This window comes from Ceratotherium simum, chromosome 18, assembly GCF_057802395.1.
Source record: "Ceratotherium simum simum isolate JZ-2026a chromosome 18, ASM5780239v1, whole genome shotgun sequence".
NCBI lineage: Eukaryota > Metazoa > Chordata > Mammalia > Perissodactyla > Rhinocerotidae > Ceratotherium > Ceratotherium simum.
Window position 1 is genome coordinate 57,040,180 of NC_141917.1, and position 121,896 is coordinate 57,162,075.

Here is a 121,896-nt window from a genome sequence, read left to right on the forward strand (position 1 = left end):
AGTGTGAGTAGGAGTTTGCCAGATTGAAAATTCATTTATTTGTTTACTGAGTCTTCCATGTATGCATTCCAAAACCATTTTTTCTGTGACCAGCTGGAACCTCAGAGAGCCTTCAGTCCCCAGTCGGGGCTGGGGGATGGGGTGGTGCGGAGGTCTGGGCCCGATGGAGGAATGGGGGCTAGGGAAGTACAGAGAGGGGGAGCCAGGGTTCTCTCTGTGGGGAGTCTGGGGAGGGGAGCAGCAGGAGACATCAGCTGGCTTCTCCCAGGGCAGAGGGATGCCAGCCCTGTCATTTTGCAGTATCCTCCTCTACATTTCCACTCACTCCATCAGATTGATCCGGGAGTGGTTCTGGGCCAGCCTGAGCATGTGCCTAGGCCCGCCCACGAGCATGGTCCCCTGGGCCAGGACAACCCAGAAGCCAGCCAGCATCACCACGACCTGGAACACGTCAGTCCAGATGACAGCCTTCATGCCGCCCTGCAAGATGTGACAGAGAGAGGGAGGGGGTCACACGGGGACCTGGCTGGTCAGATGCCCCTGTCTGCCTGTTTCCTCCTCTGTAAAATGGGGTTAATAATGGTACTCCCTATGGGTGTTGTTGTGAGAAAAAGCCTTGGCACAGCACCTGGCACACACACATGTTCAGTGAGGGAGTGAGTGCTGGCTGCCACTACTGTTATTATTAGCTATTGTTTTTACCCTCCAGCCTCCATGGCAGCCCCTGGATTTTCCTTTGGAGAAGCCCCCCCCCCGTAGGCCATTCAGGTGAGGCCAGCTCCGCTCCCAGATCCAGGAATAGCCAGCCAGAACTTCCCAGCCCCCCAAACTTCTGTGAATGGCTCATCCTGCACACAAGACCAGAGCCAGTCAAACAGCCTTCCTGGGACATTAGCCAGCCTGAAATAGGAACTCACTTTCTGCTGGAAGGAAGCCCAAAGGGGTGGAAGCCTGGAGCTGATGGGGCCCCTAAAGATGGCAGAGGGACCCAGAGGATGCTGTTGTAGCCCCTGGATCCAGCCATGCCTGAAACTAGCTTAACCCTGGACTCTCAGCAGTAAACCTTTCACATCCCCTTCCATCATAAAGATGAGGACACAGGCCAGCTGGGACACAGGCTTCCTGGGGAGGAAGGGAAGGTGGACAGAGCAGTGCAGGGTCTCCCCCTCTCGGTGAGCATGGAGCCCCCACGTCGGGTGGGGGGACTCACCACAGTCGTGTAGAAGGTGCAGATGGCTCCGGTGGAAAGGAGCGACGCCCAGATGTCCAGCCCGGTCACTGGGCAAGGAGACCCCCTATTAGGCTACTGGGCGGGTGTAAGCTTGGCCCCCAGTGTCCTGGGCCCTCCTCGCTCCAGGAGGGTTCTTCCTTCCCAACTCTCCGTGGGTGGCTCCTCCCCACTCCTCGGTCCGGTCTCTAGCCTTTGCCCCTCCCGGTCACCTCCCCGGGTCTCCCAGAGTCAACCTTGGTTCAGGATGAGCGCGGGGGCGTAGATCACGATGCCGGTGTACAGCATCTGCAGGTAGACGGCGGGGCAGTGAGGCAGGGCGGGGGAGGGTAGTGGCGGTGGTGGTGTCGGCGAGGAGGGGCTCGGGAGATGGGGCTGGAGGGTGGTTGGGGTAGAGGAGGGAGAGGATGGGCGGGGCCAGGCTGCGTGGGGGCGGGGCCAGGTCGGGCGAATAGGAGAGGCCTGGGGGGCAAACCCATAGCCAGGGCCGCAGGGGGCGTGGTCAGCGGCGTGGGCGGGGCCCATGGGGCGGGGCCGTCGAAGGCGGGACCCTGCTGGCTAGGGCACTCACTGTGGCCACCAGGTACTGCAGGGTCCCGCAGAGCCGCACGGCGCGGCTGAAGCGCAGCTCCAGGTACTGCAAAGAGGAGCCGAGGGCTCGTGGTCACCGGGACAGGTCCTACCCAGGGGCTCGAGACCTCTGGGGTCCTTCACCCGCCCTCTTCCCTTCTGCCCTCCCTCCAGCGGCCACCTGCGCTCTCCGCATTCTTGCCCGTGGGGGCCCGGCCGAGCCCACACTCCGACCTGTCCGCACACACCCATGCACACGCGCCATCCCCGCGCCTGTGCACACGGCGTGTGCCCGGGAGGACCGATCCATCGAGTGTGCACATGTCGCCCCCTCCCCGCACTCGGGGGCTGATCGGCCCCCGTGGCGGCTGGCGGTCTAAGTACTCGGACTGTCCACGTGCGCACGATGCAGACAGTGCCTGTGGCCAGCTGTTACTGGGCGCCTACTGTATCACAACACACAATACACTGGTCACAATTTTAATCCCTTTACTCACTGCCCTGGAGGGAGGTCTGTAATTAGCCGGGTCTGACATTTGGGAAACCCGAGCAGAGAGGCACGCCCCTTGCCGGAAGTAGGAGGAATCGGGGAAGCGGGTTTCGAGCCCCGAGCCGGCCGTCCGCGGAGCACTGGCGCGTGCGCACGCCCAGGCACGTGGGGGGCAGGCGTGTGCCCGTCCGCCCGTGAGGGCCCCGCCCCCCGGGGCTTCCACTGAAGACAGCCAGGACGCCGGCTCCTCTTCCTCCTTCCTGCCCCTCGCCCCACCGCCCGCGGCTTCTTCCCGGAACCCGCCCCACCTGCCCGCCTGCGGCCCCGAGGAGAGCACCGAGGAGCCCGCCTGCGGCCGCTGCACAGCGCGGCCGGCCCCGGGCGACCCCGCGGCTACCCTGCGTTCGCAGTCGGGCAGGGCCTCTGCCCGGTACCTGGTAGGTGCTGGTGAGGCCCAGGCGGTAGAAGACGGGCAGGAAGAAGGCGGCGGTGAGCAGGGAGTTGAGCAGCTGGCCCAGGCACATCCAGAGGAACTTGAGGCCGTAGCGGTAGGCCTCGGCCGGCACGCCCAGCACCTGCACGGCCGACATGAAGCTGGCGGACAGCGAGAGGCCGACGGGCAGCGCCGCCAGGCGCCGGCCCCCCGTGAAGAAGTCCTCGGCGCTGCGCTGCCCGCCCCGCGCCAGCCCCACCCACAGCCCGATGCCCGTGGACACCAGCAGCATGAGGGCGAAGACCCCGTAGTCCCAGGCTCCGAACGTGGCCCGCGCCCCTGCCTCGGTGGCGCCCATGGGGGTGGGTGCGGGCGCCAAGCGCGTCCCCGGCCCTTCCAGCCGCCCCGCGTGCCCGGCTGAGGGAGGCTGGCAGCAGCCCAGGAGGCACAGCTGCGGGGAGGTGGGAGGATGCTGGGCCCCCGCAGCGAGGCCCACGCTGTCCGCTTCGGTCCCCTGCGGGAGGCAGCGAGAGGGCTCGGGCCGGGGCTCCCGCGCGAGGGATCTGCGGGTCCTTGCAGCAGTCGTCCGCCCACTGTCCCTCCTCTTCGTCTACGCGTCTGCCTCTCCGGCTGTCTGTCTCCCACTCGGTCCGGCGGCCCCGTGCGCCCTGTGTCCCCCGCCCAGCAGGCCGTCTGTCCGTCCCCCGCGAGCTGTGCTCAGCGCCGACAGCTGGAGATCTCGGTGGGGCTCAGTGGGGCCGTTCGCGGCGGCGGGCTGCGGATTTATTGCGCTCCCGGGTCAGCGAAGCCCCGCCTCCGGACTTGGGGCGGGCGGGACCCGCACCCTTTCTGCCCGGGACTGGGTCAGGCAGGCCGGGACAGGCCACGTGGGTGGCTGCTGGGGTGGGGGCGGGGAGGCTCCAAATGCCCCCTTGCTTCCTGGGACACTTTCCCCTGACCACGGGCCGTTAGTGTCTCCCATTGACAGGTGGAGAAACTGAGGTTCAGAGATGGCATGTCACTCACCCGAGGCCACACAGCTGGGAGCAGTGACTTAAGCATTCAAATCCTGCTTTTGTACCTTGAGCTACAGAGAGCTCCCTCTCCCACAGGACTGGGGGCACTTTCAGGGGTTCGTGGTCCCATAAGGAAAACGAGCTCTGCGTGAACCCCTCCCCCGACTGGCACCGGGACCCACCTTTTCTCTAGAGCCTGTCGTGAGGGCATCGCCGCCCTCAGGCCAAGCTGAGTGGGAACCATCGGGGTTAAGCCCTGAGTGTGAACATACTTGAGGAGGTCTTTGCTTCTCTCTGGGCCTCAGTTTTCCCATCTGTACATAGGGACAAAACAGCCACTGCCTCAGGGGATACACTGAGCCTGCATAACAGAAGCCCGGCACAGAGTTGGCACCGCGTTCATTTGTCGGTTCCTTCCTCAAACACGCGCTGAGTTCCAGCCCTGTGCCAGCAATCCGTGTATAATGGTGGTCAGGGAGGGGCTGTCAGTGGCCACACACCCGAATAAATGGAGACCCGTGACCACCTGGGGGTGGTGTCTGCATGTCCCTATCGCACAAATGAGGAGACTGAGGGCCAGGGAGGGGAAGTCCTTTGCCTGAGGTCATGCCATCAAGTGACCCAGACACTGTCATCTTGGGGCTCTCCCTTAGTGAACCCAGAGGGACCACGGCCTCTAGAAGCTCTGACTTCTGGGTTGGAGTCCTGGCTCAGCCTTCAAAAGCCAGGCTCCTTCCTCCACAAGGGGGGAGATCTAAGAATCCGCCAGGTTACATGGGAGGAGACTGGAGTCCTCCCCAGACTCTGCCACCCCCTGGCGGCGTCCTCTGGCCTACACGAGCCTCTCCAGCCGGGCCCAGCGTCCCCCATGTATCCGCAGGTGTCCCCCGGGACTGTCTTCTCTCTCCCTCTCCCCGCGTTGTGTGGGGCGGGCCTGCCCCTCCCCTGGGGCTGCAACACCGCGGCTGCCACACGGGCATCTGCTGCCTGCTGGCACGCACCCTCCGCCCGCCCCAGAGGGTGGGGAGGACACCGGCCGCTCTGCGTACCCCTGGAAAACCTGGTGGGAAAGGGGAAATCCCGGCCAGGATCCCTTCCCGCAAAGCCGTGCAAATATATGCAAATTGTGCAAACCCACAAGCCAGCCCTGTCTCACCGGGGCAGGTTCTGGGAGGCGGTACCGTCCCCTGCCAGCTCCCCTTTCCCCACCATGGGGGAGGGGGGTCCAGGCTGCAGACTGACGCCTGGGCTGAGGCCGGTTCATCTAGTGCCTACTGCGTGCAGGGCCCTGGGCCACGTGCTGGGGATACAGCAGAGTCCAGGTGGACCCACCTCTCGCACAGGCTCACGGGGGCTCACCGCACTGACCAAGCCAGCAGATGAATGAAGCCAATGGATGACAAGAGTGAAGCAAGGTCAGAGATGGAGACAGCCTGGGGACCGCCTTTATGGGGGACCTCTGAAAGGGGACCTCTGAGGAGGTGAGTGGAGACCTGCAGGCAGAGAATGAGCTGGGCCTGGAGAGAGCTGGGGAAGGGTGCTTCAGGCAGGGGAACCACTAGCGCAAAGGCCCTGGGGTGGGAAGGAGCAGAAGGGCGAAAGGGTAAGTGAGGACAGGAAGGGCTGCAAGGGCCCTTGAGCCTTGGGGAGGGGTGTGGATTTTATTCTGAGGGTGCTGCGGGGCCACTGGAGAGTTTGGACCAAATGAGGGACCTAATGAGATTTCTAGGTTCTGAAAAGCCTGCCATGCCCAAGGGGGGGCTGTGGGGTGGGGAGAAACGGGTGGATTTGGAACATGTTCTGGAAAACCAGAACACAAGAGGAGACCCAGAACTAGGAGCCCTGCAGGGGCTGAGGAGGAGGAAGCGTGGAGGGGGCAGGGGGCAGGGTGGGGGAGAAGCAGTCACACCTTCCCTGACTGTACAATGCCCAGCCCAGAACGGGAAGGGGGCAGGCAGGACCCCAGGATATGAGTTGGAAAGACCCCCATCTATCCTCATCGATGGGGGAGAGGAGCAGAGCCACCCCTGAAGGCCTAGCAGCAGTCTGAGCAGAAGGGGCAGGAATGTCCAGGGCTGCGTGGGTATCTGCTGCTCTGACCCCTGCCCGCGGGCTGGGCACCCCAGTGCCCCTGGGTCTCCCTGGAGACAAGGCAAGGGCAGGGGTGAGAGGCTGTGAGGTCCTGTGGCCCCAGCACGACCTGCTGGGTGTCTGGCCTTGAACTTCTACCCCGCATTCAAGAGACACCCACCTCGACCACTCCAGGTGCAGTTGATGCTGCGACTGGGGCGCTCGGTCTGTTCCAGGAGCCAGATCTGGTCTCCGCACCCGCCCTCGCCCCCACGGTCCTGACTCAGGCGCAGTGCGGGCAGCAGCGGCTCCCCGCCCCGCCACGGCACGACACCTGGCACCTGGGCAAGCCCAGGGACGGGACCTGGGAGTGCCCCGCACCCGAGGAGGTGGGAGAGGTCTGCCAGGGACACGCGACTTCCCCATTCCTGCCCTCATCACCCTCGGGCTGGCTGGGTGAGCCGGCGCAGGACCTGTCCCTCTCCCGGAGAGGAGTCAGCGGTCTACACAGCCGGCCGCCTCACAGCCCCACTTGAAGCGCCCGTTTCGTCCTGGCTCTGGGCCTTTGCCAGCGTGGGTCCTGGCGCCTCAGCTTCCTCTGGAGCGGGAGGACTCAGCTCAGTGGTCCTCACCCCAGCCCCCATCCTGACGCCCCTCTGCGCAGGGTCTGTGGGGAACTGCCAGGTGGGTGGTTACACAGTAGAGGGGCTGCGGGGAAACCCAAGAGGGTGAGGAGCCAGCAGGACAGTGGACGAACAGTTGGTTAGGGAGCTGGGGGCTCACTCTTCCTTGGTTCAAGGCCCCCTAAATAATAAGACTGACCCCACCCCTCAGCTGGTTGGGGCAGAGCCCCCCCAACTGGTCCCCAGGCTGTAATGAAGACCTGGTGGAGCCTGAGGTGGGGACGGGAGTCCATGCTGGGCCTTTGTGGGGCCCTGGCCTCCCACGTTCCTGGTGAAGCAACCTCCCACGTGAGCCGCCTGGACTCTCAACCGCTCCCGCATCTGAAGCCCCCCACCCCCACTTCACACAGGAAGAGACTAAGGCTCTAAGTGGCCCTGACTTGCCCCAGGCACAGCCATCAGGGCCCACCTCCAGGCCGTCAGGAGTTCCAGATCACAGCCTAAGCAGGCCTAGGGTCTCCTTCACCCTCAAGTTCTACAGATACAGGTCAGGTACCCGAGCTCCTTCCACCTCGTTGCTCAGTGTGTGGCTTCTCCATGGCCAAAGCTGGCTGCCTGAGCACTGGCCATTATGCCTATGTTCCAGCCGGATGGGCATCTGCTGGAAATGGCACACGTGACTATCACATGGCCGCCCCTAACCAAAAGGGCGACTGGGAAACTTTCTTTTTTGGGTGGCATCTAGATATGGAGATCCTTTTACTGAGGAGGGAAAGAGAGTATTTGAGGGCAATTAGGAGTTTCTGCCAAAAATCACAGAAGATTAATGAAACTGAGTAGGCAAAAATTTTAGCATGGCCCCCCTCAAATATACCTTAAACATCAAAAAGGGCCCTGGAAAAAAAGAACTTGCAACATATGAGGGGATTTTCAGGCTTTAGCCCAACTAAAGAGCTTTTACAAAACAAAAATGACCAGCAACCAGTGAGAAATGAGCCAAGTTCTTACACGATTTTTTTTTTCCCCCCAAAGCCCCAGTAGATAGTTATATGTCATAGTTGCACATCCTTCTAGTTGCTGTATGTGGGACGCGGCCTCAGCATGGCCGGAGAAGCGGTGTGTTGGTGCGCGCCTGGATCTGAACCCGGGCCGCCAATAGCGGAGCGCCTGCACTTAACCGCTAAGCCCCGGGCCAGCCCTTCTTGTTTTTGCCGAGCAAGATTCGCCGTGAGCTAACATCTGCTGCCAATCTTACTCATTCTGTCTGGGGGCCACCACCACAGCATGGCCACTGACAGACGAGTGGTGTAGGTCTGTGACCGGGAACTGAACCTGGGCCACCAAAGTGGAGCGTGCCGAACCTAACCACCGGGCCACAGGGCGGGCCCACAAATGATTTTTAAACCAGGGAAGTGCCTCCATCAGAAAGAAAAGCAAATTAAAATACTAACGTGGGATTTTTGTCAGGTGTCAGTGTTTGCTAACCCAGTGTCATCACGGCTGGAGGAAAACAAGCCCCTGATTCAAGGCTGCTGGGAGAGTCAAGTCGTTCCATGTCCAGAGGGCATCCGGGGAACATCAAAATCACAGCCTTGGTCCAGGAGTCTGCATCATCAACCCGCCGCAGCAGACTCTGAGAGGGATCTGCACTGGCCATCACCACCCTTTTCTGGGCTCCAGACTCCCTGAACCTCTCCTGGGGACAGTGAGGGTCGCGTGTAGTCCAGCCCTCTCAGACTCAGTCTGCTGGGGGACAGAAAACCAATCAAGTCACGTGAATAGAGTTATGCTTTACAAACTTGAGTGAAGCCAACCCAGTGACCTGTGGAGAGCAGTCCAGGAAGCCCGCTCAGCAGGTGCAAAGGCCCGGGGGTGGGAAGGGGCGGCTGTTGAACAGCAGGCACAGCAGCCAGCAAGGCCCAGGCAGCCAGCCTGTCCTCAGGCCTGTCCTTCCTGAGACAAACACTGGCCCTACCTGAGCCCTGCCCCAGGCATCTGGCACCTCTCCAAGCACAGATGGGGTCTGAAGTGACTTGGTTTTCTGGAAACCACTCAGGCTGATCATGCTGACTCAGCTCCCACAGGTGGGAGAAGGGAGGCTGTGCCTTTGCCTGGGATACTCCAGACCTGGCTGTGTCCCCAACCGACCCCCAGCCCACAGTGCCTTTTTGTGCCTCAGCTTCTTCCCAAGCCCAAGCTGGCTCTCTGGAACACAAGGCAGGTCCTGAGTGACCGGTGCTCCCAGCACCTTCATGCTGGGGACTCTTCAAGTAGTCAACTGAGTCAGCGTGGTTGAAGCCCTGACCTTCTCACAAGGACACCCAGGCTCAGAGGGTCAGGGCTGCCCAGGGCGACATGCCAAGGACAAGCACTGCCAAGGTCTCAGCTCCCAGCTGGGCCTCGGCCGGTCACCCCCTGGGATGGGATTAGCTTCATGCCTGGAATTCCCCAGGGCTTAAGTGGTTCCCTGGAGGAGGCCACCCCCTAGAGCTCTGGATCTCTCCGGCAGGATTAGGGCCATGCCATTCAAGGGGCCTCCTTCCAGCCCAGCAGGCCCGGGCCCTCCTGGGTGCCTGTGTCTGCTCTGAGGATCTAGGAACCAAGAATGTGGGTTCTAGGGGGGAGCCCCAGGTGGAATGACCCAACCCCATCACCCTGATGCCCCAGGGTCTGCCTGCCTCATCGCCCCACCAGCAGCAATGCACCAAGCTGAGGCCTGGGTCTAACAAGGCAAGCAGGACAGATCTGGGGGCCAAACCTGTGGCCTGCAGCACACCCCAAAGCTCACAGCAGTGGGCTGCCTGACGGCTCTGAAAACTGAGCCTTCTGGCTCCAAGCCCTGCCCGTGATAGCCTCACCGCACGGAGCCCCAGGAGCTGAGCGGGCTGGAGAGCGCTCAGGGCTGGGGCCCTCGCCACTGCCGGGGGGGGCCCACCGTGGAGATAGAGAGGAGTCCAGGTCCCAGCCCAGGAGAGGACCCCTCCCCGAGCCAAGAACTCACAGCTCAGCTGTGCCCTGTGGAGTTCTGTAGGACATGTAAAAAAAACAGGTGTGTCTGAACACCCCGGTTTTCCCAAGAAGTTTATTTGGGCAGACCTGGGGGTCGGGGAGGGCCGCCCCCCTAGAAGAAGGTGTTGGGCCTCTTGGTTGTGAAGCGTGGCTTGTGCTGGCGACGCAGGACCCGGTGGGGCAGCGGGAACTTGATCCTGGAGTCCTATAAGAGGGAGCAGAGTGCGGGGAGGGAAGCCTCTCACCTTGTCCTCCGGGGCTCACCGAGGCGCGGCCCCCCTCTCCCCGCCCAGGCTCCTGCGTCAGACCTGCTGCCTCTGTGTCTCCCAAGGCTTGGGGGGCAGCCAGGCCAGCTTAGCGTTCCGGGGGAGCCCCCTCAGCCCAGCCCCCCAGCACGGCCCCCAGGGCACTCACGTGGAACTGCTTGACTGCCGGTCGGCGGCACTTGCTGGCCGCAATCTCCTCCACCTTCATGATCTGGATCGAGTGGGCCCGGGCGCGGTGCCGGGCGCCCATGTCTCGGTCTGCAGGCAGCAGGAGGGGGTGGTGTGACCGTGTACTCTGGGGTCTGGGCATTCCCCAAAACTCCCATCACATGCCCGCCGAGGGGCCCCAACTTGGGGACTGGATGGCCACAGCCTCTGGCCACCAGGGGTGTAGAACCTTCAAATTCACTTTGAGGGGCACGGCCACAGCCCCCCAAAGGCGACGAGATCCGCTTGCTGTTAGCACCTCTGTTTAAACCGCTGCTACAAGCAACAGCAGTTCTTGGGTTTAGGTGCTTGGGTTTCGGCTCGGGCAGGCGCCCCACTCTGGGAGCACCTGGGGCTATCAGCACCAGACAGCGGCCGGACGAGGGTCTGGGTGGGTGCTGTACTACCTGCAGGGCCGACCCGGAAAGGGAGGTTCCAGAATCAGGTGTGGTGGGTGAGTGAGCCTGCTCGGGAAGGACTCGAGAACCCCACCCTCCAATCCCCAAGGTCCACCTGCTGCTGCCAGGTTCCAGAAAAAGGCGTTGAGTGCCTGCAGCCTCCTCTCTGCTGCCCCTGCCCTCTAAGCAAACACCTCTCCTGAGCCCCATGTCACCACCCCCGGAAGCCTCCTGCATTTGTCCCGCCTCAGTCTGTGGCGTGTGTGTCACACCAGGCCGAAGACGCCTGCGACGCAAGTCTACTCAAGGGAGTGGGCCAGGGGCAGTGGCTTACAGCACTGGGTGACAGCGCCCGCGGTGGTCAGGTCCCGGTATTCCCGGTACATGTTGTGAGTGCCGCTGCGGGAGTCGTAGCGCAGCCAGATGCCGAAGTTCTTCACCCGCAGCGGGGATTTCTCAAACACCTGCCAGAGAAAGGGGAGCGGCTGCGGTGAGAGCAGCAAACGGACTTCCACTTCCCCTACCCGCCAGGGGTAGGGGCTCCGAGGCCAGGCCAGCCCAGCCCCAGGCCTCTCTCGTGCCGGGTTCCCAGTCTCCGAACCTCAGGCATCCGGAAGAACCTGCTGTCTGAGAGAAATCCACAGTGACAGCAAAGGACGCAGACAGCCCAGGCCCCAACCCAGCTCCAGACCCTCCCAGAACGACTCCTGGTGCAGAGCCCAGGGCCCATCAAAGCAGATGTGGCCAGGTGACAGCATCCCTCCCCACTTTACTGGGGAAGCCCAGGAGGGGTGCCGGCCTCAGCCAAGGTGTCCCGGTACACCAGTCACGGCTGCCCGGGGCCTAAACAGCACCAGGAACCGTTAAGTCTGGAACTCCATGGGGTGAGGGATGCCCCACGGGAAGGTGTAAATCCACTCCGAACCCCACCTCATCTCAGACATCCTGTACCTGCCCGCAGTAGACAATCTCCCCCGAAGACTTCTTCATCTTCTTCAGCTGAGACACAAAATACCAGAAGCGAGACTTGGCGACGACATGGTTAGGTGCGAAGATGCGCATGCGGTAGAGTGGCGGCGTGCGGCACTTGGGGGTGGGCAGGCAGCGCCCCACCACCTTGTACTCTCGCAGCTGAAACAGAAACAGAGGTGAGGTGGGGCCAGCACCCCGGGGCTGGTGACAAGTGCATCAGGGCGTTGAGAAGGGAGGGTCCCATCTCAGGAACTCCGTGTGGAATCTGGGTGACTGTGGGTCATGCCCCTGCCTGGGCCTTCTCCATGAAAGGGAGTGAGGGCAGGAAGGACTAACAGAAATGCCCGGGCACCCTTTGCCCAGCTCAGGAAAGCTGGGCGGGGCTGTCAACCCCACCGTCCTTCCCTTTCTCTTTTTACTCGTGAGAAAAGCTGCCGCCTAGACCTGCAGCCTCAAGCCCTGAAGAGTCAGGCAGCCTCCCTCCTCCACGACATCTCTGCCGCTCACGACGTTTTGCCAACTCCCTCTTTCACTCTAGGGTCTCGAGACAGTGACCAGCCCAAGATCTCACAGCCCACCCCAGGCAAAACCAGGACAAGAATCCAGTTCCCTCCCCAGCCCTGGTCTCCCTGGACTGCTGCCATGCGACTTGAGCTGCCTCAGTGTTCCCAGGGGCAGTCCAAGGGGTCTGCACTCCCAAGCGCAAGCTCCCGTTTACACAGACGCAAAGGTGAGCACGTCTGCCCGGTCCAAGCCCTGAGATAGTAGCAAGGAGTCACTTCCGTCGACGACTCGCCACCCTCCAACTAACTTCTATAGAAAACAGCCTCCAATACCGCAAACTTGTGTCCTGCCTCCACCTCTCCACCTGACTCATCGGCCTCTTTCCCACGTGGAAAGAGGCTGGCGAGCTGCAGAGGACCCACTCTCCCTGCTTCTCTCCAGGGCCTGCTCTCCCATCTGTGCGCCATAACGCCCTCTGGTTTTGCCCAGCGCTTGCCAAAAATAAGACTCGCATTCCCCGTGTCGGCTCGGGTTTATACTTTTTCTACTTCTCACAACCATATGGAGAGAAAAGGAATACTACTGCCGCCCCCACCCCGCTCCGCTTTGCAAACGGGGAAACAGGCTCGGATGCTCGACAAGGTCTCGTGGCGCGAGCCTCCACGCCGCGCAATGCGTCCCTCGCCCTGGAAAGGAGGCCCGGCCTCCTCGGCCCCCGCGATCCCCGCGGCGGCAGGGCCACGCGCCCGCCTTCCCACGCGGCGCCCGCAGTGGCCGCCATGTTGGCTACACCTGGGGCGGCGGCGCGCGGCCGCGCGGGACCCAGCTGGAAGCGCAACCCTCCGACGCGGCCCGCGCCAACCTCCCGGGGCCTCCCATTGGGTCTGCACCGCGTCTCCCGGTCCCCGGCCCCGCCGCGCCGGCCATACCGTGCCGGACGCCTTCATGTCGCTCTCTCCACACTCGCCGCCACCCACAAAAGGAAGTGGCCGCCCTCGCGCAGCCGCTCAGCAAGACTTCTCTGCCGGAAGTCCCCCCCCCTCCCGAAGCCGCGCGCCCATTGGCTTCTCGACCCCACGCTCAACAAGATCTGCTTCTTCATTGGCTCCGGATCCACCAACCTCTCACAACCTTCGCGGCGGGACTACTACTCCCAAGAGGCAGCGCGGCTAGGCCCGCCTGTTCCGCCGCGGCCTTAAAGGAGCGTCGGCGCGCGGGGCACGCCGGGAGTCGTAGGCACTCAAGGGGATCTCGGTGGCAGGTTCGAACGTTCTTCTTCTGCCGGATGTGTATGCATAGAACCGGACTTCGGGTGGCCGCGGTGTTTGTGATGCGCTGGCGGCACTTCTACCCTCTCGAGGCCTCTTCTGCCCTGGAGGTGTGTTACAGAGGTCTCGGGCCACACACCTGAGAGTTATCTGTAGAATGAGAATAATACTAGTGTTTTTCCCCTAGAAATGTTACGATAATGAGATGAGATGACCGATATAAAACGCCAGGCGCAGAGCAATCAACAATTAACAAGCGCTCAGGGGCCGGCCCCGAGGCGCAGCGCTTACGGTCGCGGGCTCCGCTTCGGCGCCGCGGCCCGGGGTTCGCTGGTTCGGAATCGGGGCGCTGACCTACTCTCCGCTGGTCCAGCCATGCTGCGGAGGCGTCCCACAAAGAAGAGCTACAGCTCTTCAACTATGGCACACAACTATGTACTGGGGCTTTGGGGAGAAAAAGGAAAAAAGAGGAAGATTGGCAACAGATATTAGCGCAGGGCCAATCTTCCTCAAAAAACAAAGACAAAAACAAAAAACAACAAGCGCTAACATTCATGAGGCGCTGGAATGCTGCTTATGATTATCCTGGGGGTCTGATTTGTGGTTCGTAGTAGCAGAGATCCAAGCGCCATCCGCTGGCCTCCAGTACAGATCCTGGAGCAGCATGGGGTCGGAGTGGGCCGCTGGAACTGATCAAGGTGCAGTCCCCACGTTTGAGGGGCCTCGGGCTTAGCAATTTCCTCAGGAAAAAAGAGGTGATCTTGGAGGGGAGACTGGCGGTGGAAAAGAAAAGAACCAGAAACACCTCACGATGTCAGGCTGTGAAGAAAAACAAAGAGGAAAGAGGATAAATTGGAGGGTTTATTTTAGCAGGGAGGGCTCTTGGATGAGGTGACATCTGAGTCCAAGTAGCATTTTTCTTTTTTTGATTAAAAAATTGATAACGGCTTCATTGAGATCGAGTTCGCACACTATACAATTCACCCACTTAAATTGTACAATTCAATCGTTTTACCACGTTCACAGACACATGTACATATGTATTTAGTATATGCACAATTGTGCAACCATCAACATAAAATTTAGAACATTTCCATCATCCCCAAAAGAAGCCCCTTACCGTTAGCAGTCTCTTCCCATTCCCTCCCCTCCCCCAGCCCTAGGCAACTGGGAATCTACTTTCTGCCTCTATAGATTTGCTTGTTCTAGACTTTTCAGGTAACTGGAACCATACAAAATGAGGTCTTTTGTGATTGGCTACTTTCACTTAGCGTAATGTTTTAAGAGTTCATTCACGTTGTATCATGGGTCAGTACTTCATTTCTTCCTACTGCTAAATAATGTGCCATTGTATGGGCATATGTGGCCATTCATCAGTGATGGACATTTGTGTTGTTTCCACTTTTTGGCTATTGTGAATAATGAGATAATGACATCTGCATGCAAATCTTTGTGTCAATGTATGTTTTCACATCTCTTGGGTATATAGCTAAGAGTGGAATTGCTGGGCCATATGGTAATTCTATGTTTAATCTTTTGAGGAACTGCCAGACTGTTTTTTAAAAAGCCTGCATCATTTTACATTCCCATCAGCAATGTATGAGGGTTCCAACTTCTCCACATCCTCATCAACACGTTTTATTACAACCATCCTAGTGGTGTGAAGTGGATCTCATTGTGGTTTTGATTTACTTTTCCCTGATGGCTAGTGGTGTTGGGCATCTTTTCAAGTGTTTATTGGCCATTTGTTATCTTCTTTGGAGAAATGTCTATTCAAATTCTTTGCCCATTTTTTAGTTGAGGCATTTTTTAAATATCATTGAGTTGTTTATTCTGTAGATGTATAGTTCCTTATCAGATATATGATTTGCAAATTTTTTTCATTCTGTGTGTTGTCTTTTCACTTTCTTTTTTTTTTGTGTGAGGAAGATTAGCCCAACCACTACGCCCTGGGCCGGCCCCTCCACTTCATTCTTTCGAATGTGGAGATCCAGTTGTTCCAGTGCCATTTGTTGAAAAAACTATTCTTTCCCCTTTGAATTGTCTTATCGAAAATGAATGGTTTGGGCCGGCCCCGTGGCTTGGTGGTTGAGTGCGCGCGCTCCGCTGCTGGCGATCCGGGTTCGGATCCCGGGCTCGCACCGACGCGCTGCTTCTCCGGCCATGCTGAGGCCGCGTCCCACATACAGCAACTAGAAGGATGTGCAGCTATGGCACACAACTATCTACTGGGGCTTTGGGGGGAAAAAATAAATAAATAAAATCTTTAAAAAAAAAAAAAAAAAAAAAAAAAAGAAAATGAATGGTTTATTTCTGGATTCTTAATTCTGTTCCATTGATCTGTGTATCTGTCCTTATGCCAGTACCACACTGTTTTCATTACTGTAGCTTTGTAGTAAGTTTTGAATTGGGAAGTATGAATTCTCCAATTTTGATCTTTTTCAAAATCAAAAAGGCTATTCTGGGTCCCTTGAATATTCATATGAATTTTAGGATCAGCTTGTCAATTTCTGCAAAGAAGCCAGCTGGGGTTTTGGTAGGGATCGCATTGAATCTGTAGATAATTTGGGGAGTATTGTCATCTTAACGTTATACCTGCCATTTTATTTTTGGTTTTGTATATGTTTCCTGTCTTTTTTTGTTGTTGTTGTCTCCTATTCTTCCTTTACTGCTTCCGGTTGCATGAAGTGGCTATTTTCTGGTGTAACATTTTAATTCCTTTAGTGATTTTTTTCACTATATTTTTGAGTTATTTCCTTTGTAGTTCCTCTAGGACTGAATATATACCTCTTGATTTAGAATCTGCCTCAGATTTATGCTGCCTTAATTTTCATGAGATAGAGAAATGGTACTCCTATATAGCTCATTTCCTCTTCCCCTTTTTGTCCTATCGTCATCATCATTGTGCTATTATCGTTACACATATTACAGCTACGTATGTTACAAACCCAACAACACATTGTTATAATTATTACTCCATACAATGGTATGTCTGGTAAAGAATCCGAGAACATAAAGGAGAGCAAGTGTATCCTTACAGAGGTTGTTATATTAATTTTCTCCTTTCCCGCTTCTGCTTCTCTTCCTGTGTGTTTGGGGGTTAGAATTGTCACCTGGTGTCGTCTCCTTACTCCAAGACGGCTTTGCTCCCCCACCTTCTTTGTGCTGTTATTGTCAAATATATTACAATCTTAGATCCGGTGAGACAGAGAGAGGAGAAATATGCATTCATGCTGTCTGTCAAAATTACAGAATTACCTTTATCTGTGGTCTTTGGTTTTCCGTGTGGGTTCAAATTATCGTCTCGGTTCTTTTTGCACTAAAGTTGTGAGCCCACATGGGCAGGAGGAGATCAGTTAGCCAGTGCCTTCCTGGGGACACTTAAGTTGTGATTCGGAAAATTGGCGGGAGAGGAGCATGTTGGAGGGGGCGGTCAGGGGACCAGGCCTGCCGCCTTCTGGCTCTGGCCCCCTCCCTGGGCCGGAGGCCAGGCGAGAGGCGGGCGACTCCATCCGAACGGCGCTGCCGGGAGTGTCCACTAGGTGGCAGCAGAGCCCTCGCCTGGCTCTGCCCGGCCGAGGCCAATAGCCGGGGCACTGGTGCAGGGGGATGGGGACGGGGGGATGACACAGGTTCGATTCCCACCGATAGTTCCCTGGCGCATCGCCGCTCTGGCCTCAGTTTCCGGATCCGTAAGATGAGGCTAATGATAATAGTCCCAAGCTCGTAGGATTGTTGTGAGATTTAATGGTGTATAATTGTTTGGACTGGGGAGGCAGGGGCCCTGCGTAGACTCACTGCCCTGGGCCTCAGTTTCCCCAGGCTGCGGGGAGGGGAAGGGCGGGTGGAAAGAGGTCCCGGAAAACGCAGGGCGGTGCCTGGGGCACCAATCGAGTCCTGGGAGGGCCGGAGAAGGACGGGAGGGGAGGCAGAGGAGAGGGAGGGTCCAGGCGCAGCCTCGCCTTGGGGCCCGGCGCGTTTATCTCCAAGGCGGAGGTCAGGGTGACCCCGCGGCTGGAGAGGGGGACGCGGGGGCGGGGTGCTGCCTAATGTTTGTTACAAAGCTTTCACGTTTGAAACTTCGGCCCCGCCCCGCCCGGGATCCGAGCCGGTCCCGGACCGCCGACCGCCAGCGCCGGCCCTGCGCGCGTGACCGCCGCTCAGCCAGGCCCGGCCGCGTTCCTGGTGGGCGAGGCCGCGCCTGGGGTCCCTGTCCTCCCTGTCTGCCTTCTTCGGCGAGACCTTGAAGGCGCCCGGTTGTTAATCCGGGCTCCCTGGCCGCGCCCGGCTGGCGTCACCGAAAGAGCCGGCCGAGCCGCCCCTTCCGCCTGTCGCGGCTGTCACCCTCGGAGCTTTGCCCATCCTGTCACTCCCTTCCCCATCTCGGCTGCTGTCACCTCCACCCCTCCAGGGCTCTGCTGAAGACCCGGGAGTCGCGGAGATTCTGCTCCTGTCCCTTTGTACCCAAGATGCCCCAAGCCACCCACTCCCCTGAACCCAGGTGCCACGCCTCCCAGGCCCTGGCCTCCCACCGCCCCCTCTCCTGTCCCCAACTGTGCCTGCTCCCAACCCTCCCAAGGCTCCTCCTCCGAATTCATTCATTCATTCATTCATTCATGTGTACCTACTGTGTGCCAGGCACTGGGAACACAGCTGTGACCAGGACAACCAAATACTCCAGCCCTGGGGGAGGTGACATACTAGGCAGGGAAATGGACAAAAACAAGATGGATAAGAAAAATATGTGCCACGGCAAAGCATGATGTGTGCTGGGGAGAAAACTAAAGTGGGGAAGGGTGTCTGCTGGCCCCATGCCGCCATGGCCCCCACCCTCGGTCAGAAACCAGACCCTCGTCTCCGTTTTCGCTGCCTAATGGGGGGAGGTCCTCGGGCGCCGTGAGAAGAGGAAGCGGAGCCTCTTCCTTCCCGTCACTTGACCTCCCGGGGCCTTGGTTTCCCCCTCTGTACCTGGGGATCACAGTCCACACCTCTGAGATCGTTTCCAGGGTTCAATAAGCTGCCACCTGTGAAAAGCCTTGGTGGGCACCTGGTACACTGGCGAGCGCTTGATACGTGTTTGCTGTTCCCGTCATCAGTGCCACTGCTGTGGTTCATGGTCAACCTCGAACAGCAGCTCTGGTAACTCCATTTCCTTTCCCATCCCGTGCGGTTAAACATCCTTTTTTGATCAAACACTTACCTTTTAAATACTATTAACAAATACAAAATTCAACAGGCATGATATGGTAAATGACATAAACTGTTTCCGTTTCACCCACCATGGCTCCCAGTTCCCCACCCCAGTGGCCACCCTGGGAACAAGTTATTTATGTTTCCCTGTAGAGAGTCTACACAGATACGAAGAAATCCTCATCATCTCTTCTCTTCCTACACAGACCGAAGCTTCCTGCCCAGGAGGGTTTGCACCTTGCTTTTTCCTTCACAAAGTATCTGGGAAGCCCTCTCCCATTGTCAGCTGCCTTATTCTTTTGCACAGCTGCATAATATTCCATGCTGAGCATGAGCATAGTTTATTCAGCGAATCCCCTGTGGCTGGGCTTTCCTGTTGTTTCCTGCTGATTGCTGTTGCAAAGAGTGCTACCACGAATAAACAACCCTGTCCAGGTATCATTCCTGGAGAACTCATTTGTTAGAAGGAGCCTTGCTGGGTCCCAGGGCAATTTCTTCAGCTTCCGCCAGATCCTCTCCATAGGCCATTTCCACTTCTAACAGCAACAGATGAGAATTTGTTCCCACAGGCCCTCGAGAATACACTGAGTTCTCACACTTTCCATCTGTATCAGTCTCATAGGTGGGAAATGACCCCTTGTTTTCCTCTCTGCCCCACCCCCGCCATCTTTTCAACTTTGTTGAAGTGCAATTGCAGTGCACTAAACTGCACATATTTTAAATGCACGCTTTTTGCAGCTTTGACAAGCGTGTCAGTCTATGAAACCCGACTACAATGAAAATAATAACACATCTGTCACCCCCGAGGCACGCTGCGCCCCGCACTGGGCCTCCTCTCCACCTTCATTCCCAGGCAACCCTGCTCTGCGTCCGCTCACTAAGATTAGTTTGCATGTTCCGTAATTTGATATGTGAGCTTTGCGCTTGGCTTCTTTCACTCAGCGTGACGATTTGGGGATGTTCGTGTTGTTCTGTGTATCGTAGTTCATTCTCTGTTCTTGCCGAGTCGAGTTCCACTGTGTGGCTGGACCACAGGTTGTTCATCTATTCACCGGCTGATTAAGATGTGGGTTGTTTTCAGTTTAAAACTACTACAAACAAAGCTGCTATGAATGTTGATCTACAAGTGCTTGTATGGACATCCACTTTAATTTCTCTAAATACCTAGGAGTGGAATGGCTGGGTCACACAGTAACTCTATGTTTCACTTTCAGACACTGTCAAGCTGTTTCCCGCAGTGGCTGCACCATTTTGCATTCCCACCAGCAGTGCATTGCTAACACTTGTTATTGTCTGTCTTTGTAATTTTGCCCATTCGAGTGAGTGTAAAGCGACATCCCAGTGTGGTGTGGATTGGCATTTCCCTGATGGCTAATGATGTTGAGCATCTTTTCATGCGTTGGCCATTCATATATCCTCTTTGGTGAAGTGTCAATTCAAATCTGTTTCCCCTTTTCGTACTGAGTTGTTTGTCTCTTATGATTGAGTTGTAACATTTATTTATTCTAGATAGAAGTGTTTTGTTTAATATATGCATTGCAAATATTTTCTCCTGATCCATGTCTTGCTGCTCTGTTTTCTCAGTGGTGTCTTTTGAAGAGAAAAATGATGAAATCTAATTTATCAATTTTTTCTAGCTGAGAAAACTTTGCCTGTCCCAAGTTTACAAAGATTTTCTCCTATGTTTTTTTTCTAGAATTCTTATAGTTTTAGGTTTTACACTCAGGTCTATGACCCATTTCGAGTTAATTTTGTGGGTGGTGTGAGGTAAGGGTTGGTTTTAATTGTTTTCCATACGACATCTAGTGTTCCAACACCATTTGTTGAAAAGATGTTCCTTAGCTCCATTTAATTGCCTCAGTATCTGTGTCAGAAATCAACTGGCTGTATTTATATGGGTCTCTTACTCTCTATTCTGTTTTATTGACCTATATGTCTATCTTTTCACTAATACCAAATTGTCTTGATTACTGCAGCTCTATAATAAGTCTGGAAATCAGGTGGAATAAGTCCTCTGCTCTTATCTTCTTTTTCAAAATCACTTTGGTTATTCTAGGTCCTTTGCAATTCCATATGAATTTTCAAGACAGTGCCAGTTTCTTTATTTTTTATTTTATTTTTTCAGGAAGATTGGACCTGAGCTAACATCTGTTGCTAATCTTCCTCTTTTTTTCCTCCCCAAAGCCCCAGTACGTAGCTGTATATCCTAGTTGTAGGTCTTTCTAGCTCTTCTATGTGGGACGCCACCTCAGCATGGCTCGATGAGTGGTGAGTAGGTCCATGCCCAGGATCCAAACCAGCAAACCCTGGGCCATCGGCGCAGAAAGCATGAACTTAACCACTGTGCCACTGTGCCAACCCTGCCAGTTTCTTAAAAGAAAAAATCCTGCTGAATTTAGATTGGAATTGCATTGACTCTGTAGATCAGTTTGGGGAGGACTGACATCTTAACAATATTGAGTTTTCTAATCCATGAACATGGTACATCTTTCCATTTATTTAGGTCTTCATCCATTTCCCTCAGCAGTATCTGTAGTTCTTAGGGTAGCAGTCCTAGACTTCTTTTGTTAGATTTATCCCCAGGTATTCTATCTTTTTTGGTACTGCTGCAAATGAGATTTAAAAATTTTTTTAAATTTTCCAATTCTTTGCTGCTAGTATATAAGAATATAGAGTACATAAGAATTCAGTTGGATTTTGTATATTAACTTTTTAACCTGTGAACTTGCTAAGTTCATTTCTTAGTTCTAGTAGTTGCCACAATCCCCTTGGATTTCTTTTTTTTTTTGGTGGGTGGGGGGAGGAGATCAGCCCTGTGCTAACATCTGCCAATCCTGGAAGGTTGGCCCTGGGCTAACATCCATGCCCATATTCCTCCACTTTATATGGGACGCCGCCACAGCATGGCTTGCCAAGCAGTGTGTCGGTGCACGCCTGGGATCTGAACCGGCGAACCCTGGGCTGCCACAGCAGAGCATGCGCGCTGAACCGCTCGTGCCACTGGGCCGGCCCCGTCCCCCTGGATTATTTACACAAACAATCGTATCATCTGCAAAGAGGCAGTTTTACTTCCTCCTTTCCAATCTTTATGCCTTGTATTCATTTTTCTTGCCGTATTGCAATGGCTCTGACCTCCAGAACCATGCTGAATAAAAGTGGTCAGAACAGACAACCTTATCTTGTTCCCAATCTCAGGAGGAAACAATTCAGTCTTCCACATTAAGTATAATATTACCTGTAGATTTTTTGTTGTAGATGCTCATTATCAGTTTGAGGAAGTTCCTGTTTACACCTAGTTTGTTAAGAGTTTTTCTTTTTTTTAAATCATGAATAGCTGTCGAATATTGTCAGATCTTTCCTGCTCACTGAAATGATCATATGGTTTCACTGTACTTTAAATTTGCATTTCTCCTACTATGAGTGAGGCTGAGCATCTTTTTCTGGGTTTAAGAGCCATTCGTACTTCAATTTCTGTGATTACTGGGTTCACCTCCTGCTAAGTTATTGGCATTTTCTTATTGTTTTCTAGGAGTTGCTTATATAATGGAGATATTTTATCCATGATATGAATTCACCTTCGTTTCCAGTTTCATTTGTTTATTCTTTGACCGTATGTATGGGCTTTTTGCCAGTACACATGTGGGGACGTCTGCACCACTGAGTCTCCAGTTTCTTCTTGGCAGGTTCCGCGCTCTGCCCCGGGGCCTCCTTATGGTGCCTTTGTGCACCCCTCTCTGGGGCTGAGGGTCCACCTTTGTCCTGACCCTGTTCCTCTTCCACTCATTCTCAAAATACCATGGTGATCATCACACTGGGGCTCTCAGGGGCCTGGAAGCTCACTGTCCTCCCTGGAGGGCAGGAGCCTCTGTCTCAGGGCCAGGGACAGGAGTGCACGTTTGCATTCCTCTCTGCTGAAGCCACCCAGGAAGGAAAGAAAAATATTATGGCCAAGCCTCCACGCAGCACTTTGTACCACAAGCCTGCTGCGGCTCCCGCCGTGCTGAGGACACAACCTGTGCCCCTTCCCCCAACCCACAAAGCCCCACTGATGCTCCCAAACGAGGCTCAGCTCGCCGGGTCCCTGCTCCCCTGCCCCTCAGGAACATTCGGACCCTATCCAGCCTCCCAGCCTCGGCCTGGGCTGCACCCCGTGCTGGAACTCCCCACACCTCCAGAGCACTATCTGGCTAATCCCACTTGTCCTGGGATTTCAGTACCAAAGTCACTTCCTCCAGGAAGCCCTCTCAGACATGGGTGTCTCTGCTAGCAGCCTGGCCCCAAATGCCACGGAAACAGTGAATGGGCAATAGTTTGTTTATCCTCATGTCCCCCACTAGACTGTCAGCTCCACCAGGCAGAGACCGGCTCTGCTCTGTCCCTTGCTGTGCCCCCAATGCCCCGCACACAGGAGGTGCCCAATAAGTGTCTGTGGGTGATTGAATTAAAGTCAACAAAATACACACCGAAGCCATTTTTGTGCCAGGACTTGTGATGGATTACAGGGAAGAAAGAGTCCTCTAAAATCTATCCCCAGAACTCTGGGGTCCGTATCCCACTAAGGACACTGTCCCAGGTATCACCTGGACGCTGGCCAGCCTCCTGCCTACTCCACTCATGACAGCCTCAGGGGCGTTAAAAAAACCATCAGCCAGACCTTGCCCCTCTGACCGCCCTGCGTGCCCTACCTCTCCACCTCTTCCACCGTGCCGGCCCCTCTCCGCTCTTCCAACTGCTCAGCTCACTCCCGTTTAGGGCCTTTGCCCTCGTGGCGCCTCCACCAGGAACGCTCCTTTCTGGCCCTGCTTCACATCCCAGCTCCACGCCCAGCCCCAGCCTGTCTGTCACTCTGGTTTTCTTCATTATCCGTAAGGGTTAATTGCCTCCCTGCCAGACCGGTGAGGCGAGCGAGAGGGCAGGCCCGGTCTGCCTGCTTTGCGCTGGGTTCCTAGCCGGGCGCGGGGCACGGGGCACCGGAGGGGCCATTATCCCTCCTGACAGGAGGGTCTCATGGGAGGAACACCTCGAAGGAGAACATTACCTTTGTCTCGGGCAACTTCCTCCCCTCTTTCCTGGGCAGATCCAACCCAGTTCTCTCCCCTGGGTGCAAAATTAGTTCTGCTGGATGCCCATCCCAGACATGCCACAGACGGGTAAACTGAGGCTCGAGGAATGGGGGCGTTGCCAGGACCCCACAGAGAGTGAGCCGGAGGCTGCCGAGACCCCTAGGTGACACGGGCCCTTCTCTGTGCTGTCATCGTCCCCCTCACTCTCTGAGGTCTAGGGTCTCCAGCAGCCTGTCTGAGCAGGGCCGCCGCTGCAGAGGCTTCCGGAACTTTCTTCGTCTCGCCTCCCCGCCCCCGTCCCCCACAAGGCCACGACTTTCGGTAAGTGACAGCAGTTCAGGAAGCCGAGGGGCCCACACAGGAAGGAGCCGAGTGGGACTTTCCTCCCGCTGCCACCGGGCTCTGCCCTCCCGTCCTCGGCCAGGCGCCCACCGGCCAGGTAAGAGCTGGTGGTGCCGGCTCCGGCCAGGCACGGGGCGGGGTGCGGGCCTCGGGGAAGGTCTTGGCCGGGGGCGAGGGAGGGTTCACCTTCCAGGCCTCCGAGGAAAGCCGCCAGGCAGAGTGAGCTGGGCGGGCTGGCTGTGTGGCCTCTGGCAAAGCACTCCCCTCTCTGGGCTCCTGCTTTGTCCTGCGTGAACCTAGGCCTCCGATTCCAGCTCTCAGGCGCCGAATGAGTCACTGCGCATGTGCGCCCCCCCCCCGCCCCCCGCCCCGGGGCGGGACGGCTCCCGGCCCGGCGTAGGGCGACCTGAGGCGCCGGGATGCGGGGCTTCTGGTGTTAAAACACCAGCATTTGTCTGGGCCCTGAACGCCGCCTCTGACTTTCTTTTTTTAGTTTCGTTATTTAAAAAGTCATGTTTCTTTAAGATTTATTTTGAACAGAAGACACGCTATGTGATTCCGGTTGTGTAAAGTGCCAAGACGGGCAACTTCAGGTTGGCCGTTAGAAATAGGACAGTGGTCACCTCTGTGGGGAGTGACAGGGTCCCCAGGGCCGGGGAGGTTTCCATTCCTGGTCTGGGAGCTGGCGACACCGGGGTGTCCCTAGGAGACAGTTCTCTGCCACACGCTCTCCCTCCCTTATGGTAGCCGCCACGCCACCGTGCCAGGGGAGCTTCCTGTCTGGCTTAGCCGGCACATCGCCAAGGATTGTGCCCGTTTCTGCGGATTAAACACACTGACAACCAGCACACCACCTCGAGGAGACAGGAAGAGAGTCAGCCCATTTCACAGCTGAGAAGGTGGAGTCCTAGCCCCTGGAGCCCTGCCAGGGTTCCATGGCCAGGATATAGGGGGCTGGCATTTGAACACAGAGCCTGGGGTCTTCACCTACCCCCAACCAAGATTTATAATCTGCGTGTGTTAAAACTTCATTAATGCTGTCCCCCACCCCCTACTATTATTTTGGAACATAGTTTTTCACCCAGCAGTCTTTGTATCTTTTTCATCCAGGTCAGTTTAAGTGGATCTTGTCCATCTCCCGCCTTTTACTCACGGGGTTCAACCAAAACCCAACCCCTCCTTCTGCATAGCCAGGGGTCCTGAGACCCACGGTCCCCCAGGGTGAGAAAGAGCTGGACGTTGGCAGGTGTCAAATGCCTGGGAGTAAAGGGGGCAGTTTCCTCCTGGGCTCGTCCCAGGGAGGGCTTCCTGCTATGGGGGCCTAAATGGCAGGAGTAATGAAAGGGACAGAGATGGTGGGGGGGGGGGACAGACACAGAGACCCCTGTCAACTGAGTTATCAGACTGGATCTTCCCCCTGGGCACACATCACAGTGGGTGCAGAGAAGCTTCCAGACCCAGCCTCAGGAGTGCTCTAGTCCCCCAGACCCACAGGGAGTGACATCCACCCCTATCCCCTTAAACTGCCATGTGCACAAGCCAGTACCCTTCTGCTTCCTGGTTGGCAAATCTATACACCTGTGATTGATTGCTAATGCCTGCCTGGGGCAGGGGCTGGAAGCTGGATAGGTGTGGAGGCTGCAGATTGACTGGAGATGTCTGCCCTGGGCACAGACAAGATTGTGGGGTGTGAGTTCACAGAGATTTGGGTGCAGAATATCTTCCAGTCCCCAGCATAGCCCTCACCTGGGGTTTATGTTTCCTCACCCACCGTGCATACTCAGCTTCCTCTCTCTCTGTCTCTCTCCATCTCTGCCTTTCTCTTTCTCTCTACACATCTCTGTCCCTCTCTGCCCCCTTTTCCTGGCTGCATCCCCACCTCACCCAGCATCAGCTCTGCCAGCCCCTCTAGAAGCTTTGTAGCCTTGACCCCCTGGCGGAACTGAGGGCTGCCTCTCTCTGTGTGCAGGCAGGCTGCTCTCATGGAGCCTCCGAGCGAGGAGACGCCTTTGATATCTCAGCGCTCCTGCAGCCTCTCGTCTTCGGAGGCTGGTGCCCTGCACGTGCTGCTGCCCCCTCGGGGCCCTGGACCCCCACAGCGCCTATCTTTCTCCTTTGGTGACCACTCAGCTGAAGAGCTGTGTGTTTGGGCTGCTAAGGCCAGTGGTGAGTAGATCCCTAGAAGGCTGGCCAGAGGGAGGGGCCCAGATTGGGAGCGGGAAAATCTGCCAAGCGAAGTCAGCTTTGGAGCTGGGGATTTGAGGGATGAGTAGAAGTTTGGTAAGGGAGGAGAGTGCACATATGCCAAGACTCAGAGGTGTGATGGCATATTAGGGAAACAGCTGGTCATTCCTCAGGGTAAAGTGTACAGTGGAAAGGGGTGCTCTGGGGAGACAGGCAGGGAACCCTGAGAAGTAGGCTGAGGGCATGGCTTCTCTCCTAAGGGCAATGGGGAGCCCCGGAGTGTATGTGAGCAGGGGTGGGACACAGTGTCAGAGCTGAAGGTGAGAAAGAGCCTATGGGGGTAGCCACGGCAGACCTGCAGGAGACAGATGGGGCAACCAGACAGGGAGCTGATGGGGCCTTCCCTCAGCCATCCTGCCTGTGTACCACTCCCTCTTTGCTCTGGCCACGGAGGACCTGTCCTGCTGGTTCCCCCCAAGCCACATCTTCTCCGTGGAGGACGCAGGCACCCAGGTCCTCGTCTACAGACTCCGGTAGGAAACGCGCCCCCTCCTGCCCTGCCCGGCGCCACAGGTTTGGGTTAAATGATACCAAGATGGGATGCCTTTTGCTGAGGGCTTAGGAAATGGGAGTTTAAAACAGCAGCCCTACAATCTTATCATCTCCCTGCACATCCCGGTGGGTGCCCCAGGGAAGGCGTCGTCACCGCCCATTTCACAGATGAGAAACTGAGGCCAGAGACAATGGGTTGCTTGCCAAGGTCACACAGCAAGTCAAGGGCACAACCTGGACTCAGTGAGGTCTTGGCACAGTCCTCTACCCCACTGCCCCCCACTCCAGACTTCTCCCCTCCCCCCCACAGCTTTTACTTTCCCAACTGGTTTGGACTAGAGAAATGCCACCGCTTTGGGCTACGAAAGGACTTGGCCAGTGCCATCCTTGACCTGCCAGTCCTGGAGCACCTCTTTGCCCAGGTAGGGATCCGCGTGGGGCTTGGCCCAGGAGTTGGGGTCTGCAGGGCAACATCAGGGCTCACATCTGGGCGGCCTTGGCTGACCCTCCCTGTGGCAGCCCGGGCGGTGGGGGTCCACACAGTGACATCAGGGCTCACGTTGGGCTGTGACTGGCCCCCAGCACCGTGACGACCTGCTGAGTGGCCGCCTCCCGGTGGGCCTTGGCCTCAAGGAGCAGGGCGAGTGTCTCAGCCTGGCTGTGCTGGACCTGGCCCGGATGGCCCGTGAGCAGGCCCAGCGGCCCGAGGAGCTGCTGAAGACCATCAGGTGAGGGCTTCCAGGCTGTGGCGCCCAGCCCCTACCTGGAAGTGAGCCAGCACGGCTCTGCCAGGCATGGCCAGAGCCCAGGCCCCCCAGGTAGGGATCACCACCTACAAGCCTGCAGTGCGTCCCCGTGACCCAGCCCCACCCCCACTGAGGTTCCAGTGCCCTGCCTCCTGCAGCTACAAGGCCTGTGTGTGTCCCTGTCCGTCCTGTGGACCCCAGTGGCCCTCTCCGCCCTCAGGCCCTTCCCCTACGTGTGCCCCTCAGTGTGTCTCCATGTCGCCTCTTGCCCCCACACTGAGGCCGCACTCCAGCGCCTCAACTAAAGCCTGGGTTTGCGTGTTCGTCCACGTGCCTGTTGGTCCCTGAAGAGACCCCTCCCCACACTGAGGGCCCGCTCCCCCCACTCGCAGCTACAAGGTCTGCCTGCCCCCCCGCCTGCGCGACCTGATCCAGGGCCTGAGCTTCGTGACGCGGAGGCGTATCCGGAGGACGGTGCGCCGGGCCCTGCTCCGCGTGGCCGCCTGCCAAGCTGACAGGCACTCGCTCATGGCCAAGTACATCATGGACCTGGAGCGGCTGGACCCGGCCAGGGCCGCCGAGACCTTCCTCGTGGGCCTCCCCGGGGCTGCCAGTGGTCAGGATGCGCCCGGGCTGCTCCGCGTGGCTGGTGACAGCGGCATAGCCTGGAGTCCAGGAGGACTCGAGGTGCGGGCGGCTGATGGGCGGGGCCAAGGAGGGAGGGGCTCGAGTGTGGTCGTGGCTGTGGGGCGGGGCCGGGGCCGGGGAGGCGGAGCCTGAGGCAGGGGCGGAGCCAAGGAGGGAGGGGCAGGAGAGTGGGCGGGCCTGTGGGGGCGGGGGCCGAAGGAGGGGAGACGCTGTGCTAGGGCTCCGGGAGGGGCCGGCTGGGTGAGGGGTGGGGCTGAGCGAGGGGAGGGACTTAAGGGGAGGGGACAGGTAGGGAGGGCGGGGCTAACTGAAGGTCGAGGGAGGAGGCAGGAGTGGGAGGGAGTAATTTGGGGATGGTCAGGGGACGGGTTGAGACCGGTGAGATTGTAAGAAGGGGCGCGGCTTGGCAAGGGCTATGCGGGAAACGGATGGGGCTGGGCGAGGCTGAGAGGGGCGGGGCTCATGGTTGTGTGTTGGTGGGGTGTAGGCTTCCAAGAAGGATTGGGGGCTCAGAGGGGGCGGGGGCTCAGAGGGGGCGGGACCCCCAGCCTCAGCCCTCGACCTCCTCCTCAGGTCCTCCAGCCCTTCTGCGACTTTCCAGAAATTGTGGACATCAGCGTCAAGCAGGCCCCACGCGTTGGCCCTGCCGGGGAGCACCGTCTGGTCACCGTCACCAGGACAGACAACCAGATCCTGGTGGGTGCTGGACCCCTCCCCTCCCGCCTGACCCCGAGGGCAGGGACACGGGCCTAGCACCCTCGGGCCGCAGCGGGGGCTGACGCGGGTCCCCGCAGGAGGCCGAGTTCCCGGGGCTGCCCGCCGCCCTGTCCTTCGTGGCGCTCGTGGACGGCTACTTCCGGCTGACCGCCGACTCCCGGCACTTCTTCTGCAAGGAGGTGGCGCCGCCACGGCTGCTAGAGGAGGTGGCCGAGCAGTGCCACGGCCCCATCACGTAAGGACCTGCCCCATGCCCACCCTCCGCGGCCAGACCCAGCGGTCGGAATCCCGGTCACTCTTCTTGTGGCGCCTCCGTGTCCTCGCCTCCCTGGACAAGGGGTCAAGTGCTTGACCAGTGCCTGGTGCAGAGCCGGCGCTCAGTGAGCCCTCCTGCTCTCCAGGGCGGCGCTTCTCTCTCTCCGACCTCTCGGGCCCCAGGGCCATTTCCTGGAGTGGATGGACGGTTACTGGCCTCACCTGCAGCCTCTAGTTTCGACACCCCCCCCCCACACCCAAGGCAGAAGCCCCAACTTTTGGCTCATTTCATAAATGGAGAGGAGGGAGGGAACGGTGTCTGGGAGGGTCCCGGGCTTCAGAGAGACCAGGATTAGACTCAGGCCCAGCCTGGTTGCTCTGCCTCCATCTCTGTCTCCCCCTGTCTCTGACTCCTTCTGCTTACCTTCCCTGCAGCCTGGATTTTGCAATTAACAAGCTCAAGACTGGAGGCTCACTTCCTGGCTCCTACGTTCTCCGCCGCAGCCCCCAGGATTTCGACAGCTTCCTCCTCACTGTCTGTGTCCAGGTCGGTCCACCGCTACAGGCCAGGAGGGCGTGGAGGGCTTCCTGGAGGAGGTGATGTTTGAGCTGAGACCTGAAAGATGTCAGCATTTGCTTCATGAAGAAGGGGAGGGAAAAGGCATTCCCGGTGGAGGGAACAGCATGTGCAAAGCTTGGAGATCGGAAGGAGCCTGTGGTGCTTGAGGAAGAGGGAGTGAGGTAGAGGGTGCTGCCCACTCCCACTCAGGGACCACTTCTCCTTGCAGACCCCCCTGGGCCCCGATTACAAGGGCTGCCTCATCCGCAGCGACCCCACAGGAACCTTCTCCCTGGCTGGCCTTGGCCGTCCCCACAGCAGTCTTCGAGAACTCCTGGCAGCCTGCTGGGATGGGGGGCTGCATGTGGATGGGGTTGCACTGAACCTCTCCTCCTGCTGCACCCCTAGACCCAAAGGTGAGCCACCCTCTCCCTTAACCTGAGTGATCAATCTGGGGCCCTGCCTTTCTGTGTCTCTGTGTCTGTCACAGCTCTTGTGTAGCAAGTGGCGGACACTGCAGATCAAGGTGGTTTAGGGAAGAAAAGGTCATTTATTGGCTCATCAAATAGAATCTGCCTTCTGGCATGGCTAGAGCCAGGCACAGCTGGATCCAAGTGATGTCACTAGTAGTTAGTCTCTCCATCTCTTGCCTCTTCCTCTGGGTGAATTTCACTCTCAGACAAACCCCTCGGACGGGACAACTCGGAGGTTGAGTTCTCCGGAGCCTCCAGAATCCCTAGCAGGACTGACACCAGGTTGCCCACAGCATCGTCCGCTCCTTGGTGCCCCCTGCAGGGTTCCTTCCCTCTCTGTCTCTCTCCCCCTCACCCCCGCCGGGGCTGCCTGGAGTCTTCTGCCAAATACTCCATGAGCCCCGGAGTCCTCATCTCAGGGTTGGCTTCTCGGGGAGACCTAGGCCAGCGAGTGAGCAAACCTTTGAGAACCTGTCACCTCTGATCTCTGGCCTTCTCCCTCCACTCCCTCTCCGTAGAAAAGTCCAACCTGATTGTGGTCCGGAGAGGGTGCAGCCCTCCTGCGTCGTCCGCGGCTCAGCCGCCGGCCAGCTGCCAGCTGAGCCAGATGACATTCCACAAGATCCCCGCCGACAGCCTGCAGTGGGTGAGGAGCCTGGGAAGCGGGGGCGCCTCAGTTGGGGTCCAGAGACCCGGTCCACATCCACCTCTGCTATGGATGTGACCTCAGGCATGTGACGTGTTCTTCTGTTTCCCCATCTGTAAGACGAGGCCGGGATCCACGGGAGCCCCCTCACTGGCCTCTCCTGTTGCCCCCTCACCTGCAGCACGAGAACCTGGGTCACGGGTCCTTCACCAAGATCTACCGGGGCCGTCGCCATGAGGCCGTGGACGGGGAGGCCCGGGAGACGGAGGTGCTGCTCAAAGTGATGGACGCCAAGCACAGGAACTGCATGGAGGTGACCGGCCCGCCTCGCGCCTGGCTGCTGGGGAGGGGTCGTAGGGTCACGGAAATTTACAAACACACAAGGTCTTAAAACGACAGAAATGCAGCCACAGCATCTCCAAACCATGAAATTAGGAAGGGTCAGGGAATTTAGATGCAAACAGAAGAGCACCCCAGACAGAAGGAACAGACAGTGCAAAGGTCTTGAGGCAGGGCTGAGGCTGGCGTGTTTAAGGAACAGCGAGGAGGCCAGTGGGCCAGAGAGGAGGGAGCAAAGGAGAAGAGGGGAGTGATGTGGATGGAGGCATCAGCAGGGGCCGGGCCACACAGGGAAGTCTTGACCCCTCTCAAACCCCAAATCTCCCACTCAGTGTGAGAGATTCAAGGTAGACTCCAGTGGGGACTTCCAGCCCCATCAGAAAATCATGATACGGAGGGCTGCGTGCACTAGTGGTGAACTCCAGGGCCAGAGGGGGTTGTGGTCTCCTCCTCAGGAAGGCTTGTGAGCAGCAGGCCGGGGCCCTTGGTCTCACCCTGGAGTGGGAGGAGCCCACACATCTCCCCACCCTTCTCCCCTCCACAGTCATTCCTGGAAGCGGCGAGCTTGATGAGCCAAGTGTCGTACCAGCACCTCGTGTTGCTGCATGGCGTGTGCATGGCTGGAGACAGTGAGAGTCGCCCCCGCCCTGCCCCCGCGCCTCTCCGCAGCAGCGGTAGCAATTCTTATCTGGAGCCGCCCTGGCTGGGCCCGTGTCCACCGGGCTCCAGCACCCTGTACCCACGCCCCTCAGTCGCCACTCCTCGGGCAGCAGCTCCAGGCTCCCCCTGACACCCAGCCCTCCAGAGTTGTCCCAAGTCAGACAGACATAGGTTCCAGTCTCACGTTGCTGCATCCCCCTGCACCGGGGCAAGGGCCGCGTTACTCGCCAAGCCTCGATCCCATCAGTTCAGCTCAGGAGCCCAGCGTCGACCACGCAGGCCGGGCAGGGTGATAAGTGACCGTGTGTGAGGGGGCAGCACAGGGCACCGGGGGTGGTCAGAGGCCGCTAACCCGGCTTGGAGGTCGGGCAATGATTCTGGGGAGGCAGGGACAAGTAGGAATTAGGGAAGAGAAGGAAGGGGAAGGTTCTAGCAGAAGACACAGAACATGCAAAGGGCGGGAAGTGGGATACGGAGAGGGCTTGGCGCCTCCCAAGCATTTCGGGCAAATAGTTCTGAGATGAGAAGTGGGGGCAGGAGAGGTGGGTAGGAGGGTTCCAGGGACCCTGAGGGTGGGGTGAGGGTGGAGCCTGATGAACACAAGTGCAGTCTTGCCTCCTGCCCCTGCCCCTGCCTGCTGCCACCAGGCATCATGGTGCAGGAATTTGTCCACCTGGGAGCGCTGGACACATATCTGCGCAAGTGTGGCCACCTGGTGCCCGCCAGCTGGAAGCTGCAGGTGATCAAACAGCTGGCCTATGCCCTCAACTATCTGGTGAGTCTCCTCTGCCTGCTCCACCCCCATTCACAGAGTGGAGGGGGAAATGACTGCGGGCTCTGTAGTTTGGATAGGAGTTTGGCAAGGGTGCAAGGGGAGGGCATTTTAGACTGAGGCAACAGCATATGTACAGGCTCAGAGGGGTAAGAGCAGAAGAAGGGAACAGCTGGTCATCCATGGATATCAGGGGGAGTTGTGAGCAATGAGGCCGGGCAGCGGGGAAGGCTTCCCAGAAGAGGAACATTGGAGCTGGGGCCTTAATGGTTGAGTAGGAGTTCATCAAGAGGAGAAAGAAAGGAGGGCATGTCAGGCTGAGGGAAGAGCCTGGGCCGGGGTCTGCAGCTTCAAAGGTGTGTTGTGTGTCCTGGGGCACATCAGGTCGTTCAGTTGGCAGGAAACCAGGGTGAGGATGTGGAAGAGAGAAGCTCGTGGGAAGAGTGAGCAAGGGCTGGATCTCAAAGGGCCTTGAATGCCAGGTTGAGGAGCTTTGACTTTATCCTGAAGGCAATGGGGAGGCACAGCGTCAGAGAGCAGTGTTTGAGAAGGGGAGGGACATGGTCAGGTTAGCATAGGGAGTGGACTAGAGGAGGCAAGACAGGCTGCTGGTAGTCTAGGGAAGGTGCTGGAGCATGGTCTGAGCAGTACCAGAGGGACTTTGAAGGATGTGTAGGAGTTCACCAGCAAGAACATTCATTCATCAAACCTTCCCTGGCATTTCCCTATGCCCGGCTTACTCAGGAGGACAAAGGCCTTCCCCATGGCAATGTCTCAGCCCGGAAGGTGCTTCTGGCTCGGGAGGGGGCTGACGGGAGCCCGCCCTTCATCAAGCTGAGCGACCCTGGGGTCAGCCCTGCTGTGCTGAGCCTGGAGAGTAAGTGCTGAGGGGTGGAGGAGGGAGGGGCCTGGCGGGGCAAGGAAGCTGATCCCTGACCCCATACCCCCACAGTGCTCACTGACAGGATCCCCTGGGTGGCCCCGGAGTGTCTCCAGGAGGCGCGGACACTTGGCTTGGAAGCTGACAAGTGGGGCTTCGGTGCCACAGTCTGGGAGGTGTTCAGTGGCGTCCCAATGCCCATCAGCAGGCTGGACCCCGGCAAGGTCAGGGTGCCAGCATTGCCTCTAGAGTCCCCGTCTGACAGAAGGGCGGACTGAAGTCCAGCTTGGGGAGAATGGGAGGGTCTGGGGGCCTTCTGAGGGTGCCGGCCCCTCCTCCTGCCCTCAGAAGCTGCAGTTTTACGCCGAGCGGCAGCAGCTGCCTGCCCCCAAGTGGACGGAGCTGGCCCTGCTGATCCAGCATTGCATGGCCTACGAGCCTGGCTGCAGGCCCTCCTTCCGCGGCGTCATCCGTGACCTGAACAGCCTCATCAGCTCAGGTGCCCAGGGGCCAGCAGGGGGCAGGGTGGGCCCGTCATACGGGGCCCAGGGGCAGAAGAGCGAGGCACACACGCAGCGTGCCCTGTGCGCCTGGTGAGGTGGGGGGTGGATACTGCGACCATCAGCAGGGGCTTTGACAGCTGCTGTGAGAAACAGGCCCTCAGCTCAAGGTAACATGAGCTGATGCATGTTTACTTCCCAGTCGGTGAGGGTGTCCAGGGCAACGGGCACCTCTCCCTTTGTGGCTCCTCCCACCCCATGGCCTCAGGTTCCTGCTGGATCCTCTGCAGACAGGAGAGAGAGTAGGGGGCCCATGCTAGGTTTGCATGGGCCAGGCCTGAAGGGCACCCAGCAGGTCCTCCCCATCAGCCTGAGCTCAGTCACGTGACCACATCTCACAGCAGTGGAGTCTGGGAAATGCCCTTCTGTCTTCATAGCCATGTGTAGTTGCACAGGGTGTGCACTGCATAAGGGGGCTGCCTTTGCCCTAGGAGCACCATTTTCCAGCCCCCACAAAGTACCCTTTGGCTTGCAGTGGCCCTGCAATGCACAGAGAGGGTAAGCATGTGGATCGAGGTCACACAGCAAGTCAGCCTAGAAGAAGGGCCCAGAGCCCAATGTGCTGCCCACTTACTGCCTGTGCCCCCCAGATTACGAGCTCCTCTCGGACCCCACTCCTGGTGCCCTGGCTCCCCGTGACGGGCTGTGGAATGGTGCCCAGCTCTACGCCTGCCAGGACCCCACCATCTTTGAGGAGAGACACCTCAAGTACATCTCGCAGCTGGGCAAGGTGAGGTGGGCTGGGCTGGGCTGTGCTGGGCTGGGCGGAGCAGCACCCATGCACGTGGACACCAGCCCCACCGTCCCCCAGGGCAACTTTGGCAGCGTGGAACTGTGCCGCTATGACCCGCTGGGCGACAACACAGGCGCCCTGGTGGCCGTGAAGCAGCTGCAGCACAGCGGGCCAGACCAGCAGAGGGACTTCCAGCGGGAGATCCAGATCCTCAAAGCCCTCCACAGCGACTTCATCGTCAAGTACCGCGGCGTGAGCTATGGCCCAGGTGAGCCACCCCCCAAGAGGGCGCCTCACACGCCTGGCCTCATCCTGCTGCAGTGCCATTTGAGGGGGACTGGGAACACCAGCAGGGTCGCTACGGGTGCTCTGGTCTATCCAGATTCAGACGAGCCATGGGTTCAAATTCCAGCTCTATCCCTTAGCAGCTGGGTGACCTTGGGCAGGCAATTTAACCTCTCTGAGCGTCCATTTCCCCACCTGAAAAATGAGTCATTAGGAGGTCAAGAGACATTAACGATAAGTGGCACTGTTGCCGTTCCCATTTCATAGACAGCAATACCGAGGCCGAGCGGGAGCCAAGGTCCCAGTCTGAACGGAGAGGAAGAATGGGGAGGCGGAGGAGACAGAGTGGGGCCCCGTGGTGACGCTCCCCTCCTCCCCTGCCCCCCAGGCCGCCAGAGCCTGCGGCTGGTCATGGAGTACCTGCCCAGCGGCTGCCTGCGCGACTTCCTGCAGCGGCACCGCGCGCGCCTCGACGCCGGCCGCCTGCTCCTCTACGCCTCGCAGATCTGCAAGGTGCGAGGCGGCCGTGAGGGCAGGGCGCCCCGAGACCTGCGGGGCCGAGCTGGTCTGCATGGAGCCGCGGGGAAGGCTGGGGGTTGAGGTCTGGGGTCCGGGTTGGGTTGCAGGTGGGGCTGAGTTAGGGCTAAGGTCAGGACTGGGGTGCAGGATGGGTCAGGGGTAGGGTAGGCTTAGGCTTCTGGTCTGGGTTGGGTTGGGGGTAGATTCCAGGTCAGGCTTGGGCCCCTGCCCGGTCATCCTGGGGTCCGTACCCCGCGCCCGCCCGCAGGGCATGGAGTACCTGGGCTCCCGCCGCTGCGTGCACCGCGACCTGGCAGCTCGGAACATCCTGGTAGAGAGCGAGACGCACGTCAAGATCGCCGACTTCGGCCTCGCCAAGCTGCTGCCGCTGGACAAAGACTACTACGTGGTCCGCGAGCCGGGCCAGAGCCCCATCTTCTGGTGGGGACCCCGCCCCGGCCCCGCCCTTCCCCCCACTGTCCTGGCCCCGCCCCGCCTCCCGGTGCACTGGCCCCGCCCTCCGCACAGCCCGGTCCCTCTCAGGCCCCGCCCCTCAACACTGGTCCCGCCCCCGCAGCCTCGGCTCCGCCCCGACCCGCCGCAGTGTAGGGGAATCCCTTCACCCACAGCCGGGGAAGCAGACCCGGGAGCTGGGCGTGACCCTCTCGCAGTCCCCTGACGCTGACAGCTCCCCCAGCCCGAGGCTGCCCGCTTTCCCTGCATCCCAAGACCTCCCTGCCCCCCTCCAGGTACGCCCCGGAGTCCCTCTCCGACAACATCTTCTCGCGCCAGTCGGACGTCTGGAGCTTCGGGGTGGTCCTGTACGAGCTCTTCACCTACGGCGACAAGAGCTGCAGCCCCTCTGCCGTGAGTCGGCACCCCTGGATTCCCAGCACCCTCCCCACCAACTCCCCGCCCTGTCTGTGCCCGCGGCCCTCTTTTGCTCAGTCACCTGGGCCCAGCATCATAGGCCCTGAACAGGGGAGGATTTCCCTTCGCTATGGCTGACCCTCCCCCACGGGCGGCCCCCCCCCCCTCACGGGCGCTCCCTCTCGGCCCCAGGAGTTCCTGCGGATGATGGGATGTGAGCGAGACGTCCCGGCCCTCTGCCGCCTCCTGGAGCTGCTGGCCGAGGGCCAGAGGCTGCCCGCGCCTCCTGCCTGCCCTGCCGAGGTGAGTGCTGCACAGTCGGCTTCAGTCTCCCACTCTGTAGCTTTGCCTGGGGTCTCCGGCAGGCCAGCTGGCCCCTCTGGGTCTTTTGATGGAGAGCAGAGCACCGGCTGGGGCCTGAGGCCAGAGGGGTTGTGGCCTCTACTTTGTGCTCTTTCATTGTATGGCAAGTTACACACACTTTCAGAGCCTCAGTTTACCTATCTTTAAAAATGGGAATAACAGTGCCTTACAGGGTAGGGGAGGATCAGAAGAGTTAACGCCTCTCCAGTGCTCATCTCAGAGCCCTGCACACAGTCAGCACCCAGTAAATGGTGGTGACTCTTCTGGTTTATCATCACAGCTTTGTGGAAGTGTCTAACGTGAGGTTGGTCATTCATAAATTAATTCGCTCGGGCCACAAACATTTATTGAGCACCAGCTGTGTGCTGGGCTTTGAGGGGACAAAACAGACACTACCCTGCCCTCCTCATAATCAACAGAAGCTAACAAGGACATTCTGGTGGTGATCAGTGTCTGGAAAGATGAAGAGAGGAAAACGATGGGGGTGGGTTAGGGAGGGCCTCTCAGAGGGGTTGATGACTGAAGGAGGAGGAGCCCACCACTGAGGAAAGCTGGGAGAGGGCATTTTCAGTGGAGGACACAGCAGGTGCAAAGGCCCTGAGGTGGGAATGAGCTTGGGGCACTTCAATGAGATGGGAGCAGATGTGGCTGCCTGGAACAGGCAAGAGGTGATGGAGGGAGATGATGGAGGGAGGGAGGCAGAGGAGGGGATGAGGTTTTGTTCTAAGAGAGCCACGGGAGGCTTTGGAGCAGGGGAGGGATGGAGTCTAATTTATATCTGAAAGCTGAACAGGTGTCATGTGCTTCCCACTGCTGACATGCGACCCTGTTGTCTCCTCCCTCGCCCTCAGGTTCATGAGCTCATGAAGCTGTGCTGGGCCCCAAGCCCGCAAGACCGGCCGCCATTCAGCGCCCTGGGCCCCCAGCTGGATGCGCTGTGGAGTGGGAGCCGGGGGTAGTGTCCAGAGCCCTGAGACCGCGCTTCCCTGCTTGTCCGGAGGACACCCCCTCACTGTCATTTTATATCTCCTGCACACAGATCTCTGGGTTCTGGCTTCCAGGGACTGGCTGTGTGACCTTGGGCAGGGACCCACCCGTCTCTGGGCCTCCTGCTTCACGGAGACCCCCATGGGGCAAAGGACATTGCCTTTGGGGGGCACCCCTGGCTTGCAGAGCAACAGCAGCCTTGTGGCCTTTGGAGCTTGTAAAGAGTCAAGACAGATGCACGGGTAGGGCCTGCCGAGCCCCGCCCCCCATCCCAGGAGGGAGTTTCAGCCCCTCCCATCCTCGCCTCCTCCTGGGGCCTGGCCCTGAGCGTCCTGTCTCATTTCCAGTGGGGATGCTATGTAGCTTTAACTATCTGATCTCAGGCTTCCGTGCCCCCTGCCTTTCGCTGGAGCAAGCTGAGGACGAGAGCAGCTGCCCTCGCTGGAAATTCGCTTTTGGGGGAGACTGTGACTGGGGACCGTGTAAGCGGCCAGGAGAGGCCGGGGTCCCAGTCCTAACTGTACCTGAGTGTCCTGGGACTTCAGTTTCCCCGCCTGTACACCGGGGCCCTTTCTGTCCTGACCAGAGAGTCATGCAGTTGATGACACTGGAGCCTAACAGGAGCTTTTCAGCAGTTGAGGGAAGGAAAGGTATTCTTGGCAGAGGGAACAGCATGGGAAGAGTGAGGAGGCTCAGAGTACAGAGGTCAAAAGCCCAGATGTTGGAGCCCATGGGTCTGCCACTTATTTGCTGTGTGAAGTGGGCAAGTTGCTTCCCCTTTTGGGTCTCAGTTCCATCCCGTGTACAATGGGCAGAGCAACAGTGCCGTGCAGAGTCAACTTTTGGAGGCTTGTGAGAAGGCGCCTTGTGCAGGCTAAGCCCCCGTCACTCCTCGTCTGCCTGCGAGGCTTCTCTGCCACTTTTGCTTTCCTGGAAAACTCTTATTTATCTCTGAAAACCCCAGCTTTCCTCTCCCTGCAGCCCTCCCTGGCGTGCTCCCACCTCTCCCCACCAGCCCTGTACTTCCCTCTGACGCTAGGGCTGGGGTGGTGTCTGTCTGACCTGGAGGCTCCTTGGGGGCTGGGCTCGGGTAGGCACAGAGGGCACTTGGAGTGTTTGATGAATGAATAAAGGAGTTCAGGGGAAAGAAAGGTTTGTGTTGGACTTGGATGTTGGGGAGCCTTTGGGGGGATGTGAGCTGGGGAGGGGTGCAGTTAGGGCTGGAGGATAGAGACCACTGGGGGCCACAGTGGGGGCCTGAGGGCAGGCCGGGGGAGGAGGGACAGCAGGGCGGCCGCTGGCCTGGGCCCTGGAGGACAGAGCCTTTCCCCCGAGCCCCAGCTGCTGGCCTTGGCTCTGTCCTGGGGAGCTGATTACGGGCTCTGGGTGGGTGGAGGGAACAGGCTGCTCTGGGGGGGTCAGAGGGCAAGGCTGGGCTGGGAGGGCTAGGCTGTGGGGAGGGGTCCAACATTGGGGGTGCCGCACGAGTCCCCCATGTGCACCTCAGGACTGCTGGAGAGACACAGAGGTAGAGAGAGACACAGGGAGAGAGAGACAGATCTCTGTGCCTGACTTAGGAAAAGCCGCCTGCCTTGTGGCGAAGGGAGGGGGCGGCACTGGGCTCAGCAAGATGGGGCTTCAGCTCAGGCTGTCCCCCGCCGTGGGTCGAGTGTCTTCTCTCTCTGCCTTAGCTCCCCTGCTTGGTGAGACAGGGTCATGAGGCCTCCTGGGCGCTGGGCTGGCACCAAGCAGACACTGAGCGCTCACAGCCAGCTTTGCTCTTGGTCCTCCAGCCATGGCCCAGCCCACGGAGACGCTGCCGGGGGAGAGGCAGAGCCGGCCAGCACCGCCAGCCCCAGCGCCCAGCAGCCTGCGACCTTGGGCACGCGTGGGGCACCCTCTCTGAGCCTCAGTCTCCTTCTTTGTACAGTAATAAGGAAAACAAGATTCTGAATGTCCCTGGTCTCAGTTGCTGGATGCCCAGCCCGCCCCATGGAATGATTCTTTCTCAGTTTATCTATTTCACCTCTTTAAAATGGTTTTAAAAAAATAGACTCAACGAGTGCTCCCCCTGGGGGAGGTACATCCAAGGCCCTGGCCCAGGGACACAGACTCTTGCTGTTCTGTGCCGGTCTCAGCCAATCCAGTGCTGTGGTTGAACCGGCCCTTGTGGTTCTTATGACGGTAAGACGCCCTTCAGCCATAACCATCAGAAAACTTTGAAAAAATAAAGGTTTATTACTCACAGGAGCTGGGAATTACACCGCACACCTGGGGCCACACAGCACGCCTGGGAATTACACGGCATGCCTGGGAATTACACGGCACGCTTGGGGCCACACGGCACGCCTGGGAATTACACGGCACGCCTGGGAATTACACGGCACGCCTGGGGTCACACGGCACGCCTGGGAATTACACGGCACACCTGGAGCTGCACAGTGAGGTCAAGGGGAGAGAGAGAGTGGGCACATGGGCCTCAGGCTCTGCTTTTGTTGGGGTCGAGGTCACCCTTTATTGCGAGCAGGAATGAGCTGGAATATAAAGTGAGGGGAAGAGAAGAAACAAGCGGACCGAATGGTCATAACTGAGATCCAGCAAGGTCTCTAACGGAGAGGCGCCTGGGTGGGCCAGCCGCCCCAGGTACCCAGCGGTGTGCTGGCGACGTGTGTGAGGCGGCTGCCACCCTTGAAGCGGTGTCGGGGGGATCCAAGCTTCAGTCAGGCACCTGCGTTGCACGAGAAACCCACTCGTCAGGGCTTTACACTGCACTCGCCCTGACCCGGCCCTTGACCTTCTCCCTGGACCATCCCGCGGAACGCTCTGTTCCCCTCCAAGGCCCCCAGCTGGCCCGGGCTGGGCGCCTATAAGGGGGGGTCCCAGCTGGGGCCGGGCGCCTCCCGCCGCCATGGACCCCCGCCGGCGCGCCTGGGCGCTGCTGCTGCTGGGCCCGGCCCTGGCGCTTGCGCTGGGGGGCGCGCCCGCCCCGGAGGCGCCGGAGAAGCTGTGCGGCCACCACTTCGTGCGCGCGCTGGTGCGGGTGTGCGGGGGCCCGCGCTGGTCCCCCGGGGACAGGCGGCCCGTGGCTGGCGGCGACCGTGAGTGCAGGCGGGCGAGGACCGCGCCCTGGGTCTCTAGGGGGGCAAGTGCGCGTCCCCGGCAGGCGGGCGGCTATGCCCGCACGTCCAGGGTCTACCTGCCGCTGCGCGGGTGTGCGCGCATCCGCGGAGGACGCGGCCCCTGCCCGGCGGGAATCAGGCAGAGCGAGGCAGTCTTCCAAGTGCACGGTCGGATCCTGCCTTTATTTACAACTTCAGTATTTTGATCCTCATGAATTTTTATTAATTTTGGTTTTTAGAAACATTGCATTAAAATATGATTGATCCTGGGGCCGGCCCAGTGGCGCAAGCGGTTAAGTGCGCGCGCACCGCTGCGGCGGCCTGGGGTTCGCTGGTTCGCATCCCAGGCGCGCACCGACGCACCGCTTGTCAAGCCATGCTGTGGCGGCGTCCCACGTAAAGTGGAGGAAGATGGGCATGGATGTTAGCCCAGGGCCAGTCTTCCTCAGCAAAAAGAGGAGGAGGCAGATGTTAGCACAGGGCTGATCTCCTCACACACACACACACAAATATGATTGATCTTGATTGTTGGGTTTTTGGCGCCCCTTTAAATTGTGCACCAAAGCCAGCACGTCGCTCTCACCCGAGTCCCAGCCCTGGTGCAGAGGGTATGAAACAGGTTTGTGTGCACGTGTGTCACACGTGTGTCCTGCGTGCATGGTCTGTGTGACACGGGTGCAGATGGGTGTGCAGAGGCGTGTATGGGGATGGGGACTGGGAGGGGATATTGAGGGTGTACCTGTGTGTGCCCACTGCCTGCATACACGTGCACATGTATGTGTCACGTCACCACTGCTGTCTTCTGCTCACATGGGAATGTGCACAGCTGGGGACTTGCGTGTGAGTATGGGTTGGGAATGTGTGCGCCTGGATGAGGGATTAAATCTGTGCTCAGCATACAGCAGGCACTCAGTAAGTGCTTTAATAAGTGCATGATGAGTGTTTGGCGGGTCACTCAGCGGGACGTGAGCGTGCAGGTGCACGCAGCATGGGGTTCTCTGGGTCCCCATCCGTGACTCTGCTCTGTCCCCAGGTGAGCTGCTGCAGTGGCTGGAGGGACGACATCTCCTCCGCGGGCTGCCGGCTGACGGGGACCCCTCGCTGGCACTCGCCCCACCGCCCCCGTCTCAGGCCTCTCGCCACCGCCACCACCGCCGGGCAGCTGCCACCAACCCTGCCCACCACTGCTGCCTCAGCGGCTGCACCCGGCAGGACCTGCTGACACTCTGTCCCCACTGAGCCCTCCTGGGGCGTGGCCTCGGGGGAGCCCAGGGCCCAGAGGGGTCTGGTCTGGCGAGCTCCTGAAGCCACGCGGCACCGTAAAGCCCCACGTCCCGGGGGACACTGATGATTATCTTCTAGAACAGGGAGCTCACCACCTCTCCCAGGCCACTTGTCCTCTGTGGGGCCAACTGAGGACAAAAGCCACAACCCAACCCTGGCGGGGGCACCCTCAGTTTTATGGCGATGCCAGACACTGAGGGCCAGATGTCCTCCCGTCCGAGGGCCTGGCGCCGCCCTCCCTGCATTTGTGGCGCCCCTTTGTGCTGTCTCCCAGTAGAGAATAAATAAGGCGCTGCAGAATCCTGAGCAGTTTTTTGCATTTTCTCAAGAAAAAGGGACACGCTTGGGTCAGCCTTCCCGTGGGATTGTCCCCTGGCAGCTGTGACCCTGCCCACACTTCCAGGGACTCGATAACAATTCGAGCGTCAGCACGATATAAAGTGGGGAAACGGAAGCCTAGGGAGATGGCCGCTTGCCAAGACCAGCCAGGGAGGGGATGGCCACATGCAGGTGTGAACCCAGGGCTCTGTTGAGGCCACAGGAGGCCTGGACCTCCCCTCACCTCTGCTCATGGTGGACACGCACCCGAGTGTCTGAATGAGTCACCAGGGACATTTATGGATCCAACCCTGACCATTCTTCTCACTTATACCCTCCCTTCATCCTGGGATGGGGATTGTATGATATGACCCCCTCATAAGAATGATAAACATTTGACTATGTGATCTGTTCACATGTGTATTCGATTGCTAAGGCTGCCGCAACAAATGACCACAAACTGAGTGGCTTAAGATAGTAGAAATTCATTCCCCCACAGTGCTAGAGGCCAGAAGTCAGAGTCAAGGGTCGGCAGGGTGGTTCTCTTTGAGAGGCACTGAGGAAAAATCTGTCCCCTGCCCCCTCCACGTTTTGGTGGCTGCCGGCAATCCTTGGCATTTTTTGGCTTATAAATGCATCACTCCAACCGCTCCTCCCTCTTCACACGGCTTTCTCTGTGTCTAATCTCCTGTCTCTTACAAGGACACTCTCTTTGGATTTGGGGCGCACCCTAACCCAGGAGGATCCCATCCCCATCCCTACCTTAATGACATCTGTGAAGACTACTGCCAAACGAGGCCACGTTCTGTGATTCCAGGCGGATGTGCACTTTTGGGGGCCACTATTCGGGCCAGCACAGCAGGGGAGCAGCACTCTCTCCAGAGGGTGAGAGGGAGCCACAGAAGGTGTGTGAGAGGGGCAGGACAGGTCAGATCTACCTGGTAGAAACCCCTGCAGCCCCACCCCACCCAGGCCTGCCTTCTCTTGCTGGGACGCTGCCTCGGCCTCCACCTCCCTTCCAACAGTCCCCACGGCAGCCACAGGGCTTCTTAAAACTTAGAAATCAATCAGCTCATTTCCTTGCTCCAAAGGTGCCACCACCCTCAAAACATTATCCCCTCACCCCAGTCCACAAGCTCCCGTGTAGCTAGCCCCCAGGACCCCATATCCCTCTTCCTCCATATCCTCTGTACTCACCCAGCTCCAGCCACGGCCTCTTCACTGCAACTCAAGTGCTCCCAGATCACCCACCTCAGGGCCTTTGCACATGCTGTGACCTCTGCCTGGAACACCCTTCTCCCGGTTCTCCCCAAGGCCATGTCCTCCTCCCTCAGGCCCCTGCTCCAATGTCACCTCTGCAGTCCCAGGCCCCTGACTGCCTGGTGAATACTCATCCTCATCGCTGTGTCCAGTGGCCTCATTTCAATTCTCTTCAAAGCTCTGACCACTTCTGGAAACTTCCTACGTGATCATTCACAGGTTGGTTTCCTTGCTCTAAGGTGGGTCAGTAGCCCCTGACCTTCCCGTGGGGCTGGGAGCAGGAGTCCAGGACGGGCACAGAGGACACAGTAAATGCACAAGAAATACTGGAAGGGCGAGAAGGAGGGAGCAAGAGGACAGCAGAACTGTGGTCCCAGTGGGAGGAGGTGAGCCAGCGGAGAGAGCGGAGGGTAGGTGGATGCGGAAGGAGTGGCCCTGTGCCTCCCTCCTGAGGCTGCTGTCACGCCAGCAGTGAGAATCAGTCTTGGGGGATATGAGCTAAGGGCAGTAGGGAGCCATAGAGGGTGTGTGAGCAGGAGCAGGAGCAGGATGAGGTCAGATACTCCTGCAGCCCCCACTCATCCACGCTGTTTTTACCGGTGTATATTTCCTACTGGAAATGAAACTTTTACAGATGGATGTAGACTGGTCTGAGTTAAAACCTATAAATCACTTAAAAAAAAAAAAACAGACTCCAGGTCTTCACAAAACATTTTATTCCCTGAGGACCCACTCCCCAGTCCTGACTTCGCCGTCAGAGGGCCCCTGCCCCTGCCCCCATGCCTATGAAGCCCAAGTGCAGACACCTGTCTGAGCCCAGCAGGGTTGGGGGTCACCCGTCTGCTTGGATCTCCTCAACCTGAAAGACACACTGGAGGGCTGTCCTGGGTCCCGAGCGCGCAGAGCCACCCAAGGCCCTGAGTCTCCCCTTCCCTGGGCACCGGGTGAGTGAGTGTGCTGGCCTCGGGTGCGTGAAGACCCCTCTGGCCCCAGGCTGATCCCTGAATTCTTGGGGAGCGCAGGTGTGGGGGCTGGGCCCTGCCAGGGATCCTGAGCTCCCAGAGCCTGAGACTGCTGGCGGCCCCCTCCTCTGCCCGACATGCCCACCATCAGGGCACCTGACACCACAAGCAGGGAGGGGTCCAGACCCGGGGAGGGGTCGAGGACAGAACGCCTCTTTCCTTGGCTGAAAAATGCTTCTCGCTTCAGCTGCATGTGGACCCAGGAGTTCCCAACGGGCCTTGACCTGTGGCCGGAACTCACCTACCATCCAACCACTGCAGGTCCGTGACCGAGGAGAGGCCAGACACTGTGCAGAGCCCAGCCCACGATCCAGGTCAGAGCTGGGAAGTGGGACCTTGATTCAAACGGGATGGATGTACCAGGAGCAGCTGGACCCTAGCAGAAGTGCTTCTGCCATTAGCTGCCATGGAACGAGACGGTCCCTCCAGCTGAGTCTGGGGAGGACAATGGAACAGGGTCTAAGCAGTACCATGTGGATTTTGAAGGATGTGTAGGAGTTCACCAGCCAGACTATTCAGTCATCAAACTCTCCCTGGCACTGCCCTATGCCTGGCCCACTTAGGGGGACAAAGGTCTCAGCTTCCTGGGGGGAGACACTACCGCTTCCTCCCGGGGTGGAGACAGGAGCCTAGAGGCTGGGGCCCCGACACCCCCTCAGTAGACCTGTGTCCGCTTGCCGCAGGCGAGATTGGGCCGGCTCAGCGCGTCCCACATCAGCAGCATCTCGTAGGGCAAGAAGCGGTGCACCAGCAGCAGCTCGCGGTAGAAACAGGGGTCAAAGGACGACGTGCGAGCCGAGGGGGCGCCGACGCCGGCCGTGCGGACGCCGCTGTGCGAGGCGGGCGCCAGCCCCTCCTGCCGCAGGCACATGCCCAGGAAGACGTCGTCGATGGGGAAGAGCTCCAGGCGGCGCGCGGCCCGGCGCAGGGCGGCCGCCGTGAAGCGCGACAGGAGGAAGCCGCCGCCCCCGCAGTAGGGCGGGTAGCGCTCCTCCGGCGTCACCACCTCGGGCACGTAGTACTTGCTCCAGGGGTCACGGATGGGGCCCACGTCGCGGATCAGGTGCCCCACGAAGAGGTGGTGGTCAGGGCTGTGGTCCCGCAGGTAGGAGACCATGTTGTCTGTGTGGGCAAAGACGTCATCGTCCCCGTTGAGCAGGAAGCTGGCGTTGGGGCACCGAGTCTCCTGCCAGCGCAGGAAGAGCACCTGCGGGCGAGGCACGGGCGGTCGGCCGCGGGGCCCTCAGCAGACAGCCGCCCCTCTCCACGCCCGTCCCCGCCTTCCAGACCGCCTCCTGAGCGCGGGGACCCGCGAGACGATATCCCGCGAGGCGCGACAGGCGCTGGGGACGCGCGACAGGCGCTGGGGACGCGCGCTACGCTGACCGCCAGCCCTCCCGACTCGGCCGGCCGAGCGCTGCCGCCGCACAGCCACGTGCGCGACCGCTGCCTCACGCCGGCCCCCGCCTCCGGGCCCCCGGGCGGGGCCGCGTCTGCCCCTGCCGCCCCCCGGCACCCGGCACCCGGCGGGGGCCAACGCTTCGTAGGTGCCGGGTTCACGCTCGTCGGGTTGGCGGTTGTCCTCTGCTTGCGCGTCCCGCCTGAGGAACACGGCGTGCCGAGCGGCTCTGGCCCTCGCCCTGCCTCCGCTCCGGCGCCACCATCAGCGCGTCTGCCCTGCCGGGCACGGGGTCCCGTGTGCGCCTCGCCTCCCACCCCTAACGCCACCCGGGAGGCAGGCGCGCTGTTCCACCCGGGTACAGGGGAGAAAAGAGAGGCTCTCCAGAGCGAGGTCACAGGGAAGCCTGTCTGTGCCTGCGACCAGGCGGACCCTGCACTGGGCGCCCCCAGCTCAGGTCCACACCCCGCTGCTCCAGCCCCGACCTGAGCGGCTCCCCGGAGCCTCCAGTTCCTCGTCTGCGCACGGGCAGGATGCTCTCCACCTCTCACGGTTCTTGTCCATCAGAAAGGTCTTTCCTGAGCCCCTGCCGCCCACACCCAGGCCTCACGCAGAGACAGAACCAGAGCGAATGAACAGGACGTGTGCTGCGCCTCCGCCCTCTCCCGACTGCGAAGGTTATTTGGGCAGCAGACGCTGCTCCAGGTGCCCATAAACACCATCCCCTGCAACCCTCACCGCAGCCCTCAGGGGCGGGTGGGTCCAACTCAGGTCCCATTTCCCTGATGAGGAAACTGAGGCACAGAGAGGGGAGGATCAGCGAAGGCGAACGGCAAGCAGGAAGCGGAGCCTGGATTCCACCCAGGCTTGTCGCCTCAGGCCTCCCCAGGGGAAGCAGGCGGCAGAGCAGGTGGGGACAGTGGGGGGGGGGCCCGGCCGGCCCACCTGCTTGAGCGTGAGGTTGAAGAAGGAGTCGTGGAAGTCCCACTGCAGGATGTCGCCGTGCGCGCGCGCCTCCATGGCCAGCAGCCGGTTGACCTTGTGGGCCTCCAGCGGGTCGGGCGCGGTGCCCACCAGGAAGAGGCGGCGCAGCGCGGCGCCCCTCACCTGGCGCTCGCGGCCCCAGGTGCGGCGCAGCAGGTCGCGGCGCTCGTAGTTGTGCGGCGAGGACTTGATGACCAGCAGCAGGAAGACGGGCGGCGCGCACTTGTCGCGCGGCGCGTCCTGCAGCAGCGGGAAGTCGCGGCAGTGCTTGTACAGCAGGAAGTCGCGCACGTGCTGCGGCTGCCCCCCGAAGGCCGGCAGCGCGGCCACCGAGGCGTTGGCCCGGCAGGGCGCGGGCGGCGGCCGCGGCGGCAGGGAGGGCCAGGCCGCAGGCGCGGGGGTGCCCGGGGGCCGCTGCGGGCTCCGGCAGGGGGCCGGCGACCCGCGCAGACCGCAGACGACGAGGAGGGCGAGGCTGCCCAGGCCCGCCGCCAGGGCCACCTCTGTCCGTGGGGGCCGCGGAAACCTCATCCTGCTTGGCGCGGGCTCGGGACGGACCGGAGAGACCCCTGGGCGGCTCCTGCGGAGAAGCACACTCCCTGAAGACCCCCGCCCGGCCGAGCGCGTCCCCGGCTCCCGGGGGCCCCGCAGCCGGCCGCAGCCGTGCAGTCGCCGAGGTTGGTAGAGTACTGAAAGTCACCCCCACTCCCCGCCCCCCCCACCGTGGTGGCTCCCACAGTTGCCCAGGCCCTGCTGGGGATTAAACAGTTACAGAGAAAACAGCGCGAGATGCCCAGACTCCGAGTGTGCCCAGACCCCACCGCCACATCCAACCTGGTCCTCCTCGTCCCTGCCTCAGGGACGGCCCAGCCCGGGGAGCCTCCCTGAGGGAGGCAGAGAACTCCTTTTCCATCAGCTGAGAGCTGCTGGGATTCACGCTGCTTCCCTTTTCACCTGCACCTCCAGGAAGCTCTGAGCTGGGCTTCTGGTGCAACCATCACCTATTCTTAACTATTTTTAATGGTCCTGTGACCAGAGCATGGCGCCCGGCTTCTCACAGACCCCTGAGGCCCAGCATGTCTCCAACAAAGCTATCTTCCTTCGTCCTTTAAAACCCATCTCAAATGGTCTGTTCTCTGGGAAGTCCTCTGACTCCTCGGGAAGAGCCCTGGTTCTCTGTTTCTCACCTCTAGCCCTATCCCCCCTTCTGGCCCAGTCCTGATCCTATGGCGGTGTCTGTGTCTGGCTTTGTCTTCCCAAGACTGGGGCTTCTTGGAGGTCCTGGCATCACCCAGCGTGAGGCAGATGTATGGGGGAAGCCAGGAGTATTTGAATGAATAAATTTATGAATAAAAGTAAACTCATTAAGTTTCTCTCTGGCAAATTCTTATTCATCCTTCAAAACCCCAGCTCTAATGTCCCCTCCTCCTGGAATCTCCCCCTCCTCCCCAGATCTAGGCAGAGCCCTTAGTCTTCTGTCCACGTCCCTTTCCCAGGCTTCCCTGGACTCCTTCAATGTCCTTTTATCTGGAAAGGTGGCATCTGTCCTGTTTTCCAGCCCTAAATTTGAGGATCTATTTTCTAGTGCAGTATCAAAGAGCTGGATTAGACTCAAAGCAGGACTTACGCATTCAGCACACACTTACTGGCTCACCCCAGAGAGCTGCAGACTCTGGAGCCCAACTCCAGGCTTTAAATCCGAATTCCACCACTTCCTGGCTGTGTGCCCTCCATACCTGGGCCTCAGAGTCCTCAGCTATAAAAGAGGTGGCTGAGCAATCCTCAACTCACAGGGCTGTGCAGGCAGGAAGGGAGCTCCCAGCCCCTGGCACCTATGTGGGCACTCAATGAGTGTTTGTTGAATGAATATTCTGCACTTACCTCAGGCCCCCTCAGGGTGTCTGTGCTGGTCTGGGCTCTCCTTGGTCTCCCCAGTGGCACCTGGAACAGTGTGTGGCAGTCAGTGGGTTCTGGGAGGGCCCCCCAGCCCAGAGAGACCCCACCCAGCTACTGCCTGGGAGCAAGGAAGAGAATGGCTTCCCGTCTCCACCTAGAGCCGCCAACAGGTGTGGGAGACGGGTACAGGGCCTCCCTCCCTGATCCACGAGGCCATCTCCCCAACGTGCCCGACCCTGTCTCTGCGCACTGCCTGGCCAAGGCCTCTCCAGCCAGATGTCTCCCCAAAATGGGGCTCAGATCCCACCCCACAGGTTCTGCTTTGTGACCTTGGGAAAGATGCTTGAGCTCTCTGAGCCTCAATGTAAAATGGAGGGAATTAACCCTATGTAAGAATGTTGTTTGGGGGATTTTAGCCTCAAGCATGCTGGGCATGGTCCTGCCTCAGGACCTTTGCACAGGCTGTTCCCTCTGCCTGATTCCCCACATTTCCACAAAGGTCCCTCCCTCACCCCTCTCATGTCCTTGCTCTTTAAACGTCGCCTTCTCAGGGAGGTCTCCTCAGGACACCTGCCCCGCTGGCAGCTTTGACTGCCTATTGTGTTCTATTTTTTCTTGCTTCCACAGCATTTTTCACTACCTCAAATACACAACAGAACTTTTAAAATGTATTATTTCTCGCCCCTCCCCCACGCGCTCCATGCAGCCCATCTTAGTCATCATTTTATCCCAGCCCCGGGCCTGCACTGGGCGCACAGCAGGTCTTCAGGAAGTGCGTGCTGAATTAATCATGAATGATGGATGCTGGACTGCACCTGAACACATTCTGACTCTCAGAATGAATTCATACATTTATACTGTGCTTCTCCCGTGCGCCAGGCACCCCCTGGGAGCGGGGGACACGATGGTGACCAGCCGCAGGGTCCCAAACGTCCCTGCCACTATGGAACTCAGACTCTCGAAGGGGAACACACAGTGAAGAGAAGCCTCATGAAATGGTACGAGGCGATGAGGGCCACAGGAAGAGATGGGGTCTGGATGACAGTCAGGCTGGGATGTGAACACACGGAGGAGCGGGCACGGCTGAGGTCTGGGGGAAAGGTCGGAGAGGAGGGAACAGCAGGTGCAAAGGCCCTGAGGCGGGAATGAGCTGGCTGGCGGAGCCCCAGCAGCTGCTGCAGGACCTGCCTGTGGCAGGGGGTGGTGTGAGGGGGTGGGGTGGGTAGGCAGAGCCTGTGTTGTTGCTGTGGCAGCCTGGGAGGGGCTGCCGGCCTGGGGTGCTGGAGGGCAGGTCTGGGAGACTCAAAAAGGCAACTCATCTTGGGATGAGACTGTGATCTGACAAATATGGCGCAAGGAGGCACTGACTCTTAGAAGGACATCTTCCTGAGCTGCAGAGGCCCGAGTCCAGGGTGGACGACAAGAAAGGAGCGTTCCGGGCCAACCTGGCAGATCCGGAGCTCCAAGGATGGGAAAAAACGTGTGAGCTGCAGGAGAAGAAGCAAGTCCTCAAAAAGAAAGTCAGACTGAAGGAGGCCGCAGCCCTCTCCTGGGCCACACCGGCAGCCGGAAGTCCACGGACAGACGCTGGAGGACAGGGGTGCGCTTGGGAACCCAGCTCCGGGGCAAGGGACACCTGCGTTCAGGACCTGTGAGAACCGAGAGGGTCATTCACCCCGGCCCCAGATGCAGTTTTGAGTCTAAATGAGGATTTTCAAAGGGAGGCGGTTCTGCCCCCAGGCGACATTTCTGGTGTCACCACCCGCCAGGGTGGAGACGAGAGACTGCTAATAGCATTGAGAGGGCGGAGGCCACAAACTAACATCCTGTAGGGCGCAGGAAGGGCCCCGCCAGAGAAGATAATCAGCCCAAATGTCACTAGCGTCAAGGTTGAGAAATCCTGGTCCACACGGCCCGGACCCTGGACTGGAGAACTCAGGAGCGGCTCCCAGAGGGCAGTCAGGGACGAACAAGGAAACTAGACATGGGTGGGGGCGCAGAAGTGGCCACCCCAAAGTGTGTTTCTTTGGTTTGATTGTTTTTAGGGACAAAAGACCCTGAAAGAGACTTTGACCTTCCCCCTAACTGCCTAAAACAGCTTCAGAGGGAAGACGTTCCAGGCGGGGCCGCCCGCGGGGACCGAGGCTAACGAGTGCCGTGGACGTGGACAGGAGGGCCCAGCCCTCGCTCTGATCCGAGTTCTGGCTCTCAGGGGCGCCGGCCGCAGAGGGCCCAGCAAACATCTGTCTTCCAAACGTTGGCTTTTCCGTCTCCATGGGAATTGCCTTCCCCCACTTTGAAGTCCCAAACCACAACCCTCAACATTCTCCTTGTCTTTAGCTGAAGACAGTGTTTCAAGTGGCGGCCTTGGCCATTTTGGCAAGTGACTCAAGTTTCCTGGTTTTCTCCCAGGTTTACATGTTATTAAACTTTGATTTTCTCCTGTTATTCTGTCTCATGTCAATTTAACTCTTAGACCAGCCAGAAGGACCTAGAGGGCAGAGGAATTGTTCTTCCTCCCCTATCTAACTTCATCATATGGAGTATTTATGAGATTTATATTTATATATTCCATTATAATATATATTCCATTTATTAAATGGAAAGTCAAACCTAAATGGCCAAGGATCAGTTCACTGAGAATGTGTTTTGTAAGTTCCAAACAAGGGATCGAAAGGAAAGGAAGATCCTTCAGCAAATACGAATATTTACAACTCAGCCAAACGTGGGCCTGGGGCGGGGGGAAGGCGTGAGAAGTGCTAAAACAATCAATGGCTCATATTACTGGGATCAGGGTGTCAGGACAAAACGCAACCTCTTGGGGTGGCCATTTGGTTTTAATCAGTTCCATTAATGCCTATCTTTTCCATTGCATTTTTCTTTCTCGTTTATTTATCAGAACTCTTTGCACATGAGACACCCTTTGTTGGCTACCTGCATTCCCAACTTTTTCCCCCCAGGTCTGTGGTTTCTCTAAATGGAAGGATCCCACAGCTATTTCACTCTCCCAGCCCCTAGGAGCCTCCTGATTGGGGTCTGAGAGCTCAAGTTGGGGGCAGGGGAGGGAGGCTTGCTCCCCCTCCTCCTATGTTAGACCTCTACTAATGCACCCAACATTTCTTCCCTTTTCCACCCACCAAGGCCCCCGTTGTTAACTCATGGCCCCTTAAAACCTCAAGCAGGAAATGTTGCCATCCTCACAACATCCCACATCCGGGCTAGTCTGAGAAGGCACCTCCAGGCCTCCCTTTCAGCGAGCTTGAGAGGGCCGAGGATGCACTGGCCCAGCAAATCTTGCCGGGCACCCCCATGGACTCTGCCACAGGTAGTCACCATCCTGTCCTGAGGGGTCTTACTGTCCGAAGGGGCTGGAACCCCACACTTGCTGTGGGAGATGCTGGAGGGGCTCGGCTTTGCCAGGGAGGGGACATCTCTTGGTGTCTTGGGCTTCCTCCAAGAGACTGAGCAGCAAGTCCGGGGGCCATCGACTTTGCTGGTCGATGAGACGCCCCTCTCAGGCCTGCGTCCGATTCCCTGGCCCCTACCCAAGACTCTGCTGTCCACCCTACAGGTCTCACTGTAAGACAGAATGCCGGGACTTTCTGAGGCATTCGGGGGCCTGAATAACTCAGGGGAATCACCACCCCCATTTTATAGAGGGGGAAGCAGAGCTCAGGGAGGTGGCCCAAGGTGGCCCAGAGGGCGCCACTCGTTACCACAGCAACAACCCACTTTGTCTCCTGGTCTCCAGCCCTGAGAAGGGTCTCAGCAGCTCTTAATCCAAAACACACCTATGATAACCGTTCAGTCATTCAACACAGGTTATAGGGAACCTGAGAAGCCTCAGCTGTGGGCCTGGCCGATCAGAAGCCCCGATCTGGGGGAGACAGAGCCAGACATCTGTGGGATCAGGGCTGGGCCAAAAGAAGGAACCAGGATATTGAAGCTGAGGCTTTGAAGGATGCATAAGAGTTTACCAAGGGGAGGTCAGATGGAGGAAGAGCAAATGCAAAAGCATGGAGGGGAAGGAAAACAAGGCCCATTCAAGGAACTGCATCGTAGTTTATCTTGCTGAAAAGTGGAATTTGGAGAGATGGTGCTTTCTGAGGCTAGAGGGTGGGGCCAGACCCCGTAAAGACCTTGAACGCCAGGTTGAGAGGTGGGGCTGTCCCCTGGGGGCCGTGGAGGGTGTGCAGCAGGAGCAGAGAGAGCAGATTCCTTTGCTCTGAGTGGACCCTGGCGAGTCGCTTCCTCTCTGGAAGGAAGACTTGCTGTTTGGAGCCTGTTTCCTTTTAGGCCAAGGGAGGACTGAGGCCCTGCACACCCGCACACCATGGGGTCCCCTGCGATTGTGCCTCAAAGGGCTGGGCACACTCTGGCTGTGTGGTGACACCTCAGTGGCCTTGGCTCACTGTCGCGGCTCCTTCGGTGCCCCAAGATTCCCTGCTTCCAGATGGGGCCCCGAGGCTCAGCGTGAAGCAGGGCTGGAGCCCAGAGCGCCGGCAGGTGGGGTCACCCGGGGCTTCCCCGCCCAGACCTCGGAGCCTTCCGGAATCCGTCACAAGGAACCACACGCCAGATACGTGACAGAGCAGAGACCTGGGGCCCTGGTGGGCCAGTGTCCACAGCCGGGCCACCCCAGGTGCAGGCGGGCAAGTGGGCCCACGCCAGGCACGAGGCCAATCCTTCCACCCGCTGCACTGACCCACGGCTGCGGGGTGTCTATTGAGCACCTACTGTATGCAGGGCATTGGGGATGCAGCCATGGCCACGCCAGCCCCTCTCTTACCATATTAACATGTGAAGAAGTGATTAGCTTAGTGGCAACTGTGACAAATGCTGTTTTAGGAGGAAGGGTCGGGGGCCGGCCTGGTGGCGTAGTGGTTAAGCTCGCACACTCCGCTTTGGCAGCCCGGGGTTCGCTGGTTTGGATCCTGGGGGCAGACCTACTCACTGCTCATCAAGCTGTGCTGAGGCGGTGTCCCACACAGAACTAGAAGGACCTACAACTAGGAAATACAACTATGGGGGCCGGCCCGGTGGCGCAGCGGTTAAGTGTGCACTCCACTTTGGAGGCCCGGGCTTCGCAGGTTCAGATCCCAGGCACGCACCGACACACCCCTTGTCAGGCCATGCTGTGGCGGCGTCCCATATAAAGTGGAGGAAGATGGGCACAGATGTTAGCCCAGGGCCAGTCTTCCTCAGCAAAAAGAGGAGGATTGGCATCAGATGTTAGCTCAGGGCTGATCTTCCTCACACAAAAAAAAAGGATATACAACTATGTACCGGGGCTTTGGGGAGAAAAAAGAAAAAAGAAGATTGGCAACAGATGTTAGCTCAGGTCCAATCTTCCTCAAAAAACAAACAAAGAAAACAAAAGCATTTGCTATAAGAAGGGAGGGTCCATGGGGGGACTGGACCCGCCCGGGGACATCCTGAAGGATGATGGGAAATCACCTGGGCAGAGCCCTGGAGGGAAGGGCATTCTCGGCAGAGGGCACAGCAAGAGCACTTTGCCTGAGGGGGACACAAGTTTCGGGAGCTGAAGGCAGAGAGAGGAGGCCAGAGTGGCTGGAGCAGACGGAGAGGAGGCAGACGCTGGCGGGGTTGTCAGACATGCCGGGGGGCCGGGAACGACAGGGGGCAGACCATGAAGAACCTCTTATGCTGCATGTGAGGAGCAATGGGGAGCCATGGAGGGTGTGTGAGCAGGGGAGGGCCAAGATTGGCTTATATTTTTAACAAGTCCCCTGTGGCCACTGAGGAAGAAGGGACAATAAAGGCAGGAGCAGAGGCCAGGCAGCAACCAGGTGGAAGAATGTGGGGGTCTGGACAAGGGCCGGCGGGGAGAGTGTAGGCAAGTGAGTGGGTTCAGAAAAATATGATGAAGGGAGTTGTCAGTGTTTAGAGCCTGGGTGTGGGGAATGGACAAGGAAGGACTGGGGGAACAGAATGTGAGAAGCCCCTGAGCCTTTCACATGGGGACGTTATGGGGCAGCGGGTGACCCAGGTGTGGTGTCTGGGCCAGAGCCCTTGTTTATAATGGCAGGTGAACCAGGAAGGCCTGCCAGACATCGGATGGATCAGCATATCCGTCTAGTGCTTGCACGTGGCAGCACCTCCTCTGCGCGCCACCCTACAGACCGGACACAGTGTCACCGTGGACAGTCACAGCAGTGCCGTGCGGGCTGACTCTTGGGACCCTCCCTAGCTCCCCTGCAGATTCTGCTCAGGGCTGCCTGCCTTCCCTGCCCAGGTGCCATTTTGCCATCACTCAGAGCCCACTTCCTCCACCGCACACAGAGTCACCTGTTTTTGTCAGCCAAGACCCAAGAGCCTCGTCGTGGGGTGTGGTACCAGATGTGGTATCTCTCGGCCCCGGTCCTGCCCCCCAATCTCTGCCCTGTTTGTCCGTTCCGGCCACCCCAGCCTTTCCACGGCTCCTAACACAAGGCTTGACCCTGCCACCCCCTTGTCCCTGCCACTCCCTCTGCCTGGGACTCCTGTTCCTCCCCGGCTCTCCCTGATCTTTACATGCAGCCCAACGTCCCCTCCGGAGAGAGGCCCCAACCCCCAGCCGAAGCGCCCGCTTGACCCGCTTCTCTGCGCAGCTCTCGCCAGCCCCGGGCACCGGGACCCCGCACGTCTCTCCTGGCTGCTCCCCAACCAGCCTGGGGCCCCAGAGGTGGGGCCGGGCCTCTTGTCCCCAACAGCTATGTCCCCACGTGACACTCACTGGTGTTTGTTGCGTGAGGGAAAGATACTAACGATGACCCACAAATCGGCCATTTCCTCCTGCCTCCTTTCAGCCCAACCCCTCGGGAGGCAACAGCTGCCGGTCACCGGGCCGGGCAGCCCTTGGAGGACGCGGGCGATGCGGTCAGCAGGCACCTGCATGGAGCTGAGGGGCAGGACTGAGAGGCACTGAATACCCAAATACTCCTGATGTGCTGAAGAGCCAAATATCCACAGCACAGGAACATTCGTGATGATTTAATGAGCCAGGAGCATCGACCATTAGCGAGGTTACTGAATATTAATGACCCACTGGATATGCAGGGGGCGCCCAGGATTTATAACCCACGAAGTAGTCAATCGTCACAACGTAGCAATCAACGGCTGCAAGGTACATTCGTGGTGCATGAATGAATAGTAACATCATCACAACGAATATGAACAAAGCTCTAAACGGTCCGGAGGCACCACGATACAGATCACTGAATATTCATGACTCATATATACATGGTGATAAATATTAATAACATGCTGAATATTAATAAGACACTAGATGTACAGAAAAGGCTGACCACTCAGCAGAATCAATCTGTGGCCCCCGTGGGGAACAGAATTCCGGCCCCACACCCTCTGCCTACACCCCCAGCTGACAGCCAAGGCCTGGCAGGGTCCCAGGCTCGTGTGGCTGCAGGCACCTCTGTCTCAGGCTGTTCTTGTCATCGGCCCTCGGGAGGCCAGGGAGGCAGCAAGGCTGAGACACACGGGGGCCTGAGGATGTCACACGACCCAGGCGGCCTCTCAGGGCCTGGACGTGGCCCCCGCCCTCCACTCTGTGCTCTTTCCAGACCGGAGGGGCCTGCCTGACACTGCCCTGGAGGCCCCCTCACATCAACGTTCCCACTTTCCAGATGAGGAAGCCAAGGCGCAGAGACAGCGAGTCCGGGACCCTCTCCAGGCCCCTCCCCACCAGCCCTGGGGACCCTCAGCCTGGGCACCCCAACCCGCCCGCTGCTGGGTCTGTCTCCAAACCGGGGAAACCAGGGCTCGCCCTCCCCTCGCCCGCAGGACTGCGAAAGCCAGTGCTCTGGTGGCGGCCCCTGAGGAGGCACGTCCTGACCCAGCCACGGCGCATCCGCGAAGCTGGCGCAAGGAGCTGGGCACCCGGCCTCGGCATCCTTGTGAACATCAGCATCAACCGCATGGTCACCGCTCCCGCCCTTCCCACCAACCCTCGGCTGGCATTCGACGGGGGCGTGGAACATTCTGGGGCTGCCATAAGGCAAGGTGAGAGGGGGTGACGGGAGAACACTATTCGTGTGCGTAACGCCCTGCGTCCTGAGAAAGGCTGGAGGGCCAGCAGTGGCCTTGCCGGCAGTCACACATTCACCCAGCGCCACAGTGAGATCATCAAGGCGCCAGCTGCCAGGTCTCTCGCACGCTTGACTGCTCTGAGCAAGGGCCTAGGCTCTGGGCACACAGCCAAGACGACGGGGAGAAATGCCCTGCTCGAGGGGCTGACGCACTAACGGGGGACAGAGAGACAGTGAACCAGACAATTTTCTGGAGCAGAGTAAGTTCCAGGGTTACGCAGACTCAAGCCCGGGAGTTGGGGGACCTGCAGGAGAGGGTATGAGCCCCCGGCCTGAGGATGAGCCCTGCGATTTTCACTGAGCCTCCCGGGGGGCCCCCTGGCTCCAGTTCCCAGGTGGGCGAGCTGGGCACAGAGAGGGCACCCATGTACCAGAGGTCACACAGCCAACCAAGGCAGAGGAGCGTTGGTGGGACTTGAACCCCGACCTGCTGGACCTCAGTGGTTCGTACCAGCTTGGCCTCCCAGTAACAAGAGGCTAGTCCCGTTTTACAAGACGCACAAGGTGCTTCTGTAAATAGAAACAAAGAAGGAAAAGCCCAGTAAAGATAATTCTTCAGGAAGGCTCATTAGGGCCAGACCCTGCTGTAGGAAAACCCTGTGTGCGGGTGGATTTCATGCAGACCTAAGCCCGGCACTCACACTGGGAGCGCCTGGGTGTGGAAGCGGGCTGGGCAGAGGCAGAGTAACACTTCCCCTTCAGTCCTCTGCTTGCAGGTCCCAGGGCTGTCACAATGACTCATTGAAGAGCTGGCCCTCCCCCACCGAATAAACTGCCCGGGCTTCCTGGTACCGGTCCCGGAAGGGATCTGTGGCTGGACGGAGGCCCCCGGTTAAATGCCAGCCCTGCCCCAGCTGAGTGTCAAAGGGCATCCCTGGGCCCATTTCCTAGACGGGGAAACTGAGGCTGGGGGAGGCAGGCCGTGCATTCCAGTCCGCCCTCCAACTCTTCCCAAGATCCAGGGCTGATGGGGGAACTGAGGCCTCCTGAAGGACCCCCCACCTTCAGGCTGGCCAAGGCCCTCCTCCAGGCCTGGTATTTAGAGACACAAAATCTTGACCACATGATTTGTCTCACGCAAAGATGACTGTCATGAGTGAGAACACAACGAGCTGCATAGTCGGGATGAGAGTTTACCTGCCAGGTCCTGCCTGCGGCCTTTCCATCCTCTGCTCATCTACACTCCACACCTGCACTTTTATGGCTAGGGAAACTGAGGCACAGAGAGGTCAAGGAACTCATTCAAGGAAGGTCAACTGGGAGCCCAGTCTCTTCCTTTAACCACCACCTGGTGGGGCTTCCTTTAGTTTGCTATGTTGGTAGTGAGACCACCATCATGAGGGGGCAATCAAGCTGAGCAAGACTCCCATCAGGAGGAGGGCCCACAACGAGCCTTCTCCCTGGCTCATGGGGGTTGGGGGTACAAGTCGTTGCCCCATTCTGGGTCTTAGAGGCAGGTGGCAGGAAGAGAAGGCCGGCTGGTGACACCTTACCTCCTCCTCCTGGGCTGAGTCCCTGGGTCAAGCAGGCTTGTCTGGATTCCCTGAGCTCTGGCCTGGAGCAGAGAAGCTCTGAGGCGCCCTCTTGTTTCCTCCACACCCAGAGTACCTGTCAGGAATTGCTGCACCCTGGGGGTGAGGGAGAGGGGAAAGGAGGGGTCCGGGCCGGGCTGCGCAAACATGAGCTGCCCCGCTCCGCCAGCGGGGCCCCACTGCCAGCCGCAGGGGCCACACCTCTTCCTCCGGACTCCTCAGCCCGCCTGGCGCGGCGGCAGCCTTGGGAAGTGACAGGGCGGTGGCAGGGATGGGTGGCTGCAGGGCTGGCCCCAAATCCAGCCAGCTCCCCCTGGGCCCTGAATCCCAGATCTGGACTACAGGAGACCCAAGCGGGGTAGCCTCGGTTTCCCCATCCGAAAAGTAAGCGGCCATGAAAAAAATCTGACCCAGAACCTGGAAAAGCTCTGAGGACAGAACTGTGAGGAGGAGGAGGATTCCTATTAACACAGTTACCGGAGGCCGACGTCCCGGCAGCGCTGAGAGGCCGCGCTGCTCGGCTATTTCACCTTCACCACAGTCCCGCCCAGGAGTCCCAGCCCACAGACAGAAACAGGCTCAGAGGTCTAACGTCACTCGCTCGAGGGCCTGCAGTGGCCAGAACTCCCATCATAACACCCCCTCACGGAAGCCGGGTGCCGTCCTGTCTCATGGAGGGGAAACAGGTGCTCAGAGACCAGGAGCAACCTGCCCCAGCCACACAGCCACGCGCTGGAGGGCAGGGACCTGACCCCCCGGGGGGAAGCCGGGAGCTGCGTCCTTAGGTGGACGGCTGGCTCGGCGCTTCGCAGAGCAACGGGGAGAGGCGGGGAGTCAGCGGTGGTTCCCTCAAGAAACGATAATAAACCCAACCTGGGAACCCGAGTGCTGTTCCTGCCCAGACTCTCCCAATCAGAGCGCTAACAATCTCAACAATAACGACGACAGTAATAGTAATGGCCAGAGCGCCCTCCATTCCTCGGTTCCTATCCCGCCCTGTCCTGAGAGGAGGCCAGGGGTCCAGGGTCACCTCACTGTGCGCATCGCTGTGCCAGGACAGACCCCCAGGTGGCCTTGGTCACCGCCCACCCTCTAGGCGTGTGGGGGGCTTTCCTCCGCCGGCCCTCGCCGGCCTCGGAGACGCTGGCTGCTACTATTTCCGACGGGGGAGGGCAACGCGGTTACTGAGACCGGGGGCGCCAGGACCTCCGGCGTCTCCAGGGTGAACGCTGTGGAGACCGACCCCAGGGACTTGCAGGCGCTTCCCCGGAGCCCCGACTCCCCCCACCACTACGGGGGCCGCCAGACCCTCAGGGGCCCCCGACACTCACCCGCAGACAAGGGCCCGGCCCTCTCGCCCGGCAGCAGAGGAAGGCTCACCCGCGCGCGAGCCCCGCCCGGCCCCTCGCCCAGCCCGCAGCGTTTCTAGGTGGCCCGAGGCTCCCCCGCCGGCCCCTCCCTTCCTCCCTCCCCGGCCCCGCCTCTTCCCCTCTCCGGGCCGCGCCGGCCGCCCCCGCCTGGGTCCGGGCCCCCGCCAGAGAGTGAGCTCCCCGCGGCCGGAGATGTGCAAGCAGCGCCTTCCCAGCGCCGGCACAGGGCGTTGCGCAGCGCCGGTCCCACGTGTGTTCGACCAAGAAATGATTGAAGGGGACAGGGAGGCGGGTGGAACCCAGTAGTTCTTCGGGTCTCTGTAGGGCGTTCGAAGATTCCAGAACCCGAACACCTGTCCTGAGCCCACTGACGTCGGATGTCGCGGGCTGGCATTCGGAAACGTTCTGGAAGTTGCGGGGCGGATTTGAAGATTCTTGGGGTTGGTGAAGATTCGAATCCTGCCCTGTGCTGCGTCTGACTCTCCAGAAGTTTCCAGCCTTGACGCACTGGGGTCAGGAGCCTGGGGTGGAGGAGATCCGAGTCCACAGGGGTGAGCCAGGCGGTGGTTTGAGCCACCCCTTCCTCTTTCATCCCTGTTTCTTCCCGAGGAGGAAAAGGAGGCCGGTCCTGGTGGTGCCTCAGTTTCCTCATCTGTCAAATGGAGGCGCTCAGCCCCGGCTCCTCCAGCTAGGAGAGGTCAGCGCAGAAGGAGTGCAGGATGGACACTGCGGGTGTGGAGGGCCATTGCAGGAGATGTCGCTGCATCGATTGGGGACACTTGAGGCCGCGGTGGCAAGCGCACCTGCTGCCACACACACTCAGACTTCGGAGCCTGTTGAGGCCGATTCTCCCCTTGCGAGTGTCAGCGCCTCGGCTGAAGTTCAAGACCCTTGAGTGCTCCGTGGGGCCCCCAGAGTTTCCTGAGTTCACGGGCACGTGAAGGAGCCAGAATGAGACGCCGCTCCAATGGCTGGGGCCCGCCCATCCCTCACGCCAGGCCTAGGCCCCCTCCTGTGTCCTCATTGGGGCCCGCCCATCCCTCACGCCAGGCCTGGGCCCCTTCCTGTGTCCTCATTGGGGCCCGCCCATCCCTCACACCAGGCCTGGGCCCCTTCCTGTGTCCTCGCCTAGAAACTGGAACCTTGCGGCAGCCTCATCCGGAGCTCAGAGCACTGGGAGGGGACTGCTCAGTGGAGGAAGTGAGCTCGAGACACGCCGAGCCTGCTGCTGGGGGAAACTGAGGCTTGCCAGGTCAGAAGTCGGAGGCACAGAGACCACCGGAGTGGCTCCTAAAGCTTCCAGGGTGGGTTCTGGCGCCTGGCCCGGGCTCAGATCTGGACTAGAATTATCATCTGACCCAGCAATTCCGTTCCTGTCTACCTGAAAGAATTGAAAATAGGTGCTCCAGCAAATCCTTGTACACAGTGTTCAGCAGCATGATTCACGGTGGCCCAAAGCGGGGAACAGCTGAAGCGTCCATCAACGGATGATGGATGAACAGAATGTGGTCCATCCACACAGTGGAATAGCACTCAGCCATAAAGAGGACTGAAGCCCTGACTCATGCTACAATGTGGACAAACCTCAAAACCTCATGCTGCGAGAGAGAAGCCAGATGCAAAAGGCCACGCAGTGTGTGATCCCATTTACAGGAAATGTCCAGAACAAGCAAATCCAGAGAGACAGAAAGCAGGCTACTGGGTGCCAGGGCCTGGGGCTGGGGTAGGAGGGGGATGGAGAGTGACTGCTCATGGGGATGGGGTCTCCTTTTGGGGTGATGGGAATGTTCCGGAACTAGATAGAGGTGATGGTTGCACAACATTGTGAATGTGCTAGATGCCACTGAATTGTGCACTTTAAATGATTAATCTTCTGTTATGTGAATTTTACCTCAATTAAAAAAAAATCCCAATTAGGTCACTCACCAGCTGGGGGTGGCCTCTGGCCCGAGATCTAATGGCTTTGTGCCCCAAAGTGAGGTTTTGGGGCCTCCCAGGTGCAGGAGACCAGGGCATCGTAAACCGCTGAATGACAGCCCCGCCAGCCAAACGGGTGCTGCCCTCCCCCAGGGCTCAGCCTCCCCAGGTGGGCACATGGTGCACCAGCTCTGGAAGGCCAAGGCGGGCCATCAGAGGCCATGCTGGGAGGGCCTCACTCGTGACAGGCAGACAGCAATGAGAGCCCGAGGGAGGTCCCGTTTCCTGCCAAGAACCAAACCCATGTGACGCCTGGAGCCGAGGTGGGGCAGCAGACACGCCCGGCCCTTGGCCCTCGGCCTGGAGGTGGCACTCCAGCCACTCAGCCATGTGCGACCAGCAGGGGACCATCTTAGAGGACCAAAGCCACTGAGCATGCACGCACGCACACGTGTGTGCAAAGACTTGGGATGGAGGGGACACTCCACAGGACGGGACGTTTGATTCCGGCTCCTTTACAGGGCCCTCGAGCCCAGGGAACCACAGGGCCCCACGGGGGTGGCTGTGAACTTGCAGGGAGGGGCTGAGGCCCCGCAAGGCAGGGACCCCTCCATGGGCTCCGGGTCCTAGCGCTGCTCCTGCATGAGGTGGGAGCTGCGTGTGCTGGAGCCACCACTGCCTGAGTGCCCCCGTTTGACACCGCAACGCGTGCGCCAAGCTGAGGACGCTTCTAGACCTCTCCCAACTAGAGGATCCCCCGTGTCCCAGACAGGAACCTGAGGCACAGCCAGCCCCCTCTCTGGAGGACAGGGTGGGAGGATCAGAGACGGCAGGCCCAACCCTGCTCCTGCTTCCCATGCCCCATCCGGCCCCGGCCTGTCCCTGGGATCTGCACAGCCTCAGGACCAGGCACCCAAGGTCCCCACATGTCCCCCGGGACCCAGAACTGTCCATCGAGCTCAGACCTCCTCCTCACCACAGTCTGCTGTCACACCTGTCCTGGGTCCCCCTCAGGCCATCCCTTGCCCACCTGCACTGGGGCCCACCCTCCACCCCAGGCCCTCAACACACTGAAAAGGCCAGTATTGCTGAACCAGGCTCGCTGTGAAGCATGCGACCTCCCCACAGCCACCCAGTGAGTGGGGTTACAGATGAGGAAACTGAGCCCCAAGAGGTCAAGTTACTTGCTCAAAATCACATAGCCACTGGTCGCCAAGCAGGCTCTAACTCCAGTCTTTTGACTTCATAGCCTAATGGCTTTCAAGAGCTTTTTCCTGCTAACAGTGATGTCCCTACTGCCTGGAACACAGTACATGCTCAGTCAACGTCTGTGAGTCGACTAATTGCTTTCTCATGGAACCCACAACTCACCATCTCTTTGCCTGGGATGCCCAGCCCCATCTTACAAACTCCTACTCACACCTCAAAGCCCCATTTATAATGCCCCCTCCTTAGGAAGTCTTCTGACACCCCCCTCTGGGTTCCTCTAGTCTTCATCCCTTCCACCAGCCCAGCTCTGAGCCCACAGGACTAGAGGTGTCCATGGGGCTGGGGGTGTCCAGGTCTGGCTTTTTCTCCCCCAATATCGCCCTGCACAGGCTAGGGGTCGGGAAGGGTATGGGGAACGTTACGGATATTAGCTCTCCCCCACCCATCCGTCTACTCTTCCTCCCCTCTCTGGCGATGTGAAGGACACTTCCTGGAACAGGAAAAGGCTTGTTATTTATTTTATTAGAAAATAAAGTGTTTATTCAAAGAACATTAAAAGTCCAAGGACCTGTGTGGGATGTGGCATGAGCAGGAGTGAATCTCAGGCTCGGCCAGGCTGGGCGTGGGGCTCCTCTCCTTGGGGTTGGGGCCTTAGGGGAGGCCGGGCTGGGGGTCCCCAGGGTCCGGGGGAGGGCAGGGCGCCGTCGGCGAGCACCAGGGCGCAGTGCAGAGCAGGGGCAGGGCAGGCGGCCCCTGCAGGCTCAGCAGCTCACCAGGTACATCCCTGTGGGGTGGGGCTGTGAGGGGGGAGGGAACCCTTGCCCCACCCCACCCCCAGATCTCCCAACCGTCCTCACAGCACCGCTGTAGCTCACTGTTGCCACAGCCCCATGGGCCCCAGAGGCACCTTGGGGGGGCAGGAGAATGGGGTGGGGGTGGGACTTCTTGTCCCCTCCACGGGACAGCCCCTCCTGACCCTGCCGGTGGGGCCCTGACCACCCCTCCCCACCTGTGCCCAGACACCCACATGGCCCCCCTCCCACACACACCCCAGCAGAAGCAAAGGGTGGAGTTCAGGCCCGGCGTGGTCCTGGCTCTGGCGCGAGGCAGCAGCGGGGGCAGTACCTGTGGCGAACCTCCTCTTTACCAGCGACAGGCGGTAGCCGCTGCCCACCAGCTCCAGGTCCACGCCCGACAGAGTGGCCCCCTCGCTGGTGAACTGAGCGGCCACGGGGCTGGGCATGCTGGGCCCCGAGCACGGCTCCCAGCTGGCAGACAGGTGGCCAGAGCCTGGGGAGGCCTGAGATCAGCTGGGCCCCATCCCCAGTCCCGGTCCCGCTGTGACCTGGGCTCCTCCTCCGCCCTACACCCAAGCCCTTCTATCTGTGGCCTCTGCACCCCTACACCCTTTTCCTTTGGTCCCACAGGGGTGTGTGTGGTTTGCAAGGAACTCCTGCCTCAAGCCTTTGCACCTGCCGTGCCCGCCCCCAGCATGCCCTCTTCTCCAATTCTCCCTCGGTTTACATAAGCCCTCATGCACAACTGTAACTCACCGCCTGCCTCGGACACATCTGGAAGTTTCCATAGGAGCCGCTTCTCCTCCAGGTTCCTGGCATCAAGAGAAGCTTGGTCAAGTCTCCCCCAGAGAGGACATGGGGAGCCCAGGGTCCCAGCTCGGTCGCCTCTCCGCTATATGACCTGAGCAAGCCAGGTCCCCTCCCTTGCTTCAGTTTCCCTGTCTGCAATACCGGAGTGGGGTAAGGCGCAGCTGGCCCCTGAGGGCCGGCAGCCTCACAGCATCTTTAGGTGATGCCTTCAGTCCCGTAAGTCTGGCTTCACGGCAGGTCCCACCTTTTGTACAAACAACACAACGCGGTGTGGTGATGGGAAGCCCGGGCCTCCAGCGGATGGCAGGGTCCAGTCCAGAGAGGTCAGACCAGCACTCCACCCTAGCCTCCCCACCCTCAATCCCTCAGTAGGGACCGCTAGGAGCTCGCAGCCAGTCAGGGAGAGCAGAGCACGGGCGTCACGCCGGGCCCCCAGGGAGCTCTCGGTGTGGGACGTGGTCATTATCAGTAACGTCACCGTTGGCTGTGGGCAGGGCGGCCGCGGGGACCGGGCCGGCCTGGGGCAGACTGCAGCTGCCACACCAAGAGGCGTGCGTGGGGCTCTGGCGGCACCACCGAGCCTCCCCTGGCCTCCCGCACGCCCTCACCAGGTGGCGGCCGGCTGCAGGCGGACGTTGGTCACCGGCTCCCCCACGGGCAGCAGAATCTGGACGTTGGTGAGCGGTGTGGGCACGGCCGTGGCCCCGGGCCGGTAGCTGTACTCCACCGAGACCTGTGTGAGGGCCGCCCCGCACTGCCAGTGTGCGCTCAGCTGCAGGGGCACGGCCTGCGGCCCCGGACGCGAGAACTGGGGGAGCGGGAGGGGACGCGGCTAGGGTCATCCCGTCCCGCCGCGCAACTTTCAACCACGCGACCCTGCCTCCCACTCTCCAGCCACCTGACTCAGCCCTGCACACACTGCCCCGGGCTCTGCAGATCAGAGCCTGTATCCCCTCGAGGGCCCCACAGAGAGCAGGAGGGGCCGCCCTCTGACAGAGGCCTGAGGCCCGGCGCCGGCCATGGCCTCCGCGAGTTTGGACAACCGCGTCATCTGCCCACCTCCCTACCTCGCCCGCCTGCCGCCCCCCTCCGCCCGCGCCCTGGCCCCGCCCACTCCGCCCCTCCGCCCCGCCCCGCCCCGCCCTGCCCTGCCCTGCCCTGCCCCTCCACCCCGCTCCACGCCCTCCACCCAGCCGGACCCTCCGGTCCCTCGCCCCGCCCCTCCGCCCCGCCCCACCCCGCCCCACCCCGCCCCACCGCCCCACGTCCTCCGCCCCCTCGCCACGCCCCTCCGCCACGCCGCACGCCCGCCCCTCTGCCACGCCCTGCCCCCTCCGCTCCGCCCAGCCTCCTCCGACCCACCCCACGCCCTCCGCCCCACCCGCCCCCTCGCCCCGCCCCACGCCCTTCGCCCCGCCCACCCTCCGCCTCCCTCGCCCCGCCCCACGCCCGACCCTCCAACCCGCCCCGCCCCCTCGCCCCGCCTACCCCTCGCCCCACCCTCTGCGCCCGCCCCTCGCCCCGCCCCTCCGCAGCCCGCCCCTCCGCCACGCCCAGCCTCCTCCGCCACGCCCCACGCCCTCTGCCCCACCCGCTCCCTCGCCCGCGCCTCCGCCCCGACCCTCCGCCCAGCCCCAGCCCTGCGCCCCGCCCACCCCGGACTCCGCCCCCTCGCCCCGCCCGACGCCCCGCCCCGCCGCCCCCCCTCCCCCCGCCCCCCCTCCCGCCCCACTCCCCTGCGCCCGCCCCCTCCCCCCTGCCCCGCCCTCCCGCCCTGCCCCGCCCCTCCGCCCCCTCGTCCCGCCCCACGACCGACCCTCCGCCCTGCCCCACCCCTCCGCCCCGCCCCCCCCCCCCCCCCCCCCCCCCCCCCGCCCGCCCCACCCCCCGCCACGCGGCTCCCCCACGCCCCACGCCCCACCCTCCGCCCCGCCCAGCCTCCTCCGCCCCGCCCCTCTGCACCCGCCCTCTGCCCATGGGCCCTGCCCTGCCCCTCCGCCCCCTCGCCCCGCCCCACGCCCTCCGCCCCGCCCCACGCCCTCCGCCCCGCCCGCCCTCCGCCCTCTCGCCACGCCGCTCCGCCACGCCCCACGACCGACCCTCCGCCCCGCCCAGCCTCCTCCGCCCCGCCCCTCTGCACCCGCCCTCTGCCCGCCCTGCCCCGCTCCTCCGCCCCCTCGCCGCGCCCCTCCGCCCCCGCCCTCCGCCCCGCCCGTCCCTCGCCCCGCCCCTCGCCAGCCCCGCCCCCTTACCCGCGCCCTCCGCCCTCCGCCCTCCGCCCCTTCGGCGGCCCTACCTGGTACCGCAGCAGCACCACGTTGTAGTAGGACGCAGTCGGGTTCTGCTCGGCCTGGCGCTGCAAGGCCTCGGTCAGAGCCGCCATGTTGAGCCAGAAGTCTTTGGTCTCGGGGTCGCTCTGGGAGGGGTCACTGCAGAGACCGGGAATCATCACCCCGACCCTCGACCCTCGGGAGAAGCCCCCAGCATCCGGCTACCCCAGGGGCTTCCTAAAGATGCGGATTCCCCGGCTCACCTTGGGCCCAGCAAAGCATGACCCGCGGGGGAGGTCGGGGGCGGGGGCGGGCAGCAAAGGAAGAAAGGAAAGCGAGGTTCAGAGAGGGAAAGCGACTTGCCAACGGCCATATAGCAAATCCCAAAAGACAGAGCAGGAATTCAGAGCTGGGGAGCTCCTGGCGCCCACCAGCTTCTGGGCCCCTCCGCCCCGCCCCTCTTCCTCCCGCTGTACCTGAAGAGCAGCTCAGTATTGGGCTGGAAGTGCTCAATGGGGGTCGCGTGCACGAGGCGGAAGCTGAGGACTGGCGGGGGTGGGGGCCCGCTGAACACACGCACGACGCCGGCAGGGAAGGTCATGGTCAGCTCCCCAGTTACTCGAGCCAGGCAGCTGGAGTGTGGGTGAGGGGACCACGAATTGGCTCAGGGCTCTGCCTGGCACCTCACCCTCCCCTCTGTCCCGGCTCCACTGCAGCCTGTGGCTCCCCAGCCCCTCAGAAGCAGCAAGGCCACGACCATGCCCACATCCTTATCCCCAACGTCTTCTCCTTGATCCCTGGCTGGACAGCAAACCTGACACCAAGAAGAATCCACACTGGCTGAAGGAGGCAGGAACACCCCCTTCTCTAGTTCTCTTATTCCCCTAGGCCACCAGGAAGCTCAAAGCAAAACATTTAATCTTGTAACTGTCCTCAGCATGGGTTTCTGGTCTAATACTCTCCTCCTCTTTGTGGTTTGATTTTAAGGTCTTTCCTGCTGGGTGCCACCCCCAGATTATCCCTGGCCCTCAATTCACCCCTAATCTGCCCCCTCCAGGGGCGTGGCCTCTAGTCTCGCTCCCTTCAGTTCAGTGCCCACAGCAACCTCAGAGTAGTTCCTCTAAACTGTGACTACAACAATGCCTAGCCCTGCTCACATGCCCTCCATGGCTCCCACTGCCCTTGGGACAGGGGCGTGGTTGCTCGGCTCAGTGTTCAAGGCCCTTCCATGGGAAAGCAGGTCATGAAGCACACAGGAAGGCTGTTCCTGCTGGAACCCAGACGCACAGCCCCAGGGAGCCCTGTTCGCCTGGTCGCTGTCTGCACTGTCCTCCGTCACCACGTACCTGGAGCTGTGGCCACGGAAGTAGGCGTGGACATACTCCGTGAAGGCAGTGGCCACGGGCAGGGCATCCTGAGAGCCCAGGACCACAGGGCTCGGGCCCCGGGAGACTCCTGGGGTGGTGGGGAGGGAATGGGGACAGACGGACTGAGCACAGGGCTTGGGCTGCAGAACCTGCCCTCTGCCAACAGGGCCTCCGTCGGACCACCCAGCCACCCCCAGAGCAGAGAGGGGAAACCGAGGCTCAGAGAGCCCCACGCACCGTGTGCTGTCTGAGAGGAGAAGCTGGGCCGCTCTGGGACCATGCTGGGGGCCGAAGAGCCCAGCGGGGACGGGCTCAGGGAACGAGACTGGAAGGGAGGGAGACAGGCTGGGCTGTGAACACCCCTGGAGCAGCGCTCTGATGCTGACCCCGGAGGCCACCCTAGCACGGCTCCTGCCACGCCCCCTCACCCACCAGATCCCCGCTGCTGCCGGTGAGGGGGCAGGACACCTTCCTGGAGCGGCATCTCCGGGCTGGGGCGGCCAGGCCCTCGCCGGCGGTACGGTCGGCAGGTACAGGCATCGGGGCTGGGGAGCGAGCATGAGAACAGACGTGTGAGATGCGGCCCTGCACCTCTCAGGCCTCCTCAGGGGAGGAACTCAGGCCAAAACAGGGAGTCAGGCTTATGTGGGGAGACGTCCTGATGGTCTGCAGCCCTGGGTCTGCAGATGCCATCCACAACCCTGAGCCTCCCAGACACCAGACTGGTGGCCCAATAAGGGGTGATCCCCCGGTCCCTGGGGGTATGAAGCAAGGGCTGGATGCGTAGGAGGCAGGCCTACTACAGGGGGGATTTGGCAGAGGGCTTTTATCCAATATTGGGCAATTCTGTGACCAGTCCTCTCTGAGAGTATGAGGGTGGCCTACCCTGGCCCACGTCCCAGTCAGTCTCTAAGTTAACTAATCACAATGTAACACCCAAGCTCCCCTCCCTCTCTGCTTCCCCAGGTCCGCCACTCTGCTCCGGCTACACACTTGTGCTCACCTGCCTCAGTCCCACCTACGCCAGGCTGTGCTCCTCTCTGCCCCAGGGCTTCCTGACAGCACAGCCGACACTTGGGGCCTGATCACTGTCTGTGGGGGGCTGCCCTGCGCATCCCATCCAAGAGCGCTGAGCAGCACCCCTGGCCTCCACCCACCAGATGCCAGGAGTACCCATCCCCCCGCCTCCAGCACTGATGACAATCAAGCATCAGTGGTGACACTGCCAAGTGTCCCCTGCGGGGCAGAATCAGCCCGGCCAGTTGAGAATCCCTGTTCTACAGTGAAGCTCAGACAACTTGACTTGTCTACACTCATGGTCTACACTCACTCCCCCGGAACCTCCCTTGAACCGGCTCCAACCAGAGTTTTCTCTAACTATGGATAGTGCCAAGCACTCGTCAACACTGCTGGAGACCTTGTGGTCAGAGCCCACATTCCCTCCGCCTCCGGCCCCCAGGAGCCCACTGACCAGCGGTCCCCTCCCACTCCGCCCTCTGGCTGGGCCCCAGCTCCGCCTTGGGCCCCCCCATCCCCTCTCCCTGGGCGGCCTCCCCTCCCGCTTTGATGACATCCTCGTGCACCTGCCCACGGAGTGCTCAGCCTGGCCTCCCGGAACTCAGGGTCCACCATCCACCTGACCCTGAGAGGCCCAGCTCGACGTGCCCCCACCCCAGTTCCTCCTCCCCATCTTCCCTGCCCCTTCCCCGCACCTGTCTCCTCTGCGCTCCCACCCCAGTCGGTCTTTCCCGACCAGGAGCCCATCCCCACTTACCTGGACTCACCTCCCTGCTCCTCAGTCCTGGCCCTCACCCCCAAGCGGTCAGAAGGCGCCTGCAGTCTGAGCCAGGTCCCTCCTCTGCTCACAGCCCTCCCTCCCACGGCTCCCACCTTGGTAAGACTCACATCTCTCCCAGGGATGACCAGGCCCTGTCCACATCTCCCCCTCCACTCTCTCCTTCTCCCTCTCAGCACTCTGTTCCAGCCACACAGGTCTCGTCGCGGTTCCTCAAGCCCACTCCCACCCCAGGGTCTTTGCACGGGCTGTGCCCTCTCCTGGGAACGTCCTCATCTCCATCAAATCTCAGTTCAGATGGCCCCTCCTCAGGGAGGCCCACCTCTCTGAGCCCTCACCCAGCACCTGCCACCTCCTGCCTCATTAAATATCCCTCTCATTGTCCCTGCGACAGTCGGGGTTTCTGCCGGCCTCTGTCACTGCTGAGTCCCCAGCACCCTGAGCAGCGCTGGTCACAGCAGGCGCTCTCCCCCCAGGGCTCAGGCAAGTCGGCCACTGGACTCACCTCCTCCAGCCACAGCCTCCAGCCCCCAGGGGCACGGGGACGGCGCGAGGGGCTGTGGCGAGTCCGACGGCTGCAGGGGCCGTGTCCCCCTCGACTCGGGGGGCGGCGCCCTACAGCCAGGTGGGCTCTGCGGGGTGCCCGGGCGGGGGACCCAGGAATCCGGGGAGGGGCCAGGCGCCGCGTGCGACGGCGAGTCCAGGCCAGAGTCCTCCACGTTCTCGGGCGACGAGGAGGAGAAAGGAGAGGGGCTGGAGGTGAAGCCGAGGCTGCTGGAGCCTGGGGAGGAGGGGAGGCAGCTCCAGACCCCGCCCACATGGAGTCCCCAACCACCCCCTGCAGGCCACGCCCACCCGAGGAAGGGTCCGCCCCCACTGAAAGCCCTGGCCCGCCCACCCAGGCCACGCCCTCTGGTCGCTTCCATCTCCACCGATGCCGCCCATCAACCCACAGCCACCACCACTCCCACAAAGGCCCCGCCTTCTCGCCGGCCCCGCCCACTCGCCCTGCGGCCCCGCCCCACCCTCACACTGATGCGTCTATCTTCCCGTTCACCCACATAGGACCCCCATCCTCCCTCCAGCCTGGCCCACCCTCTGGCCTCCCCAAGCTGCCTACCCTTGCAAGGCCCCACCCATTCTCCCGTTGGCCACGCCCACGCCCAAGCCCCTACCTCCTTCACCTGTAAAATCTTCGTGGTCAAAGGCGGCTTCCAGGGGCGGCCCAAAGAGGTGCTTGGAGACCTGCTCATCCGACTGCAGCTTCTCCGCACAGCTGGGGCCCGAGGGGACAAGGAGGGTGGGTTCCTTGTTTCCATGCCTCCCCCACCTCAGGGCCTTTGCACACCCTACTCTCTGTCTGGAGCCCCGCCCCCTCAGCTCTCCCTTTGGCCACCACCCACTCCTCTGCAAATCCCCACCCAGAGAGGCCCTCTACCACCACCCCGACTAAGGTCACCACTGCTGTCTTCCCTCACATTACCTGCTTTAGTTTCTTCGTAGCATTTAGAATTATTGAATATTTGCTTTTCTTAAAATCTGAGCTACTAGAATGTGACTCTGAGAAGGGGTCTTGGTCATATAGCCCCAGAGCCCAGAAGAGCATGAGTACACAGCAGGCGCTCACTAATGCTCACCGAATGAATGACTAAGTGCTCCCTCAAAAACAGCATGACCTCAGTTCCCTCCCTGGGTGAGGGAAGAGGAGACAGAGACCTGGGGGGGCAGCAGGGGAGGAGGAGAGAAGGGGCAGGGACAGCCCCCACCCGCCCATTCGTGTGTGCCCAATGTCCCTCCGCTGTGGAACCCACCTGCTGGCCCTCGGGGCAGATCGAGGCCTCTGTGGTTTCCCAGCAGCATCTCCTATGAGAGACAGACCTCCTGAGCCTTCCTGCCGCCCTGCCTGCAGGCCTCCCCACTCCACAGACCAGGAGACCAAGGCTTGGACCGTCCAGCCAGCTGCTCAAAGTGACCAAATCAGGCGGAGAGGGATTCAAACCTGAGCCGACCTGTCTTTCCCGGCCCCGACTACCCACTTCAGCTCTCATTTAATTTTCCTACTGACCCCATTTTATAGAAGAGACTGAGGGTCAGAGTGGGTAAGCAGCCTGCCTCAAGTCACAGAGCAGAGCCACAGCCACACTCCAGGCCCAGCCTCCCCTCCATGTGCTCCTCCAAACTGAAGACCCCTGAACAGGCTACTCACGTGAAGAATGGCGTTTCATGGTGCCCTGTGGACAAAGAAGGTGGCATCAAGTCGGGTGCAACCAGCCAGCCCCAGCAGCCCAACGGGAGCACCCCTTGTCTGCCTCACCCCTGGGCCAGGAGGAAGGATCAGGCTGCCGGCTGTGGCTCTGAGCTGTGCTGCGGCTGCCTCGGGGCTGCAGGCCGGGGCCCGGGCCGGGGCCGGCTTGATGTGTACGTGGAACTTGCGGGGCTCCTCGTCGTCAAAGTCAGAGTCGCTGGACGAGAAGTGGGAGGGCTCAGCTGTGCGTGCGCTGCATCAAGGAGCCAAACAGATCCCAGCATGGGGCTCCGTCCAGGCAGCCCTCAAATGGACCAGACCTTCCCGCTCAGACCCTTTGAGGCCCTGCACAATTCCATCTCTCACCACTGGCCACCCTCAGCTCTGACAGCATGTTTTTGCACCCCACCCCTGTCCAAGCCTTTGCACAAGCATGCCCTGCCCTAACTAGCAAACTCTTATTCAGCTGCTAAACCCTAACATTGGTGCCCTCTTCTCTGGGAAGCCCTCTTGGCTCCCACTCTGGGGCACCACAACCCCTCTCTCTCCCTCTTTCCCAGCCCAGACCCCACGGGGTAGGTGTCTGCATTTGGATCTGCTTTGTCCACCCTGGAGCCTCCTCCAGGGTGGACGAAGAGCTCCTAATGGTAGAGGGATCACTGTGGACAGAGCTTTGTCCTTGCTGTGCCAACAACTGCCCCCAGGGGGCGCCATGAGGATATTGTTCTGGGTCACATCAGGCCGGACAGTGAAGCCTTCTTCATCCACCTCTGGACACGTCTGGGGGACAAGGGGTGAGTCAGGCTCCCGTCTACGGAGCCTCCATGCCACACTGCCATGTCCCCCCACCCCGGGCCCTGCCTCAGACTGGAAACAAACCCACCAGCAGCAACTCCCTTCCCCCGGGGTGGAGAGCGTCCTGGGGCACAGGCCGTGCCCCTGCCGGTCCTGAGGGCGGGACTGAGGCTAAGTGGGGACACCAGCCCCTCCCCACGGTCCACAGGGGGTTATAGCCGAGATGGGATTTGAACTAGGCCCTGGCCACCCTGGAGTTCGGGCCTTTGGCCTTCAGGCCTGGGGGCTGGGGCTGGGACTGACCCCTCCCGCTCGCAGCCCAGCCTGGCCCCCCACAGCACTCACCCCTGAACCAGGCTCCAGGGAGTCTCTGGGGATGGAGAGAGAGATGTTAGTGCTGGCCTCTCCACCTTATCTGGCCCATCCCTTGACCCCCAACACTGGACGTGGCGCCTGGGGCAGCCCCTGAGCTAGCCCCACAGGCAATGGGACCCTGGGGCTCGCTTGGGGTGGGAGTCGGGGGGCGGTGAATCTGGAGTTAGCTGAGCAGGGGGTATTCCCAAACAGCTTGGAAGAGGGGGAACCCTGGAGCTAGCCCGAAGGGCTGGCCTGAGAAGGTGGGGAATGCAGGGGCTAGCCTTGGCAGGGAAATACGGGGCTAGCCTCGGCAAAGAGAAGAATCCTGGGCTAGCCCGGGCCAGGGCAGGCGGGGGCTTCCTCACACAGCTGCCGGCGGCTCCCGCTCCCGCCGGCTCAGTCCTGGGAGGCGGAAGGCCTTGGCTCCCCGCAGCCGCTTCATTGCTGAGGACAGAGGGGGGCGGCTGAGCCCTGGGTGTGCGCCCGTCCCGTTCAGACCCGCCTGCCGTCCCCATGGTCCAGCCTGGGCATCCAGGCCCAGACGTACTTGCCTTCCTGCAGGGCCGCCGCGCTGTACGCTTCAAAGTCCAGAGGGCCTGAGGCGGAAGAGATGGAGAAGCTCAGCCAGGCGGGCAGGCTGGGTCGGGAAGGGCAGCAGTAGACCCCTGGCCACCGGACGGGCCCTGGATCGCAGCTCCCAGCGTCCGGGGCACGAGCCTAGATGCCAGCCCAGCCCAGAGATGGGTGTGAGCGCCACAGGCCAAGGGTTCTGGCCCCAGCTGGGTGGCGCCGCCGTGGGGTGGGCTGAGGGAGCGACGCCTGGGTTACTTCCAGGTGTCCCAGTGTTTCAGGGTGGAACCTGGGTGGGCCAGTGGACAGGCCATGAGTCTGTGTATCTGGCTGGGCCTCAAGTGCCAGGAGGAGGAGCTGGGACTCTCTCCTAAGGGCAAGGGGGAGCGTGGAAGGTGTGTGAGCAGGAGCAGGGCATGAAAGGTCTGGGGCCAGTGATGGGCAAGAGTGGAGGCCCACACGAGGAGAGGTGGCCTGAGCCGGGCTGAGCTATAGAGACAGGAGTGAGAAAGGACAGACCGTAGTGGTTGACTAGACTTGGGCATGTAAACCGTGTACTAGCATTTAATGAACACCTACTGTGTGCCAGGCACACACTTTGCCCTTTACCTGCATCAAATGATTGGACTTTCACAACACCATTAGGTGGGGATTATTATCATCCCCACTTTACAGAGGAGGATGCTGGGGCTCAGAGAAGTCAAGACAGAGGTCCAAGGTCACACAGCAAGTGACAAAGAAAACACAAACCCAGATCTGACCCCAAAACTTGTTCTCAACTCTTCCCTGACCCAGCACGTAGGCATTTTCATATTGCCCTTTTGCTCAACAACCCTCGATGGCTCCCTTGGGCCCTCAGGGTAAAGTCTGAACAGCTGAGCTTGGCATTCAAGGCCCTTCTGGTATCTGGTTGCGAGAGATTCACACAAGATCAGGCATCAAATCCTCTTCCTATTGGGCTGTGGAGTTAGATTTGTCATCAGCCCATTATTCTGATGAGGAAACCGAGGCCCAGAGAGGTTCAGGCTCCTGCCTTTTGAGTCCTGTTCTCCCTGGCAGCTGTGGCCCCACAGCCTGACCCCCACAGGCCCCCCGACTCACCAGGCTTCTCCCGGCCCGTGCCCTTGCTCTCCGCAAACTTGCGCAGCAGCATCTCCACGGTGACGTTCTCTATGTTCTGCTTAAACTCCTCGTGCACCTGGGCCAGGTGGGTGGCATGTGTAACCAGCCAAGGCGGGGCCCTCTTGCCCCGCACCCCAGCCTCCACCCCCCGCCCACTCACCTGCCCAATCTGCACGTGGGTGTCCTCCACCGAGTGGGCGTAGGAGCCCAGCAGCGCCTTCATGTGCCGCAGATGCGTCTCCTCCATGGCTTGGAAGCGCTGAGGCAGGAGGGGAGGGGCAGATGGGAAGGTGGAGGCCACAAGGAGTGGCCATGTGACCCAGCCTGACCAATCAGAACATTCCAACCCCCTGGAATCAGTGATTGGTTTGCAGAAAAGCCAATGAGAGTCTGCCCTGGGACTTTGGGGGGAGTGATGGGAAAAGAGACACTTTCATACCCTGAGTCAATGAGCTGGTGGGATGCATGTGGGGGCCACTGGCGGCCACTTTGCTGCGCACACCCAGGAGGGCATGTCTGCTTGGGAGTGAAGCCCCCAGGGAGGAAAACAGACTTGAAAAGCATAGAGGCACAACTTCCTGCCAACATCATTTGAGCACCTAGATCCAGCCATGCCTGAAGCCCTCCCTCCAACTCTTCAGTTCCCTGAGCCTATAACTCTTCCTTGTCAGTTGGAATGAAGGTTTTTATCACTTGCAAAATCAGAAAAAAAAAAAAACTGATTCCTAATCCTGAGATACCAATCTGCTTTTCATACTTTGAGGTGGATGGAGACCCAGAGAGGTGCAGTGCCTTGCAAAAGGTTACACAGTGGGTACTTTGAGGTGGATGGAGACCTAGAGAGGTGCAGTGCCTTGCAAAAGGTTACACAGTGGGTGAGGAATGGAGGCTGGGCCAGAATCCAGGCCTGTTAGCCACCAGGAAATGTTGGGAGACTCTTAGCTTCTCAGTCCTACCCTGTCTTGTTCAAAAACCTCATCAATAATAATAGAAATAATAACAATAATACCTTAGAGAGTGGTTTCTTTGCACCTGGTACTACTAGTCTGAAAACTTCCCATATAGTGACTCATTAAATCTTCACAGCAACTCTATGAGGCAGGTACTGTTACTGTCCTCATTTTACAGATAGGGAAACTGAGGCAAAAAAAGTTTTGGCTTTTGAAATAATGATAACGTCAACAACAGTAACAATAGCTAACGGGCTCTAGAATTCTATCGATTTAAGCCTGTGATTCCAAGGCTTTTGGGAGTCGACGGTTTGGAAGTTCTGGACTTCCGAGGCCCACAGCATCCTGGGCCGGGAATACGTAGGGCTCCGAGGTACAGGCGCCAGTTCTCACCAGAGCCGAGTCCAGCATCTTCTGCTCAAAGTCGGCACGGGCTGAATTGTACTTCTCCACCGAGCGCCGCAGGCTCTCCGCCGCCTTCTTGGTCTTGGTCTCTGCCTACGAGGCGCAGGGAGGCGACGGAGTTGGGAGGGGACACTCAGGGCACTTCCCCATGGCGCCACCACCCGGCAGGCAGGCTCCCGGGGCGCGCAGCGTGTGGTGAACACGCGCAGGTTCAATGATCATTGCTCTGTGACGCGTTGTCCCTCTCCCACCAGGCAGCCCCTCATGGGCCGAGGGCGGCTGGGGACCCGCCGCCACGCGCCCACCTTGTCCATCTCCTTCTGGTTGGTGCTCTCCCTCCGCAGCCGCTCCTGGTCCATGCAACGGTTCAGGTAATTCTCGCGGGACTTGGGCAGGAGCTGGCTGACACCCGCGAGGACCTGCACGGCGTCCAGGGTGCCCACCGCCTCCTCCTTGCACTACAGGGGAGGGGAAGGGGGGCGTGGTGCCACCTGAAGGCCCCGCCCGGGCCCTGAACCTGAGCGGACCCCAGGGGGACCCCGTGAAATTCCCAGCTTCCCAAACACTCTGGGATTCCGGGTCCTAAGAGTACTTTTTCTGAGTGTTCTATTAATTTCAAAATGTTTACGTTTTTAAATATCCACTTTTTATATTTACACATAATTCATATTTCAGAAAGTTTTAAGGGGTGAACTCAGAAAAAAACCTCCCACACCCTGTTCCCCAGCCTCCCCCCCATTATTACTTGGAAACTTCCCCAGAAATAATCAGTACACGGACAATCAAATGTGCTTGTTCTGGCCCATTTTTTATGACAAACGGTGGCAGTCCATTCTGTTCAACTCGCTGCTTTCTCCACTTAATAATCCATTTCCAAGATTGTTCCCTATCAGCCCATAGAAAACTTTCTTGTCCCCCAATTTTTTAAAAAAATTGTGGCTAAATACACATAACATAAAATGTACCATCTTAACCATTTTTAAGTGTATGGTTCAGTGGTATTAAGTACTACCAACTCCCTTTCTTAACAGGGGATAAAAATTGCACTCTTGGGCTTTGTAAATGCAAAGCATCTATGACTTTAGAATTATAAGCTTCAAGTATTTTGGGATCCTGAGGGTCGAAGGCTTGCATCTTCCAAGATTCTAGGTTGTTAATAGTCTAGAAATATCAAATAACAAGATCTGGGGCTTCTACTGCTCAAGATCAGGGGTCAGGAAACTTTTTCTGTAAAGGGACAGATAGCAAATGTGTGTGGCTTGTCACAAACACTCAACCTGGCCCTTGCAGCTCGAAAACAGCCACAGACAATATGGTCACAAATGGATGTGTCTATGAACTGTGGAAACTAATAAAAGAAACCTCAACTAAACTGGCTCCGGAGGGCCTGCAGGGGGCGCTCTCACCCCCATCACACCATCAATTACACCAAACAGGAAGCGAGGACGCTTGCATCTTGGACAGGAAGCAAAACTACTTCACTACTGAAGGAAGATTTCTCTCCCCACCCAGCAACAGCCCAGCCAATGGGAAATGGTGCAGCTCAGCCAATGAGAAACACCGCAACCCAGCCAATGAGAAATGGTGCACCTCAGCCAATGAGAAATGCCGCAGCTCAGCCAATGAGAAGCCATTGCCGCCCTGAACTGTCACTTTCCCCCAATGGACTTTCCTTTAGAACAGACCCGCCCTACTCCCCCTTTTTCTCTATAAACGCAACTCCCTCCTTTCTGTCAGGATTTGCCTATGGTTCGCCATAGCATGCACGCCCTGAATTGCAATTCTTTTGGCTATTCTCGAATAAACTCATTTTGCGATAAAATAACAGGTGAATTTGCTTTCTAAATTGATAGAGCCAATAAAACTTTATTTACTGGCACTGAAATCTGAGTGTCACATAATTTTCCCGTGTCACGAAATCTTTTGATATTTTCTCCAACCATTTAATAACGTAAAAACCATTCTTCACTTTTGGGCTATACAAAAACAGACGGCAGGCTGGATGTGGCCCAGGCCATAGTTTGCAGACCCCTGGTCTAGAATTTTGAGAGTCTGAAATTCAGCACTGCTTAGGTCTGTGAGATTCCGGGTTCGATGCTGTGGAATTAAAGAATTCTCAGGGGCACACGCCAGGGGCTGAAGTTCCAAGGCCCCAGAAGGCCTGGGATCCCGCGAGCTGCGCGGGCCCCATGGGCGCGGCCAAGGCACACACCTTCTTGTGAGCCTTGAGCTGCTCCTCCCCGTAGCGGAGCACATCCTTGATCAGGTCCTGCAGCTTCCGCGTCAGCTCCAGATGGCAGAGCGCCAGCTTGTCCGAGGAGACGCGGAAGACCTCCCAGAGCGGCGCGAAGGTCCTGGAAACAGGGGGGTTATACCCAAGGTCCAGCAGGCCCAACCCCCCTGGGCCCCTCAGACAGCACAGCCGGCACGGGCTCAGGTGCATACTGTGCACCGGGCCCTGTTAAGCATGAACACTTATTAATTCATTTAATCCCCATTGCAACCACACGAGGCGGGCCTGTGACAGATGGGGAAACTGAGGCATAGAGGCTCCATCACTCACCAAAGGCCCCTCAGCAAATGAACATCAGAGCTGGAATTTAAATCCAGGCTCTGAGGCCCTGGAGCCCTCGCTAGACTACAGGACCCACTTGCTACTCAAGGGCAGCTAAGCCTCAGCCTGCCCAAACCAAGCTTGGGGGGCCTCCCCACCTCAGCAGGAGAGGGCCTACCCCTGCCTTCCCTCCCTGTGGCCTCCATTTTTGCCCGGACAGAAGCTTTGCCCCACAGCAGCCACAGGGAACTGTGCAAATGCCAACGGAACCACATCACATCCTTGTTTGAAAGTCACCTGTGTGTTGGGCCCCTGTGGCCCCATCCCCCTGTATCTGCTCCCACCTCATCTCCACCTTGTCCAGGCCCTGCAGCTGTGCCAGCCTCTTCATTCGCCTCAGCAAGTGCATTGCTGCCTCAGGGCCTTTGCACTGGCTGAGCCACCTGCGTGGGTCTCTGTCCCTCAGACACCCCCACGGCCAACTCCTTGTCATCATTAAGGTCTCAGCTCACAGAGCTGGGCCCACCGCAGAGAAAGCCTGGCCTCTCCTGCTCCTCTTCCCTTCCTGGTGCGTGCACCCAGGTAAGGACTTTGTGTGTGGTCAACATCTGTCTTGCCACAGACCCCAGGTGTACACACCATGAAGGTGACCCGGGCCTGTATCTGTCATAATTGACGCTGGGTCCCCAGCACCCAGAATGGTGCCTGGCCCACGGTGCGTTCTCAGTAAATATTCGTTCAATGAATGAATGACAGAATGAGCGAGTGAGCGAACGGATGAGAACCATTCCTCTGTCCAGTTAGCCCTGTAAGCAGGGGACAAATCCCTGTTCTACACGTCACCTGTGTGAAGAGACGTCCACCCAAGGGCTGGCTGCCGACACCCCAGGGCCCTGCAGCCTTGGCGACCCCTGCCCCACCCATGGCCCACTCACCCCATGGGGGTCCCATTGCTGGCCAGCTTGGAAAGTTTCGCCATCGCCTTCGAGTAGGTCTCCTCGATGGTGGCTCTGGGTAGGAGGACAGGAAAAGATGGGCAAGGTTCTTGCACCCTTGGGAGAGGCCCCGCCCCCGGGCCCCAGTTTCCCCATCTCAAATATCTGAACAGTGGCTCTCAAGGAGGAGGGGAGGTCCCCAGCCCGGGGGAGGCGTTTTAGAAATTCCTCAGAGAGGAACACATTCCCTACCAGCGGCAGTGGCAGCAGGCGGGACACTTCTGAGCACATACCATTAATGCCTTATATGCTCTGTCCCACTGAGCTCCAGCAGACAAACCCTGTTTCCTTTCTCCTCCTGGACAGACACTGCTAAATGCTTACAATACCCGCTCACACTTTCGTCCTAACAGAACTTCGATTTTGTTTGGGACAGTAATGTGCCCAGTCACAGCCAGTCACCCCTGGGGCATTCTTTGATAGAGGCACCCATGGGGTACCACAGGTAACAGCGGACGGATCCAGGTGCTGAAGGCCCACGAAATAAAGGGTGGCCCCTGTCCTGCAGGGCTTGGACGGGTCCTGCCTGACGGCCACAAAGAGAAAACCCTGGTGATGATCCTTGTGACTCTGCCTGGATTTAACGGTCTTCAGCTACCGGGCGGCCGGGAGGAGACGCTGCCTTGCAATTTGAGTTGATTATGCTTTCCGGGGTACGGACATCGGAGTATTTACATGCTGAAATGTAGATTGTTTCATCACACGTGTTTTCTTTAATCATACTCGGGGCACGAGACTGAGTTTTCAAAACTCCCCTTGTAAGTGGGTCACACTATGGTCTCTTTAGGAGGAGGCGTTAGAAACTCGGACAGTGTAGTTTACAGGGGCCTGGGCTGAGAACCGCTGGCTTTGAGGCTCTGAAAGCCCATTTGGTTCCTCGAGCCCCCAGGATCTGGCCCCGACTGGGCAGGGCGTGGCCGTGAGGTGGGCGTGGCTGCATGGGCTGCGGAGCGGGGGCCATGGGGTGGGTGGGGCACGGGGACCTCACCTCTCCCGGATGAAGTCCGCCAGCTCCTTGGTGGAGTTGGGCCCCTGCTTCACGCTGTGGTACAAGACCTCAAAGCCTTGGTTTTTCTCGCCCTGCAGAGGATGGAGGTGGAGATTGAGAAAGGGGATGGAGAGGGCATCAGAGCTGCCTAGCAACAGGGGCGTGGACCGAGGAACCAACCAGCAGAAGCCCGTCCCCTTGGCTTTAGCGATTGGTTCAGGCCTGAGCCAATCAACCTGTTGCTTTTCGCCCTGGTCACAAGGATTGGTTCATGAGCTATAAGTTGGTCCAATCAGAAAGAAGTTTGGAATTTTTGTCCCATAATTGAGGGAGAGATGTTCTCTTTCGTTGGTAGTGTGTGTGGCTCTATCTTTCTGTCTTTGTGTCTCCATCTTTCTCTCTGTTTTTCTCCACCTCTGCTTTTTTTCTGTCTCAATAAGTCTCTTCCCCTCTGTTTCTCTGTCTGCATCTTTCCATAAAAGAGGAATTATGTGGGCACAGGAGATATTGGAAGCCAAGTGGAAACCATGGACTTTGGAAAGAAGCTGAACCCAAGAGAGTCTGAATAAAAAAAGGGTGTTGAGTTGAGTGGCTGGATCAAACCAACCCTGAAAGGGTCATTATCCCACAACTTTTCACTTTTGTGAGTCGATATAACCCCAGTTGTTTAAGTCACTGTAGTTGTGTTTTCTGTTCTCTTCAACACGGAAACTCCCTCTCTGAGACCCCCAGAGCAGCGTCCCGGTCTGACGCCTCTCTCAGGACCAGCAATGTCCAGGGCAGGGTAGGGCAGAGAAAGGACATTTGCGTTTGTTCCCTAAGTGAACAAATGGGTTCTGCTGCTGTTACCTGGTTCTGGTAGGAACAGAGCCTCTAGCCCCTGCCTGCTGATGTCTCACAAACCCTCTTTCCTCCCAGTTCTGGGGCCACCACTGTGGGGTAGGCCAGGGCTGTGCAGTGTGATCCAGGCAAGTCACTGCCCCTCTCTGAACCTCTAGTGGCTCCTCGTTAAGATGGGGGCAGGGAGTCATCTACCTCTCCCATGGGGATGACGTAAACACCACGATGATCGACGTCAGGGTCCCCCGAACCCCAAAGGCAACTCTAATCTTTAGTAATTCATGGTGTTAGTTAACATTTTGCTTTAAATTCACTCATGTTTCCTCTCTAAATGGATTGATTTAAAAGGGCCAGTTTTACCACTATTCTCAGTGGGAAACCCGGACCCCCTGACATCACGAAGGAACAGGAAAACATAAGGTTAACAGCAGTGTTGTGACGCCGGCCAGATCCTGTCGCCTGCGAAGCGCGTCATGTCTGGACGCTGAGCTGTGCGTTAGAAAGGAAGATGGGCCGGGGTCCGAGGGAACTGGAGACCTCTGAGCACCAAGTGGGCCCTACAGTTGGCGCTGACGGGGGAGGCTCCCGGAGGGGCCGCTCCTGAGGTCCCGGCGCGGACCACCGGGGCGGCCCCTGGGCAGCGCCTGGCGGCTCCCCCTCCTCCCCCACGCTGCGGGCTCCCCGTCGGGGCTCGCGGGGTCTTGAAGGCTACAGCCAGGGTCACCGCCAGAGACAGGTGCTCCCCGCCGTCCGAGCGTTTCCCTTACGCCGCTTCGCTTTGACGAAAGGCCTACATTCGTACCTGTGCTTGCTATCGGAAACATCCCAGGAGGATTTTCGCTTTTACGAAAAAGGGCTGAAAGCGACAACAGCGTTCAGCGCTTCGCCTGGAGCCCGGACGGAGGAGCGCGCGCCCCGCGCAGCCGCCGCCGCTCGGCAGCGCGGCCGTGAGCGCCGGGGCTTGATCGCGGTTTACTTAGGTCGGTGGTTTTTTGGGTCTGAGAAGGCTCAACATTTTTTTCCCATATAAATTTATGGTAATTGCTTCTTCATTTTACCCCATTTTGGCTTCCGGAAGGTTTCATAGGAACGCTCGCCTTTCAGATAGCGCGGAGACCTGTTTCCACGGAGCCCGGTAATCCTGCTTGTCGTGCAAATGGAGAACCTGAAGCCGAGCCGGGGAGACCCAGGACAGCCTCAAGCCCCAGTTCCCCAGCAGTCGCTCCTCATGCTAGAGCCGTCAGTGGCTCCCTATTGCCCACCAGCTGCTGAAATCCGAAATCCTTCTCCTGGAACTGCCTTTCCAGCCTCATCTCCCAGCGCCCTCTTGGCCCCGCCAGCCAGACGGCAAACACTGCCGAGACTGGGCCACCCCCCCCCCCCCGCCCCGACCGCCCGCCCCCAGCCGCATCTCTGTCCACCTATCCAAACCCTTCCAGCTCTCAAGGATCACCGCCAGGCCCACCTCCTTCAGGAACCTTCTTAGACCCTCCTCAGACTCCCACTTCCCTGAAGGTTCCCTGTCGATCCCTCCAGCTGCCCAGGAACATATATTCTCTCTCCTCACGTCTAGAGTTGTACTCTCAAGGTTCCAGCATCAAATCCTCCGTTTATGCATTGGGTCACCAGTGACTTCACCTTTGGGCCTCGGTTACCTCATCTGACAAATGGGGACAATGACAGCACCCAATTCCCAAGGGTCTTGGTGAGACGAGGCTGCGACAGTGCTGGACACAGGGCCCCCTGTGCAGCAGACAGCTCCGGCAGCCCCCGCCCACCCTGCCCAGGGGATCCTCGGGGGAGGCCGCACCAGGCACCACCGCCCAGGCCAGCATCTGGGGCTGACTCGGAGCCAAACGCTGGCCCGTTTCCCAGACCTGGCAAAGCCCCCAGCAGTGTCTGCCTCCCTCGGGCTGGGCTGGCAGGCAAGGGTCCTGGGAGGGGCTGTCTCAGGCCGGTGTCTCCTATCAGAACCTCTGGACTCCGTCTTGCCCCAATGCCAGCCCCGAGGGATCATTCTAACACAGCCTGATCATGTCTCTCTCCTGCTCACACTTCCCCCATGGCTCCCCAGTGCCCTCTCTATGCCTCCAGCCCTGCCTTGACCCAATGGGACTGAGACAGCCCTGTCTGGCTTGATCTCCCCTGACTGGAGCCTCCTTCAGACCAGCCAGGGCCCCAGTGTCACCCAGCAAAAAGCCACCAATACAAACAATAGATTACAAGAAACATTGATTAAAAGAAACAGATGTTCCTGGGGCACTCCCTGAGTCCCAGGGAGGCAGGAATTTCACCCCCCTTCCCAGATGGGGAAACTGAGGCTTCGAGATGCACAGTCACCTGCCCAAGAGCTCCCAGCAGAGCCCAATTCAAACCCCAAAACTCGAAGCTCCGATCCACTGTGCACCAGGCCTTCTTTGGGTGGGGGCGGGGGTGGCTTCTATTTTCTCTTTGCTGATCTAAATTTTCTGCATCGAGCTTGCATGCCTCATGCAATTAAAAAGAATTTAAAATAAATGTAGGTGTCTCATGCCAGTAAAAGAAATTTAAAATAAATATAGGTGCTGCTGTCACGGTTCCAAAATGTGGGCAATGAATGATCCTCAAATGGTCAACCGTCTTGCACAGAGGCGCCACCTGGGGCTCAGAGCGGGGCAGCCCCTGCTGGGGTCACACAGCGATTCAGGGGCAAATCCTGGGACTCTGACCTTTGGGGAGGAGGTGGAAATCAGGTCTCCCCCAACCCCTGGAAGGTGGGAAAGGGTGCGGCCCCTTTAAGAAAGCTGGCGCCAGGAAGAGGAGCCCCAGCTGGGGAGGGAGAAGGACAGGGAGCAGGCCTGTTGCCAGGGGCAACCAGTTGCCCAGCAACGAGCTTCCTCTCTGCAAGCTCAGTGGCTGCAACTGGGGAAGGGGCTTTCTGCCCTGGTCCTTCCCTGCCCCTCCTGTTCACATGTCCTCTGTGGCCACATCAGCCTGGCCCTGAAGGAGGAGTCCCTGTTCCCTCAACTGGCCACCCAGGGTCACACCTCTGGGGTTTGGCCCAGGCTGTTCCCCTGCCTGGAATGCCTTTCTGACATCTCAGCCTTCAAAGCCCACGGCAAACATGGCTCTGCATCCGGGCTCCCCCTTTGGGTGCCCCCAGGGCTGGGCTCAGCCCTGACCCTGAAGGCCTGAGGGTGTCTGGCTTGCTCTGTGCCCCCCAGACTGGGGGCTCCTTGGGGTCAGGGCCGGGATGGACCCTCTCGGCATCTCTTGGCTGGGGTGGGGCGGTGGTGGCAGGGAGGGAGGGAGTGGATGAATGAATGAAAACAAGTCCATCTCCCTCCGTCCCCTTGGGTCACAGTCTGTGGTCCCCCACCTGGAGGGCAGAAGGGTAAGGGGGGCCCTAGAGATCAAGTCAAGAAAAGCCCCCAACTCTCCGGGATGGGGAGGACATGGAAATTCCCTGGCTGGAATGACCCCGGATCCTGGAAGTTGAGCCTGGCCCCAGGTCGCGCTGACTCTGCACTTTCTCACTGGGCAACTTCAGGTAAGACATTCTGACTGGGCCTCAGTCTCCCTGTTGTTCAAGGTGTGACTTGCCTAAGGTCACAAGGCCCATGAGGTCTGGGGGTGTAGATTCAAACCCAAACTGACTCTTCCCCCTTTAACTTCTACCCCCTGGAGACCCTCCACCTGCCCCAGACTGCCCCCAAGCCACCAGGTCCCCCCATCTCCATAAAAGCTTCCACAGCCCTGCCAGGAACCCCCATCAAAATAAGAGTGGGTCTTACTTACCCAAAAATGCTCCCCAAAATACGACATCCCGATGGCCTCTGTGGAGACCCCTGTAGGTTTCTATCTAGTGCCAGCTGCCTGTCCGGAGAGAGAGGCAAGTTTGAGCTGCAGAGTCACGGCCAGCTCAGGGCCTGAGGAGGGGAAATTCCAACTGTCCTCCCTGTGGAGGAGGGAGAGAGAGGATGGAGGAAGAACCAAAAGCCCCAATTGTAGAAGCATGCCAGGGCCCCTGAGATGATTCACCCTCAGGCCTGGCCTCCAAGGTGCCCCCAGTCTAGGGGAACAGAGCTGGATACAGATGCCCCCAGTACCATGGGGTCAAAGCTGGACTAGATGGAGGGAGAGGGGCTGGGGGAGCCCAGACTAGAAGAAGGGGCATGGGAGTTGGGGTTTTTAAGCATGAATAGGAGTTCATTTGGGGGGTAACTGGAGGAGCCCTTGTCTGGGCATAAAAGCTCTGGGCCATTTCATAGATGAGCCCCACCCCCCAGAGGGGAAGCCATTTGCCAAGGTCACACAGCCAGGAAGTGACTTGCACCCTCGCCCAGCTGAGTCTAGACCTGAGCACTCAGCTCCACACTGGGCAGCTCCTGTGGGGAAACAGAGGTGAGAGATGGACACTGGGATTGTGGTCGGCCCGGGGGCCGGGTTCCCTCAGGGTCTCCTGAACCCCTCCACAACAGTTCCCCCCCCATGCACACTCCTGGGATGGAGAGCTCACCCCTCCCCAGGTGACCCGGCAGGCACCGGTGACCCGTGAGTCCCACCCTGCTCCCCAGAAGCCAGTGTGCACCTGGGGTCTGAGTCACCGTCCAGCTCTGTGCCCCAGTTCCCCCATCTGCAAAACAAAAGGGAATGCCTCGAAAGGTCTTGCTGGGGACCCCAGGCCTCCATACAGAGGGGGCGGGGCCAAACCACATCCGTGGCACATTCTGGAGGCTAGTGCGTCACTGGAGCCCCAGGCCTCATCCATAATTCATGATCCGGCAGGCAGCGCAGTGGCAGGTGGGAGCCCAGGCAGACCATGACCGCAGGATGGGAGAGCTCCCTGGGCCTCATCAGGAAAGGACGGAGCAAGCACCTTGGACAAGGCTGCCCCTCACTGAGCCTCAGTTTACCTAATCTTGAAAGTAAGTTGAATTTGGTCCATTGTCCTCTAGCCCCCAGTCCCTTGACTTCTGTGGGTCACCCAGCACCCACCATGTGCTCACCCTGGCCAGGACAATGCCAGGCTCTGTGAGATGATTCAGCTCTGGGCCTGGTCCCTGAGGAGCCCCCAGTTTAGGGGAACAGCACTGGACACAGACACCACATAGTCCTGCAGGGTCAGTGCTGGGCCAAATGGAGAAACAAGGACTGGGGGAGCCTGGACTGAAGTAGGGGATATGGGAGTTGGGGTTTTAAAGTATGAATAGGAGTTCACCAGGCAAAATATTTTTTGACTCAGTAAACATTCCCAACCATCACCCTGCGCTGGGTCATGCTGGGGCCCCTGAGAAACTGCAGCCCCTAAGGAAACCGAGTCTGGCTGGGAGTATGCTGGGCTGACATCCCACGGGGGAAAAGCCCTAAATTCTCATCTCATTTCTTAGTTCTGGGCCATGACCTGGACCCTGAGCATCTCTACATCCTGTAGAGCTGCACTGACCTGTAAGGGAAACAACAGCCCCACACGGCAACTTAGACTAAGTAGGATCAAACACCATCAACGCCCAGCTCTTCAGCTGCACCAGCCTTGCTTCCGGGGCCCAGCGGCCACGCGGGGCTGGCGGCCATCGTACAGGACAGCACAGGTGGAGGAAGTTCTGCTGGACAGCGCTGCCCTGCAGGACCCTTGGGGCCCCGGGCCCAAGTTCCCCAGAAACCAAGAGTCTCACTACTGTCCCAGCAGCTGCCACCAGACCGCCCCTCCCCCACATCCTCGGGGCCCCGGGGCGTGTGTGGGCTGCGCCCCTCTTCACAGGTGCAGCGCTTTCCACCCCCACAACCACCGGGGGCTCAGCCCCCACTTTACAGACGAGGAAACTGAGGCACAGAGAGGCCACTCACTGTCCCCGGGTCACCATCATTTTGTCCCTGGCCTGTCCGCCAAAGAAGCCCTGTTTGGAACCACCACATGTGGCTCTGGGTCTCCACGTCCCCTCTATGGCCCCGCGACCTGCCCCACCACCCAGATCCGTCCTGGAGGCAGAGCCAGGGCCAGGGCTGGCCCAGGATGTGACACGTGCTGTTTCTTCCGGAGCCTGGGCCAGGCCGAGGCCTCCCCTCTGTCCCTGAGGGGCGAGGAGGGGAGAGGGGGCCTCCAGTGGGGCTGGAACTCACCGGACAGGGCAGCGAGCGGGCCCCCGTCAGACGGGGCGGGCACCAGGAGAGCGCCACGCGGGCCCTGCCACTTCCGTCAGCACCGAGCGAGGCCCCTGTGCGTGGGGGACAGGAAGCTCGCCCGGCCCCGCCCACAGCCCAACTGCCACCTCACCTCCCCTAGACTGGCACCCCTGGGACCTCCCTGGAGCAGTGCAGGCCACGGATGGGCAAACTGAGGCCCCTGAACCTGGGGCTCCCGGCCTGGGGCTATTAGTACCGAACAGATGATAATCGTGTCAACAATTGTGAAAGCATAGCACCCACAAAGTGAGCGCAACCCTGCCGAGCTTCCCACATCTCGCCATCCCCAGGTGGCAGCGATGCCTGCTTCCCAGGGAAACCGAGACTCAGAGAGGGGCGTCCATAAGCCCGAGGTCGCACAGCCCACGACTGGCAGCACTGAGTCTCGAACCCAGGGCCAGTAGGACCTTCATGGACCCGAGGCACTTCTGCTCGGGCCCCTTCCTCCATTAAAACAAGAAATTTAAACTATATTTACAAGTGTATTGGCATAAAGATGAGTATGTTAATATCATACATTAAAATGTTTTCTTTGACCCTAAAGCTCATATTTTCTTCTGATTTTAAAAGAAGTTACAATATCTTCATGGACCCCTAAAAGTATTGTACCCAACACACTGTGGTCACTGCATCTGATGGGCCCAGGTCTCCTGGCCTCTGCAGCGCCAGGGCAAAGCCCAGAGACGGAGAGGGCTTTGCCTAAGGTCACACAGCAGGTTGTCGGGTGACCTGGATGCCCCATCCTCAGGCTCCGGACGCAGGGAACAGAGTCCTCGCGCGGCTGTCGACAGGAGCCCGGGCGCAGCCTGGACAGCCTGCCTCCCCAGCACCAACCCCCAGGAGCCCAAGGCTCTGCGCCGGGTTGAGCGTTTGAGCAGGTCCAGGAGCAGATAAAACAGCACAGGAACCGTACAGGAAGGCAGAGCTGGCACTCTGGGCTGGGTGTCCGGAGCCCCTGACCTTCTGCTGGGTGACCTTGGGCCACCCCTGACCTCTCTGGGCCTCCAGGGTCCTGTGAAACACGATCTGACATTTTGCTCCCCCCTGGACTCCAGTTTGCGCACAGTAGGGCCACTTTGGGGAGTTTTCTCTGTCTTTACAGTGACCGGCCGCCTGGCCCGTGCGGGCGCCGCGCTGTTTCAGGGACCAGCTCTGTCGCACGTTCCCTCCTCTACAGGCCCAACACCAGGGCTGTCACCATTTGCACAGTCTGGCCTGATTCTCATCACAGCACTTCAAAGCAGTGTCTCATCCCAGCCATCGCCCCAGTACGGAAACTGAGGCACCAGCTCCAGGTTACACTGCAACAAGGCAGTCAAGTGGGCATCCGAGCCCACGCTCAGGAATTCTTCAGTCCTCCCCACTGGTCCCCTCCCTTGTCATCACTTCATTTGGCAAACACCTATTGAGCACCGACTGTGTACCTGACTGCCTGGCTCTGGAGACACAGCAGGCAACACCCTTGCAGACTCCTCTCCCCCACCCCGGACAGCTTTGACCCCATTTACGATCACAAATACTGTCATTAGTATTATAATGATCATGTCTGCGTTTACGGCACTCCCGTCCTCCCACAGTCAGCTCTGATCTGCCAAGGGAGATTCAGCCCATTTCATGGAAGAACATGCCAAGGCCGGGGGGCAAAGTCACGCACAGGAGAGCCGGATTTGAACCCAGGGGCATCTGATTCCCAGCCCTGTGCTCACCACAGTGACGAGCTCCCTGGGACAGGGGATGGGCTGGCTGGCGCCTCCCACCTCCTCCTGCCCAGGACCCTACCCAGGAACAGGCTCGCCCCTGGCGTGGGTGACGGTGTGTGGGTCAGGTTGTGCCCTGGGCGGTCCTGCTGGTGAATCCAGGGTGGCGGAGCCCCTGTCCCGACAATTGCAGCATGTTTTACTGTCCAGCAGAGCAGCCCTTCCAGCAATGCCCGAGTGTGACCGACCACCAACACATTCTGCAGTGCAGGAAACAGGCTCAGAGGCCAGCCAGGCATATGGGGGGGGGGCTCCAAACCCATTGCTCTCTCACCCCCAAACCACTGACATCTCAAGCAAAAGGGTGGAGTCACAAACTGTCAAAAGACGGGGTGGGTGGGTTTCAGAATCTGTTAGAATACAGGCTCTCAGCCCCTAACCCCACTTTCAAACGAGAAAACCAAGGCTCAGGGAGGTGCTGTGTGTCACCTGTCCAAGGTCACCAGTGAGGCAGGCCCATTCGAAGCCACCTCCTGGTCCCCAATGCGGCTGGGGCAGGCAACTCTCAGGATCCGAGGCAGATGGGGGGGCCGCCCACCCTCCAAGCCTCCTCCACACCCCACTGGCAGTCAGCCTCATAAGATCCTAATTTACCTTGATTTATTTTAATCCCTGGGAACAGATGCTCGCTGCCCACCCCCCACTGAGGCAGGGACCACCCCCAAGTCCATGCTCCAGGCCATTCCAGGTCTGGTCTGGCCAGTCCCTGCCAGGCAAGGGACCCACACTGACCACCTCCTCAGAATTCCAACCTCAGGGTCCCTGCAGAGGATGCCAGTGAAGCGCACCCCCCATCCTTGTGGTAGGGGGCTGGGATAGGACAGTCTAGAGGAGGGGCCAGGGGACCCCCAGCTCCTCCCCTAGGCCTAGATGGGGGTTCACAGTGGAGGAAAAGGGAAGGGGGTTCCTCATCTCAGTCCCTGGCCAGAGGGGGAAGAGGGAAATTGGGAGTGGTCTCCACTGCGGCTGTCCTGGGTCCCAGGCTGGAGAGGGAGCGGCGCCCCGTCTTTGCAGCCCCGAAACTAGACCCAGATCCAGGCTTAGCATAAAGGGATTTGGGGAGGGGTCTCCCGTCACAGCCGCCCCCTTCACGCTCCGGTTCTAGGCCAGGAGACGGGGGAAATGGGGAGGGCTCCCTGTCTCGCTCCGCGGACCCCCGATGATCACCGGGGAGGCGGCCGGGGCGCCCACCGCACCGCCCCCCCCCCATTCGCCATCCCTCATCCCCGCCGCGCCTTTGCCGCCCGAGGCTGCCGGGCGCGCTGCGCAGTGGGGCTGCGCGGGCCGGGGGGTTTCGGGCGAGTCCCGGGGACAGCACTCACCTCCCGAGCTCGGGCCGAGCCCCGCGCCCGCCGCCACCTGCGACCCAGCCGCTGACACCCGAGCCCGCCCCGCCCCTCGCTCCCTCCCTCCCTCCGTGGCTGCAGCGCGGCCGCCGGCTGGCTCCGCCCCCGGGCGTGGCCTAGAGAGTCCCCGCCCCCGAGACGGCTGCGGAAGGCGGGGGCGGGCTCTGAGTCCGCGCAGCCCGCCATTGGGCCACTTAGGCGGCCGGCTCCGCCAGCCCAGCGCGCTGATTGGCTGAGCCGGAGAAGAGGCTCTCTTTTTATCTCCCTCCTTCCACCACCCGCAGTTCATTTACGTAATTTAAAGCGAGAGGCGCCGCTCCTTTCACCTGAGACTAGGAGGCAGAAGAGGTGACCACAGTTTATCACCACACCTTGCGTGCCACGCACTGAACAGGACTCATCTGATGCCGGCACACAAGCCTGTGAGCGGGACATCATTGATCTTAATTTTACAGATGGGGAAACTGAGGCTCAGAGAAGGCAAGGACTTGACTTGCCTGGAGGCCACACAGCAAGTCTGCAACCTTATGAGGGCAGTTTCGGCATCTGGCCCCAGGGCTGGGGAGAACCATCCCCAAGAATGTTGTCGTGTCACAAATCTGAAAGCCTCCCGCTCGCCCCCCTCACCTGGACCCTCATAAAAGGAGACTTAGCGCTTGCTGGTCCCCCATTCAAGCCTCCACTGAACACCTAGCTGATCTCCCTGCCCCCAGGCCTGCTCCTCCACCAGCCTCCCCAGCTCAGTAAGGGCAGCCCAGGAGTGTGGGCCAGAGGCCTGGGCGTCCCTGAGAGTCTTCCCTTCCCTTCATCTGCACACTGATCCTGCTGGCACCAGGTCTCTGAAACACCTACAATTGGCCCATTTTTCTGACCCTGCGCCCGTCATCTCCAATCTGGATGCTTCCTCCCTTGGCTTCCTACTTGGGCCTCCTGTTGCCTCCATTCCTGCCCAGACAATCCCTTTTCCCATGGCAACTACAGCTTTTTTTTTTTTTTTAATAACCTTTTTATTTTAGAGCAGTTTTCGATGTACAGAACCATTGTGAAGATAGTACAGAGTTCCCGAGTCCCCCACACCCAGTTTCCTCTACTATTAACATCTTACATTAGTATGGTCTTTTGTCACAATTAGTGAAGCAGTATTGAGACATTTTATTAACTAAAGCCCCTACATTATTCAGATCTCCTCAGTTTCCCCTAGTGTCCTTTTTCTGTCCCAGGATCCCACATGACATTTAGTTACCGCGTCTCCGTAGGCTCCTCTGGGCTGAGACGGTTTCTTGGACGTTCTTGTTTTTGATGAGCTTGACAGTTTTGAGCAGAGCTGGGCAGAGGTTTGTAGGATGCCCCCAGTTGGGATCTGTCTGGTGTTTTCCCTGTGGTTGGACTGGGGGGGCGGGTTTGGGGAGGAGGAGCACAGAGGGGAAGCGCCCTTCTCGTCACACCGTGTCCAGGGCACGTGCCATCCACGCGACTTCACTGTGATGTTGACCCTGATCACCTGGCTGAGGTGGCGTCTGTCGGGTGTCTCCACTGTAAAGTGACTCTTGTCCCCCCTTCCGTGCTGTACCCTTTGGAAAGAAGTCACTATTTACAGCCAACACCTAAGGGGTGGGGGCCACAATCCCCCTCCTCAAGGGCGGAGCATCTGCACAAATTATCTGAAATTCCTCTGCACAGGAAATATGTCTCTTCTCCCCCATTTATTATCTATTCAATCATTCATATCAGTATGGGCTCATGGATATTTATTTTACACTTTGGGTTACAATCAATACTACTTTATTGATTTTCTCTCTCAAATTGTTCCAGCTTTGGCCCCCGGAAGCTCGTTCAGTTGGCTCTCGTGTCCCTCTGACTCGCCCCGTCGCATCCTTGCTCTTTTTCTTTGAGTACTTCCTTGTCACTTGGAAACCTTCCACGCTCATCTCATATATTTCCTGCCCCAGTCCTGGAATCAGCCTTTTCTCCAGGCAGCAGCCCTGGTGCCTTTCATTGGAGATACTGTTAGAAACCAGGGTCTGAGCAGCAGGTGTGCTGGTTGCTTCTCGGCCCTCTCAGCTGACAGAGCGAGGACATATATGTGTGTACACACACCTGTGCGTATGCACAGACCTATAAATACTGCCACACGTAACTGTCTGTGTCTATACTAAGTCAATCACGAGTTCACGCAGATGTCTCCACATCTAACCCATCACCAAATGGATCCTTCCAGCTCCTCCCTTTGCCTGTCTGTAACCTCCCACTCCAACACTGAGAAACCTAGCTCTCACCATCCACCCTCCATTTGCTTAATTGTTCCAATCCAAGGTGCACCTATGGCAGCTTTCAGGATGTTAACCCGCCCCCAGGGAGGGTGCAGGGGCATTCAAAGAGAAACCCATCACCTGCTTCTCCAGCTCCAAACCCTCCACTGAGTGCCCAGCACCCTCAGAAAAGACCCACCCCCTCCTCTGCAGCCCCCCAGTGCAGTCTCAACAAAATCAGGCCAACCCCAGGGCCTTTGCCCATGCTGTTCCCTCCCTGGAGCGCTCTCCTCCCAGCTCATCTGACTGGTAATGCAATTCCTACCTGGAAGCCTAGTCCTTCCAGCCCAGCACTGACCCCCTAGGCTGAGCACTGTGTTGGCCTGGCCTCCTCCCCCTACAGGCCAGGAGCTCTGGGGTGGCCCAGGCACCACCCACAAGGTCCAGGTGGGGTCTGAAGTGCATTCACACTTCCCATACTGCCTCCCCAAGCCTGGGCCAGTGGCAAGGTGGGGAAGGGGCATGATTCTTGTTTTATAGGCAGGGGCCCAAGGCTCACAGGCAAGAGGTTACTCCCTGACTTGACCCAGGTGCGTGGCCCTTGAATCCCAAAAGATGCTGTGGGGATGGGGAGGAGAGGATGCAGAACAGGCCTGTCTGGGGCGGGGAAGGAAACTCCGGGGTCCCGGCGCTGCCAGTACAGCCCGAGGCCACCTGGAGGTTCAGGCCAATTTTCTTATTTCTGAGACTACGGGGAAGGGAGGCCCAGAGAGGTTAAGTAACATTCCCAAGGTCACCCAGCAGTGCTGCCAAGCTGGGACAGCCAGCATTTCCTGAGCACCCACTCTGTGCCAGGTGGGTAAAGGCACATAGTGTGTGTAGGCAGGTGCCAACTGTGTCCTGTTCCAGCCGCAGCCCAGGCTGCAGACTAGAAGGAAACACGGGGGGTGACTTGCAGGTGGACAGGTGGCATTTTAAAGGGAGTGAGTCAGGAAGAGCCACAGGAGGGCTGGGGCCCAGAGGGAGACCAGGGAGGGCTTCTTGGAGGAGGGGCCCTGGCAAGCAGGGCTGGAAAGATGAGAGGTTATTGGGCTGCTCTTCCCAGGAGAGGCTATCCCTCCCTCCCCCATCACCACTTCCCAAGAGCCCACATCTTTCCAGAAAAGTGTCCCCGCCCCACCCCGGTCCCCCTCGTGGAGCTCTGCCAGCCCCATGTGCCAAACCTGGCCTGCCCCCGGCCAGCTGGCAGCTCCCGGGCCCCCACCCCGTGCTCCTGGAAGAGGAAGTCCCCACGCTCAGTGAGGTGTCCGGCAGCTGCAGGCCCGCCCCGCCCCGCAACCTCGCCTCGTTCTGGGAGCTTCAACGTTCCCAGTCTCTTCTCGGTTCCCCTAGAAGACCACGCCTCTGCCTCTGCGTCCGGCGGCCAGCGTGCTCTCCCCCTTCCCCTAAGACGGCTTAACGCTTCGCATCCTCACGCAGCTTTCCCCAGTCCCCAGGCCGCGCCCAGTGCCGCCCCCACACCCGACCCTGTGGGTTGGCGCCGCCTGTGCCTGGCTCCCTCATCTGACACTATCTGCTGACTGGCGAATGGCTGGATGGTGGCCCTCCACGGGGAGGACACCGGTGCGAAGGCCTGGAGGCGGGATCTGGGTGTTGAAGCAACACCGAGAAAACCGGGCGGCGGCGCAGGCTCAGCGTATCGGGGAGGGGCTGCCGGCCACGGTCGCACATCAGCTTCCGCCAGGCGCCCCGGGGCCCAGGTGCCTCGGCAGCCGAGGTCTTTTTAGCCCGCTCGCAGAGGCTGGGCCAGACAGCTGTCAGGAGGGGCTGGAGGAGAGGGAGGAAGAGAGACAGAGGGGACAGAGGGAGAAAAGGGAAGTGAGGCGGAGGGCCCAGGCCCCAGACTGTTCTGGCGTGTAGATGGGAGAGTCAGAGCCACGGCCTAGACAGGAGCCCACGGGCCCCTTGGTGTAAATCAAGTTTTATCGGACACAGCCACTTCCATTTGTTCAGCTAGGCCGGCAGCCTTGAGTGGTCTAGACAGGGGCCCTATGGCTCATAACACCAGAACAATTTACTGTCTGGTTCTTTAGGGGAAAAAGTTTGCCAACCCCACCCCCACTTCCTGGACAAGACAAAACACTGTCTTTGGGGGGTCAGTGGTCAGTAGGTGATTTTCACCACTATTTCCACGTCTCCCCCTTCCAGGTCCACGGGAGGCGTGACCTCTGAGCTCCTGAATTAGGCAGACTCATGGGACTCGCTTTGTTCAATGAAACGAGAGCAGAAGTAGCATGTCACTTCCTGGTGGGAGCCCTGAGGAGCTGGTGACTGATCTGCCGGGTCCCCTTCCCCTGGTGGCCACCTGATGTTCCAAGAGGTGGGAGTTTGGTCCTGTGGGGCTGCTGTGTGAGGCTGCCGAGACACAGCAACATCGGAAATCTGAAGTGCAGGGCAAGATGCACCAGATTGAGGGCGAGAGCCCAGAACCAGCGCCCCCCCAGCTGATTAAAATAAAAATACAATCAACATGCAGTTCCTTCTAGGAATGTAAGGCTGTATCAATGTTATAAGAACTATTAATAGGTTAAAAAAAGATAAACTTATCATCTCCTCCAGTGGTTCTTACCTTTGTTTCCAGGCTCTGTTACTAGATGCATACAAATTTGGAGCTATTACATCTCCTTGGTGAATTAAAAGCTCTGATTTGATATTATTTATTTCTACTGCTATACCAAAAATATAACTTTATTAATATGGGTATATCGGCTTTTCTTCTTCAGTAGTTTCCAGGTTTATTTTTCTCATCCTTTACTTTCAAATTTTCAACATCCTTATGTTGAGATGTTTCTTGTAAATAGCATAACACTTGAATTAAAATATAGCCTAACAGTCTTTTGTCTTCCAACTAGCGTTTTTCGTCCATTTACATTTACTGTACTTACTGCAAATATTATGCGTTTCCCTCATCTTATTCTGGGCTTCCTATTTGTACCTCCTTCCCTATGGGAGGATTATTTTGGATTATTTCTTTTTTATTCTAATTTCCCCCTTCTACTAGTTTGGAAGTTATAGACTATTCTAGTCTAGTATTTACTGTAAGCATTAATATTCCTACTCTTCTCAACCAAGTAATATGTCACCCTCCCCTCGAACAATACTTAGATTTTAAAACCTTACTCCACTCAGCTCTTATTTGCCATTCTTGTCTAAATTTAGTTTTTAATCCTACACACTGGACATCATAATTCTTGTTGATGAAGGTGATGTTTCTTTAGCTGCACTCACATATTTCCCACTTTTTTGCTATTTGCTCCTGCATGTCAGCCCTTCTTGTTGGATCATTTTGTTTCTGCCTGAACAACTCCCTTGGAATTTTGTTCAGTGAGGGCCTTTACTTCTCCCTCCTCCTCCAGAGGTGTCTGCTGGGGGAGCATTTCTCTTGCTGTGTTCTCTCAGCCCCTTGCAGGTGGCACCGCCGTGTCCTGGGTGCCGTGCTGTGGGACCTTGGAGCAGCTCTCGGGCTGTCACCCTCGTCCCGCTTGTTGACTTGGGTTTTCTGCACCTTCACTTGTGTCTCGTTGTGTAACTTGCTTGGGATTTGGCTTTTTGAACACTGGTGAATTGATGTCTTTCACCAGATCTGGGAAACTCCTTGCCATCATCGCCTTCGGAGTTGGCCTCTGCCCTCTCTCCTCTGTCTCTTAACCTCCCTTTTCTCTTCCCATGTTTGGGAGATTTACTCAGCTCCATCTTGCAGTTCACTGGTTTTCTCTTCTGCTGTCTCAAATCCACTGTTAACCCCATCCAGTGTTTGAAATCTCAATTATTAGCTTTTTAATTTCTTAGTTCTATTGGGCTCGTCTACAAATATTACTGTCTCTTGCTTTCTGTTCACACTTCAGGACTAAACACACCAATTCTGGGCCCAGTGATGCCAACACTGGAGGTCTTCACTGCTGGCTCCCCCTCACGCAGACAGGCTGTGAGTTCTGACCCTGGCTCATACTTCCCGGGATGTGACTGGGGGCATCCGCTAAGGCTGGAGTTGCAGGTTCTCCCAGCAGACCCAGGTCAGCACCACGCTGGACTGCGTTAAACCACGTTGTCCACTGGGCGCCTTCAGACACCCAGATAGCGTTGGAGTCGCAAACTCATGAGAAGTCACGTCACTGGACTAGATTCTCCCCCTCCTGCTCCTGATGGCAAGGTCGGAGATGTCCAAGGTTCCTTTCCAATCCTGGGAAGATCTTTTGATTTCCAATTCACCCTTTGAGGTCTTGACTTATCAGACCCACCATCCTGAAAGTCCATGAAAACTGAGGACCAGACCTGCCTCATCCGACAGGAAAGCTGCTTCCTTCCCGGTAGTCCTGCCTGTGCTGACGTTCTGGCCTCTGCTCCTTATTTTCTGGTTGCTTGCTGATACATTAATCATGGTTTAACCCATTTTTACCAGAAATTTTAGTTGTTTTTACTGTGGGATCAGCTTGGGAATCTAGTCCACCACCTGATCAGAAGCGGAAGTTCCCAAAGTTTCCTATGCACAGTCCAGGCCTCCTCTGTGGAGATTCTAGAACTCTAAGAGGAATGAGCATGTGAGAAACGACTGGGAATTTATGAAGGAAACAAATCAAATTAAGAACAAAGAAGCTGCCTGATGTGCTACTAAAACACCACGTTACACCAGTGAAAATAGCAAGGAGATGGCCGAGGTTGGCAATGGAATTAGAGCAGATCCAGAAACAGATGCCAACACACATGGATAATTCAGGGAGGAGGGAGTGTTTCAAATCTGTCCCCAGCATGGGACAGTCAGGCTGTCTGGGGTGGAGCAATCTCTATATCTCTCCCCATCCCAAAATAAGTCCTAGATGGATAAAAATAAAAGTTGAAATTATAAACAAAGAACAAACCATGGGAGAATTTGTGCCAACTGCGGGAAAAGCCTCTCAAAGCACAAAAGACATTTAAAGATTGTGGTTTGAAAACCATAAAAATAAAACATTTACAGCAAAACTGTTCATAAACAAAACAAAGATAAATTTGGGAAAAACCATAAAAACTTATTAACGTTTATGAGGATAAATTTTGTTTCCTAGCACAATTAAAAATGTTTAAAAGAATTATGATGTATAAATGAGAAAAAGACAAATATCTAATAAAAAAATCAAACCGACTAACTAAAAATAAATAAATATTAGAAAACCTCCCTGGTAATGAAAGCAATGACTGAGAACAGGAGACAGCACCCATCATTAGACAATTGGGCCAAAATGGAAAATGGGGGCACGTGGCCTTGTGTGAACAGCGACCATCCTGAGACCCTGGACAGGAAGTCCATCTCTGCCCGGCAACAACAGGGCAAGGGGGCAGCGGGCCACAGCCTGCGTGCCCGGCGGCAGGGCAGCCAGTGCTAGCTTCGCCTGGGCACCATGCCGGCGGTGCGTGAGCCCAGACTGCCGTCCTCGGAACTTCCTGTCAGCGTAGGCTGGAGCGCGTGGCAGCGGAAGGTGAGCGCAGGGCTGCTTAGCCAGGTCCCAGGTGCTGCTGCCCCACCTCCCCCAGGCCAGGTGTGCGCTGCGCTGGGTGGCTGAGGCACCGGTTTCCGCAGCAGCGCCCACGGCGCCCTCGTGGTTCCTGTCCTGGGCTCCAGTGCAGCTCACCTGACGTCCACCTGCCCTTCCCGACCACCTGCCCTTGGAGTCCAGCCCCGACGCCACACATGAGGACAGCTGGGGGCCCTTCAGGCGCTCCCACACGAGGTACTCAGGTCCCCGAAACCCATCCTCTGGAGAGCTCTCCACAGCTGCTGCTGGCCCCGTGATTCCAGCCTCTGGCTGTTGCAGACTGGACTGCGTCCTCCACCCAATTCCCACGGTGAAGCCCTGACCCCCAACGTGATGGTGTGGGGGCGTGGACCTTTGGGAGGCCACCAGGGTTAGATGAGGTCATGAGCATGGGGCCCCCACAATGGGGCTAGTGCTCTTATGGGAAAGGGACTCCAGAGAACTTGCTCCCTCTCCCAGCAGGACGACACGGCCAGAAGGCGGCTGTCTGCAGGAAGTGAGCCCCCCAGAACCCAACCACGCCAGCCCTGGTCTCACACTTCCGGCCTCCAGAGCTGTGAGAAGTGTCTGTTGGTGAAGCCGCCTGGTCTGCGGTGTTCGGTCACGGCAGCCTGAGCTCACCGAGATGTCGTCTGGAACAGCCAGAGGGAGGAGCTACCCCGCAAAGCCCTGCAACGCCACACAGTGATTCCGGCCACTATCTCCAGGGAAGAGAGCAGGCTGCCAACCAGCCAAGGACATACGCTGGTGTGGGAGGGTCCTGGGGCTGCCGTCACAAAGTGCCACAAACTAGGGGCTTAAAACAACAGTCTACTCTCTCACATTCCGGAGGCCGGTAGTCTGGGATCCAGGTGTGGGCAGGGCTGGCTCCCTCAGGAGGTCCCAGGGGAGGACCCTTACTCGCCTCTCCCAGCTGTGGGGGCTCTGGTGTCCTCGGCTTGTGGCCGCATCACTCCAAGCCCTGCCTCTGTCTCCACATGGCCCTCCCCTCTGTGTCTCCTCTTCTGTCTCTCATAAGAACACTTGTCATCGGATTTAGAGCCCATCCAGATAATCTCAAAATCCTTCATTTAATTGCATCTGCAAAACCCCCTTTGCCACACCCAGTCACAGTCACAGGTGCCGGGGTCAGGACTGGGACACATGCTCTGGGGTTGCCATTCCGCCCAGTGCGGCTGGCGTCTCACCTAACATCACACGTGGGTGTCTCTGTCCATGCAGAGATCAGGAACAGGGTTCTTCAGGAAACTGGGGCTCCAGAACTGTGGGTTTCAGGGTCCTCTCTAAGATCTTTCTGTAGTGTCTCTCCTGCCACGAGCGCCGATTGTCTCCAGGAAGGGGACTCTGGAGCACAGAGCCTGGGGTTCCCATCTCCCCTTGGCCCCTGACTGGTTGGGTGGTGGGGGTCTGGCAGCTGCCCTCTGGGCGCCAGTGACCCCATCTGTAAAACCACCCCTCGAGGTCGCAGTGCTAGGCTGCAGGGCTGCTATTAGTGGTTATCGCCGAGAAGCACCACCTCCCCTGGGCCTGGGTTTTCCCAGCTGTGACATGGAGGCCAGAGCATGCCTGACCTGGGGGTTGCTGGGGATTCCATGGCCACTGGGACTGGGGGCCCACACGGTGGTAAGGACTGTCCCGGGCACCATCAAGCCCCCCACTGGCAGAGGAACAGGGGCCACAGCCAAGCAGAGCATCTAGTTTATTTCTGACTCGGGGGAGTCTCAAGACGCGGCAGACCCAGCCCGGTGGTGTCAGGCGGGGCTAGAACTCCACCTTGCAGGCGGGGAAGGCCTCGTCCTGCATGGACACGGTGCTGTTGCTGCCCAGCACGGTGACGCCCAGCTCCTGGTGCCGTGCGTGCGTCTCCTCGTACCACCGGTGCATCGCGCCCGAATCGAAGGTGGGGATCAGGGTCACCTGTGGGCGGGACAGAGGGACCAATGGTGAGGGGGCGCCCTCCTGGCCCAGCCCCACGGCACCCGAGGCCCCTCTCTGACCACGTTTGCTCCGCCTGTTAGCTCTCACCTGGACGTCTGAGCTGGCGGCCAGCCTACCCTGCAGCCCATTCCCTTCCCTCAGCACCCAAAGAGCCCTCTCACAAGCCGAAGACCGGGCAGCTCTTCTGTGAACCCCTCTCCGTGCTTCCCACCAGCCTCCCCGCTGCCATCCCCCTCTTCGCTGGCCCAGGCCTCCCTCTGACACCTTGAACACTCCAAGCCTGCTCCCATCTCCAGGCCTCTCCCTCCCAGTGGCTCCACAAGTTGTGCGCGAGCGGCGGCCACAGGCCCGGGCAAGGCTGGGGTCGGCCGCGCACACGCTGCATGGGCAGCTGGGTACCTGGAAGATCCTCCCTCTACCCAAACTCGCCTCACCCTCCAAGGCTCCATTTCAGTCTCAGGCTTCAAGTGACCCCAGCCCTCAGGTCACTTCTCAACTCTCTCAGCTGCACTGACACTGCACTCCCCGCCCAGTCCACCCTGACCATTCTATGGGGGCGATGGAGGTGATGGAGCCAGCCCCCCCTGCATCCTCACCCAGGGCAGCTGCAGACTGAGGAGGACGTGGACGTGACAGGAACAGGGGCCTCCTGCGTTTGCCTTCATCCCCGTGTAGCCCTGGGGACGTGCCTCTTCTCTGAGCCCCGCGCCCTCCGCCACGCGGGGAGGACGGCCGCCTGACCCACGGGACCGTGTGGGTTCAACAGGAAGACTCTAGGAGGCACTGACCCCGCCCTGCGCCAAGACTGCCCGAGGCCCCAGAGGTCACGCACCTGGAGGTCACGGTCCCACTGCTGCTTGCCGGCCAGCAGCGCGTCCAGGACGGCCCGCATGCCCTCCTCCTTGCGCTGGTCCTGGCCGCTGATGACGTAGCAGAGTGCCCGCACCCGCCGGAAGAACTCCTCGTCCACCAGGCGGGCACTGCCCCCGCTGGGCAGGTAGGCCAGGTCTAGGTAGACGGGGGAGCCGGGTGGAGCTGCTGACCCACCTGGCCGGCTGCCGGGTGACCCTGTGAGCAAGGAAGGAGGAGTCAGTGTGGACTCCCAGGGCCGGGAAAGGGCTGAGACCCAGAGGTCAGAACGAGGCTCCCAGCTCCACCAGCACCTCTCTGAACAGCTCTCTCCTTGGCAGGAGTCCTAATCTCCCTGTTTTACGGCTGACAGGGGCAGATACTCGACAAACTCGGCAGACACCCTGACCGCCTCCTCAGTGCCTGGACCCTCCCTCGCCAGTCCCTGGAGACAGACATCCCCAAGACCAAAGGAGGGGGCAATCAGAGAGGGCTTCCTGGAAGAGGGGGTTTTGGAGCTTGAGCCCTGGAAGCAGCTGGTGTCTGGAACGCTCTGCTGCTTCTGCAGCATCCATCCGTTCAATTACTCAAGGGATGTCTATCAAGCCATCCAGGGCACCAGGTCCTGGGGACATGGTAGTGACCAAGACAGACAAAAAACCCCCACCCCAAGGGTGACAGGGAGCCAGAGCTGTTGTGAGAGGGACAGAGTTACCAGAGGGAGACCTAGGATGGGGCGGCCTGGCCGCAGATGGGGCAGCTGCTCTCAGGGCCTCGTCCATGGCCCTGAACCCAGAGCTTGTGCAAGAGGGACGAAGCCGCCATCTGACCAGCTGACTGAGGACACTGCTGGGTCTGGGCGCAGGAAGCCTGCCAGACGCTCAGCATCTGACAACCATAAACACTGCCCCGCTCAGGATGTGGGCCCCGCTCAGAGAGCGGCTGGGGCGTTTGCAGAAAGAACGCAAGCCCAGCTTTGGGTGAGTGGCACCCCACACTCAAAACCGGGGAGCATGGCGGCGAGGGTCCTGAGTGGAGCCTCAGGGAGAGAAAGCCATGTTGGCCCCAGCAGGCGTGAGGGCGGCCGGAGCGGCAGAGGTGGAAGGGCAGAGAGAAGATATGGGGGCCGTGGGCAGGAGGACGGGGGCAGAGGAGGGCCAGCGAGCTACGGCGCACAGGCCACACTCGGCGAGCGCCTGCTTTGTAAGCATGGGTCGGCTGGCGTGGCCGTGCGCTCAGCAAGCCACCGCTGGGCTACGACGGCAGGGCTGGGGACGGCACAGAGACCAGCCGGCCCGCAAAGCTGACACGTCTACCCCCAGCCCTTTGAGACAGGCTGCTGATGCCAGCATGGAGGGTCGGTTTATCTGAGGCAGTGCGAGCAGCAGACCCCAAGTGGCCGAGACGGCGGCCTCTGGAAAGAGGCCAAATGCCCCAGCAGGCGGAGCCTCGGACGACCCCCAGCCTCCGGGTGCCAGCCCTGCCCGGGGGGCCACCCTCTCCCTGCCACTGTGCTGGGAACCCCTGACCTGCCAGAGGTCATGGCGGCCCATCAGCTGCCGCCCTTAGGACCCGCCCAAGGAAGACAAGAGGTGGCAGCTCAGATGGGCACTGAGGCCAGGAGAGGATCAAGAGGCCAGGGCAGCCAGGCCCCGAGGGGAGACACGCCAGAGATGGCCATCAGCTCCTGGAGGGCAGGACCACCCTGGGCACCGGGACAGGGCCCAGCCCAGGGCGAGCGCTCAGCAGACAGGAGCTCAAGTTACTGCTGTCATCACTCTCACTGCTCTCTCGCCAGCCCTCCCCCAGTAACCCTAGGCCTGCGCTGACCAACGCAGTGGGCAGTGAGCACCGCAACGTGGCACATGTGGCCGAAACGGCTCTGAGTGCGCTCCAGGCTCCCAAGACGTGCTGCAGAGAAGAGAAAGGGAACTATCTAGTCACTTCTTCTCTTGCTCACACGTTGAAATACCATTTTCATGTAGTATGCAGGAAAGAATTAACACAGCACGAAGATTCTGGACGCGGGCACAGGAAGAGGCACCAGGCATCTGCCCCCATGCAGACGACAACTGTGGGGCAGCCCCTCCCTGCGAGGGTGAAGTGAGTCACCTGGGATTTCAAGGATCGTGCATTTTTTTATCCTTCTTACACCCCCTCTTCATTTATTTCTTCTTCCCCGTTTGGGAGCCAGACATTTAGAGATTAGGACACTCACAAGCAGCTGCACACACAGGGGAGTTTAGAAAGCCACCACGCATGCCCCGGGCAAGCTGCAGGCTCAGAAAGACCAGAGAACGCCTCACATTTACACCCCAGACTGGTGGCCAGCACAGAGACAGCCCACTGTAATTCAACAAAAAAGCCACAGCAAACTCTGGGGAAAAGGGAAATTTGGATCTCCAGAGTTACCACATTCTTAAATTCAAACATCCAGTTTTCAACAACTATAACAAAATCACAGGGCACCCAAAGAAACCAAGTATGTATGGCTCATTCAAAGGGAAAAAACTAAATCAACAGAAACCATCCCTGACAAGGACCAGATGGCACACTTACTAGACAAAGACTTTAAAAATGACTATCTGAAAGACACTCAAAAGAAGTAAAGGAAGACGTGGCAGACAGGCGAGAAAAGGATGCATGAACAAAATAAAAATATCAATAAGGAGACAGAAAACAAAAAAATAAATGAAAAATTTTGCAGCCAAAAAGTACAACAACTGAAATGAAAAATTCACTAGAGGGACTCAATTCAAGATTTGAACAGGCAGAAGAATCAGTGATCTTGATGGCAGGACAACGGAAACCGAGTCTGAGGAACAGGAAGAAAAACGATGGGAGCAAGTGAACAGAGTCTGCGGGGCCCGTGGGACAGCACCGCAGGACCAACGCACACACCAGGGCAGTCTCAGGAGAGACGGCAGAAAGGTCATCTGAAGAGATAAAGGCCCAAAACTTCCCGCACTTGATGAACGACACGAATATAAACAACCAAGACGCTCGGCAAACTCCAAGTAGGATGAACGCAGAGACCACAGTGAAGGAGACACGTTATATCAAATGCATTATAATCAAACTGTCGAAAAAGACAAAGAGAACTTTTTGAGAGAAAGTAGTGATAAAGGGGAAGTTTACAGCTATAAATGCTTATATGAAAAAGAATCTCTCAAAACAACAACCTAACATTATACCTTAAGCAAACAGAAGAAGAAGAACAAAAGTCAATTTAAAGCTAGCAGAAGAAAGGAAATAATAAAGATTAGAGCAGAAATTTTAAGAACAGAGAATAGAAAAACACAGAAGAAAATCACCAAAATCAAAAGTTGGTTCTTTGAAAAGATTAACAAAATTGACAAATCCTTAGCTAGATGGACTAAGAAACAAGAGAAGACAAACGAGGAAGATCAGAAATGAAAGTGGGACGTTACCACTGCTTCTACAGAAAGAAGCAGTGTCATGAGAGCGCAATGAACAACACACGAACAAACTGCATAACCTAGAAGAAATGTAAAGATTCCTAGAAACACAAAACCTACCAAGACTGAATCACAAAAAAATAGAAAATCTGAATAGATGTATAACTAGGTAAGGAGACTGGATCAGCAATTGAAAACCTTCTGGGCTTCAAGCAAACATTTAAAGAAGAACTAACGTCAATCCTTCTCAAACTTTTCCAAAAAACTGAAGAGCAGGAAACACTCCCTAACTTATCTATGAGGCCAACCTAACCCTAATACCAAGGCCAGGCAAAGACACCACAAAACAAGAAAACTGAAGACCAATACCCCTTAGGAACACTGACGCAAAAATCCTCAACAAAATACTGGCAAACACACCGCGACCAAGCGGGATTTATTCCTGGGATGCAGGGATGGTTCAACACGTGAAAATCATCGTAACACTCCACATTAACAGAACGAAGGAAAAAACCCCACATGATCATCTCAATCCACACAGAAAAGCACTTGACAAAACTCAACACTCTCTCATGACAAACCCACTCAACAAACGAGAAACAGAAGGAAACTACCTTAACATAATATGAACCACATATGAACAACCCACAGTGAACACCAGTGAAAGACTGAAAGCTGCTCCTCTAAGAGCAGGAACAAGCCCAGGAGGCCTGCTCTCGCCACTTCTACTCAACACAGCACCAGAAGTCCTAGCCAGAGCAATCAGGCAAGAAAAAGAAAGAAGAGGCATCCACACTGGAAAGGAAGAAGCAAAGTTATCTCTGTTCACAGGTGACACTTATATGTCTTATATGTAGAAAACCCTAAAGATTCCACACACAAAAAAGAAACCTGTTAAAACTAATAGATGAATTCAGCAAAGTAGCTGGATACGAAATCAACACACAAAAATCAGCTGTATTTCTATACACCACAATGAACAATTCAAAAGGGAAATTAAGAAAACAATCCCATTTACAACAGCATTAAAAAGAATAAAATATTTAGGAATTAACCAAGGAGGTAAAATATTTGTATGTGAAAACTACAAAACATTGCTGAAAGAAATTAAAGATGACACAAATTAATGGCGAGACACCCCACATTCGTGCATTTAGACCGCATACTGTCATGTCAACACCACACAAAGCGAGCTACAGATCAAATGCAATCCCTGTCAAAAGCCCAATCATGTTTTTTTGCAGACATAGAAAAATACATTTCAAAATTCATATGGAATCTCAAGGGACCCCGAATAGCCAAGACAATCTTGAAAAAGAAGAACAAAGTTGGAGGACTCACATTTGCTGATTTCTAAGCTTACTGCAAAGCGACAGTAATCGAGACAGTGTGGTCCTGGCATAAGGACAGACATACAGACCAACGGGACAGAACGGCGAGCCTGGAAACAAACCCTCCCGAATACGGTCAAATGAGTTTTGACAGGGGTGCCACACCATTCCACGGGGAAAGCACAGTCTTTTCAGCAAATGGTGCTGGGAAAACCGGATCTCCACACACAGAATGACGAAGTTGGACCAACACCTTATACCATATACACAAATTAACTCGACATGGATCAAAGACCTCAAGCTAAAACTATAACTATATAACCATAACTAAAACTGTACAACTCAGAAGAAAACAGAGGAAAAGCTTCATAACATTAGATTTGGCAATGACTTCTTGGCTATGATACCAAAAGCACAGTCAACAAAAGAAAAAATATATAAATAGGACTTTGTCAAAATTAAAAACATTTCTGTATCAGACACAATCAACAAACTGAAAAGGTCCTGTTCCCATGGAACATAAGAAAATATTTGCAAATCATAAATCTGATAAGGGATTAATATCCAGAATATAAACAGAACTCCTAAAACTCAACAACAAAAAACAACCTGATCCAAAAATGGGCAAAGGACTTGAACCGACATTTCTCCAAAGAGATACAGAGGGCAGACAGGCACGGGAGAAGACGCTCCACATCACTAGTCACCAGGGCAATGCAGATCAACACACAAGGAGATGCCAGCTCACACCACTGGGAGGGCTATAACCAAAAAAACAGAGAATAACAAGTGCTGACGAGGACGTGGAGAAACTGGAGCCCTCGTGCACTAGCGGTGAGAATGTCAACTGGGGCAGCCACTGTAGAAATCAGTCTGGCAGTTTCTCAGAAAGTTAAACACAGAAGGACCACATGATGCAGCAGCTCCACTTCTGGGTGTATAGTCCGGAAAAACGGAAGCAGGGACTCAAAGAGGTGCTTGTACCTGGCACACTCACAATCACCAAACAACGGAAGCAACGCAAACACCCGTCAACGGATGATGGATAAACAGAGTGTGGCCCATACACACGACAGAAAATCACTCAGCCTTAGAAAGGAAGGGAATTCTGACACCTGCTACAACGTGGATGAACCATGAGCACATTATACTGCGTGAAAGAAACCAGTCACAAAAGGACGGATACTGTGTGATCCCACTTACACGAGGGCCCTCGAGGGGTCCGATCCACAGACAGAAAGTAGAATGGGGGTGCCAGGGGCTGGGGGAGGGGGAGGGCAGTTAGTGTTAATGGGACAGAGTTTCAATGAAAGGAGTCCTAGAGATGGACGGTGGTGATGGCTGCACGACAACGTGAATGTACTTAATGCCACTGAAACATGCACTTAAAAATGGCTAAGGTGAGGGGCCGGCCCCATGGCTTAGCGGTTAAGTGCACATGCTTCGATGCTGGTGGCCTGGGTTCGGATCCCGGGCGCGCACCGACGCACCGCTTCTCCGGCCATGCTGAGGCCGCTTCCCACATACAGCAACTACAAGGACGTGCAGCTATGACATACAACTATCTACTGGGGCTTTGGGGGAAAAAAAATTATAAAAAAAAAAAAATAGCTAAGGTGGTAAATTTTATGTTACGTATATTTTATCACAATTTTTAAAAGCTGGAAAAAAATAGCACGCAGGCCTGACACTGCTACCCTTAGAAAGCTGACACTTGGGCCCTTGGCTGGCGTCTGGGAACTCAGATTTCAGAAGGGTTCCCACCATCCCGGAAATGATTGAGGTGGCTCACAGTGCCTACGTTGTTCCTACAGCAGCGCGGCATATGTTGAACACCTGCTCTCCGCTCCAGGGAGTCTAGAAATCTGGGACATGCCAGGCACCCACGTGACCAGCCCCGACCAACACCCTGGGCACTGAGCCTCTAAGGAGCTTCGCTGGCAGACACTTCACACGTGTCCTCACAGCTTGTTCATCAGGGAATATGCACGTGGTGTGTGACTCCACTGGGAGAAGACTCTAGAAGCTTGTGCCTGGTCTCCCTGGCACATCCCCCGTTTCCTCTCATTCTAATACATCTCAGCCATGAGCAAACTAGAGCCTGAGTTCTCCCCGCCAACCGTGAACCTAGGGGTGGGTCTTGGGAACCTCAACACAAACAGGTTAAATAAAATGTACTGTTAAAATTTATTTCACCTACTTTTGTTTAACGTGGCTACCAGAAAATTCACAATCACGCATGTGTTCATGTTATGTTTCCATTGACAGCACTGCTAGAGCACCTCAGAATTAGAACTGCTCAAACAGTGAAGCCAGACCCTTAGTTTTACAGGAGAAACTGAGATCCAGAGGGGGTGGCAGGTGTGGCTGAGGCCACAGAGCAAGTAGAGAACAGGAGGACTTAGGCTGGTAACCCACTGCAGGACCCCAGCCCCCAGGTACTTACCAGATGGGCCCCGAGTGGTGGTCTTGGGGACTGAGGACTTTCTGGACAGGGGTGCCCGACCTCCCTTGTCACCGGGCTCGCTCCGGGCACTGAGTGGCCGACTGGCCCGGTCCCCAGTGGCCAGCCCCCTGGTTTTGGCAGTGATCAGTGGAGTGGCTTTCGGGGTGGCAATGCCAGGGGTGGGGCGGGCCAGGGACTTCGGGGTACGGCCGAGGCCCGGCGGCAGCACCTCAGGATCCACCATGCAGATACTGGGCGGGGTGGGCAGCGGTGGGGGGAATTGAAGGGGGTCGGGCAACGGGTCACGGCGAGGGCCCCCGAAGCCCTCCGTGTCCTCGTCAGAGACGGCAGTGCCGGGGGTGGCAGGTAGGGGGTCCGAGTCCGACAGGGTGGGCAGGGACTCGCTGACGGACGTGGGAGGCGTCTCCTCGGCCCCCGGAGCGCCGGCCCGCTCCTGGGACCGGGTGCTGCTGCCATCGGAGCTGCCGGGGGACGCGGGTGCCGGCACCACGGGCACGGCCTTGCGGTGCTCAAACTCGCAGGGCGACACCAGGCACAGGTCCACGTCGTGCGGGGAGGCCGAGCGCCGCGCCCGCGGGCCTCGAAGTGGGAGGCTCAGCCCAGCCTCGCCCGCGGCGGCGGCGGCCGGCGGGGGCAGCACCTGCTCGAAGGAGACGGACAGGGACTCGTCCACCTCCGTGGAGTGCGGGGAGCCCACCTCGGCGGGCAGCGAGGGCGTGGTCAACGTGGGCGAGGCGTCCGGTCCCGCCTCCCCGGCCCTCAGCGGGCTCAGGGACAGCCGCCCGCCGCCCTCGGTGGGGCCCTGGGGGGCTCCGGGGGGCGAGGGCGTGCCCCGCCCGGGCGTGCTAGTGGCCAGCAGCAGCTCCAGCGTCTTCCCCACGCTGCCACCGTCCTCCCCAGCCAGGCGCAGCCGCAGCTCCAGACTGCTCTCCGGGCTGGGCGTGGCCACCGGCGGGGCGGCGGGGGAGCTGCAGGCTTCTGTCGGGGGGCTCGCCTCTCCACCCCGGAAGCTGGGGAGGCTGCCAGGCCCGTTCTCCGCTAGTGAGACTCCCGGGTGGGGGGTGCTGGGTGCTCTGCGGGACTTGGGGGCCACCTGAGCACCTGCCTTCTTGACACCGACCACGGCAGAGGCTGCCCGGCGGACCTCCCGGGACTGGGTCCGCGGGGTACTCAGCCTGGGGTCCTTCTTCAACTCCCGGGGGGGCCTAGCTTCCTTTTCAGCCCTGCGAGCAGCCTCAGCCCGTGGCGGCTCCTTCCGGGCCACCCCGGGGCACTCCTGGGCAGGCCTGGCGGGCGTCGTCGTCCGGCCCTCTCTTCTCAAGCTGTCCCGGGAGCCCACGCTCTCCTTGCTCTCGGCTCGCCGAGGCCCCGCCAGGTCCTGGGGGGTCACCACCGGCTCCCGCAAGAAGCCCAAGTGCTGCAGGCGGACCAGGCCGTCCAGGAGGCGGGCGGGCGGCGTGCAGCCAGGGAACAGCACGCGCACCACCTTCTCCGCGGGACCCGCAGGATGCCACACCAGCAGAGCGCACACGGAGGCCAGCGTGTGGTCGGCCCCAGCCGAGGGCGGGTGCAGCACGTACATATCCAGCCGGCCTACGCCCATCTTCTGGAAGAGCACGGTGGGCTCAGCTGGCAGCGGCCCGCGGCTCAGGGGCAGGGGCGTGATGCCCAGCCGGGCGAGGAGGCTCAGGGCCAGCTCCGCCTCATCCTCTCCGCGCACCAGACGCGAGGCAGCCGCCCGGGCGTTGAGGAAGACGACCCCTAGGTTGGGAGAGATGAGCCTGCGCAGCCTATCATCCCCGGAGCCTCCTCCGGCCGCCGCCTCCTCACGCTCCGCCAGCTTGCGCCGCAGCAGACTGTTGAAGCCGGGGAGGCTGTCAGCGCCTGCGTGGGTCACCAGCACGGCGTCCACCCGGTCCAGGTGCCGCACCAGCTTCCAAAAGCTCGACTTGGGGTTCGAGCCACCATTGACCAGCACGGTGAAGCCGTTGACGGCAAAGAAGGCGGCATCCCCAAGGCCTCCAGGGAAGATGTAGCAGCAGGGCCGGGCGAGCCTGAGGAAGCCCACAGAGGCCGGCGGCTCCAGCAGCTCAAAGGGGGATGGCGGCTCCAGCACCTCGGCCACGTACTCGAGAAACTCGCGCAGGCCCTCGGAAGCCGGCCGCCGTGCTGGGGGGTTCAGCTGCAGCCGGAGCAGGCCCTGGAGGCCAGGCACGTCGGGGGCCAGCTGTGCCCAGTCGCCAAAGGTCGGGCAGGCGATGGTGAGCCTGGGCAGGGCTGCGGGGGGTGCTGCGGAGGCCAGGAGATCCAGGATCTGCAGAGGTGGGGACGGTGGAGGGGCCACCTGGAGTCAGGCAGCACCCAGCCTCTTGGGAGAATGGCGAGGGTGCCCCGTCTTGCCTCGTGGGGCTGGGAGGGTCCCTCACTCGCCCTTGTCACCCTCAGCACAAAGGGTCCCTCAGCCCGCCCTCCCCATAGCCCACAAGGGCCGACGGTCCTGCCTCATCACCTGTCCCTCTTCCTACCATCGTTACGTCACTCACTACAATGTGAAAACGTGCTCTGCCAGATTTCTTCTCATTTGCCCCACCCAGACTAAGGGCACTCCAGAAGGGACCCCGTCCAGCTCCGGCCCAGCTGGGACCTGGAATCTGGGGTGCCACCTGAGGCCTCTGAGACATCTGCTGCCCCACAGGCCCAGCCTGGAACTACACACTGTAGAGGGCGAGGGGATGGGGCCCTGACAGCACCACCACTCCACAGGGAAGGAGGGGAGGGGCCCAGGGGGATGGCAGGTCGCCAGGGCCACACAGCCTGACGGGGATGACCAGGATGGAGACGTGGCGGCTTACTTCTTTGTCCCCCAGGACCTGGAGGAAGTGGCAGGCCGAGAAGCCCCCCGTCTGGAGCAGCAGCTCCCCTGTCCCCTCCAGACAGGGCCCAGCCAGCACCAGCAGCTTATGCGGGGCAGGGTCCAGCAGAAGGTCCCGGAGCTGAGGGAGGAGAGAATGTTGAAGGCCCTATTCTGTGCAGTGACATAGCCACCATCCCTCAGGGATGGCCCCCAGCCCCAAATCTACGTCTAACCACCCCACTCCTGTCCCCAGCCCATCGCCAGGCCAGAGAAGCTGGGAGGGTACCCTCTGGGCCCCGCTCCCCCCACCCGCCCCATCCCCCCCTGCCAAACTCCTGCTTATCCTACAAAGCCCGGCTCCAGTGCCCCCTCCTCCTGGAAGCCCTCTTTTCTGGGCTCCCTCAAGCCCTCCTCTCCCTCTGGCCCAGCCCCAATGCCATGGGGAAGATGTTATCTGTCTGGCTCTGTCTCCCTCAGAGCCCCTTGAGGGAGCAAAAAGGAGCATTTTTGATCAGAGGAATCAACCTCCACAAGGGTCTCTAGAGGGGTACCCCAAGGCTCTAGCTTGTTCATCTTTCTCAGTGGCAACTGGGAGAAGGGTACAGAGGTCCACAAGCTGGAAGGATTATGAAGTCGATTCAGACAAGTACTGGGGCCCAGCCAGAGGGAAGGCACTCGATGCAAATATTGGTCAGTCCTGCCTTCCCCCTCCAGACCTTCCCTAGCCCATTCCTTCCTCCCAAACTCCAGCCTTTCCCGAGCCCATCCACTCTCATCATCACTCCTGAGGAGGGAATAAGTGGAGACTTCCTGAGGGAGAAGGTGCTGCTGCTGGGTGTTGAGAAGAGGATTTTAGGCAGCACAAAGTCAGGCACACAGGCGGTGAGGACAGGGGCTGCCCCTTCCCTACCTCGTCACACAGCGACTTGTCTGACGGGTTCAGGAGGACCAGGGTCTCCAGGGCGTCTCCACGGTGGTGCAGGCTCCGCTGGCCTTGGGGGGGAATCCGGCCCTGTGAGCTTGGGGTCAGGCTATCTCGGGTCAAACCCTGCCTCCTTGAGTGACCCCAGGCAGCCACAAGCCCCTCCAAGGCTCCATTTCCCGGGGAACCCCGGCCAGGGGGTTATCTGGGGATCAACAGGCACGTGGCAGAGCTTACAGGCCAGGATGAGGCAAGAACAGGAAACCCGCCTTGGCAGGCCACACGCTGGACACAGCAGTGACACCAAGGCCTCCACTGCTTGCAGCTATCAGCCCCGTGGGGGAGGCCATCGCCACCCCCATTTTATAGGCGAGGAGCCTGGGCACAAGCAGGGCCAATGAGGGCACACCAGGAAGAGAGCACAGCCCTGAGGCAGGCCGGAGCCCAGCGTGTCTGAGGATGAGGAGGTGGCGGTGGGGGTGGAACGGGGGCGGCATGAGGGAGCCGAGCGCGGAGAGGCCTCACGGACCCCGGAGAGGCGAGTGGGGTTGATTCTGGGACCCGAACCCTGGGCTGGCCCCAGAGCCCAGACGTGTTTCACATATGGAGCAGCAGGCCCTGGGGCTAGAGGCAAGGACCTCCCGGGCTGACAGCCTTCATCAGTTTACACACACATCTCGTCACAGGCAGACACTGCCCCTCACAGGTGGGGAAACCAAGACATGGAGGGGGCAGTGACCGCCAAGGTGACACGGAGCAAATGGGATTTCCAGCCCCCCATCCTGTGAGGGCTCAGGAAGCCACCCAGAACCGCTGGGACAATGAGGTGACGGACACTTCCTTCCCCTCCTGCAGCAGCAGGGAGGTGACTCAACAGGCTGGCCAAGGCAGGAGGTGGGGGCTGCAGCCGACACGGGGCTCTCTTCACCCGGCTCACCCCAGAATCCCTAGGGAGCCATGGGCCACGTGCAGCTGGCCCAGGCACCCCCAACCCTCCTCGACCTTGCTCCTTTCTCAGCTTCCCACCTATTCGAGCACCTACTGTGCACTGGCCCTGTGCAGGGGTCACAGCCACGAACCAGACATGGTCCCTGCCACACGGGGCACACACCCCACCCCCAGGCCCCTCAGCAGCCTCTCACTTTCCAAATGTCCTGTTCCTTTGTCTGAGCCCTCCCTCTACCCGCTGCATCAGCCCCAGCTGCTTCTCACCCAAAAAGCCCCCCTCCTCAGTGGTCTCCCTGTCCCCCAAACCTCATCTGCCTCATCTGTAAAATGGGGACAAAACCACAAGCTCCTGCGCGTGTTGGCTGTTGCGGACTGAGGAGGTGGGCGCTGGGTCAGGGCCCGCCCCTGCTCCGCACTCGGCAGAGCTCAGCTGTACGATTCCCGCTGTTGTTTACAGCCGTGCCCAACCCCCGGCCTGGCACAGGCAGAACACCTGCTCAGTGATGAGTGTAAGTGGAGCAGCGGGGGCACGCGGGGTGCCCAGCCTCACCTTTCACGATGCTGGAGAAGGTAGCGGAGTGCCGGGACACGAAGACCTTGAGCTGCTCGTCAAGGCTGCAGACGCCAGGGTCAACGTCCCAGGACCGGATGCCTGGAGGAGCGGGGCAGGAAATCAGCTGGGCTTCCCAGCTCCCAGAATGTTTCAATGACTGGCACCTGGCAGGTGGGGTCCACCCCAGCCCGAGACAGCCTGGAGACTCAGAACTGCCCAAGTGCTGGTGATCTCACTGTTGTCTGCATGCAGGAACCCGAAGCGTACGCCGGCGCTTTACAGAGAAGACTCAGGACGGCAGCAAGAAAGCCCCGGCTCCTGACGGTCAGCTTGTCCCCTCCACCCCACCACTGGCCTCACTGCTCCTCCAGCCCCCTCCGTTCCTTTGCACCAGCTGTTCCCACCGCCAGGAGGCCCTTCCCCCAGGCCCCCTTCAGGTGCCGAGACCGGCCTCCACTCAGTCCGTTGCATCCTTCCGCGCATTCCTGCACCACGCGAGCTTAAAACTTGTGGCATCTCCTCACTCGCGCTGGCTCCACCGCCCGCCTGGGTCCCCACCCTAGCCCTATGCCCTGCGGGGCAACATCCCCCAAGCAGGTGAACCGAAGGTGTGCTGCCACCAGGTGATTTTACAGGCGCTGGACCGCAGGCCCCGCCCATCTGCGACGGGGGACGAAGGCCCTCCGCCCGCGGTGCGCGTGCCCCACGCCCGCCAGGCCCACCGCGCCTGGCCGCTGCAGGTGGACCTCGCAGGTGCACCTGTGACTCACCACCTCGGGCGCCAGATCCCCGGGCAGGCCGCGCCCGCCCACACCCGATTAGCCGCTCCTCCAGAGGAACGGAAAGTGGGCCCTGGGGCTGCAGGCCGGCCTCCGCAGCCCTGCTCCTCCCTCCCGCAGGTCCAGGCTGCCAGAACCCGAGGATTTCGAGGCGACCCCCGCCTCCCCGCGGCGGGAAGCGGAGGCGTCGCCCGTGTTGCCCAAGCGCGCGGGTCCCAAAGCCGGGCCCGGGGCCCTCCCCGGCCGGCCGCCAGTGGAGCCAAGCAGCCCGCCCGAGCCCCCCCGGCCCCGGCCGGCCCGACCTCGCTCGAGCTCCTCCAGCACGTAGGCCAGCAGCCCCGGGCACCCGCACTCGCCGCCCACCACCAGCAGCAGCGAGCTCGGGGGCCCCGCCGCCCCGCGCCCCACAGCCGCCGCCATCTTCGCGCGCCGAGCACCGCCCGCGGGCCCCGCCCCTTAAAGGGCCGGACCGGAAGGGCTGAGGACCCCGCCCGGAAGCCCCTCCTCGCCCTCCTCTGCCCCATGCCGGCTCCTGTGAGCTCTTGGGAACTGGGGACGCTGGCGCCGAAGCGATTGCGGGACTATTGAGTCTCTGCTTTGGGCCCCCCTTCCAAATGAGCATTCATTCATTCAACAAGCTTGACCGCACGCCTACCACGAGCCAATCACAATCCCTGCCCACATCCATCACAGTGGGGCAGAGCCAGGCCCAGGTGCTCCCAGCCCCCTAGGTCAGGGCTTGAACAGAGAAAAGAAAGGTATCTTGTAGCTAGGGGTTTGAGGGATGTGTAGGAGTTTGCCAGGTGTGGGTGGTGGGGCAAGAGTGTGTGAGGCAGAAGTTAGAGCACGTGCAAAATTTTACAGATAGGAAAGTACATGTGTGTTTGGGACACATCCTGGAGCACTCTGGGCCTAGAGCAAGGCAACACACTTATTGTGCACCTACTGTGTGCCAGGCATTTTACGCCATTAGCTCATTGAATACATGCACAAACCTATGAAGTAGGCACTGTTATTACAGTCATTTCAAAGGAATGGAGACGAAACTAAGGTTTGATGAGATGAAGTCACCAGGCCCACAAGTGGTAGAGCAGAGATTCAAACCCATGAAACTGAGAACAAAGTAGTTGAAAATCTTCCCTGGGCTAGAAGAAAAGAAAAAAAATTTGAGATAAGCTTTGCTAACTACAGCTGTGCATACTCAGCATAATCAACTGTTGTTCAAAACCATCCAGGTCTTTCTGTGCCTCCATAGTATCTGAGTGAGCTGTCTTTCCCAGGAAGCCAAAGTCCAGAGTCAAGAAGAAAATGGAGGTTTAGCCTCGCAAGGCCCAACGCAGGCCAAGGATGAACAGTAGCCGGAGAAGTCCAGACGGTCAAGGGCAAAAGAGACTCAGTCTTCAAGAACAAACCGAGTCTGAAGATGCCAGCCAGCAAGGCATATACTCCCTCCCTCCCTAAAACCCCAGCATGTGCTCCTTCTCCCCCACCTACAACCCCAGATAAAAACTCCTACCTTTTTCCCTTTGAGGAGGTGAACTTGAGTTTTAACTCCCATCTCCTCTCCTATCTCCTCATCTGGCTGCCTTTTGATAATAAAATTCTTTCCCTGCCACAAGCCTGATGTTTGGGTTAATTGGCCTTCCTGTACATCAGGTAACGAACCTGTGTTTGTAGTCAACAACACCCCGGTGGGTCTGATTCCAGATCCAGCCTGTGGCAGGGACTGACTGCCTGGCCCACATGGGTACCCTTCCCTCCGCAAACAATGTCATCCAGCCCTTTTACCCATGGCACTCACTACTTGAAAAATCATGTTGCATCAAACTTTTTGGCAGTTGCCCATGCCCAAGAAGGACTGGGCTGTCTCCCATGAGAGTGAGCTCCCTGTCTCTGGAGGTATACAAAGGAAATCAAGACAGAAATGAAAAGGTCTGAAGAAAGATCAGCCTCCCCTACTCTTCATTATCTGGTTTGTTCAAGCCCAGCTTCCTCCCTGGTCACTGTGTAACAGTCGCTGGCCACGTGCTGTCTAAGGCTCTGGCTCTCCACTTCCGCTCTTTCTTTGGCCCTGGCATCCTTCCTCTACCCTGGCCCCTCCCCCTTGGCTCCCTTCCCTGTGTCCTGGCTGCCTATGATCTCATCTATCCCTGCTCTGAGCAGTAATGACAGTGGCTCATTCTCCCCCACCAGGATGGGAGCTTGTTGAAGGCCAGACCCAGCTGAGGCCTCTCTGGGGCCCTGGCCTTTTGCAGGACAAGGCTGGGCATCTGGGAAGTGCATGATAAAGACTCCTAGAATGGGGGTGGAAAGCTCATTTGTCCACTATTCATTCATTCATTTATTCCTTCATGTGTATTTAATGATTGGGTTGGGACTTGAACCCAGGACCTTCCGAATGAAGTCCATGATCTTCCTCTGCCCAAAGCTGTGAGTTATGATTGTTGGTATTCATTCCAGTTGGTCTTATAGGGCCCTGGGGTGTCAAGATGTGTCTCCACCAGGAGGTCCGATTGGGGAGAAGGGTCCCTTCTTAGGCTTCTGGGGGCCAATGTTCTGAGTGTTCTGGAGGCCTGAGGCTTTCCTGTCCCATAGTGTCCCCCAGGCTGGGGTCCCTGGTGTGGGGAGTGTGGAGAGCATCTCCCCAGAGATGAAGAAGATCTAGAGACCATTTCTGAAATCCCAGGCACCAGACTCAGGTCGCTGCCCTCTGGCCTTTGTCCACACCCAACTCCATGCCTGTTTCAAGGGTGACAGTCCCCAGAGGGGTCAGGCAATGGCATTTGTGGAGAAAATGGAACCCTCAGCCTTCAGGACTGCCAAATGCTCTCATCTTCTTCCCCTGGTAATTATTTTCTCTTTTCAACGTTTTTGTTGAGGTTTGACATAGGCATGGTCAAGTTCACAAACGTCAGGAGTGAAGGTTGATGAGGGTGATGACCCTCGGGTCAGGATCTAGGACATTCCTAGCCCCTCGCAGTTCTTGGACCCTCCAGTTGAGTCTCCCCTCCCGCAAGGCAACCACCACCCTGACCTCTGTCACTACAGGTGAGTTTTTGTCTGGTTTTGAACTTCATATAAACGGGATCACACAGGTGTCCACTCCCACATCTCGCTTCTCTTGCTTCTCGTGTTGTGGTCAAGGGCAGACGTTTGCTCCTCTTCATGGCTGTGTAGTATTCCTGGGTACCACTTCTTCTTTTTATATTGTGGTAAAATACGTATAACATGTCACATCATTTTAACCATTTCAAAGTGTATGTCAGTGACATTTAGTACATTCACAACGCCGTGCAGCCCCCTCACTAATGTCTAGTTCCAGAACACTTCCATCCCCTTAAAAGGAGACCCCAATGCCCATGAGCAGTCACTCCTCATCCTCCCTCCCTCCAGCCCCCGGCAGCCACTAATCTATTTTCTGTCCCTATGGATTTGCCTGTTCCAGACATTCCATACACTGTGTGGCCATTTCTGTCTGGCTTCCTCCACTCAGCATAACGTGTCCCAGGCTCGTCCACGTTGTCAGGTATGGGCACTTCTTTCCTTTGTGTGCATGGAGCACATGGTGTTCGGCCGGTTATCCGTCAGCAGATGTCTGGGCTGTTTCCCGCTCGTCGCTGGTGTGAACAACGCTGCTGTGAACATCAATGCACAAGTTTGGTTGGGTGCCAGCTTTCAGGTGTCTTGGGTCTCTACAGAGGAGTGGAGTTGCCGGGTGGTGTGGTAACTCTATGTTTAGCTTCTTGAGGAACTGCCAGACTCTTTTCCACAGCAGCTGCACCATCTTACATTCCCGCTGGCAGTGAGTGAGGGTTCCAATATCCCACATCCTTGCAAACTTTTTGGCTTTGTTTCTTATTATAACCACTGGGTACCAATTTATCTTTATTTGTTCATTTCACCTGTTGGCATATACGTGGGTTGTTCCTGTTTTCTGCTCTCCTGGATAAAGCTGTTTGGAGCCTTTCTGTACATGTCTTTTGACGAATATACCCCTTTCTCCCCCAGTAAATGCCTAGGGGTAGAATGGCTGCGTCATGGGCTAAGGCTGTTTTCCCAGCGGCTTCAGAGAGAGGCCGTGCCACCCCATGTCCTCAGCAACACTTAAGTTTCAGCCGTTTTATTTATTTATATTTTTAATAATTTTATTTATTTATTTTTTCCCCCAAAACCCCAGTAGATAGTTGTATGTCATAGTTGCACATCCTTCTAGTTGCTGTACGTGGGACGCCGCCTCAGCATGGCCGGAGAAGCGGTGCGTCGGTGTGCGCCCGGGATCCGAACCCAGGCTGCTAGTAGCGGAGCGTGCGCACTTAACCGCTAAGCCATGGGGCTGGCCCTCAGCCATTTTAATATTTGCCTTTTGGGGGCCGGCCCCATGGCCTAGTGCTCTCTGCTTCAGCGGCCTGGGTTCAGATCCCTGGCACAGACCTACACCACTCATTGCAAGCCATGCTGTGGTGGTGACCCACATACAAAATGGAGGAAGATTGGCACAGACATTAGCTCAGGACTAATCTTCCTCAGCAAAAGAAAGAAAATATTTGCCTTTTCTCCCTCCTTCTCCCGCCCAGCTCACCAACCCTGTTCATCAATATCCCTGAAGCACGTGTGTTAACAGCACTCTTGCTCTGGGTGCTGGGAAGGGAGCAAGGCTGCTGGTGCTGGGTTTGAATCACTCCCCGTCTGGGATGGGACGGAACCTGAGGTCCCCGAGGGCCATATGCTTTATGTGGTAGTTCCTTTCATCCTTGCAACCTCTTGGGGCACAGGCTCTGAGTAAAGACATTTAATAAATGGGAAAGTGAGGTTCGGAGAGGTCAAGGGACAGATTCAGTGTCTGGTACCCGTGGGCATCTGACTCCAGGCCCTGCCACAGGTGCTCCTTCCTTCAGTCCTTTGTCCATTCGTCCATCCAGTAAACACTTCCTGACAACTTTCCCGTGCTGGGTGCTGCTGAGATCCTGAGACGTCTCAGTCCTGGTCCCCAAGGAGACCCCAGTCTAGAGGAGGAAGAGCTGGCCACAGATGTCCCCCAGCCCTGTGGACTCAGGGCTGGACTAGAGGGTGAGACCTGGACCTGTCTTGGGAGTGAGGACTCTGTCTTGGGACACAGGAAAGGTGTCCTGGAAAAAGGGACATTGGAGCTGGGCTTTTGAAGAGTGCACAGGAGTTCATTAGGCAGATGACACATTCATTAATTCGACAAATACCCCCCAGCCAAATCCTCTGTGCCAACCTCACCCGAACCTGGTCCCAAGGAGTCCCCAGGCTGGGGGAGACAGAACCAGACACGGATTCCCCAAGGGGTCATGGATGGGCTGGAAGGAGACGTGGGCGCCAGAGGCACCCCAGCGGGAGGAACATGGGGGTCTTCAGGGGGGCAGGCAGGGGTCTCGTGGGAGGAGGGTGCGGCTCCAATTCGCTCCATCAGAGCAGGAGGTGGTGCTGAATGTTTTTGCTTTGAAATATATTGTTTGGGTTAAATGAGGCCTCAAAGAGATGCTTGGACCTGCTCCGAGCCACCTCCCAGCAGACGAGCCTGTTTCCCTAGGTGAGATATATGGGAGAAAGAACACACAGCCCCTTCCCCATAGGCCTGGTGGTGTGGTAGTGACAGAGGAGGACTTCAGTCTGTGGCCTGTGGATGGAGGTCCATGCATTTGAGACAAGCAGGGACCTGTGAATGGAACAGGGGTGTCCCAACCAGATCTGGAGGGATCTAGGAGGACTTCCCAGGGGAAGCAGCACTTGAGTCAGGACTTGAGGGAGGAGGAGGAATTGAGCACAAGGGTGGGACAGCAAGAGGAGGAGGACGTGAAGGAGGAGCATCTTTGGTGGGGAGCGGGGACAGCATGCGGAAAGGCCCTGGGGCCCCAACAGGCTGCATGTGTTCAAAGACTACAAGAAGACCACAGAGTGGCTGGATGGTGTGTCAGGAAGAGGCAGGGAGATGAGGCCAGGGGGCTTGCGGGGGTTTGGGCCATGCAGGGCCTTCTGGGCACGGGAAGAGATGTGGGTTTCACTCTGAGGGCCGAGTGGAGCAGAGGGGACATGGAAAGTGAACTGTAAAAACGACAGTGAGCTGGTTCCAAGCATTTCACAAGATTAACACGTCACTATCCATCCTATTGTGCAGGTGGGGAAACTGAGGACTAGAGAGGGTAAGTCGCGTGCCCGGGATCACACAGACAGCACTTGGCAAACCCAGAATTTGAAACCAGATGCCCTCAGTTTTAGGGCCTGGGCTCTTAAACGCCATGGTATGGGGCAAGAAGGAGGGAGGGGGATGGGAGTAGCCTGGCCAGGGTGGGCGCCCGCTTGCAGTCAGTTCATTCTATAAACTCACTAGGAGTCGGTGCCGGGGGTGAGGGGAGGGAGGCTGTATTTCGATTGTTTATAGTCCAGTCCTCTCCAGAGGCCCTCAGCCCCTCCCGCAATCCCCCAGTTAGTGCAAAGACGCCCCCAGAAATGGCGATTCCCTCCTCTCTCCCCCCACCGGCTCAGGGTCCGGCCAAGCTCCACCCCACGGGGGATTGGATGAGACAGTGCCACGGAGACCCAATAGAGGCCTGGGACACGAGTTCCCGCCCCTTCCTCTCCCTCTCCCCGGCTCCCCAACCCCGCCTCAGGGCAGGCCCTGGATAGAGGTTTCCTGCCCTCAGTAACTGCTAGCTCGGTGCTCTCAGGAGGGCCGAGGGCTCCCAAATCTTTGATACCAGATTCATTCATTTAATTTGTCCATCGACATCCATTTCTTGAGCACCTACTGTACACCAGGTAATGGGGAGACAATGTTTTCTGAGGCCCTGTCCTCGCTTCTAAGGAGCTTGCTGCCCGATTGGGAGACGGACAAAACTGGTATGATGAGAGGGACACGGGGTGCCAAGGGCCCAAAGTGGGGTCTCCACCCGGGCTTGGGGGTCAGAAAAGGGGACATTTGAGCTGAGAGCCGGAGAGAAAGCAGCTTATCCAGGAGAAGAGAGAGGAAGGGGTGTTCCTGGCGGTGGGAACAGCGCGTGCAAAGGCCAGCAGGCGAGGTGTGTCGGAGGAATTAGAGACATCCCCGGAGACCCAGTG

General features: G+C 58.6%; 7 protein-coding genes and 1 non-coding gene across 18 annotated transcripts in view; 2 read left to right on the forward strand and 6 right to left on the reverse strand.

The window, feature by feature from the left end:
* SLC5A5 (solute carrier family 5 member 5) overlaps positions 1-3,533 on the reverse strand; it is an 11,524-nt gene extending 7,991 nt beyond the window's left edge. The window contains exons 1-5 of one of the 3 annotated variants that reach the window (XM_087443547.1): positions 2,723-3,533; positions 1,800-1,865; positions 1,465-1,516; positions 1,211-1,278; positions 326-480 (exon numbers count right to left, since the gene is read on the reverse strand). In XM_087443547.1, the coding sequence (XP_087299673.1) occupies positions 326-480; positions 1,211-1,278; positions 1,465-1,516; positions 1,800-1,865; positions 2,723-3,079 (698 nt within the window). In that variant the 5' untranslated portion in view covers positions 3,080-3,533. The remainder of the gene's footprint in view (positions 1-325; positions 481-1,210; positions 1,279-1,464; positions 1,517-1,799; positions 1,866-2,722) is intronic. The other 2 variants (XM_087443546.1, XM_004422965.3) reach the window with 2 other exon arrangements.
* A 5,961-nt stretch (positions 3,534-9,494) lies between these two features.
* RPL18A (ribosomal protein L18a) lies at positions 9,495-12,817 on the reverse strand. Its single transcript, XM_004422966.3, has 5 exons — positions 12,716-12,817; positions 11,262-11,441; positions 10,645-10,774; positions 9,854-9,963; positions 9,495-9,644 (listed from the first exon to the last, which is right to left on the reverse strand). Exons 1-5 carry the CDS (start codon positions 12,731-12,733, stop codon positions 9,552-9,554), a joined length of 531 nt encoding a protein of 176 aa, XP_004423023.1. The 5' UTR covers positions 12,734-12,817; the 3' UTR covers positions 9,495-9,551.
* LOC147914654 (small nucleolar RNA SNORA68) lies at positions 10,092-10,224 on the reverse strand. Its single transcript, XR_015555160.1, has one exon. It is a non-coding gene; the product is annotated as a small nucleolar RNA SNORA68 (small nucleolar RNA).
* Positions 12,818-23,651: 10,834 nt separating the features above from the next.
* Positions 23,652-38,574, forward strand: JAK3 (Janus kinase 3). Of its 2 annotated transcripts, XM_087443568.1 has the most exons (25): positions 23,652-23,746; positions 24,397-24,548; positions 25,619-25,815; positions 26,243-26,366; positions 26,696-26,807; positions 26,968-27,113; positions 27,524-27,818; positions 28,353-28,475; positions 28,574-28,731; positions 29,187-29,298; positions 29,540-29,726; positions 30,302-30,429; positions 30,611-30,742; positions 31,313-31,397; positions 32,076-32,203; positions 32,945-33,077; positions 33,153-33,304; positions 33,429-33,579; positions 34,231-34,370; positions 34,452-34,641; positions 35,047-35,171; positions 35,446-35,618; positions 35,927-36,044; positions 36,240-36,350; positions 37,262-38,574. In XM_087443568.1, the coding sequence occupies exons 3-25, from the start codon at positions 25,632-25,634 to the stop codon at positions 37,367-37,369; spliced, it is 3,315 nt and encodes a 1,104-aa protein (XP_087299694.1). In that variant the 5' UTR covers positions 23,652-23,746; positions 24,397-24,548; positions 25,619-25,631; the 3' UTR covers positions 37,370-38,574. The 2 variants fall into 2 exon arrangements, with proteins under 2 accessions (XP_087299694.1, XP_004423024.1); XM_004422967.3 differs by lacking the exon at positions 24,397-24,548.
* A 967-nt stretch (positions 38,575-39,541) lies between these two features.
* INSL3 (insulin like 3) lies at positions 39,542-41,937 on the forward strand. Its single transcript, XM_004422968.3, has 2 exons — positions 39,542-40,495; positions 41,550-41,937. Exons 1-2 carry the CDS (start codon positions 40,306-40,308, stop codon positions 41,753-41,755), a joined length of 396 nt encoding a protein of 131 aa, XP_004423025.1. The 5' UTR covers positions 39,542-40,305; the 3' UTR covers positions 41,756-41,937.
* A 2,134-nt stretch (positions 41,938-44,071) lies between these two features.
* Positions 44,072-59,781, reverse strand: B3GNT3 (UDP-GlcNAc:betaGal beta-1,3-N-acetylglucosaminyltransferase 3). 2 transcript variants are annotated; one of them, XM_087443569.1, is made up of 5 exons: positions 59,648-59,781; positions 58,278-58,412; positions 48,665-48,724; positions 46,745-47,363; positions 44,072-45,607 (listed from the first exon to the last, which is right to left on the reverse strand). In XM_087443569.1, exons 4-5 carry the CDS (start codon positions 47,312-47,314, stop codon positions 45,056-45,058), a joined length of 1,122 nt encoding a protein of 373 aa, XP_087299695.1. In that variant the 5' UTR covers positions 47,315-47,363; positions 48,665-48,724; positions 58,278-58,412; positions 59,648-59,781; the 3' UTR covers positions 44,072-45,055. The 2 variants fall into 2 exon arrangements, with proteins under 2 accessions (XP_087299695.1, XP_004423107.2); XM_004423050.3 differs by lacking the exon at positions 58,278-58,412 and having other exon boundaries at positions 59,648-59,773.
* Positions 59,782-63,306: 3,525 nt separating this feature from the next.
* Positions 63,307-90,987, reverse strand: FCHO1 (FCH and mu domain containing endocytic adaptor 1). 7 transcript variants are annotated; one of them, XM_087443572.1, is made up of 28 exons: positions 90,914-90,975; positions 86,243-86,287; positions 85,450-85,527; positions 80,833-80,924; positions 79,785-79,859; positions 78,508-78,649; positions 76,601-76,753; positions 76,284-76,388; positions 75,101-75,199; positions 74,920-75,016; positions 73,800-73,844; positions 73,614-73,692; positions 73,237-73,261; positions 72,819-72,876; positions 72,166-72,344; positions 72,058-72,082; positions 71,663-71,714; positions 71,027-71,127; positions 70,357-70,632; positions 68,489-68,601; positions 68,294-68,381; positions 68,036-68,144; positions 67,166-67,321; positions 66,716-66,848; positions 65,028-65,227; positions 64,366-64,421; positions 63,862-64,102; positions 63,307-63,596 (listed from the first exon to the last, which is right to left on the reverse strand). In XM_087443572.1, exons 3-28 carry the CDS (start codon positions 85,474-85,476, stop codon positions 63,464-63,466), a joined length of 2,859 nt encoding a protein of 952 aa, XP_087299698.1. In that variant the 5' UTR covers positions 85,477-85,527; positions 86,243-86,287; positions 90,914-90,975; the 3' UTR covers positions 63,307-63,463. The 7 variants fall into 7 exon arrangements, with proteins under 7 accessions (XP_087299698.1, XP_087299697.1, XP_087299700.1 ...); XM_087443571.1 differs by lacking the exon at positions 90,914-90,975 and adding an exon at positions 87,772-87,857; XM_087443574.1 differs by lacking the exon at positions 86,243-86,287 and having other exon boundaries at positions 71,036-71,127; positions 90,914-90,987.
* An 8,820-nt stretch (positions 90,988-99,807) lies between these two features.
* MAP1S (microtubule associated protein 1S) lies at positions 99,808-115,253 on the reverse strand. Its single transcript, XM_004422972.3, has 7 exons — positions 115,119-115,253; positions 114,035-114,136; positions 112,525-112,607; positions 111,613-111,753; positions 108,740-111,074; positions 101,527-101,762; positions 99,808-100,673 (listed from the first exon to the last, which is right to left on the reverse strand). Exons 1-7 carry the CDS (start codon positions 115,234-115,236, stop codon positions 100,518-100,520), a joined length of 3,171 nt encoding a protein of 1,056 aa, XP_004423029.1. The 5' UTR covers positions 115,237-115,253; the 3' UTR covers positions 99,808-100,517.
* Between the last annotated feature and the right edge of the window lie 6,643 nt (positions 115,254-121,896).

Excerpts from the sequence above, each read along its gene's own strand:
- RPL18A (XM_004422966.3), bottom strand. Across the intron at positions 10,775-11,261 it reads AGATTGTCTACTGCGGGCAG|GTGTTTGAGAAATCCCCGCT; the intron begins GTACAGGATGTC and ends TTTCTCTGGCAG. Across the intron at positions 9,964-10,644 it reads GGGCGCTGTCACCCAGTGCT|ACCGAGACATGGGCGCCCGG; the intron begins GTAAGCCACTGC and ends TGCTGCCTGCAG.
- JAK3 (XM_087443568.1), top strand. The coding sequence starts at position 25,632 with ATGGAGCCTCCGAGCGAGGAGACGCCTTTGATATCTCAGCGCTCCTGC. Across the intron at positions 33,305-33,428 it reads GCAGGCTGGACCCCGGCAAG|AAGCTGCAGTTTTACGCCGA; the intron begins GTCAGGGTGCCA and ends TCCTGCCCTCAG. Across the intron at positions 35,172-35,445 it reads ACGCCTCGCAGATCTGCAAG|GGCATGGAGTACCTGGGCTC; the intron begins GTGCGAGGCGGC and ends GCCCGCCCGCAG.
- INSL3 (XM_004422968.3), top strand. The coding sequence starts at position 40,306 with ATGGACCCCCGCCGGCGCGCCTGGGCGCTGCTGCTGCTGGGCCCGGCC. Across the intron at positions 40,496-41,549 it reads GCCCGTGGCTGGCGGCGACC|GTGAGCTGCTGCAGTGGCTG; the intron begins GTGAGTGCAGGC and ends CTCTGTCCCCAG.
- B3GNT3 (XM_087443569.1), bottom strand. The coding sequence starts at position 47,314 with ATGAGGTTTCCGCGGCCCCCACGGACAGAGGTGGCCCTGGCGGCGGGC. Across the intron at positions 45,608-46,744 it reads TCAACCTCACGCTCAAGCAG|GTGCTCTTCCTGCGCTGGCA; the intron begins GTGGGCCGGCCG and ends CCTCGCCCGCAG.
- FCHO1 (XM_087443570.1), bottom strand. The coding sequence starts at position 85,476 with ATGTCGTATTTTGGGGAGCATTTTTGG. Across the intron at positions 80,925-85,449 it reads ATTTTGGGGAGCATTTTTGG|GGCGAGAAAAACCAAGGCTT; the intron begins GTAAGTAAGACC and ends CATCCTCTGCAG. Across the intron at positions 73,693-73,799 it reads CGCGGCGGCCCTGCAGGAAG|CAATGAAGCGGCTGCGGGGA; the intron begins GCAAGTACGTCT and ends CTCTGTCCTCAG.
- MAP1S (XM_004422972.3), bottom strand. The coding sequence starts at position 115,236 with ATGGCGGCGGCTGTGGGGCGCGGGGCGGCGGGGCCCCCGAGCTCGCTG. Across the intron at positions 112,608-114,034 it reads CTTCTCCAGCATCGTGAAAG|GCCAGCGGAGCCTGCACCAC; the intron begins GTGAGGCTGGGC and ends TTCCCCCCCAAG. Across the intron at positions 101,763-108,739 it reads CACCACTCGGGGCCCATCTG|GGTCACCCGGCAGCCGGCCA; the intron begins GTAAGTACCTGG and ends CCTTGCTCACAG.